General features: G+C 37.8%; 6 protein-coding genes and 1 long non-coding RNA gene across 8 annotated transcripts; 4 read left to right on the top strand and 3 right to left on the bottom strand.

Moving 5' to 3' along the window:
• The first annotated feature begins 28223 nt into the window (after window positions 1–28223).
• Window positions 28224–29420, top strand: LOC148982095 (uncharacterized). The gene is made up of 3 exons (XR_016155225.1): window positions 28224–28782; window positions 28993–29053; window positions 29178–29420. It is a non-coding gene; the product is annotated as an uncharacterized LOC148982095 (long non-coding RNA).
• A 42649-nt stretch (window positions 29421–72069) lies between these two features.
• notum1a (notum, palmitoleoyl-protein carboxylesterase a) lies at window positions 72070–89870 on the top strand. Its single transcript, XM_039667155.2, has 11 exons — window positions 72070–72927; window positions 78331–78383; window positions 78480–78575; window positions 79021–79081; window positions 79197–79255; window positions 80003–80105; window positions 80186–80377; window positions 82579–82676; window positions 82766–82913; window positions 83011–83058; window positions 85625–89870. The coding sequence occupies exons 1-11, from the start codon at window positions 72575–72577 to the stop codon at window positions 85929–85931; spliced, it is 1518 nt and encodes a 505-aa protein (XP_039523089.2). The 5' UTR covers window positions 72070–72574; the 3' UTR covers window positions 85932–89870.
• A 2067-nt stretch (window positions 89871–91937) lies between these two features.
• On the top strand, window positions 91938–93678 carry myadml2 (myeloid associated differentiation marker like 2). Its single transcript, XM_089128909.1, has one exon. It carries the CDS (start codon window positions 92732–92734, stop codon window positions 93641–93643), a length of 912 nt encoding a protein of 303 aa, XP_088985035.1. The 5' UTR covers window positions 91938–92731; the 3' UTR covers window positions 93644–93678.
• Window positions 93679–98639: 4961 nt separating this feature from the next.
• Window positions 98640–106268, top strand: pycr1a (pyrroline-5-carboxylate reductase 1a). Of its 2 annotated transcripts, none has more exons than XM_039667204.2 (8): window positions 98640–98797; window positions 99007–99082; window positions 100162–100232; window positions 100323–100502; window positions 103076–103297; window positions 103579–103671; window positions 103777–103940; window positions 105377–106268. In XM_039667204.2, exons 2-8 carry the CDS (start codon window positions 99016–99018, stop codon window positions 105537–105539), a joined length of 960 nt encoding a protein of 319 aa, XP_039523138.2. In that variant the 5' UTR covers window positions 98640–98797; window positions 99007–99015; the 3' UTR covers window positions 105540–106268. The 2 variants fall into 2 exon arrangements, with proteins under 2 accessions (XP_039523138.2, XP_039523137.2); XM_039667203.2 differs by having other exon boundaries at window positions 98643–98797; window positions 99010–99082.
• Window positions 106269–109627: 3359 nt separating this feature from the next.
• LOC120476229 (5-hydroxytryptamine receptor 3A) lies at window positions 109628–129997 on the bottom strand. The gene is made up of 9 exons (XM_089128901.1): window positions 129908–129997; window positions 119524–119729; window positions 119391–119435; window positions 118480–118589; window positions 116319–116491; window positions 116029–116195; window positions 114190–114400; window positions 111454–111585; window positions 109628–111087 (listed from the first exon to the last, which is right to left on the bottom strand). Exons 1-9 carry the CDS (start codon window positions 129951–129953, stop codon window positions 110885–110887), a joined length of 1293 nt encoding a protein of 430 aa, XP_088985027.1. The 5' UTR covers window positions 129954–129997; the 3' UTR covers window positions 109628–110884.
• Window positions 129998–132071: 2074 nt separating this feature from the next.
• LOC120473832 (uncharacterized) lies at window positions 132072–134767 on the bottom strand. Its single transcript, XM_039663872.2, has 6 exons — window positions 134476–134767; window positions 134258–134366; window positions 133974–134057; window positions 132966–133476; window positions 132574–132733; window positions 132072–132276 (listed from the first exon to the last, which is right to left on the bottom strand). The coding sequence occupies exons 1-6, from the start codon at window positions 134669–134671 to the stop codon at window positions 132131–132133; spliced, it is 1206 nt and encodes a 401-aa protein (XP_039519806.2). The 5' UTR covers window positions 134672–134767; the 3' UTR covers window positions 132072–132130.
• On the bottom strand, window positions 134733–138795 carry LOC120460000 (uncharacterized). The gene has a single exon (XM_089128900.1). It carries the CDS (start codon window positions 136815–136817, stop codon window positions 134733–134735), a length of 2085 nt encoding a protein of 694 aa, XP_088985026.1. The 5' UTR covers window positions 136818–138795.
• Between the last annotated feature and the right edge of the window lie 5384 nt (window positions 138796–144179).

The following is a 144179-nucleotide window of genomic DNA, read 5'->3' as shown; positions in this document are numbered from 1 at the left end:
AATAAAATGTGACAAGATTTCTCGTCGAGTGAAAAGCTGTCTCGTGGTATCGCCATGACGGAGCGTGAGGGTGAAATTAGCATAGAATATGTCACGCTACATTGACTTTACATGCCTCCACTGTCGGTTTTCTGGGTTTTTTTATCCAAAATAAAAATCATTGTAAACTTTGTAAACGTATGCTCTGCTAATCCAGCAGAAGTTTGAGTCGCACACCGTGAAGCAGGAATCACGGTTCACTGATCCCATGACGGTGGCAGTGGATTTGTTGCGCATCAGAGCCTAAAACGTCTAATACATGTCTTGTCTTGTAGAATGCGCGCTCAGCACCGCTGCTCCCTATACACGGTGTAGCTTATGTGTGATCGCGAATCCCAAAGTGAAAGTAAAACGCGAGCTTGTTGATTCATGCAAATTAGGCTGCATACATACAATAGCTGGTCTCAAAATATCAAACTTGTGTAATTGTAGTTCTGGTCTCTGTTTTCACTTTGAATATTGAGAGAGTACTGTAAACGTCAGAAAAGGGAGGCTCCGTTTCTAAACTTTTACTCGGAACTGCAAGAACTCACTCGCTCATGGACTTGTTGTTTGCAATTAATAAGACTAACAGAATACTTTTTTATTACTATGTTCAATTTGTGGAAAGGAGTTCAATCAGGAGGTCACACACAGCCTCAATCGTACGTTCTGGAAGCTCATAATTCATGTACAGAAAGGTCTTAAGAGAATCATGTGAAATCATAAAGGAGAAAAGCCAGTCAGTTGAGTTTGTGGCAAAACATTTTACAGTGCTTGTATTTTGTTGTCTTCCAATGCATATGATAAATTCATATTCATAAAGCAGAACTGAAATGACATTCAGAAGAATATTATTAATTAAAACATTTCAGAATGCACCTGCAGACTATTTTTCAAGTCATTGAGGATTTCTATAAAATATTGTGCAATAATCTCATCTCGTTTCCGTGAACCCAATCTCATGTTTCATCTTGTGAGATAAGTGTCTCGTCACACACCTAGTACACAGCAAAAACCCCAATGTTAAATAATTCTCCTCAGAGTTTATTTGAGTGCACATTCTCAACTGTTAAAAGTTAATGAGATAATTAAGTGATTAGGCTAATTGTGTGATTATTGAGCATTTGTGTAGACACCTGAGCAGAATCACCCTAAAGAAAAAAAAAGAGTCACCATATTTAGGTCACCATTACGGATGAAATTGTTTGCTTTAGTTGGGCTCTTGACTTTATAACATTTATATTTGTGTTGGCTGCCGTAGTTATAATAGTCGGGATATGCCAAGAGAATATGTAATCAGATGTTGTTGCTGGTTATGTTTTGACAATGTTACCCGATTCACTGAACTCATTCAGGGCTTTATTAAGTTAAATTGACTTAATTGATTATAGGAACCCTGTGATTCTACAGCATAAGTTCCAGCTGCGGGATTAAGTTCCAAATCTGAGGGATTTTTAAAAGTCAAGAATCAGTGTATGAATCTCAACAATGGTGACAATGGTCTGGAATCAGTGCGATCCATACTCTTTACGTTTTTTTTACATACATATAAAACATGAACTGTCATGTGCAGTTTTCACTCAGAAATAAACTAATGGTGCTTGCTGACATTCAGAAAAAAGCATGCATGCAGTAAATAAAAAATAACATAGTAGAGTCAGGGATAGAAAGGCCAGACCGGCTAATCTGGGTATTACTGATGTATTTCATGTTGTAGAATGAAATGAACAGTGCTTTTCCAGTATTAAAAAAGGATGTTTACTGTGTTCTAGTGTGTAGCATCATGGTTAGCATCTGGGGACAGTGTCACGGTCAGGGATCCACTTTGATGAAAGTAATTATTCTGGTAGTCCAGCTGAATGGTGGAAGATAAGAGACAAAACCCATGGCTCTTTTGGCCACATCTGTGAATGTCTTTCATTCACCTTTTTCACTTTTGTCCTTTAGTTATCTTACTCCCACATCGACACTGCCCAAAGCAAGAAGTAGGACCTCATTGGATAAACCAGATAAGTTAGTTCTATTTTTAACCAAGCAGATCAAAGCTCTCTCGATTATCCATCTCTCCGATATCAAACGCTGAGGAGGTCACAGGCGTCGGAAATGAGCATGAGCAATCCCTTTGAGCAGCTCAAACTAAGAAGGCCAATTAACTTTTCTAGAGGAGGTTTCATCTCAGAAGAGATCGCCGTTCTCAGGATGCCGCTGTGCACCTGCTATACATTTGTCAACCCCTTCAAACTTCTTATTACTATCTAGTCATTTCACATTTAACATAACCTTAACATTTTGAGCATGAAGCAAGACACTTATTTAAAAAAGTGTTTGGACACACTAAATCCAAACCCACATTGGACACTGTGAAAGTGGCCTTGCAAAGTTGTGTCTAAATGGCTCACCATCAAATTCAAATCATGCAGATAAATGACAAGGAGCGTCTCATTTCCTGCAACGGATACAATGAATGTTCACAGAGGGATGAAACAGGCACTCACGAAGACCACCCACATAGAGAGCAGCAACATGACACTGACAGCCTTCTATGGCCTATACAGAGACACTCTTGGGAATGAGGAATTTTGTCCATGGCTTTGATGTCTACATGCTTTGTATTGTCCAATGCAAACGTTTACATCCACGATCTGACATTCATGCACATGTCCGTGTTCAGAGGAGGCCATTATTTGTATTATTCATGTGGACAAGACTTGCACGTGTCTGTAAAGAGGCGATTCTGGTGTCTAATGATCCTTATAATGACAAGAGCACAAACAGAGGAATGTTGGGCTAAAAATAGCCGTAAAACTTTTCCATCCCTGTTTCCTATCCTAAGGTCCAAGAGGTAAACAGATCTGGCAAAGTTTATCGAGGCATGTTATGGCAAAAAATAAGGTTTTGTTAAAGTTAACGGTTTGTAATCCTGATTTCGCATGGTTTGTCACTTTCTCAGGCCAAGTAAAGTGTAAACATGAGATGTTGTTCTAGGAAACATTTACATTTATTAATTTAGCTGACGCTTTTATCCAAAGCGACGTACAATTGCTATATATGTCAGAGGTTGTATGCCTCTGCAGCAACTAGGGGTGTCTTGCTCAGGGACACATTGGTGTCTCACCCGCGTCTCTCACACCAAAGACGTGTCTTATCCACTGTGCCATCACCACCCCATCAGGACCCCCAGCAGAAAAGTAGTCCCACAACATTAAAGATCCGGCGGTATATTTGCATCAAGGCATGTTTTACCTTTAGCGCCAGTTAAATGACGCGGGTAGGTTTAGGTCTGGGATAGGGTTAGGATTAGATAGTGTCATCTAACTGAAGTTAACCACTTAACTGCCACAGGTGGGACGTTTGCCACTATATTTTTAAAACAATAATATCTTAGTAAATACCTTAAATAATATTGACAAACTATATATCGTTTGAAAGCTTACAATCTCTAGTTTCCATATTTGGTGACTGATTTTCAAAATATATTACAGAGGAGCCATAATTTATCAATATAAAACAAGAATATTTTCATACTCATAAGGCGTGTTCAGACCTTTATTTTATAATAGCAGTAAACATAAAAAAATCATGAAAAAATGGTAGATACCTCAGTTTGTTTTCATGCCAAAAGTTCAAAAGATAGAATCCATTCAATTATTTTGGAAAAAAAAGGTCTGAAAAGTTTGAAATATCAAGAAAAAAATAATAAATTCACCATTTGTGATGTGGCAGCTAGCTATGACTTACATGCGTGTTCTTTGTATGTGTTTCTTAGAGGTTCAATTCATATCAAAATCTGCCAAACTTCCCATGCTACTTCTGAATAGGATCTCTACTTCAGAAATTGTATGAAAATTGTGAAAATAATGGTTCATATCACTCAAAACACGAATGGAAATGCAGGCGCCCTTATATGGGCAGTAATGGAGTCTGATTGTGCCCTAGTGAAAAAGTTTGGTACTGCGCTCAAACAAAATCTTACTGAAAGCTCATTTTTTGAGATATCAACCTAAAATTTGAAACACAACTTGTTCAGATTTTTGGCTTTGATCTTTCTGCCATTTTAGAGTAGCCCAGGTTTTGAAAATATATATTTTATGTAAAATATGAATAATTAATATTTTTACATTGTACATTTCCATAAACTCAAACTTCTATAACTTTTCTTCTGTTTCACTTTCTTAATTTATTTCACTTCTACAAAAATCTGCCAGATGTCTTCTTTAAAACAAGACCAATCATATGTCTATATTCCAAAGCATTCTTGAATTACAACCATTTAAGTTCGAAATGGGCATTTTCATGTCTATTCAAAAAAGGGGGGGTGACAGTTAACAGGTTAAAGGGTACCCTAAAACGTTGGATGTTGACGTATGGTCAAAAAAGTCAGTTAGATGACGTCTTGGGATGAGAATGGGCTGTATAAAGTCACGAATACCAGCCTCCTACGTTTCTGCCGCTGCCTCAAAAGATGCAGTAGTCCAGCGCGGAGGCTACACATAGTCCTGTTGTACTGTAAATAAGACAACATCTGTATTGGAAACGCCTCCATGTTGCTGATGTTGATGTTTTTTTGGCGGATACCAATGCAACATCATTGCCACAGAAACCAATGCAGATATTTCAGAAAACGAAAGAGCAGCATGGAACACACAAATTAGATCTAAACAGTTGCGATATACAGTGTGGGCAGTTCCAACCGGATACACACATAATCGGATTTGGACTGACAGTGTGAAACGAAGCTTATGCGAAGAACAAAGTGTGCATTATACTGTAACTTTCCACCTACCCATGGAACAAACCAATGGAAAGTACTCACCCCTTCTCCGCTTTCTTAATTATTCTATATAATTCCAATTCGAGTAGAATTGATTACTTCGGTAATGCTTTAGAGAATTGAGATGGCGCTGCGTTATGAAACCCATTCATTTCAATGGCTTGCATCGCACGAGGAGGACGTTTTGTTGCTTCGTTGACCAAAGCGGATCTAGTTAGACTGGAAACAAAACAACAGGCAGTGTTGTAGTCGAGACCACCTCACTCGAGTCCGAGTCGACACCGAGACCAGAGAGAGTCGAGTCCGAATCGAGTCCGAGACCAGAGACGGTTGAGTCCGAGTCGAGACCGAGACCAGTGAGGGTTGATTACCTAATTTACTTTTATTTACTTAGAGAAATCCTTTTTTTTTTTTTTTTTTTTTACTGAATTTACTTAGAGTTTAAAAAATATGATCAGTTTAGGGTAAAAAGGCCACATAGTAGGTGGTGTTAAAGGGTTAGTTCACCCAAAAATGAAAATTAAGTCATTAATTACTCACCCCCATGCTGTACCAACCCCGTAAGACCTTCGTTCATCTTCGGGACACAAATGAAGATATTTTTGATTAAATTTGAGAGCTGTATAACTACCACATTGGCTCCTAAGGGACTGCCTCTTGACGGCCCAGAAAGTCAATGAAGAAAATGTTTAAATATCCCAAGTGACTACCGTGGCTCAACTATATGTTTATCAAGCGACGCGAATACTTTTTGTGCGAAAAAACAAACAAAAATAACGAGTTTATTCGACTATTTTTTTCTTCCTTGTAGGCCAGAACGAGACTTCCTTATAGATTTCCACGACGCATGCGCGAGAATTGCGATCTGAAGTGGTGTAAGCTGGTGTACGCAGATCGCAAATCTCGCGCATGCGTCGTGGAAATCTATAAGGAAGTCTCGTTCTGGCCTACAAGGAAGAAAAAAATAGTCGAATAAACTCGTTATTTTTGTTTGTTTTTTCGCACAAAAAGTATTCGCGTCGCTTGATAAACATATAGTTGAGCCACGGTAGTCACTTGGGATATTTAAACATTTTCTTCATTGACTTTCTGGGCCGTCAAGAGGCAGTCCCTTAGGAGCCAATGTGGTAGTTATACAGCTCTCAAATTTAATCAAAAATATCTTCATTTGTGATCCGAAGACGAACGAAGGTCTTACGGGGTTGGTACAGCATGGGGGTGAATAATTAATGACTTAATTTTCATTTTTGGGTGAACTAACCCTTTAAAAGTAATTTTATTACAATTTGTCATGCGCAGTTGCGCACTAGAAAATCACCAATCACTGGGCGTGTCAATCAATTTAAAGAAATATTTTATTAACTTACATTAATAATCATGAAAAAATATTTTTAATTGAACTCGAGTGGACTCGGGAATAATTCCGAGTCCTAAAAAAAAAATGTTCGAGTACGAGTCAATTCCGAGTCCAAATGGACACGAGTCCATGACAAGACCAAGACCATTAAAATATGGTCTCGAGACCGAGTCCGAGACGAGTCCGAGTCTCGAGTACAACACTGACAACAGGCACACCGCACACACAAGTTTGGACTTGCGAGCCGGCCAAATAGTTGGTTAACGTTACATTTTGAGTGGATGATGGGCGCGAGACGGCGAAATGGATGCCAATAAGATTCTGACTGGAAACTTTACTTTATGAAAAAGTTGCCCAATGTTCCATTGACAAGACCAAAGTGATCTTTGTTTTGTCATTGTGAACTGAGCTATCATCATCGCAGCACGTCCAGTCTGAAATACCGCTTGATGATGGCCAAGCACACACACACACACACACACACACAGCTGATGCGAATTCTCCGCCCCCTTGTCAATATCAGGACCTCGTCAGTATTTCTTTCACCCTTTTATTGATGGACAGTGTTACATTGTGTGAGAGATTATTTGCTCCAAGTGAGAATGTTAGTGTGCAATTGAACACAGTATATGCCAATGTTGTTTCCAATAAAAAACAATTGCACAAAGCAAGCTGATCCACTTTTCCATGTTGATAAGTGCATTAAAATGAGAAAAAATAATGTGAGAAAAAGAAATCAAGAGACATTTAGAATAGATAAAAATGTGTGAATAATCGCGAGTTAACTACGACATTAATGCGATTAATCGCGATTAAATATTTTAATTGTTTGACAGCACTAATATATATATATATTCTTTTATTTTTTCATTTTTGCAGGTTGTGAGTACATTTTTGCAATGTAATTAAAGTGCCCAAAATGATCACGGTGCTATTACAGCTTCCTAAACTATTGTGTGTTTTCAAATTACTGATTTCTGTTATTAATTATACATCTGATCCCTTTGAAGACTTTTGAAGATCATTCCTCATTAGAAAGACAGGATGTCTGGATGATGAAATAAAGACCAGAAAAAGGGGACCCATTAGCCAAGAGAACAACTCCTAGAAAATCAGTGGGTTCTGTCCTATTGTATCATTATTATTATTATTCAGATTCATTTTCAAGAAAAACATCAGGTCCTGATGTCAGTGTATCATTGTCATTTCAAACGTACCCTTGGAAGTGGCACACAAGTTGTGATTGAACTCAGAAAGCTGCCCTGGAGCTTTACTTTGAGGGAGAAACCACAGAACCACAGCTAATGCCTTGCAGTCCCCTGGTCTGAACTACTGTCAACAGATTTTCACTCCGTGAAATACTTGAATGTGATTGTCATACCAAATTCTCTCTTAGCAGAAGCTTCGACACTAATGACAATGCGATGAGATTAAAGTGAGCTCAACTGTTTGCTTGACAACAGGCGAAGACACAGATAGCGCTTTTCCACCATCATGGTTTGCATGTGGTTTCCAGGCTGGTCCAGGTTGGATCCTCTGAGGTAAGGGAGAGTCTGAATTTACTTCAACATTTGAACAAACTATTCTTTTGCTTCAGTTTGCCCCACATTACCATTACATAAAAGAATGTGGAGTTAGGGTGAGTCAATTGGGTTCTCTTTGGAGAAGTAACTGTTGAAGAAAGACAACAAAGAGACATGACATGAAGAATAGATAATGGGAAAAGTAGCTGATTGATTCAAGAGGAGTCAGGAGACACAAAAGACAAAGGCCTAAAAGGCTCCCCTGCCGCCATCCTTTGCTTTATGTCGAATGGACTTTTCAGGAGAACTTGGTCTGGAGATTCTCCTTTCATCCCTCACCACAAGTTGAAGAGACGTATAAAAAAGTTTTGTGCCAAAGTTGCAATAGTTGTTTTTAATTCAACCCAAACCAATGTGAAAGGCCTAATTACAGAAGAGTGCGCAACCCAGCCCTTTTTTTCAAATTACTGTACAGTAAGTTTGATGTTTTGTGTCCTTCATCCTGTTTTGTTTCTTATTCTTTCCTTCATCTTGTGTGTTATAAAGAATGCCATTGACTCACTTGTGGTTTACATTTAGTCAAAGAGTGTGTCTCCTTCTGCACCCTCATGTTTCCACCCTTTTCCTGGCTTTGATCATCATGGAGACTAAACTGTCTGTCTCGTGGACTCATGCGCCATGTGTCCGCTGAGTACCAATGTTACATACACATTGCTCAGAGTAAAGTGCATTGAGTTGTCACACACTCTAAAGCAATTCTGAAAATAAAGGAATATATGGTTTTCCATTTATTCTTCCATTTATACCTCCCAGGAATGAAATTCTAAGGCATAAATTCTACAGCATTCTTCAAATCAAACATCTCTTCTTCATCTCCCCCCACTACCTCCAGCCTCCATGGGACTAACACATTCTTCCCCTGTACATCCACCTGGCTTCACAATCAAACCAATTTTAATCAAGCTAAGGCTTCAAGTTGGTCATTACTTGAGGAGTGTCTAAATCTGCTCTTGGAGGGCCGCTGTCCTGCAAAGTGTAGTTCTCAAACCCCAGTTAAACACACCTGAACCAATCGAGGTCTCCAGATGCACCAGAAACTTCCAGGTTTGGACACCCCCACATTAAGACTTCTCTCCTCAGTCCATGACCCTCAACTCTAAATGTAGTTTTCACCTTCATCTTCCACCCCCAAGAGACTTGGCAGACTCTCAGCAGATGGATGTTTTGAGGTGTGTTACTCTAGATGACCTAAGGCCAGACCTTTGTGAGTCATATTACAAGAACTGCCAGGGCTTACCATAAGGATGCACCAATGCTCTTATTTAGATTCTTCTCTAGGCCTTGTTCACCGAGTGGTTGAAATACTACTAATAAGTCTTCATCCACGATCTTTTTACTTGCCATTGATTTCTCTTTCCCACCAGCCAATTAATAAAAGGCATAGTTTCAGTCTCACACAGAGTTGTCATCGTCTTAAAAGCCTAGATTTAATTTAGTCTATCATCGAATATGTCCAGACAGTGCAAATGGCCACCTCTTTAAAACACACCAATGCATAGACAAAGAAACTTATACCGAAGACTGATCTCATGAAATGGTGTATGCATGACACGCCAATTCGTATTTCCATTTTTGGCGTGCTATCAATACGCATAATTGCTTTTCAGCGTGTTTATGAACAACGTTGACTTAACGTTTTTACTGTATATATAAATATATGACTTACCCCAACCCCGTCCCTAAATCTACCCCTCACTGGGGTCTTCCGCTACCATCCTAGGAAAAAACTATCGCTCCCCAGATGTATATCTACGTTTTGGCGTGTACACACACTCAGAATCACTCGGACATTTAACGGCGTAGACATACACGCGAATAGCTCAAAATGCATATACTAGATAACACACCACTTGACTGTATGTTTATGCAAAAGTCATGATGTCATGTTGTATACCAGGATATTCTGTAGCTACTCATTGTCTTGGACATATCTAGATCATTTTAAAACTATAGCATTCCACCTTACTCCAAACTGCCCTTTAATCTTGTTTTTCCAAGCTATAGAGTTTATGTGAGAATGTGATGAAATGTTGAATGACTCCCGTTACCACTAACAGCATCTGAAAAGTACTGATCTAGTAAATCAAATCTAATTTTGGACATCCAGGATGCATAGATAAGACTTGCAGGCATGCTGGGACTTTGGCAGACCGTGGAGCCCAAACCTCATTGTAGAATATTGTAATAAACCCCAACCACTACAAGATTGAGCAAGGGACAAAGACATCAAAGTAGAGTTACACAGGCTGTTTGATCTCTTTCCGTTTTCCCCCTCATTTTAACATCATGCCGTACTGTTTACACTCTGTTCCTCATTATGCTCTTCATCCATCAGACTCATTCCTCATTATGCTCAATCCTCGATCAGGGAAAAGAACGTGACTTTTAAGATGATGTCGGTTCCAGTTTCTGAGCGTGAGGCAATATTAGTGTGTAACAAGTGCAAGTCTTGGATTTTAGAAAGTAACTCTAGAAAGTCGCTCGCTCTTTCACTAAAATGTAATGTTTGTGCTTTCACAAACGGGATATAGATTTTTTTTTCAATGTTTTACGTAGATGTCTGCTCTTCTAAGATAAAATAAAATAAATTCACAACTATAAAAGGGCAGCAATTGGATAGACACATTTTACAAACAAAAATGCAGTTTTGGACATTGTGCAAAGGTTTTTAGCACGGTCATCACATTCAGGTAATAAATAGAGCTCTGGTGTTGAGATAGAGCTCATTACCAAATGTGAGATTTTGGCAGCTTTGGGATCAACCTCATGATGGAAGTCGTTGTAGTGATGTAGATCAAGCATTTCCACGGGCCATCTCTGTGATTTCTATTGAGAAAAAAAAAATGTATTTATATATCTCCATTTTGAGTGGAAGAGGCCATAATGGCTTCACCTTGAGGCCCTGATATACTTCAAGCGAAACCAAAGAATGAATTGGAATGACATCAATTTGGAAAAAGTCTCTCTCTATATATGTTATATATACATTAAATGCCTCTCTCAGCAGCGTGGATGTTAGCAATATTGCTGCAAAGGTATTCAGAACTTATTTTTACCCTTAAGTGAAGAACGAAAAAGAACTTTGTTGTGTCTGTATTTGGGGCCACTACTAGAGTAAGGGTCTTTTCCCCCCCATCTGGCAGTCATAAGCGTTTCAAAGTGTGTGAGCATTTGTGTACAATGTGTTTTGTATAAATGTTTGTCAAATTTCTTACCAAGGTATTGTATAATGTGTGTGTGTGTGTGTGAGCATATGTGAAAACAGAGACACTTGTGCCCGTGGCGTCAAGGAGAGCTCGTGACTGTGCCTGTTTAACTCCGCTAACAGAACAACCATCCTCAAACGCAATCACGCAACCCACAGATGGCCCACAGAACACAGACAACCACACAGAAACTAACAAGGGACCATAATAATCCACAACCCCACAGCATAGACACATAAACCAGGGACAATACAAACTTCCCTCAAAACAGAACAATTGTGTTGTTTTCACAGCACATCCCACCTGTTGCCAAGGAGTGGAAAAAGTCGTTTTCCACTCATTGATTCTGGGAAGTGGATCTTAATCATCACCTGTAGGAGTAGATGTTACATAACCTGCCCTTAAACTTAAACATGTGCAGACATTTTATTAATAATAATGTTGATATTTAATGGAATGAAGTGGTGAAATTGAGAATTGAGTTTACTGAAGTTTACTAAAAGACATTAATGCATTTAAATGAGTATTGGATTATGGATGTTGATGTTAGCCATCATAATGTGATTTCAACAAGTATACCATGATCCTGGATCAACATTCAGTTTGAGGGACACGTTCCTTCTGGGATACTGTAAATTATGGGTAGGGTTAACGATACCTTTACCAATTGAACCATAATAATTGTGTTAACCCTCTGGGGTTGTTCGGCCCAAATGGACCCGAAGAATTTAAATAATATTTTTTTTTTTAAATCACAGTTTCCTCGGAATGGTCTGAAATTTGGTGACTTTGTTGGTATTTGGTATTTGAACACCCCCAAAAATTGGGGACAGGATGTGAGTAGTCTAAGTGGTTGTAAAAAAATAGTCACACTTGTTCGGGTCCAAATGGATCCGCATGGAAAATGAATGGGAAATTGGCAAAAATGTGAAAATACTGAGTTTTTTTTTTGCGCGTACAATCTACAAATCAGCCACGATCTTGAAAAAAGCACACAACAGTGAAGGGGTGAATCTATAAAACATCAAGAGTGCAAAACAGACACATCCAGACACACACACACACACACACACACACAGACACACACAAACACACTTTTTATACACAAACACACCAAAAAATTCAGATTATTCATGTGTTTTGCATTTTTAAAATGCTCAGTTTTTCGACCAGATGGCATCCATCTCATTTTAAAAATTGCTTTTATTAGGCCTAGGCTTGACTCTAAAATGAAATACAGCTTAATATATATATATATATATATATATATTTAATATTTTTTCTATTATGTTCAATGGGGGAAAATTTTTTCATAATTATTGCATTACTACTAATTATAATTTTTTTTTTTAATTTTCTCAAAACACCAAAAAAGAAAACAAAAAATATTATTAAAAAAACGAGTAAAAAAAAAAATAATGATTTTTTTTTTTTTTTTTTTTTAAATATGAATTCCGCCCTTTGGGTCCATTTGGACCCGAACACCCCGAGTGTGATTCTGAAACGAACAACCCCAGAGGGTTAATTACAGTGACAATAAATGAAGAACACACTACACTATTTGTATTTGTTACCAATGTAGAGACTACCATATATTACAGTTTTTTTCGATTGCTAAACCACAGTGGAGCACAACTGGAGCTACATGTGCAAAACTCTAACTCCAGTCTGCACAGCAGCAGTTCATGTTGACCAAACTCTAGATCGTTTTTCAGTGCTTGAACACAGTTTTCAAAACTCTACACACTTATCCCATGACTTTAACCACAACCTGCACAACACTGTGGATTTACAGCACTTTGTTCAAATGCTAACACACTGCTGTCAAAACTGTAAACCACTCATTCAAAACAGAATAAATTTCAGCCTTGTGCATTTCACACACTGCTGATGTTCAAACTATTTCAGCTGAAAGGCTGAAAACTTGTGGCCTAATGCTTGAGAGACCCAGATAGCAAACTGACATTGAATCAACGTGGAAACATGACATCGAAACAACGTTGATCTGACATTGTTTTGCTCATTGAATTACAGTAACGTTGAACCAACGTCAGACGCGTCATTCTTTCAAAACTAACGGAAAATCAACTTGAAATCAACATTGTTTCAACGTTACGAAAGCAAACCAATTTTCGATTTTCATTTAGCTTTGAAAAATGCCGCGTCTGACGTTGGTTCAACGTTACTGTAATTCAATGAGCAAAATCAACGTTGTTTCGATGTCATGAGAGACGTCGTTTCCACGTTGATTCAATGTCAGTTTGCTGTCTGGGGAGGGAGGGTTACAGTATCACAGTATGTACTTTTAGTTTCTACCTTTTTTTCTCATTACTGTAATTCTGTAAATTACTACAGACTATTGAAGCAAACTGCTAATTTTCAATTGTTATGTTCTAAAAATGTAAATATATCAAATGAAAGAATGTCACTGTTTTCTTTGAAGAAAATATTACTTTGTATGAAGTGTGAAATTTTTGAAACTGTAAAGATGAAAAGTTTGGATTTTCTGCATTGGTGTTTGATGCTACTGTTTTTCCTCTCATGTGTTCTGAGTGACAGTGTGTGTTATCTCAGTGAGGGTTGTGCATAGTGTTGTGCACACTGAGCCTGTTTTGAGCCGTGTGTTAAGAGTTGTGCTCAGGTGACTGTTGGTAATGCAGACTGTGGTTAGAGTTTTGCACATTTAGCTCCAGTTGTGCTCATTGTCGTTTAGCAATCGAAAAAAACTGTAACTATGAGTTAACTAAACTAATAATGTGTTAATGATTTGTAAGTACTTTATTGCTGTATACTTATTATAAAGTGTAACCAAAAAAACAAAACAAAACAAAAAATCGGCTTACACTCTAGTAAAACCGATGCGGTTTTATATTCCTGATGGATAATTATTTCCTTTCGGGTGTGAATAGACAAATTTTGTGAAAAGGGCGTTGAGATGTGAAAAATGCTGCTCAACAAACTACAATGATAAATGTATGTAAATAGCAAAAACTGTGAAATTTACAGTAAAATACCGGCAGCTGTGGTTGCCAGTTTTTTACCGTAAAGACTATAAAGCTAGAAACCCACTAACCATTTTTTTCTACTAATTTTGAGGCATTGGATTTATTTATTATTAAGCTTTGAAAAGAAGGTATTTGGTGTAACATTATTGCCTTGATGAGTTGGTGACTATAGGCCCCTGTTTATCTGATTTAAACATCTGATCAAACTGGACAGCTCTAAATATAGGTGAAAAAGGCATACTCGACTCATTTTTCAATGGTGGGCATGAATGAATTTTACATTACAGCTCCTCTCAACCCAGCCTGTCTTTTTTTCAATGAAGCCCCTCCTTCCGAAATATGAAATGTGCTGTGATTGGTTAGCTGGCTCAGTGTGTTGTGATTGGCAAAGTTTAGTGTGTGTTTGGAAAATGCCACGCCCCTTAAAACAGAGAGCTCTACTCAGGTGTAAAAATTAGCGATGGCATCATTTTCAAAGGATTTCGAGGCCGATTTAGACCCTGACAATGTTAACGAAAAATAGGATTGTGCGGAACGGATTTCAAGCAGGGACTTTGCAAGCACGGGTTTCACAGGACGTTTCAGAGTGGTATTTAAAACAAAAATTCTTATAGATATGATGTTATCCATCACTTAATCATATTTGCTAATAGAGTCAGTAATCGATAACAAAATCATGGATAATTTTCCAAAATGGCGACGGAAAGTCTTACGAAAGAAAGAGCTTGTTTAAAACAAGTGTTAACCTCCCTAAGTTCATCAGGAAAACTTTTTCTAGGGTGGAAAAAAACAGAGACAACACATTTAATCTTCTCTAGCGCAGCTCAACAAGGCCTCGTCAACTTTTGCACGTATTCCGTGGACGGAGATTATTGAAATGAATAACGTTATGTATTCATAAGAAGTGGATTCTTTCAAATAAAATATCTCCCTTTGGCATAGACATACAAGCACTAACTAAAGTGAAAAAGCAAAATTGGACCCCTTTAAGACATCAACCTTCTTAGTATTCCTCAACCTCTTTATAATAAACAACATGACAAATGAAAAAGAATTTCTGTTTTCTAATCTAATCTAAAAGTGTATAGGGTTGCGACTCGCTAGTGACCTGAAGTATGTAAAAGTGTACTTTTGTTGTGCAACCATGATTATTTACACTACTTTAAGGTCATAGGTACATTGTCCTTAATCAAATATGTACTGCGTAATATTCAGACTGATCTCATGAAGTAGCGTGTGTATGACACGCAAATTCGTATTTCCATTTTTGGCGTGCTATCAAGACGCATAATCGCCTTTCAGCGTGTTTATGAACGCCGTTGACTTAACGTTATATAAATATATGACTTACCTCAACCCCCAGCCCTAAACCTAACCGTCACTGGGGTTAATGGCATTTATGACTGTTCCCTTACCATCTGAGGAAAAAAAAAGATCGCTCCCCAGTTGTAGATCTACATTTTGCTTCGTTTCGCGCGGACATTTGATGGCGTGTACGGACACGCGGAATCACTCGGACGTTAATGGCGTAGACATACACGCATACATGCAGATAGCTCAAAATGCGTAGAGATAACACGCCACTTGACTCGAAAGTGCCGTGTATGTTTACACAAAAGTCATGATGTCATACAGCATGCTTACTTGTTAGGGTTTGGCTTAGGGTTAGTTGCTTGTAATTATGCATAATTTACTGTTATTATTACTATAGTAAGTACATGTAACTACGTCACGATTTAAAGGGGACATATCATGCAAAATCCACTTTTTTAGCCCTTAAATGCATTTTGTTGTATATTTGGAGTGTTTATAAGTACAGAAAAGATGAAATTATTCTCTTCAGGTGATCTTTATATTCTGTTTTGGTCATATTTTTCAACCTGTTCAGATTTTTCTGTTTTCTATGACGTTTTTTTAACTACAGCGTCACCGTATTTGCAGCGGAACTGCCAAATAAGGACATCGACTACCGGCAGGGGCGCAACTACCCAGTTTCAAAGGGGTATGCAGCAACAATTTTAGCGCCCCCCCCCCCCCCCCCGCAAAAAAAAATAAATAAATAAATAAATAAATAAATAAATGTAAGTGTGCTATGTAATAACTGAGTAGGAAGAAATGAGAGCTAACAGAAAAAAATAAGTGCAAAATTGTCGTTTATTAACACAATTAAACTATAGCTACTCCACCTTGATGAACCCCCCCTAAGAAAACTAAGCTCCATTGTAACAGCAATAGCAGTGTTTCTCACAGGATTTTAGGTAAAACTGTGGTAGGTGGACCTCTGTTTCTCTAGGGGGGTTCGGGGGCATGCTCCCCCGTAAGAAAATTTTGTGTTCTGTAATGTTAAATTCAGCAGTCTGGTGCACTTTGAGAGTTCAAAATTAAAAGCTCCAACCCATATTCAGGGTGCAAATTAAACAGAGAAAAATTTGAACCTCTTTTAGTTAGTGTCTGTCTACATTACACTACTACATAATAATAGTTATAATATTAATCCCATGATAGTAATTGCCATTAAGGCTATTGTAAAACAAATGCACAGAAAAATAAAGGAAACTTTCATAATTAGTTTTGCACTAATTTCTATACTTGAAAGATACTTGCGCATAATGACATATTTCATGGGCCAGTGTGTCAGAAAAAAACTAAAGCTGACTTTTTTGACCAATGCATTACACCAGCACAGCGCCGCCAATTAAGCAAAAAACAAAACAAACAACAAACAACAAACAAACAAATGGGCCGCCGATGTATGAGTTTTGTAGGCCGTTAAGACAAATAAATTAAAAAAGGAAAAGCACGTCGGCCCAGCGGGAATCTCCCGGTAGTCCCGATGGCCACCGAGATATATGGATGTCACATTTTAAATCCTAACTGTTGGCTTTCAGCAATGCATGCAGTTATTTAGCTGCTGTTGCATCAATTGACATGCCATCTCCTTTTCTCTCTTTCTTTTTCTATTTTTAGCCCCACAGCATTTTGTTTTATCCATCCTTTTCGACGACAACTAACTACTCGTACCTGCTCGCTCAGAGCTCACGGCGCCCCCGCCCGCTCGCGATATTACCCGCCCCCCTTCTCCATGAGTGCGCCTACTCTAGCCTGGCTGTTAGTCCTCTAAAATGTTATATAACATTGAAGGAATGCAGAAATGATTTAGAAACGGACAACGGCAGCTACATATAGAAATACAATATAGCCTATATATAATTTTTTTTTTTTTTTTTTTTTTACCATCGCTTTGGCGCCCCCCATTGTGCTGCGCCCCTATGCGCCGCATATAGCGCATACCCACTTTTTGCGCCACTGACTACCGGCCCAACACTTCGAGCAATCCGCCATTATTATTTCGCGCTCCGGGCAAGTCAAAATGTTCGGTTTTTGGATGTAGTGACCTGAAGCACTTCAAGGATTCCCACTTCAACAACCTCCGCCAGTATAAAGAAGGGTTTGCCGATTGACTTCGTCTGAATGAGAGGTAACGTAAAATTCCTTCTATCTGTGGAGACGACGAACAGAGCATTTCGATAAGCTGTAAATATCGTTAATAATAATAAAGTACTTTACTTTCTTAAAACATGGTGGTCATGGTTTAGCAGTACCTTTGTCTTTCTTTGTTTTGGTTTTGAAGTAACGTTACACGTCTGCAGTATTATTGTTCTTGAGTTTCATTAATGGTCATTTAGCTGCTGTGTTTTCTGATGCTTTTCTAAACGTATCATATTATCAATACAGATTGTTAGTGGTAAGATTAGACCGTAGTCATTTATCTTGTCAGTGTGCTTGTTTTAACAAGACAAATAGTCGACTTTCACTAATAACACAACATAGTTAACTTACATATCACTGCATCCATATGAAGAGGTTGTTCTGCAGGTTCGTCGTCGTCTTTATCAACTCGCTCGCTCTGGCTCGAATATGTAAGGCTTGATGGACAAGTCTTCTGTTGTTGACATTTTATTAACGTGTGAATAAAAATGTTCTTTGAAGGTATTGTATATAATCGTATATCTCTATTTAAACTACAATAATGGCCGAACGTGGGGAGTTGAACTGACCGTGAACTCATCGACCTGGAGAGCGGGCGGGGAATGACGCATCTCCTTTTTATTTAAAGGGGCCGCTTTGAAACGGGTCGCTCACAGACGCACATCAGAAAAGGGGTAGAAAAGGGGCCTGTGGAGCTATAATAATGAGGAATTCAGACCCAAGCATTGCAGTTATGCTTTATATAGACCACAACGGTATGGTTTATATGTAAAAATGAATGATTTAAAAGCATGATATGTACCCTTTAATCTCTGATGTTGTTAATTTACAAAAAAACACACGGGTATCACCAGCAAAACTTGAAATGACTCCCTGCCCTCAATGAAAACCATTTACAAACAGTCCCAGAGGATGATCACTTGACTCATCCAAAGTGGATGTACATATCAGGTAAAACAGGGTTTGGATGTAGAAACACTCAAACCTTTTGGGGTTCTTCAGATTGAACGCGTAAAATAAACCGTGAGGAACATGTAAGCATGACATCATCATTACATCTCATTCTGCACTACAAACAATCTGTAACCCTAAATATGAGCAATAATAGTGATGTCTGCATTAGAAAGCAGCTTTGTAAAGAGGGCGCATGTCAGTTCTTAACTGAAGCGTAAAAGGCAATAACAATAATCTCTCACGAAGCTTTTATCACATGATACTGTTTGCCCGACATCGTAACAGTCATTACGTTTTCATTATTTCAAAGTCTTTTTTCATTTATATCTGCATTCCTATCAATCTGCCCGAAGACCTTTAAAATATGAGAGGCTGCCTGTGGCATCAGAGACGCATATGATCTTCCAAAGTTGTTTCCTTTGCTTTGATGAAACCAACACTGCTTGAAAATCAATGGAGTGGCTCTGAGAGTGAGAGGTCAGAGTAAGTGCTCTTGTGTTGTTGCAGTCGCAGTGGTGTGATGGGAGCATGTAATGTGGCCCCTCACTTCAAAGGCCCAAAGAAAATACATAAATACAGAGCCATTAGGCGGATTGTTTTCTTAACTTAACATTTCAAACACATCGTCCACCATCACGTGTTGAATCTCCCCTCCACATTGCCTATGTTAATGCTGTTTTTGGGGCAGTCCATGGCACTGGATGCTTTTGGTGGATCCGTAACATCCTCAAGAAAGGGGCAAAAGAAAAACGTTGAGCTGAAATGATTGGCCAAAATTTAAAAATGTTAAAGCTACCAGTACTGCTACAAGCTACTATTAAAACACAACTAACTACAAAACTGATTCAATTTTGGATTCTCATTGCAGAGAGAGTGAGAAAAAAACAAAAGGGGGTCGAAAGTCATTCCCCAACAACACTGCGTAGAGAATGGTGGTCGGGCCTCAAACATGCACACATCCTTGGGAGAGAACACCGCAAGTCTGGAGTTTACCCAGCAAGTTGTAAATGTGGATTTTCGAGACAACATTATTAGTGTCACAGAAGAGTTTGTAAACCGTACGGCTGACACCGTGAACTCTAGATACAAGGATGATCTTGTAGACAGATTACCACTTCATTACCAACAAGAGCTTCAAACGGCAGAAGGCTCGTCAGCAAGAATTCCAGTCGGAAAGCGGACCACATCAAACAGTAACCGAGGCCGTCTCTTCAACTTATTATAACTCCAAATGTTTACTGGAAGGAAATCGCCTCCTTTTCCACCAATACTACAGTATATTGGTAGTAAACATGTTTACAAGTCCAAGACAGAAACAAAATCATAATATTCTCTGAAGCTATTTTTAGACGTTAGAGTTGTAAACGCTTTTTTTAAAAGACACATGAATCAGAGAACCATTTTGAGAAGAAAGAAGAACTCGTTTTTTGGAGTGGTTGGGGCATTAGGAAAAACCTTACAAACCTGCTAGACAAAAACCCTTGACCACAGTTAGAAAATTACCCAGAAAAACATATATTAAAAAAAGCCTATAAAAGGATCCAATTCTGGGGAAGTCTTGGTTCCATTTAGCCTGGGTTTCCCCCATACTGCCAATTTTATTCACGCTGCTAGGACGTCTGGATACCATGGACCAAATTTCCGGGGACCAATCACAGAACGGGGAGGGAGCAGCAAGACGATGACGACGTCTATGCGACACACCGAAGCAGTTTGTTCATATCTATGGATCAAACATGGCAGGAGATACAAAGTTAGCTTTTCGATGCAGCCGTGGATATTGTTCTAAGTAGCTTAGAACGCAAATAAATCTCTGACTCGTCGTTTTCCCCTTACGAAAAATAAGTTTATTCAAGTGTACTATTAGAATACTTGTTTTAAACTAAAAATAAGAGAGTGTACTTTCAGTCTACTTTCAATATACTTTTCAGATATATACTTAACAAAATTATACTTAAGTATACTTGGCTTATACTGACAAGTATACAGAAAAGTCTAAGTATACTTGTACTTAATCATTTGATCAAGATATACTTAAGAAAAGTATTCTTTCTGAATACTGAAAGTTTAAGTGTACTTGGCTTGTACTTGTGTTTACTCTTTTATTAAATAATTTTCACATGCAAGTTAACATGCAAGTTAACATCAAGTCTGCATGCTTAAAGTACAGTTAATGGTTTATTTCAAGCATAAATACTATAAGCTAATTGGAAACTTAGTAGTATACTTTAAATGCAGAAACTAAAGAAGTACAACCTGTTTGTGGGTAGTTATGTATGTGTTCGTACTGTGTTGTCCTTTGTTTGAACTGGGCATCCAAAACAATATTTGTTTGAAAACTATGAAAATTTATAAAGTAAATGACTTTTTGATTTTGACTCCTGTTTGTCTTGTGAATATTTATATTTGTAGTCCACTAGAGTGAGTTAACATCAAGTGTACATAAAGTACAGTAAAAGGTATATTTCAAGTATAATATGCAAGTAGTAACCTATCCATATGGAAAAGGTTTGCTAAAATAAAAACACCTGTGATTCTTATGTAACACTTATGATTACTGTGTAACACCTCATTTATTTTAAAGCTGTTACTCTGAGGGGTTCAACAGAAATCTTTGAACCTGTACTGATTAAGAAATATCCTCACAAACAAAATAACATTAAACCTCTTTTATTTACACCACTGTGCTAAATCCATGTGCCAAACTCTCAATAAACAGATTACAAAGCACTCTCAAGATCTCCATCTCTTTAACAATGAAGCCATTCAATGAAGTAAACTTAACTCTGATATGTTCAGTCCTTTGAGAGGTTACATTGATGATGCTGATGATGACGATGACGATGAACATATACTCCACAAGGTCAATTTTGAGTGCGATGCAATGATTGTGATCCAACTATCCACCAATGTGAGAAAAAGTCACATCCTACATCACAGTAGCCAGTGCAATGTTTGTTCCCTGTACCCCGATACTGTCCATGTGGTGTAGTCTCACTGCCAATGGAGTCTCCACTTGGCTTTACTGTCCCTTCCTCTGCTCAATGTTCATAACAGAACATGTGAACAAAAAGTCCTTTCTAAAAAGAAAGCACATCTTAACATCAATGAAATAATTACAACATCATCCATACATCACATCATCCATACTTACAGTTGAGCAGAAACTCAAGGTTCTCAACAAAGGACCATCAACAAAATTCAGTAGGTAGCATGAGGTTAACCAAACAATGGATTTCCCTCTACCAAACGAACTCTCTTCCTCTATGGTAGGTGTGTTTATATAGGTTACCATCTGGCAATAGCACCCTCAAGTGGCTCTTGATGAAACTACACATGATCCAAAACATCACACTAGTGCTCCAACAACAGTAAATTAACAGTAACAGATTCTGTCCGTTACATACCCCGCCCTTCAGTGTTAAAATTTGACACATGGCAAATTTTTAAGTTTTGGGTATGGTAACTGTCAATCTGGGTAGGATCAGACAACATTGTCACCCTATAATTTACTGGACCTAGCTTTTTGACTACTTTAGCTGGCCCTCGCCATTTTGGGGCAATTTTAGCCATGAAACCATCATCTGCACTAGATAAAGGATGAGTACGCACCCAAACTAGATCACCCTCCTGGAAGTCTTGGATTCTTCTCTTGAGGTTGTAGTACTTCCTCTGTTTGGCTTGTGCTCTCTCAACATTATCTCTAACAGCTTCATACAGTTGTTTCTGTCGCTCGATGGTACTGTAGCTCGGTTGATCTGGATCTGGTGGATTTTGTAGAGCTCTTTGTAGCGGACCGTTCAATTGACGTCCCAAGGCAACTTCTGCGGGTGAAAATCCTATGCTTTCATGCCATGCTGTATTCAAAGCAAATCTAAACTCACAGATCCATTGATCCCAAGTACGATGATTATTGTCAACATATGATGCAATCATAGTTTTTAGATTTCGATTAATACGCTCAGTCAGGTTTGATTGTGGATGATAAGCCGTTGTGAGTTTTTGGGTTACTTGCCACTGCTTGCACAACTGATCCAGGAGTTTTGAGGTGAATTGAGTGCCTCTATCAGAAACAATGAAGGCTGGTGTTCCCCACCTTGTAAATATCTCTTCGATAAGAATACGAATGATGTTGTTAGATTTGGCAGATCTCATAGGGAAAACCTCTACCCACTTAGAGAAGTAGTCTACCACTACTAGAAGATATTCATTCTGACGGGTACTCCGTGGGAATGGTCCCATAATGTCCATTCCGAGCATGTATCCGGGCTCAACAATAGGTACACTTTGAAGACCTCCTGCTGGCTTCAAATTTGTAGACTTATGCTGTTGACATTTTCCACACTGCTTACAGTGTTGCCACACGTCATTACGTATGGAAGGCCAATAAGCAAAATCTAAAAGCCTCATCAGAGTTTTAAATGTGCCTAAATGTCCACTGAGGGGGCTGTCATGGGCATAAGTTAAAAATGATTCCTTCAAATCCGCAGGTACCACAATCTGGAATCTTTGACCTCCTTTAGAGATCGGGACACTCCTGAATAGAACATCATTTCTCAAAACATAGTGAGTCCTCATAAGATCAGTGGTATTTTGGTTTCTGACTCTTACCATAATTTCTTGACACTCTGAATCTTTGTTCTGTGCATCAGTAATCTGGGACAAGTCCATTGGCAGCTCACAAGTGATAGGATTAAGAACAAGTTTTGCTGGTGTGTGCATCAGAATGGCCGTTGATTCAATGGTATATCTCCTTGACAAAACATCGGGTACCACATTACATTGTCCTTTTCTATATCGTACTTTAAAGTGATAGCCTTGAAGTCTGATAGTCCATCTTTCCAACCTAGATGAAGGTTTTGGGTGTTGGAAAAGCCAAACCAAGGAAGCATGGTCCGTGATTACTTCAAATGCTCTGCCCTCAAGATAATGATGCCACTTCTCTACAGCCCAAACTACCGCTAGGCATTCTTTCTCTGATGTAGAATATGATCTCTCAGCTCCCCTAAGCAATCTAGATGCATACGCAATCACTTTCTCTTGTCCATCACATTCTTGTGTCAACACTGCTCCCAAACCAATGTTACTTGCGTCTGTTTGCACTTTAAAAGAAGAATCAAAATCAGGTGTGTTTAACACAGGGGCTTTAGTCAGATCATCTTTGAGAAGTTCAAACGAACTCTGGCACTCATCTGTCCACATCCATTTAGCTCCTTTTTTCTTAAGTGCATGTAAGGGTGCTGCTTTCGTAGAGAAATCTGAGATGAAACGGTGATACCAAGCCGCAAGACCTAGGAATCGTTGTAATTCTTTCAGGGAAGTTGGTGTAGGGAATGATTTGATCGCATCAACCTTGTCAGAATTCACTTTGACTCCATCAGCAGTGATGGTGTGACCCAAGTAATCCAAGGATGAACAGATGAACTTGCACTTCTTGAGATTAAGAGTGAGACCAGCAGTGTGCAGACTGTTGAAAACTTGTTTAAGATCTTGCAAATGTGTTTGAACGTCTGGTGAGTAGACAATGATGTCATCTATGTATACCATACAACACCTGTTTTTGTGGTCTCTGAGAACTTGTTCCATTAAACGCTGGAAAGAGGCAGCTGCATTTTTAAGTCCAAAGGGAAGACACAAAAATTCATATAACCCTGAAGCGGTTACAAATGCAGTCTTCTCCACACTTGCAGCATCCATCTCCACCTGCCAGTAGCCACTCTTCAAGTCCAAAGTGCTAAATACCTTGGCTCCTTGCAAAGAATCTAGTATATCTGTAATTTGGGGCATTGGATATGCGTCGAGGTGAGTTTTAGAATTAAGACCACGATAGTCAATGCATAAACGCGATCCCCCATCCTTCTTATCCACTACCACAACAGGTGAGGCCCATGGAGACGTGGAAGGTCTAATAATATTCTGTTGCAGCAGTTCCTTGATTTGTTCTTCAATAAAATCACTCTTGACTTTTGAGACTCGATAAGGTCTCTTTCTTAAGGGAAGTTCATCCGTCGTTTTTATTTCATGTTTGATGCAGTTAGTACGTCCTAACTTATGAGTGCAAACAGATGACCAATCATACATCAGAGATTTCAACTGATTCTTTACCTTGATGGAGGCATGAGAATTTTCCACTGCTTGATCAATGAGCTTAAGGCCTTCCTCTTTTGAGATCAATTCCACATCATTTTGTGCAGCATAAAACTGGATGGCAGCGTTCTCCTGAAGTTCATTAAAACGAATAGGGTGACTGGTGTTGGAAACAGGCAGGTAAACACGCGATGAATTAAAATCAATGGTTACTTTGGCTTCCCTTAGGAAATCCAGTCCCAGGATGACAGGAACTGCCAAGTCTACATCATCCATAACGTAGAATGTTACAGCAAGCTTCACTCCATATATCTCGCAATCCCAGAGAACCTTTCCTTGAGTTCTCTGACTCTGACCATTAGCAAGCATGAAAGTTTGAGTACTTTTGGTCAGATACTCATCATCTCTTCTCAACCTCTGCCAAACTTTCCTCTGTATCAAAGAGAAGGTGCTTCCAGTGTCAATTACAGCATTAAAGTATGAGTGATTTAAAATGATTGGACTTTGCAGGACATTATTACATTGCGAGTTGAGAGTAGGATCAACGAGCATGAGGTGACTTTGTTGCCCTCTTTCACCAGATGATTTCTTCCTCTGTTCCTCTTCTTTTCCTTGATGCCATCTCTTTTTACTCTCAATCCAATCCTTTTCTATCTGAGTACCGAGTCGGACAAGATCGTCAACGGTCTTCACTGTTCCCCTTAACAACGAAGCCAATCGAGGGTTGCAATTTCTTAAAGTCGCTTGAACTATCTCACTTTCAGACATCTCAGAATTATTCTTCAGGCACAGTGCTCTGTAATTGAAAACAAAATCTCTAATATTCTCATTTACCCCTTGACGATAGTTTGCTAACTTTTGGGCAGCAACTTCTTTATGATCTTCATTTAAAAAGGAAAAAAGGAACTTTTCTTTGAAAGAAGACCAATTTTTTATTTTGTGTTTCTCCGCTCTCCACCAGCTCTTAGCAGTACCTTTCAGACTCACAGATAATGATGCTAATAGCTCTTCCGCATACAATGGTCTCAGCTCCTTATATTCTTCAAAGCGATCAATGAACTCAATTGGATCTTCTGCATCAAGATTACTGAAGGTAGGCAGTTCAATTTTAACTGGAGGAATAGTAGATGAGGAAAAATATGTTACTTGCTTTGAACGGTTTTGTGTAACCGGGTCAGACTTGGATAGGGATTGGGACTCTTTAGGAGTAGTAGAAGCACTGGAGTGCATGGGAGTAGAAATAAGAGGTCTGATGGTCTTAAATTGTTGCTCTAATTGCCGGTCTCGTCTCTTTAAGCAATCCACCATACTTTGACCCAAATCGTCGATTTGTGAAAGGAACAACTGCTTAACGCGATCCACCTCTCTCTGCACACAATAGTTAAGTCTGTCTTCACATGCTTGAAACTTTGCATCCATAGCTTCCATGGTAACCAGTCCACTAACACGATGTTCAAGATCAGCAAGGTGCTCCTCAATGCTACTCATGCGCTGGGAAGTTTCTTCATTGTCAAATTGCAATCGTTCCTCATGAAACTCAAGTGGAGGAGGAGGTAATGGCACGTCATCAGGAGCACACTGATCAGTGGCTACATCATGGAATTCTTTCTCTTCCTCAGAGTCTATGTATAACTCACTTAAGGATTCAATGAGATTAACTACAGAATCTCTGTGCTGAGCAAAAGCTTCACCTGAGAAATCTGTGATCGTTGTACCCTCTGTCATAGTGGATGCTAGTTTATATTACCTGCTTGTGAGGATCAATCAGTACAGTCAAAAATATATATATATTTTTTTTTTAACAAAAGACTCCATAAAGTTTAATGTAGAGTCCCTGTTCGGGCGCCACTGTGTAACACCTCATTTATTTTAAAGCTGTTACTCTGAGGGGTTCAACAGAAATCTTTGAACCTGTACTGATTAAGAAATATCCTCACAAACAAAATAACATTAAACCTCTTTTATTTACACCACTGTGCTAAATCCATGTGCCAAACTCTCAATAAACAGATTACAAAGCACTCTCAAGATCTCCATCTCTTTAACAATGAAGCCATTCAATGAAGTAAACTTAACTCTGATATGTTCAGTCCTTTGAGAGGTTACATTGATGATGCTGATGATGACGATGACGATGAACATATACTCCACAAGGTCAATTTTGAGTGCGATGCAATGATTGTGATCCAACTATCCACCAATGTGAGAAAAAGTCACATCCTACATCACAGTAGCCAGTGCAATGTTTGTTCCCTGTACCCCGATACTGTCCATGTGGTGTAGTCTCACTGCCAATGGAGTCTCCACTTGGCTTTACTGTCCCTTCCTCTGCTCAATGTTCATAACAGAACATGTGAACAAAAAGTCCTTTCTAAAAAGAAAGCACATCTTAACATCAATGAAATAATTACAACATCATCCATACATCACATCATCCATACTTACAGTTGAGCAGAAACTCAAGGTTCTCAACAAAGGACCATCAACAAAATTCAGTAGGTAGCATGAGGTTAACCAAACAATGGATTTCCCTCTACCAAACGAACTCTCTTCCTCTATGGTAGGTGTGTTTATATAGGTTACCATCTGGCAATAGCACCCTCAAGTGGCTCTTGATGAAACTACACATGATCCAAAACATCACACTAGTGCTCCAACAACAGTAAATTAACAGTAACAGATTCTGTCCGTTACACCTATCCATATGGAAAAGGTTTGCTAAAATAAAAACACCTGTGATTCTTATATGTTCCAACAGAATATTGTAAGAGACATATATGCTGAAAAATCAACATATATAAATTGCATAATATTAATATATATTTTAATCATACATGTCATATACTGCATGTCCTACACAAAAGCCATATAGATTTTCTTTATGTAAAAACATAGGAAAATAATGCTAATTTAATATTCATGTCCAGCATATATCTTAAAGTATTAAGTTGACTTTCAAACTCACCCTGATGTCATCCAAGATATCCATGTATCACTTAATTTTTTTTATACACAGAATGGACTTCAATGGCAACCAACTATTCAAATGTTCAAAGAAGTTTCAAAAGTATAATATTATTATTATTATTTTTAGTATTTTTTTAATTATTATTATTATTTTTAATGATCGATCGTTTCGCTAGATTAGACCTTTACTTCTTGACTGGGATCATGTCGAGACTTTGAAGCTACATTGAGATGGACATTTGAACCTTCTTAGAAAATTTTAATTTTTGGTTACCATTGAAGTCTGTGTAGAAAAATCCTAGAATTTTTTCCTCAAAAACCTTAATTTATTTTTGACTGAAGAAAGAAAGACATGTATATCTTCATCAGAGTAAATTATCAGAATTGGGGTTTTCAAATGTCTTTGTATTTCCCTTTAAAGTTTTCTGAATAATAAAATAAAATAAAATAAAATACTATTCTTAACCTGTACAAACATAAAACTTTCCTTAAGGTATTCTTATGCATATCACCACCAGAGTTTATCACATATACAAAAATATATTCTCGCCAATTTTCAACATTTTATTCACTGTTCTAGAAACATGTTTGACGCAACTTTGTTAAATCGGTGCACCCCATGATTTAAATAAAACTTCCTCTGTGTATGTCTTTTATTTTATTATTTTTTTATTTTTTTTATTATTATTATTATTATTATTTTTTTTTTTATTATTATTTTTTTTATTATTATTTCTTTCCATGTGTGAAGTTTAATATACTTGATATAACATGTCGGAATTCTATGTGTTTTTGTGCTCTGTACTTGCTTGTTATTTGATACATATTCAATAAAAAAATAAAATAAAAAAAAAAGATTTAAATAAAACTCGGTGATGAATTACATCCGGGACTTTTACTTGTTGAGCGCGACGAAACATGCAGAGACATTTTACATAGACGCCATTTTCAATGATTCGCGATGCAAGGCATTCGATGACGATGAGGGAAAGCGCATGGATTAAGTGTTTTATCGCATTTATTTATGCATTGTATAACGTCTTATTGTTTGCTGTGCGTGGCTAAACCGCTCTCAGGGGGGCACTTCCGTCGACGCCCGATTCCGATGCAGAGCTGACCAGGATTCGTTTGTTTTTTAACAGGGAAACGGCGAAGGTAAGTGTTTTATCTAATTTACAATATGTATTTTATAATATATTTATTTTCAGCGATATTTAAATGCTTTGTGCGCTTAAACGAGCCGAATATTTTCTCTAAGCCAAGGCGACTATCTTCTTTGACTCAAAACTGAGCTGACGACGAGGGAGGTTTGCTTGTAACGTTAACAGGAAAAACACAGAAAGTAAGTGTTTTTAATCTAATCTACAATATGTATTTCATGGCATTATATTGTTTTTTAACAATATTTATGTGATGTGCTTTTAACAGTAAAAACAAATAGTAAGTGTTTTAACTCCTTACATTACGTGTTTTATATTGTTTATGACAATATTTGTGACGTGCAAATAGTAAAAGTATTTATCCTCCTCAAACTATCTTTTACAACTCACAGACTGCAGACCAACAATGCACGTGAAATTTCCTTTTTTGGACGACCAATTTTCTTAGAATGGGTAATTAATTCTTTCAGATTAAATATTTATGCAAAATGTACTTATCAGAATAACTTTTGATGTTTGGTGGTTATGCTTTTATGTTTAAATGTAAGTTATTGATTTAGCTATTTGTGTTTTCTAGGAGCATTTCTATGATGCACCGAGTGGCTAATGCTAACCAGGCTTGGTGTTTAAAGACTGTACAGACTAGAACTTGGTGATGGTAAGATTTAACAGATAACATGAGAGAATCATGGGCACAAACAAAAACAATAATCATAGCTTTGTTGCTATTTCGTATAACTATGATTTTCTGTGTTTCATAACACTCATTTTGATTTTGTCCAGTCAAATAACTTTACAAAAGTAATTTTTATTTTTGACTTAAAATTAGTTTTCAAACCAATTGTTTTCATGACTTGACAGGTAGATGTTTTTTTTGCTGTTTAATTTTAAACTCCACTGACTGGGAAATGTCTGCCTATCACCTGTCCAACATCACAGCCACAAGAAGGGAACACAGATTCTTCCGGCGGCTGACTATTAGGGAGATTTCTTAAGGTGGGTGTCTAAATTTATGTCTGTCATTAATTACTCACCCTCATGTTGTTCCAAACATGTAAGAATTTCTTTCATCTTCATAACACAAATTAAGATATTTTTAATGAAATCTGAGAGCTTCCTGCCCTCCATTGACGGTCTATGCAACTACCGCTTTCAAGCCCCAGAAAGGTATAAAGCAGTGATCTCAAACTCAATTCCTGGAGAGCCACAGGACTACAAAACCTAATCAAACACACCTGATCCATTGAGCTAATCAAGGCCTTCAGGATTGCTAGAAACTTCCTTACATGTGTGAGTTGGAGCTAAACTGTGCAGAGTTGTGGCCCTCCAGGAATTGAGTTTGAGATCACTGGTATAAAGGTACATCATTATGCTGTGTTCACATGTACGCTTGAACACTTTGAATCCATTCGTGCGTCGCAGGCAGGCTCATTTTTTTTAGCGTTGCGGCAAATTGACGGCAAAGTTAAACATTTTCAACAGGATTTTTTTCTGTGCGTAACATGTCTATGCATTGATTGACGGTAGAGATCCACTTTTGCGACACGACTGTCGCAACGCCTCCCCACATTTGTACTTTGATGGGTGTTCCTCAAGTTTACCAAAGGACATGGTTTTGACTTTTGATTTCCTTTCCGTGGCTTTGGAAATAGTAGTTGTATAGGCTTAACTTCGTTAAGTGTTCCGAAGATGAACAAAACTCTGGTTTGGAACAACATATAATAATAATTAATGACAGAATTAACATTTTTGGATGAATGAAGTCTTTAATTTACTTGGAAATCAGTAAATTCTATTCTTAATCTAACCAAAATAGTTTCTTGTGTGACACAAATTGTATTAATTGTGATCGATCTGGTTTTGTGTTGTGTTATCTAGAGAACCAGCACTCCAGGATTTTTCGAGAAAGTTGGATCTGCACAGCCGTTCCTGCTCTATGAAACTCTACTGTTAGCAACTGGACACAACTGATCCACTCGTACCCTGCGACTGATCCGCTCGTATCCTAGAACTGTTCTTCTGCTGAATGTTGTTGACTCGAGCACTGCTGTACTGTTGCAGAGTCGAAGGTACTGAATCAACTTCACTGACACTGGACTTACATTCACTGTTCAGGATTTGAAGTATCACAGACCATTTGACAGAAATACCTATATTTTGCATTCATTGTTTATTTTAAAGGTTAACCTATGATGTAAAGGGGCTTGTTTGTTAATAAAATAAATAGTTTGTTAAAACCACTGTTTGAATTTTGCCTTTTTTAAACTTTACAATGAACAGAATTCTGTACTGTACAATTTCCAAATTTGCAAACTTCATATAAGTGATGTTGGTCATCTAAACATGAAATCTGTATGACACTTTTTTATAACAAGTATAAAAAAATTACACAAAATGTGTATAAATCGTATATTACTTTAATTTGACTAGCATATGATTCAATATAAAAACTTTAAATGATTTGTATATGAATTTAAGTTGTTTTGTAATAAAACCATATACCATTGCATATGTTTGTCATGTAAAACTCATTTGATTCGATATAAGAACTTTAAATGATTTGTATATGAATATTGTGTGTTTTCTACAAGTACCATACACCATTCGATACTTTTGTCATGTACAACTCATATAAGACTTTTACAGTATTCGTATACGACACAAAATTCCCCTATAAGTTGTATGTGTGCTATTTAGTATGAAAGGGGCCATAATCGGTCTGATTTTCTATAGGACATGTATTGGTCTTACATGAAACACATAAGGTAATTCTGGCCAATTTAAGTAAGAAAGATATATGGTTGCTGTATATGAACCATGCTGGGTTTTTTTTTCATATAACACAGCGTAAAAAATAATATATAAATAGTAAACTATAAGTATGATGTTAAGTTCACTGAAAGAAAACTTACAAGTACACTTATAGTATAAAAACTATTGAACTAGTAGTTTACTGAGTAGTATACTTAAAAGTGTACTTTCATAAACTAAAAATCCAGGCTAGAAGTATATAACTAGTAAACTAGAAGTATATCTATAAGTTCACTTGTAGTATAACTGCAGTACAAAATAAGACTTTGAAGTAAACTAGTTGTGAACTCAAAGTATACCACTCTTACACTTTAAGTATACTTAAAAGTATACTTTTATATACTAAAAAGTGGGCCAATTTAGTCCCAAGAAGTATTAAATTAGTATACTTACAAGTATACTACTAGTACTATGATCTTAGTATACTTGGTATGTCCAGTATACTTGGGAGAAATACTTGTACGTTACTTAAGTTTACTTAGTTAAATAAATTAAATAAAGTTAAATAAACTTGAAGTATACTTTATTTTGGTAAGGGTCTACCTCGTCTATTTTCTGGTACAATTGAAACGATTGGCTATGAGCTACGTACAGGCGCATTTGATAGACATTCGTAGCACCCAATAAACGGCGCTGGGCATTCATAAACCACGCCTTTAAATACGAGAAAATGAACATGTGGTTCCCAAACCCCGTCTCAATGTCAATGAGACGAGGTCTGACGTTAGCCAGGCTAGTTTCCCTTATTCTCTTTAGTAGATTTTTGAAGGGCAGAATTCTGAATTATTAAAGTACTTTCAAGAGCATACAATACAAATGCCAAATATCAAATCTACAAATTAGTTATACATTATTACAATAAAAAGTTGTATCTGTTACCATGAAATAATGCAGTGTTTTTTAACATTTTTAATTAAAGCTGCAATACCTAAGATGTTATGGCGCTAGAGGGCGCTACATTCAAAACAACAACAATGGCTTTGCTTGATGACGACGTGGAGGAATGCGGAATGATGGGAACTGTTGTTTTCAACTCCACCGTGGATAAATCAGTCAGACGGGAATCGAAAATTAGTTGTCATGGATGAGGTAAAGTTCGATTTCTATAACTGTTGCGTTTAATTACATGCTTGTTTTTCATTAAACTGAAATAACCGCGCAAGAAAAGTACGTTTTAAAAGTAAATTAGTTTTTAACACAGATGTTAGGGGAGAGCCGGGACGGTTGAAACACTTTTCAGATAAACGTCGCTTTCTAAGATACAGCCAACAGTTCACATTTCGAGAAGTATTCGTGGTGAATATGACCTTACGATTTTTCACATCATATGCATAGACAACAAGACATTCTAACAATATTGCTAATTGTTTTGCATGGTTTACTGACATGACATTTGAAAACAGAACACGGTGTCAAGAAAAACACATGCAAGATCGGTGTCTCTTTCTAGTTAGTTTTTCACGAAGTTCTCTCTATTTAGGAAATGCAAATTCTTCTTGGGTCGTTTGGTTGACCCGTTCGTTGACGTTTGCGTTTATGAGACTTGTCTTTGTCGACAGAACCAGGTGCAATCGCTAAAGAATAATTGTGCTCCATTCCATAACAAATGCGCGAAACAAGCTGACGTTTGTTGCTTGATAGACGCTAACGCACAACTACAACTTCCGCATTTGTCCAGGGCTACACGTAGTACGAGCGGAAACCGAGGTAACGCGGATATGACGCGATTGACTGGCGACTCCCAGCTCACCCCTGCTCACACGCCCCGTTTCCTTGGTTAAAATCTCAATTTTCTCGCGATTTGAACATTGTTTGAAACATTTGGACTATTGTAAGTTATCATCATAACTAAATATATAACACTGGCCTTGTGATTTTGGGATATTTTAATGCAAAAATCTTAGGTATTCCACCTTTAACTTACATTATCGAAGGTTTAAAAAAAAGCTGTAAAATGAATTCCTTGTTGTTAGTTAATTTTATTTAATGCATTAACTAGTGCTGGGCGGTTTGACCAAAATTTGATATCAGGTTTTTTTTTTTTTTTTTTTTTTAGAATTTCCAGGTCTCCCTTGCAAAAGAGATTTTTAATCTCAATGGGTTTTTACCTGGTTAAATAAAGGATAAATAAAGAATTAAGCCGGTTTTCCGGTTTATGTTATTTTTTTCATGCAATAAATTTACTTAGGATGATCTATTTTATTGTCATTAGTTAATATTGTATAAGAAAATAGCGCCAAGTGTAACCTAAAATTGTTATTTCTTAACATTCTAATAACATTCTTATAACCAAGCAAGAACGTTAATACAACATCTTAAAAAACTGGACTTTTTGAACATTCAGAAATAACGTTTTTATAACTTTATGGGAACGTTACGAAATACGTTCTTATAACCTAAAATTGTTAGCTGTGGAAAAGGAGACATTCGCGATTGCACTGAACACGTTTTAATACGTGCAAATTAGACCTTATTAAAAAAAAGTGTTACCATTTTAATTTTTATTTAGAAGGAAAATAATGTGCTTTATGAGGTTGCTCATTTTTTAAGCAGAAATACACAGAAGCACGAGCAGCGACAGATGGAGACGGAGAGATGGTTCCCAAAGATACGAATAACAGAAGTTATTGCACACTAAATAACGAATAACTAGATTTTAGTTTGGCCAATATTAATGGGTTTGTCATTTGTTCTTTTAATTAAAAAAGCTGCAAATTGATCGATCATTGATCAGGCCTATCTAATGTTCAAAATGATGGCAAATTAAAAACTGTCGTGAAGCCTTGTGTATTTTAATCCAATTGAGATTAAGACGAATGAAGCAGAATGCATACAGGGAGACTTTTAATGGACCTAAAGAAACTCCACACGACACATTCAACATCGATGTCGACGACACTGAACAGTGAACAGAGAGAACTGAGGGGTTAAATACACACGAAATGATTGTCAACAAAACAAGGAACAGGTGTGAAACTCAATCATAAAGAAAACAAGGAAAATGGAGGTAAACGCAACATGGCCTTGACAGAAACTTACGGAAGCTTGTTTCCGCAACAGAATAAAACATTTTAAAAGATAACTTTTTAGATAACTTTTCTTACAATTGCTAGTTTATATCTCGCAATTCTGACTTTATAACTGCCAATTGCTGGTTTATATTACATAATTATGAGAAAAAAAGTCAGAATTGTGAGATGCAATTGCAAACTCACAATTACCCTTTTTTTTTTCTATGGCGGAAACTCGTCTCCATGGTCTCTATAGTCCACTAGTCTCTCACTTGGTATTATATTGAAAAGAAAATATGTGATATCTGCTATACCTATGTTTTTGTTTGTTCGATTTTTTTAGAAATAAAATATTCGTACAAAAGTCGCCACCACAATGCTACTGGGCAATGATAAGGTGCTCTGAGTTTTTTTAATGTATTGTTTTGCAGTTTCTTTGGCGTATGAGGAGCTTGCTTATACCTCCCAATAGTAAGTCAAGCGAAATTGCAAGTCCAGTTTCTCAGAAAGTATACGTGATTACTTTATATAGTGTTATTCATATCAGTGGATTGAAGGAGTAACATGGCGAGGGTTTGGCGTTTGTTCAACCACTACTAATAGTGGACAAACCTCAGAGAAAAGTCATCAAGTGAATCATCCATGACCAAAATCGAATTGTTTTAGTCGGCTTAGTGCGATACCAGATTCAAGAATGAAATGTAAACAATCATAATAGTTAAGAGAGAAACTGCTAACTTGCTAATGTGCACTCATTAGCATAACAAACAAGTCAGCTTAAGTTAAGGCATAGTGTTTCGTCTCCTCAGATCCAATCAGAATGAGGCAACATGCCAACAATAATGTGATGACACCTCTCTAGAGAAGAAACAGACCCTCGCTCGCTTCAAAGAGTCCAGGAGTGCTCTCAAACATCCACTGGTAATAAAATACAACAAAGATTCATCACTTTTCCATGACATCAAAGGAATCTCCGGCACAAAGGATGCCTGACTTCAATATTTCGGGAGTTGTTCTTCATTTTGTTCTTCAGAAATCCAGTTTGCAACGTAGCTTTATCTGTAGCCTTTGTAGACGTTGTTGTCAAGGACAAAACAGAAGGAATTACAGAGATCATCTTGAAGCTTAGTGATATTGAAGATTACTGATTGATGTATGATTTTAGGATGATGCATATCACAGGTAAACGAAAGAATGGGCAGTCAGAGACCCATGAATTAGGCGAGCAAATCTTACCTGTCCTCTGCAATGTATTTGAGGAACAGATCCATGTGCTGTGAGAACTCCCCCTTGAGGTCGCTCTGGGTAAATACAGTATGCCAAGGCACCTTTTTGAATTTGTGATTAAGAAGTGTGTTCTAGGTATGAAACAACGTTGCCTAGCATAAGTAAGACATTTGCTGCATTTCTGGATTTCTTTTAAAGTTGTGTACAACTGTCAAGTTGTATCTTACAGCTTTACTTCAATGAAGTGCCTCAAAGTGGAGGGTCATCGGTCTCATATACACGACAAAAAATGATTTGTTCACACACATAGAGAAGTCATTTGTCTTTGTTATGTGTTGTCTTGCAAGGTTGGCACTTGTTTCCCCAAGAAACAAAATTTTGAATTTACCTTGAAAACAAATCAGCGCTGTTACGTTCATCTGGCTCTGCCTCTTCGGTTCCCACTCGCTGTCGAGAGAAAATGAAAGAATGACAAAAGCATTTTTCAAATTACAACCCTGGCTATTTACTATTTCAGGGCACACAAGTCAAACTCTTGTCAACAAGCCTACATTTTTTTCAGTACTTTCTCCCTGCATTAAAAAGCATGCTCCAGTCTTTTGAAAGTACAGAGGGAAAGGAATGACCATAATTGCAGTTTGGGACAGCAGGGGAGTGCCAGCCTGGGACCTTTAATCTGCACATCTTCATTTGTCTCTCCCTGGACAGTGTGGTATATTTGTTCTCATTTAACACGACATGACAACGGTAATTTTCATAATGACCAAAAATACCAGTGGCGTGCTGTCTGTTCTCTCACTGTGCACATACAGTAGCGCCGAGATGTATTAATCATCGTAATGCCTTTATAACAGAGAGGACATCTGGCTGGTTCAAAAGCGTGAGGTCACAGATACCTCACAAGAAAGGCATTTAAGGTGAAGAATAAAGATCATGGCACTTTCTTCCTGGACTGAGTAGACTAATTTATCTGTAATGTTTCTAATTGAGTGAAACAAAGTAGTAATCCCAGTTGATATGATTTTGATTTATGTCTCTGTCGTCTCAGTCGCTACGTCTCACTCTCAGGCGAGCTGGAACTCCTGTTATTGTACTTGGATAGGCACGCAGCTCTTAGAAAATGTGCATGCTGGGATCGAAATAGACCAGCGTGCAATAATAGTAAAGTCATCAAAACTATGAAGTAATAGAACTGGAAAGATTGGCCCTGCGCACAAACTTCTCTAGGTTCAATATTGATGGAGTTCCCATGCACGTGTTTATGCTCGTTCTGTGAGGTAGCGTGAACTCTAAGTGTATTTTTAGTTTAAGTATATAGGCAACCCTACATGTCATTGAATTACGAAATGTGTCCGAGAGCAATTCGTAACTCTTTACTTTACATTTTATTTCAATGGTCAACTTTAGATATTCGATTAACTGTAAGTACTTTTGCAAGGACATGTCAACTAATTCTCATTAGACTAGACAGTTAGTTAAGGGTTCGGTGTTCGGGTTCGGGTTAGTAAAATAAGGGGTTCGAGTTAGCAGAATAAGGTGTTCAGGTTATTAGAATAAGGTGTTCAGAGTTTGGGTTAGTATAATAAGGGGTTCAGGTTAGTAGAATAAGGGGTTATGTTTGTAGATAAAAGGGTTCAGGGTTTGGGTTAGTAGAATAAGGGGTTTGGGTTAATAGATTAAGGGGTTCAGGGTTTGGGTTAGTAGAATAAGGGGTTCAGGGTTTGGGTTAGTAGAATAAGGGGTTTGGGTTAATAGATTAAGGGGTTCGGGTTAGTAGAATAAGGGGTTCGGGTTTGTAGAATAAGGGGTTCAGGGTTTGGGTTAGTAGAATAAGGTTCGGGTCAATAGATTAAGGGGTTCAGGGTCAGTAGAATAAGGGGTTTGGGTTAATAGAATAAGGGGTTTGGGTTAATAGATTAAGGGGTTCGGGTTAGTAGAATAAGGGGTTTGGGTTAGTAGAATAAGGGGTTCGGGTTAGTAGAATAAGGGGTTCAGGGTTTGGGTTAATAGAATAAGGGGTTCGGGTTAATAGAATAAGGGGTTCGGGTTAGTAGAATAAGGGGTTCGGGTTAATAGATTAAGGGGTTCGGGTTAGTAGAATAAGGGGTTCGGGTTTGTAGAATAAGGGGTTTGGGTTAGTAGAATAAGGGGTTCGGGTTTGTAGAATAAGGGGTTTGGGTTAATAGAATAAGGGGTTTGGGTTAATAGATTAAGGGGTTCGGGTTAGTAGAATAAGGGGTTTGGGTTAGTAGAATAAGGGGTTCGGGTTAGTAGAATAAGGGGTTCAGGGTTTGGGTTAATAGAATAAGGGGTTCGGGTTAATAGAATAAGGGGTTCGGGTTAGTAGAATAAGGGGTTCGGGTTAATAGATTAAGGGGTTCGGGTTAGTAGAATAAGGGGTTCGGGTTTGTAGAATAAGGGGTTCGGGTTAGTAGAATAAGGGGTTCGGGTTTGTAGAATAAGGGGTTTGGGTTAATAGATTAAGGGGTTCGGGTTTGTAGAATAAGGGGTTTGGGTTAATAGAATAAGGGGTTTGGGTTAGTAGAATAAGGGGTTCAGGGTTTGGGTTAATAGAATAAGGGGTTTGGGTTAATAGAATAAGGGGTTCGGGTTAGTAGAATAAGGGGTTCGAGTTAGTAGAATAAGGGGTTCGGGTTAGTAGAATAAGGGGTTCGGGTTAGTAGAATAAGGGGTTTGGGTTAATAGAATAAGGGATTTGGGTTAGTAGAATAAGGGGTTCAGGGTCAGTAGAATAAGGGGTTCAGGGTTTGGGTTAATAGAATAAGGGGTTCGGGTTAATAGATTAAGGGCTTCGGGTTAGTAGAATAAGGGGTTCGGGTTAGTAGAATAAGGGGTTCGGGTTAGTAGAATAAGGGGTTTGGGTTAATAGAATAAGGGGTTTGGGTTAGTAGAATAAGGGGTTCAGGGTTTGGGTTAATAGAATAAGGGGTTTGGGTTAGTAGAATAAGGGGTTCAGGGTCAGTAGAATAAGGGGTTTGGGTTAGTAGAATAAGGGGTTCAGGGTCAGTAGAATAAGGGGTTTGGGTTAATAGAATAAGGGGTTTGGGTTAGTAGAATAAGGGGTTCAGGGTTTGGGTTAATAGAATAAGGGGTTTGGGTTAGTAGAATAAGGGGTTCAGGGTCAGTAGAATAAGGGGTTTGGGTTAATAGAATAAGGGATTCGGGTAAGTAGAATAAGGGGTTTGGGTTAGTAGAATAAAGGGTTCAGGGTTTGGGTTAGTAGAAAAAGGGGTTCAGGTTAGTAGATAAAGGGGTTCAGGGTTCGGGTTAGTAGAATAAGGGTTTGGGTTAGTAAAATAATGGGTTCAGGGTTCGGGTTAGTAGAATAAGGGGTTCAGGGTTTGGGTTAGTAGAATAAGGGGTTTCGTGTTAGTAGAATAAAGGGTTTGGGTTAGTAGAATAATGGGTTCAGGGTTTGGGTTAGTAGAATAAGCGGTTCGGGTTAACAGATTAAGGGGTTCGGGTTAGTAGATTAAGGGGTTCAGGTTAGTAGAATAAGGGTTTCAGGGTTTGGGTTAATAGAATAAGGGGTTCGGGTTAATAGATTAAGGGGTTCATATTAATAGATTAAGGGGTTCAGGTTAGTAGATAAAGGGGTTCAGGGTTTGGGTTAATGGAATACGGGGTTTGGGTAAATAGATTAAGGGGTTCGGGTCAACCCGATCTCACGACCAAGTCGTATGAATTCGACGAATGATTAAAAAGTGCCTAATTCGTAACAATTCATACGACCTCACTCGTACGAATTAATACGATTTTGCTAAATCGTACATATTTTACGAATTGGCCAATTCGTATGAATTCGTACGAATGACCTACCCCTTACCCCACCCCTAAACCTAACCATCACGTGGGTTTAAACATATCGTACGAATTAGTACGAGTGAGGTCGTACGATTTAGTACGAATTAGACACTTTTTAATCATGCGTCGAATTCGTACGAATTGGTCGTGAGATAGTGTTGGTTCGGGTTAGTAGAATAAGGGGTTCAGGGTTTGGGCTAGTAGAATAATAGAATAAGGGTTTTGGGTTAGTAGAATAATAGAATAAGGGTTTTGGGTTAGTAGAATACGGGTTTTGGGTTAGTAGAATAAGGGGTTTGGGTTAATAGAATAAGTTTACATGTACTTACAAAGTTACTTATAGTCAGTAAAATGTCTGTTGGAGATCATCAAAGTGTTTGCAGATATTAAGCCGACAGTCTACTAATAAACAGCAACATACTGTAGTGTCGGCCCAGATCCGGCCCGCATCTGAGTCGAGTGGAATCCATGTGTACCAAATATGGGCCGGATCTGGGTCCACACTATCTTGCTGTCTGGGTGATGATAGTTGACGTGTAGTTGCAAATGTCTCATATGTCTATAAAAAATAAAGTGCTTCCATGATTTTAACTGTGGACTGTTAGATTTCATATTTGAAATGTTCTAAATCGCAATTGCATCTTACTTTTAATTTCATAACTACAAATATAGTTAAATATACAATATGCAGGTTTCAAGAGAAATAAAATATTTTTAGTTTAGTTTATCATAAATTCTTGTTCTTACATTCAACAGTACACAAATCCAAAGCCAGGAAAAGACATAATTACGAAATTACATATAAAGATGTACTTAAGTTCTACCCATGTGGTTCAATAATGTCCAGCCAATTACATTTAATATAAATTTAAACTATTATATATATATATAATTTAATCTAACATTTCTATTTAATTCCAAGTCCAAAAACAGTACATTCAGGCCATACTCAAGTATACTTTTTAAAGTTGGCTGCAGCTTAGCTACTTAAAAAAAAAAAAGGTTTCGTTTTGTAATGGCACCTACAATAATTTCAGATCAGATCAATCATTTTGATCAAAAAACTTTAAGATCATAAATTCAGTCTTGTCCAAACTTGGAAGTACATATTGAACTATGTAGAAAAGAACACTATGTGCAGAGAACATCAAATTACCCTAGAAGGAGGAAAACAACTGCATAAATTCTGGTCTTCAGTGATGTACTGTATTTTGTCAGTGTGTGTGTCTGTGGATGTTAATTGTCCTACATCTATTTAATCTCAGTTACACTTTACAGTTGTCTCCGCTCAAATGCGCCATCAAAGTTAAGCTCTCCGCCGAGGGCAGAGGTCACGGGTATCGTTGGCCATAGAACGCAATTGACTTCAAAAGGACAAAGATCCTATTGCTGGCTGTTGTTCTTTTAAGGTTACAATCAAGAGAGAGGCTTTCATAGTAAATAAAGCGGCATCAAGCAACTGTGATCATGCATGTGTGTGTATAAAGAGCGCTCTGGTTCTGTCTGGCCCAAGGAGGTCAGCGCTCAAAAGAGACAACCTTTGAATAATCAGACCCACTGACATCAAAGCAGAGCCAGCCTGGGTTTAGTCTGCTCAATCTCTTCAACACAGACACTAAGACACACACACAAAAAGCGTGTCACCGTATTCCGGCCTGTTGTTGTTGTTCTGCATGGCGAAACCCAAAACCATGTCGAACATAATGGAAAATATTTGAGGTCCTCTTTTATTAACCAAGAACTGCTTTGATGTTTGACGTCTTTATTTATTTTACAAGAAGAAAGAGAAAGGGGCGACGTGGCGTGTCAACGGTCTTCTTTTGGAGACCAGAGACGAAGAAGACAAATAATATAAAACAAAACCAGAACTCCCTGGCTCCGCATAATCAATTAAACATCATTATCAGATAAATTGGGGTGTTTTAGCTGAGATCAAAGAGCGGTAGGAAATGATCAAAGTGACAGCGCTCGTCTGAGCCCAAAGCCCCTCACCGCTGCTCCTCCCGTGTGATGCTGTCGGACTGTGAGCTCCAATCAGCAAACAAAAGAGAAACAGTCAAAGGAAAGCCTCCTCAAAGGAAACACGCTCCTTTTATTCCTCCGGTGTGTGCGTGTTTGATGGCGAAAGTCACACACACCCCACTTAAACGATGACTTTGTTAAACAATCAGTCGTTTTTTTGGTCATGTTAATCAATTCCATCCGATTAAGCGATAATAACTAGGATGACAAAGCTGAAATTCGAGGATGCTAATGAACCTCGACAGACGCGTCTATACTCTTTGGGACCGGCCGAAGGAATTTCAAACATCTCCTTTATTGTATACCATGAAAAGTCCACATGGCTCCAATATGACTCAAAGCCTCAAAGCATAGAGTCAAAGTGTAACATTCCTAACCAGAAGAAGAGAGCCGTGGCTGCTGTCCTTTAACTCTTCACCCAGAACTGACGTTTCCCTGCTCAGATGTTATCCTTTCAGAGCTCAGGAGACTTGATTCAATTCAGATATTTATGGTTCATTAAAGTATATTAAAAGATACGTTTTTTTTTTTTTTTTCATTGTTAGCTTAGAAGTATAGAAGTTTGAAATACCTGTGCAGCGATACAGCCCATTCTCACCCCCAAGGCGTCACCTAACTGACGCCTTGGGAAGCATTTTGACCATGCTTCAATATCTGACTCTTTAGGCGCCCTTTAGCGTCAGTTAGATGATGCCCTAGGATCGCGTGTAACCCCCAGACCTAAACCTAAAACATCTAACTGACGCTTTTACTTTAGCGTCAGTTAAATGACGCCGTAGGATTGCGTCATGTAACTGACGCTTTAGGCGCCCTTTAGCGTCAGTTACATGACGCGATCCTACGGCTTCAATATCTGACTCTTTAGGCGCCCTTTAGCGTCAGTTACATGACGCGATCCTACGGCTTCAATATCTGACTCTTTAGGCGCCCTTTAGCGTCAGTTACATGACGCGATCCTACGGCTTCAATATCTGACTCTTTAGGCGCCCTTTAGCGTCAGTTAGATTACGCCCTAGGATCGTGTGTAACCCTACCCCTACCCCAGACCTAAACCTAAACATCTAACTGACGCTTTTCCTTTAGCGTCAGTTAAATGACGCCGTAGGATCGCATCATGTAACTGACGCTAAAGAGCGCCTAAAGCGTCAAATATTGAAGCATGGTCAAAGGTGACGCCTTGGGGTTAGAATGTGTTGAGCGATATAATATTAGCAAACATCACAACCCCGCCCACGCTACTGAGAGCGACGTTTGAATGAATATGTAAATATGTGCTGCACGCTTTCATCTCAATAACAAAGTAAACGCAAAAGAAAAATGACAGCGGTGAGAAAACACCAGAAAGCGTCTGATCATAGCGATGTGGTTATGTTTGCAACAGCTCGATTCAGCAGTCACATTACATTTATTTATATCACATTTTATGCAATAGATTTCTTTAAAGGGATACTCCACTTTTTGTACTTTTTGTAAATAGGCTCATTTTACCACTCCCCCAGAGTTAAACAATTGAGTTTTACCGTTTTCGAATATATTCAGCCGATTTTTTTGATATTTAGAAGAATGTCAGTAACCAGACAGTTTCTGGTCTCATTGACTTCCATAGTATATATTTTTCCTACTATGGAAGTCAATGAGACCAGAAACTGTCTGGTTACTGAAATTCTTCTAAATATCAAAAAATCGGCTGAATGGATCTGAAAACGGTAAAACTCAATTGTTTAACTCTGGGGGAGTGGTCAAATGAGCCTATTTCCAAAAAAAAAATCCGTGGAGTATCCCTTTAAAGCAAGAAGCTTTATATTAAATGTGAAAATACGTTGGTCTCGCTTTCAATTAGAATTACAACTTGGGTTTAGTTTAGTTTTCTTTCTGGGCCCTATTTTAAGGATCTAAGCGCATTTAGAAGACCGAATTCACTTTTGCTAGAAGGGACAAACGGTCGGTGCACCCAGCGCATGGTCCAAATGGGTTGTCCCTATTCTCTTAAAGGGTTAGTATGGCATTTTACACTTAAAGCCTGGTTTTTAAGATCGTTTCTGATGAAATAGAACGGTTAAGATTGAAATTTGGACAAATGCTGCTGTTCCGAGAATTTTAGGTTTCATTAGGTTAGTTTCTACATCAGTTTCCGTTCGTGTTGGCGTCCCAACTCGACAGTCTGAACCAGAGAAGATTTCTACGTCAGAGAAGGCGGAGCCCCAGAGCCAAACCCACCTATTACATCATCACAGTGGAATGAACTTGACGAACTTCAAAATGGCGAAAATGAGTTTTTACGAAAAGACATCACTTCTATTAGTATATTGAGGCCTTAAAGGGATAGTTCACTTTGAAATAAATTTTTGATATGTTTTAGCTTTCCTCAAGGGCATCCAATATGTAGGTGTCTTTGTTTCCACAGTATTTTCAATTTTGATATTTTTAGGTCAAACCGTTGTTGTCTGTCAGTCATACACTGGAGGCTAAGGGGGTCCATCAAAGAGCATGCACAGAGAAGTCAAAATTAAACATGATTTAATGACTCGTAGATGTAAGTACACACTGATGGCCTAAGACACGAAACGAGCGGTTTGTGTGAGAAAACGAACAGTATTTATATCGTTTTTACCTCTTGTAATCACAGCCATTACAAAATGATCTGACGGCACGGGCGCTTCGGTCTGCGCATGCGCCGGAAGTGATCGCTTGCGCGCCGACGTCACTCTTTGTTTATACAGAGATTTCGGAAGTTTTACCTTTCACTAAACATATACTGTGAAAATACTGTGGAAACAAAGACACCTACATCTTGGATGCTCTTGAGGTAAGCTAATACATATCAAAAATTAATTTCAAAGTGAACTATCCCTTTAAAGGAGAGTTTACCCAAAAATAAAAAATTCTGTCATCATCTACTGTGTTACACAGATCATCCCCTACACTGACTTGTTAGTGGACTTAAATGCTCATTTAGTGGAAGATTAGTAATGCCTTTGTGCTCTACAGAGCGATTTAGGTTTTTCTAAATTGCAGTTTAATGAAACTGTGTAATTATCTATATATATTGACTGTTGTTTGTTTTTACTGTTCAACTGTCTGTGTGTTGTTTGTATTGTGCAATGAGTGGCAAATGAGTTTCTCTTATCGGGATTTTTAAAGTTTTCCAATCTAATCTAATAAAAAATTCTGTCATCGTTTACAATTTCTTTCTTCCGTTAAACACAAAAGAAGATATTTCAAAAGAAGATATGAAGAATATGGGTACCCGAACAGTTGACGGACCCCACTGACTTCCACGGAATGGAAAACATTATAATAATAATACTATGGATGTCAATGAGTTCTAAACTGCTTGGTTTTCGACATTCTTCAAAATATCTTTTTTTGTGTTGAGCAGAAGAAAGAAACTTATACAGGTTTGGAACAACTTGAGAGAGAGTAAATTATGACAGAATTGACACTGTTCATGAACAAAGTGTGAGGTCTGGATGAACTGATTGTGCGCACTGTGGCTAGTCAAGTGAGAAATAGTTACAGTACATTCAGATGTCTCTTACATGAAACTGGGTATGTCAATATTTAAGTGTTATGAACATCTTGACTGTAATCTGGACTGCGTTTCCCCAAATCATCGCAAGCCCAAGTTGACCATGGAGACCATTGCTACCAGTTTTCTCTATGATATACTTAGGATTGCGTGCTTTTTGGAAAACCAAGCCCTTCACTGCATGGCTCTCTGCAAAAGGTTGCTTCCACCATGAGGGTAGTCGAACTGAAGAGCTTGTGTCGCAATATGAAAATTCAATCCTAAATTCACATATACTTGCAATAGCATCACTCAGATAATTTCGTCCAATAATTTGTTGAAAAACGTTCACATTTTGAGACATTGTTGAGATCTCATCTAAAACTCATGTGAGATTATTGAGGTCTTGATTACATACACAAAACAAATGTGATAATGATTTGTCTTTCTAATGAGTTTATTAAATTGTTTAAAGTGAGGCTCACTTTAGTATTAAGCCATGATAGTTGAACTTGCTGGAAACAGCTTGATTTTTTTTTTTTTTGCGATACACGTACCAAAACAAAGTTGCTCTTATTCCGTAAGCACACGCAATTGGAAAATAAATTCAGAGGCTTTGATGCATTTCAACGTTTTGCACTGATGTCCAATGGTACATTCCAGCTATCAAAGGCACGAACCACAGACCTTTTCAAGCTTGTGTTTTTTGCCACTTGAAACTCAAAATGCTTGGCAACGGCATTAAAAAGGCCTTCTTCAGTTTGCTGGCAGCAGGGAAAAAGTTTGCATTGATGTTATGTTTGAGCAAGGGTGTGGGTGAGTGCAAGAGAGTCTGCATGAGATCTACAGGGTGGTCAGTCAAGTGTGCCAGACTTATAGGATGTTTTCTCTTTAACATTCTTTCAGCTTTCACTGACTGGACCTTTACTTAGAAATGGATGTTGGGTCTTGAACTGGGTCTTGGCTGGTGGTTGGTCAGAGACTCTTGCCTAATGGTACCCCCCAATCTGTGGCCAGATTGTTGGAAATCTTTGGAGTTATTTTATATGACATTAAGAGGACTTTGCAACCCAGGATCATTCAGAAATCTGACGGACTCTTAGCTGTAGGCTATTTACATCTCACAGCAGTTTCCAGATTAAATCACTAGAGGCAGTAAAACGCCAATAACTTTTGGTTTTATTTACATTTGCAGTAAACTTGCTCATGAGCTCACCTGGTAAAGTATTGCACTTGCGATTTGAAATGCATCCTATGAAACACAAGTCATGGTAAAAGTAAGTGTTTTTTGCTAATTTCAGCCTGACGCAGTTATCATTTTCACATTCTGCGCCACATTGTTTAAATAGTATTTGCGCTCGTGGGCTGCTGGTCTGAAAATTTGTTGGCTCGGTGCTATTTTGAAGCAACTGAAGTAGACTGAAGCATTGATCAACTGAAACCTGGTCTGAAGTCAATGGCGTAGTATTTTCAACGCATTCTCATCCTTTAGCGTCATATAGAACGCTATATGACAAAACGGCGCTATACTACGCACATGGCATCCGTTATCGTTAATATAACACGCGCTGTGATGGTTAGGTTTAGGTGTGGGGTAGGGTAGTCTCATATTACGCGAAAGGATTTATAACGCCTTGGGTTCGCGTGAATATTAACGATAAAGGGTGCCATGTGCGTAGTATAGCGCCGTTTTGTCATATAGCGTTCTATGTGACGCTAAAGGATGAGAACGGGCTGGTATTTTTTATTTATTTAAAGGGTGCGTTAGAAATATACACCAATAGGCGGCAGCACAACGTGTTTACACTCTACTTATTACACACACAGGGACTTGTCAGCACACAAACATACCGAATATTTAAAATAAAAGGATTACAATGTAAAAGATTTATTATTGTGTATATAAAGATATGGTGGAATCCGGCTTGTCCTGTAGATGGTCTACTCGCGGGCTTTATCCTCGAGCACGAGCAGATCCGTTCCCTCGCTAGGGAAGCGTTCAGTCTTTCCGCTTGCAAATTCCTCCATGTAAATAGCGAATCCTCCATGGCGCGAGAGCAACTGGCTTGGGAATGGGAGATGAGACTCTGATTGGTTTATTACATGTTACGCCCAAAACACACCCATCACTCATTAAAGGGTTAGTTCGGTATTTTTACACTTACGTTTTATGCGTTTTATGAATGATTGTTCCAGTTAACGATCTTAAAAAACAGGTCTTCAAGTGTAAAATACCGAACTAACCCTTTAAGAGAATAGGGACAACCCATTTAGACCATGCGCCTGGTGCGCCGACCATTTGTCCCTTCGTTAAACTAGCTAAAGTGAATTCAGGCTTCTAAGTGAGCTTAGACCATGCGCTTAGATCCTTAAAATAGGGCCTAGAAAGAAAACTAAACGTACATGCTTTCTTCAGAAAATGCATTTTTATCTCAAGTTTGTTCACAAAACTGGTTAGGTTTAGAGTAGACTTTAGTGTAGTGTACATTCATTTCAAAAGCGATAGAGCAGGGGTGTCCAATCCTATTGCTGGAGGGCCACCTTCCAGTAGTTTTCAGCTCCAGCCCTAATTAAACACTCCTGAACCAGTTAATCAAGGTCACCAGGATCACTAAATACTTCCAAGCCAAACTCTGCAGGAAGGCGTCCTCCCAGTGACAGAGGCACCAGGTCACAATCAACCTCACAATGTAACACAATCAAAGCACTGAGGCTTCTTAGACTTTTTTCCCTAGGTAATCTTAACATATATAATCACCTTTGGCTAAGCCACGCCCTAGAATGTAGATTGACCAATCACAGCGCAGCCAGGAACGAGCTCCCACAGAGGTCCGACACTTTTTCACAGGGCTCCATTGACTTTCAACACAGGCGTCTCATACTTTTGGTCTCGGCAGGCTATTACCGTCGTAGTTTTATCCAAAATATGGTTAAACGTTGTGCCTCGGGCATTTGTAACACAGATACGCGTTTCCCAGAGAGGTTGGAGGGGGGTGTCCGTTTTTTCCCTTCCCAAAACCTAAGTCAAATCCTGACAAGTGTCGTCTTTGGATTAAACTGTGTGGATGTCCTTAGTCAGCTAAACCCTGCAAAGATCAACAAGTACATCTTTTTTACTTCTAACCTTACTGTGAGTGTGAAGTTATACTAGTTAGACCGTTTTATAATGTTTTAGGTTATGATTTCGGTTCTCATACCGGTTGTTGATACGCTAGCACACGCTGCTAATAAATACAACGTTATACTCGTGTAGTCCATTTGCTTTGTAATAACGATTATAGAAGTGAATAGAGACCTACCCAGCTTTGCATGAACAGTGTTGCTCACTGATATTGTTAGTCCCAGCCTCCGTCTCGATTAGTAGGAAATGCGGTGGTTAATTTTTTGACTGTGACCGGTAACGTTATGCTTTTGCCTCTATTTGGATGCCTTGTTGCTCTTGCGTGTCTTGAATACAGCCTTCGAACGCATATTGCAGCCCCTTTTGCCTACTTCTATCGGACACTTTATTTGCTGCTTTATAAAAGTTTGATAACATTTCAGCAGGAAGAGCTGTTACAGCATAAGCCACGCAGAGCGCAGATGAAGTTTGACGGATGTAGCAACAGTAACTAAGGGGGGCAGGGCTTTGCCAAAGGTGAATTTGTGAACACTGGTGTGATCTACTAGTTGTTGTGTTATGTGTCAGAGCTCAAGTTTTAAAGGGATACTCCACTTTTTTTGGAAAAATAGGCTCATTTTACCACTCCCCCAGAGTTAAACAGTTGAGTTTTACCGTTTTCCAATCCATTCAGCCGATTTTCTGATATTTAGAAGAGTATTAGTAACCAGACAGTTTCTGGTCTCAGTGACTACCATAGTATATATTTTTTTTCCTACTATGGAAGTCAATGGGACCAGAAACTGTCTGGTTACTGATAGTCTTCTAAATATCAGAAAATCGGCTGAATATATTCGAAAACGGTAAACTCTGATCGAGGCAGTTGTAAAATGAGCCTATTTCCAAAAAAAAAGTGGACTATCCCTTTAAGAGAATCTTGCTAATGAATTTAAAGTCAGTTAAAGTGTTGACATGTTACAGCTAGCTGTCTGGATAACAACACATAGGGTTTAAAGGCACAGACATTTAAAGGTCCCGTTTGAGTACTAAGGTTTACCTATTGTAGTAATGCAAATACTGATATCAAGTAGGTACAACGGCACTCCATGTTTGCAATGTGTTCGCCCGACTATTTCATCTGAGTCAGTTTCCAGATTCACACACAGAAAACAAAGGTAAAGCCTAAATTATAGGGACTGGCACCAGCTTCCTATTCATGTCCTTCTTGAGTTCAAACAGAATACGAAACGGAGAAAAACAGTATTACATCTTTCACTTTGTGCCCAAGCCCGTTTTTTTGAGAGAGAGGCTTCGACCTGTTTCTCTTCTCATATAAAAACAAAAGCAGAGTGTGTGCTGACAGCTGCAGCTCCCGCTCCCCGTGGAGAGCTGACGGAAAGCTTTGAAGAACTTGACCTTATGGAACAATAAAACGCCACCATCAAACACTCTTCTGAGACAGGCCACTGACCCCCAGAACAGAGCGCCTGCTCGAGAGTTCAGTGTGTCTGTGTGTGTGTCACTAAGCTTGCTTTCGAGCACACCGTTCCATCTGTTGTATTGGTCAGTTTGCAGGTCGGGTGCACTTGCGAGAGGATCCACTTTGACATTCGCTCCATCAGCAATATCATGAAGCAGTTACAATGGAAATATATGTCTGTTGAAAAGACTGATACACTGTAAAAAAATCTTTTCAAGATTTGTTATCACAACATATTTTCTTTTGTCAAATCAACTTTATAATAATTTATTTAGTTGAGAAAACTTATTATTTTGAGTTTCTGATGATTAAATTAATCTCCTTAATTGTATTAACTCACTTTTTCCAGTTCAATCAACATAAAATTTTAAGGCAACCCAGGTTACTTACTTTTTTTTAAGTTAAACCAACAATATTTTTTTATAGTGTAGTAATCACAACATTTTTTCTTTTGTCAAATCAACTTAAATAATTTATTTTGTTCAGAAACATAATTTTGAGTTTCTGATGATTAAATTAATCTCCTTCATTGTATTAACTCACTTTTTTCAGTTCAATGAACTTAAAATTTTAAAGCAACCAGGTTACTTACTTTTTTAAGTTGAACCATCTATATTTTTTACAGTTGTGAAGATGTGAAGGCTAACTCATTGATATCTATCATTTAAAGACCGCATTAAATCCAAATTGGGCTTTTATTTCTTTGTTCATATTGCTTTGAGGTAATTTTTATGTACTCCAAAAGTCCTAAAATGAACTTAATCAATATTGATATCAGACTTTATACATTTTCTGTATAAAATATAATGTGTGTGTCTGATATAGAGAAATATACTATTTTAAACTTTGCTTAAGTATTTGTAATCATTATTTATTACAATAATGTTATTTTAAAAAATATTATTTTTAAGCTATTTCAAACACATTATTTTTATATTTTTAAATATTATAATTTTTAAATATTATTTTTAAGCTATTTCTGTGATGCATTTGACATGTACATGTTTAATCAATTTAAAGGGCTGGATTGAAAGAAAGTGTAAAAAAATAAAAATCAAAAAATAAAAATCAAAGTTTCAAAATAAGTTTGAGTCTTTTTATTCTGGTTTCTGTATCTTTACATGCCAGACAAATCAGCTCTTAATTTTGACAGTGGTGTACAATGTGCCATGGTGTACTATTAGGTGTATAGATCTTAAAGACACATATTTCTAATGAACTGGAATAATGAGCAGTGGCCATAGGTTTAAGAAAATACAAATAAAAACGTTTGTCTTTGGTCATGAATAAGGTCTAAATACAGAGCGATCTTACACTCTCAGAAAAAAGGTACAAAAGCTGTCACTGGGGCTGCACCTTTTCAAAAGGGAAAACTTTTGTCCATTTTAGGTGCTAATATGGACATTTAGATGCTAATATGTACTTTTTAGGTGCTAATATGTACATTTTAGTTGCTATTATGTACATTTTAGGTGCTAATATGGACATTTAGGTGCTAAAATGTGCATTTTAGGTATTAATTTACGTGCTAATATGTACATTATTGGTGCTAATATGGACATTTAGGTGCTTATATGTACATTTTAGGTACTAATATGTACATTTTAGGTGCTAATATGGACATTTAGGTGCTAATATGTGCATTTTAGGTACTAATATGTACATTTTAGGTGCTAATATGGACATTTAGGTGCTAATATGTGCATTTTAGGTGTTAATATGTACATTTTACGTGCTATGTACATTATTGGTGCTAAAATGGACATTTAGGTGCTTATATGTACATTTTAGGTACTAATATGTACATTTTAGGTGCTAATATGGACATTTAGGTGCTAATATGTGCATTTTAGGTACTAATATGTACATTTTAGGTGCTAATGTGTACATTTTAGGTGCTAATATGGACATTTAGGTGCTAATATGGACATTTAGGTGCTAATATGTGCATTTTAGGTGTTAATATGTGCATTTTACGTGCTAATATGTACATTATTGGTGCTAATATGAACATTTAGGTGCTTATATGTACATTTTAGGTACTAATATGTACATTTTAGGTGCTAAAATGGACATTTAGGTGCTAATATGTGCATTTTAGATACTAATATGTACATTTTAGGTGATAATGTGTACATTTTACGTGCTAAAATGGACATTCAGGTGCTAATATGGACATTTAGGTGCTAATATGTGCATTTTAGGTGTTAATATGTACATTTTACGTGCTAATATGTACATTATTGGTGCTAATATGGACATTTAGGTGCTTATATGTACATTTTAGGTACTAATATGTACATTTTAGGTGCTAATATGGACATTTAGGTGCTAATACGTGCATTTTAGATACTAATATGTACATTTTAGGTGATAATGTGTACATTTTACGTGCTAAAATTGACATTTAGGTGCTAATATGGACATTTAGGTGCTAATATGTGCATTTTAGGTGTTAATATGTACATTTTACGTGCTAATATGTACATTATTGGTGCTAATATGGACATTTAGGTGCTTATATGTACATTTTAGGTACTAATATGTACATTTTAGGTGCTAATATGGACATTTAGGTGCTAATACGTGCATTTTAGATACTAATATGTACATTTTAGGTGATAATGTGTACATTTTACGTGCTAAAATTGACATTTAGGTGCTAATATGGACATTTAGGTGCTAATATGTGCATTTTAGGTGTTAATATGTACATTTTACGTGCTAATATGTACATTATTGGTGCTAATATGGACATTTAGGTGCTTATATGTACATTTTAGGTGCTAATGTGTACATTTTAGGTGCTAATATGGACATTTAGGTGCTAATATGTGCATTTTAGGTACTAATATGTACATTTTAGGTGCTAATGTGTACATTTTAGGTGCTGATATGGACATTTAGGTGCTAATATGTGCATTTTAGGTGCTAACATGTACATTTTAGGTGCTATTATGTTCATTTCAGGTGCTAATATGTATATTAAGGTACCAATATGCACCCTTTAGGTACAAAAGTGTACCTTTTGAAAAGGTACCGCCATAGTGACAGCTTTTGTACCTTTTTTTCCTGAGAGTGTAAAGGGATATCTTGGGTTTGATTCAAGTTCAGCAAATGAATTCAAATAAAGCTATCAAAGTTGTGTTTGCAATACACTGAAGGATCTAATTTGAGTTCTTCATTGTTCACTCCTCCAACTGGTGCTGGTTCACATATGACAGGGAAGATTTACTGTAAAGGGATCGATCAAGCTTTTAAACACATGTTGTAATGATTAAGTTTGTAAAATTTATTTAATCAAATGCATTCAGAAATAATTGAAAGGGGGGAAATGAAGGATCTCATTTTTAATGCCAACCTCAAAGAGCTAACGACATCTGTGATTGCGACAGTCTGTTCTTGTTGATCGTTTGACATTATAAGATAAAGATGTCACAGTGTGTTATGTTTATTTCATATTAAGTGCATAATGTAGTGTGCCGAAGGTTAAATGATCCGGACTTTTTCTCTGAATGTTTTATGTTCACACTCTCTACATCACTTTAAATTACAGCCAATATGTGGTCTGTTTTTTCAGAAACAAATCTGTCCAGCTGATCTTTTGGAAAGTTATCTAAAGCTGTAATAGTATTTTGTAAGGGTGTAAATATACCCTCTTGTCACGTTTCGATACATATCACGATCCTGAACTCATATTACTGCGATACATAAAATGTATCGTTTGTTAAAATGTTAAATTTGTTACGTCAGGGTGTAAATGAATATGTTTGGACTTGCTAGAAACCTAAAGCACAGGACAATAGAGACACCAGAATAACAATATTCACGATTCTGAAGCTGAAAATACAGAATTATTTTAGACGAATATGTCACTGACTCAACATATTAAAAATAATGTAGGCCATTTTTACTGGTACACAGCAAAATCCCCAGTGTTTATATAATCCACTCTCAGAGTGTTATGAGTTACACTAAGGCCCTGTTTACACGAGAACGCTCGCGGGTGAAAACGTAAAAATATTTTATCGGATGTGTCTTTCGTTTACACGGCGACGGCGTTTTTGAGGCTTAAAAACGCAAAAAAAAGTGAAACCACCCTCCAGAGTGGAAATCTTAAAAACGCTCCACAGCCGCGTTCCCGTGTAAACGGTAAAAACGCAAAAGTCTGCTTGACAGTGAAGGTTGTTCGCAGGCGCGTGGACTTGGTGTTGTTGTAGTATGGACTCCTAGCCGCCTGGAGTGCATACTACATTGAATTTCACACACTTTTGCGTCACCATTCGCACACGGATTTCACACACAAAACGCTCGTCAATACGCAGAATAAAAAGTGATGACACAACGCCACTTTTGCGTTTTCTCTTCAGAATCGTTTCCGTGTAAACATAGCCTGAAACAGTGTTAAAGTTAATGAGATAATTAAGTGATTAACTGAGTGATGATTGAGCATTATTGAAGACGCCTGATGTTAACAAGCAGAATTACTGAAGGAGAGTCACTATTATGGCAATAAATGATTATGTAAAAACACAACCAACCCCATCAGCTCACTTGTATTTTGTTCATCTGGCTGTCATAACTCAGATACTGCAGCCAAACAAAATCGAAAGCTAAAAATGTAAGGGTCAAGAGCCCAACTAAAGCGGATACTGATCTCCATAATGGTGACTTACAATTTGTGATTCTGCTTGTTAACATCCAGTGTCTTCAAAAATGCTCAATTAATCACTCGTTACCTTTAACACTGCTTCAGTGTTACTTATAACACTCAAAAAGCAACACTATATTGCTTTTGTAAATGATAAGCATATATTGTTTATGAGCTGGGATATTTAATGAAGGCATAAGCATGATGCTGATTCTTAAAATGTGGTCTCCTAGACTGTCATCTGTCCTCGCGATTTCCTGACAATAGGCTCAGTTTCAGAGAAGACGGTTCAATCTGAAGATATTTTTCAATTCTCACTTGCCGTGTCGGTGTAGTTACCGTGTTTTGCTCCTGTACGGTAAAACGACATGTGAAAATGTAATGTGGTCTTTCAAAGTGGAGGTTTACCAGGTGGCTTCTCTCATTCAACATTTTAGCGATCCGGCAGGCGTGGCCCCACTCCACATGTTCATTTTAGCTTTCGGCTCATAGAAATGCGTTGACAGTATAGATTTGAGGTCAGGGACGGGGCAAAGGTCAAGCTCCTGCTGCTGACATGAAAGCCGGTCTCAGCACACCTTGTTCTTTGTCTGTGTCGTTCGCTTCTGAGAACAGCTGTATCTTCACAATCTGGGGCTCATCGGGACAAAACAAAAGCCATGTGTTAATTACCTTTGAAGGTGTAATGATTTCAGGGCCAGGAAGATCCTTCATCTGGTTTCAGATGTAGGACGGAGAGAAGGCTCCGCTTTCATGTCTGGTTACAGTTCGACTTCTTTTATACCTGCCTGATGTGCCGATAGCCTGTGGGAAAATAGCTGAGAAGCCTTCTGCTCTAAAGCATGTTCAGATTATATTTCTGACTGACAGAGAGGGATCTTTTTTTTCATATCAGTTAGGATATTACATAAACCTTAAACATATTGCATGACCAATATACTTTGGGTCATATTTTAAATAAATAAAGTGATGTGTAAATATTAAAAGCTATTGGAAATGTTTCAATCTTGGATTATTTTCTGTTTGTTCTATTACAAATTATATTTTTATCATCCTAATAATTTGAGTGAATTGACTAATGTAGATTCAGAATTATGTGTGTCCCCACTGTAAAAAAAATATTTTTGGTTTAACTTAAAAAAGTAAGTAGCCTGGTTGCCTTAAAATTTTAAGTTCATTGAACTGGAAAAAGTGAGTTAATACAATGAAGTAGAATGATTTAATCATCAGAAACTCAAAATTATATGTTATCTGAACTAAATAAATTATTTAAGTTGATTTGACAAAAGCACTGTAAAAAAATATTGTCGGTTTAACTTAAAAAAGTAATCTGGGGTAGGGTTAGGATACGATAACGTCATCTAACCGACGTTAAAGGGTACCCTAAAACGGCGGATGTTGACGTATGGTCAAAAGACGTCCCATGACTTCAGTTAAATGACGACTTGGGATGAGACTGCGCTGCATTGGAATGAAACACAGCTTAATCCAAAGCAGCCAAAATAAATGCCATTGCCCATCCTCCTCAGGCACATCGTTTTACTAATTTTGTAGCACAAACGCCATCAAACCCCGAAGACAGCTTTGGATCGTTCAATGTTTCTCTATGGCTCTGAAACCTAAAGATGTCAGAGTCCCGGTCCCTGTGCAACTGATACTCAACCACCATTGGCTCATCTGCATTCAAGGGGAGGAACTTAACGATAGGCCAATTGAGATATTAAAGAGTTCTCATTATTGACTTTTCTTTCCCGTGATGATAGAGAGAAGAAAGGACATAATACTAAGACTTCAAACAGATACTTCTATGAAATACCTCAGGGGCTTTTCAAGGAACTGATGCCATACCAAGATGAGAATGCTGATGAACAAAGCTAAGCGATCAGATGTGCATGTTCTACCCAGACAAAAGCAGAGATGCTTATTCCAGGAACCTAAAAGTGCATTCCCAGAGCTGGAAACATGGATGGAAAGTAATCAAGCTGTGGAATGATGTCATCTTGATGAAAGACACATCATCAGGGAGCTGGTTGGAACTGGCACGGGATGGCGCGAACTGAGCTACATCATCCTAGAGCACAACATCAAAGCAGGTGCCAGGCTCCATATGCGCCAGCAGCGTTCATGACCATGACATCTCACTGGCACGGGACGATGGGCTGTGGAGTTATGAAGACATGCACATTGTGTATTTTGTACGATCGAGATAAAAGCTCTAAAATTTCACACGGAGAATGAAATCAATTTTCCAAAGATGTGTGTACTTTAAATTCAAACAACACATGTGACTTAATCTGATTGTTTGCAGAGCCGATTGGTTCTTCTGATAATGAGCTCGCACCACGTTATCACTTCCGTTTATCAGATATGCTGTGCGTGAGTGTGTATCTTAAATATGATTATATTTAGAAGTCTAAATTTTAACTTTTAAGTTATATAGAGTGATCATGTCTCTTTAGAGGACTTGGGAGGATACCTCACGATTCATATGGATTAGGTGATTTTTTTTTTTTTAGAATGAGCTTTTAGAACGTGAACGTGAATCGGAGGGATGTAAATCTATCCGGTTTCATTAAAATATCTCAGTTTTTCTTTCAAAGATTAACAAAATTTTTTTAAGAAGAAGACCGTAGTAAGTGCTTTAATCTCAAATCACCTCAGTCAGTCTTGCTATGGAAATGTTAGCATCGGTCCATTTTACGGTTAATCGATTAATTGTCGACAAGAATTTACTTGATTAAATTAATTGTCGGCTAATTAAACATTACAAACGTGACACGAGATGCTCACAAACTTTGAGGCGGCAAAAACAAAAATGCCAACCTCGAAAATCCAGCTGTATTTATTCTAACAATAACTTACCTCACCTGTCAACACTCCCGTTTTTCCCGGGTTTCTCTCGTTTTTTAACCCTATCTCCCGGTTTGTTATTTTTCCCGGGAAACTAGTCTAACTGTCACACGTTCATATATGGGTGTTCCCATAGACAGCAAAAGGGGTGTCAGCTCTTAAAGGGGCCACACCTTATTTCCACTCGTTACAAGCTGTACATTTTGTTGTACGTATTTTTGTATTTTAATTTTCTGTGTATAATTTATTTAGTTAAACTACATAAATGCCATTATCCGTGACGTATCGATACCAACTGTTACAATAAAACATCAATTGAGCAATATGACATGCTTTTTTATTCAGTATATAAGCTATATTTAGCTTTTTATGTTAAATTGATACCTTGAGAAATTTACATTCTCAGGAAAATAGGCGCTTATCAGTTAATCGTTAATCGATCGATAAGTTTGATCAACTAATGATTAATGAATAATTTGATAATTTGCATCCTTAGTCAATTTCAGGTGTCTAATTTGTGCTTCCTTTGAGTCATTCGTGTAAAAATCAGTTTATTTAATTGTTTTTTTGTTTTGTTTTTTGGTAAAGCTGCAAGTCCTCCTTGTCCTGACATATATGGCAAGCTGTTTTAGCTTAAATTATACCCAGCGTTACTTGTCGTACTTGCGTTTGTACTAGTAAGAATTCAATTAGAGAGTTCTACAAATGAATTTTGTACTAGTCTCCATTGACTTCCATTCATTTTTATTAACAGAGCTCTCTAATTCAGTTGTTACTAGTAAAAATGCAATTGCAGAGCTCTCTAATTCAATTACAGAGCTCTGCAATCATACATATCTTTAATTTGTTTAGTTTTTTTACAAGTAACAATTCAATTGTAGAGCTCCGTAATTAAAATTGAATGGAAGTCAATGGAGACATAGTAAAAATTCATTTGTAGAGCTCTCTAATTATAATTGCTACTAGTAAGAATTGAATTGTAGAGCTCTCTAATTGAATTCTTACTAGTAAAAACGCAATTACGACTAAAACAGCTTGCCAATAGACATACAATATTTTGCACAACTTCTAATTTCCTTAAATCTTTGCTATAGAGATGAAGAGAGTACATGTTAGCATGATCACAGAAGTGGGAAATACCTTAGGCTAAAATAAACCACAATTATCAACATCCAAAATATACAACATACCCTCTAATACTCACAAGGTTGCTTAATTGCTGTATAGTGACTTTTTCATTGAACTCTCTATATGTCTTGGGCTTCTAATCTCATGTTCAATGTAACTCATAGAGTGCTGTATAGTGAAGACGGACAAGGATAAAGTCATGTCTAGTCTGATGAGGATGTAGTAAAAGCTTTGAAAGGTAAACTGAGAAGTCATTTTCATGCTGATTATAATATACAAATTCAAACATGGATACAAAAATGTTAGTTAATCATTGGTTAATTTTATATAAATTTGTCTTCCCTTTCACAGATCCTGTGATAAAGAGGTCTTCAAATAACTACCATGTCTCAACCACAAGCCCTTAGTTGCAGAAAATTCTCAAAGAAGTGACCGTCCACTTAAAGAGGAAGATGCCATCACATATACGTATCAGCTCGGATGGGGTTTCTAGTCAATAAAATTAAGATAACCTTCAAAAAGTGGAAATAAACAGCCTAGACATTATTTAATATGTTGATCAGGCTGGCACGTCAGCAGTGACACATGATACTCATTTTGTAAATAGTATCAGCCACCGTTCACACGAAGTATAAATATCATTTGAGAAACAGTTTGCACTGTTTTTTTTGCTGTCACTCAGTGTAAATAGCATCAAACACTATTTGCACTTAGTAGGAATAACCTCCCCTATATGTATATTTATATAACATTTTCAAAAGTAACATGGTATTGAAATGTGCTTGCTAGGTGCTCTTCGTGTATGTGGTTGCTAGGGTGTCCTAGGTGGTTGCTAGGTGGCTGCTTAGTGGGTCAAAACAAACAAGTGTATGCAAGCCATAGATCAGAAAATGATTTCAGTTGATAAACACGCTTTCTTTAGAAGTTTACAAAAACCAAAGACTTGCTTGACACTAGTCAGTGTCAGATTAGGACAATGCCAATCAAATAACATGAAGCTAATATTTTCTTTCCTCCTATACTAGAGGGTAGTGGCACTTTGTGGCTCAGCTGTGTCATTTTGAAGGGGCCCACAGCGTTTCGTAGGCATACACACACATGCAAGCCAACCAAAACACTTTTCGCTGGAAAATACAGTGCAGGACTGGTTTCGCTAGCATCACAGGAGCACATTTGATGTGGTTTTACTTGGATATCTCAGAAAATAAGGGACTTCTGCAAAACATTTCTAATACTAACAGACAAATGGCTAAATAAAAACAGGATTTGATCTCCCGCTTTAAAGGTTCCTCGGCCTGTTTTTCCACCCCAGATCGTAGATCAACCAAGTGTGATTCCATCTCTAAATACCCACATCCACACAAACAAATTACCCGATGTTATCCATACAAACAAATTAGTCATCTCCCATTTGAACTAGTATACAAGCTGTCAACTTTACTCCCATAATCTCTCCATGCCAGGGTACGCGAAAGGAAAGCTGCACGGTCTTGAAGTAGTTAGTCTTCATCATCTGCAACCAATAGAGACACTCTGGTTACGAAAGGAGAGCCTGTTTGACAGATGTCTGAAGTCCACTTCCTAGATGGCACCTCATGACTTATGTTTACGGTCAAGTTTGTTTACTGATTCAATGGAGCGCACCACAGAATGCATTAATGGAGCCAAAAAGACCCGAATGATGTTTGTTTGCTTTTATGTCATACTTGTCTTAAGCTCTTTGCAGGATTTTTCACTCGAGACTTACACTGATTCAGACTCTTCGGGCTTTAATGGATTATCATACTCAAGCTCTTTGTAGATTAACACCATCAAATGCAGAGTCAAACTCCAACAACGCCCTGAGATGCAATCATGCACGCTTAACCCTGAACCATGCCGAGACGTTACACTGGAGCTCAAGCCGCCCCCCCCCAAATTTGGTGTCACTTTAAAGAAATCTGTTAAAGAAACTTCTTAGTGAATTACAAAGGTTTTATAGATGGTGATCTCCGCTTTGTTCTAGGAATGAGGACTTCCACCTGTTTCTGATGATGGGAGCTGGAGCCTGTCCCTTTTAAGAGCTTGATCCTTCTTGATCTCTTTGATGTAACTTGACCTAACAGTTCCAGTGAGAAGAATTTGATGATTTTGGATGGGCTCTTTTAACTAGCTGCGTAGGAGATATGAGAATTGAGCAAAATGAGTAAGGATGGATAAAACTGGGTTCGAAAAAGTCGACATGAAACATCAGTTGCAGCTCACGTTACTTCTGTAATCTGACATGAAACACGATATTCAATTGGAAAACTTTCATTGGAGATGGATTAGTCTGTGAAAAGTGGGCATTACATACCAAAATGGTGGTTAAAGTAAAAGTAAGACTTTTAGTTTGTAGTGTTGTCTTCCTGTTTCCTGTTCAACTTTGTGATTTACTGATGCTGCATCCCAATTCGCATACTCTCCGTCCTAAATAGGATTCGAAAATAGAATTTGTACGTCCCAAATCGTAGTATGTTGAAATGAGTGTTCAAAGAGACCCGGATGGTCTATTATATCCAGTCAGAATCCGAAGTGTAGATTGAGGACAACCCATCGCGCGTCGGACGAGGATTCGGTTAGAACTACAAACACAAGAGAAAAGTGTTAAAAAACGACAGACACGGAGGATGCGCGCCCAGCGGTTGTGTAGAGAGGTTTAGATAAAGAGGTTTGAGTGATTAATTATTAGTATTTAACTTGACGAAAATGTATTTATTCAATGTTGTCGACATTATATTGGATCTGCAGGAGCATTGTGAACTTTTGTAAAGATTCGGGATGGGCACAGCACTCGATCACTCGAGTACTCGAAAGTGACAGCGACGATCAATCTCAAAAACGATGATCTGAGTTTAAAAAAAATCTTTTTTTTTTCTGATTGGTTATAGACGAATCCGACGAGCGTTCTGTGTAGGCTGCCATCTTGTGGCGACGCCATTACTGAGCTGTTACACAGGCATATCGACATACGCACCGGTATGTAAACAAACCTCGGTGATAACGCGAACTCACCCTCGATGACAGCTACAGCCAGGCAGAATGACTTGTTGGTTTGATCTGTGACTGCAGTGGCCTTCAGTCACAGATGAAGGTACAAACGATCTTACAGATTAACGTTATTTATGAAAATAGCTTGGCAAGCTAGCTAGGCTAACGTTTGCTAACGAGGAAACTGTAAAAAGATCTGTCCATTTGGCAACAATAAATAAATAAATGAACGAAATCAAATAAACAAATTCATGTTTTTTCATTTGTGTCCATTATTTATCTCATTTTCACATTGCAACAGGCAAGGGTAAGGTAACGTTACAGCTAGAAAGTATACATAATATCGACCAATTAGTGTTTTTAAACCATGGAAAGAGGTCAATATAACAGCGGGAGAACAATTATGTCACATAACGTTACATTTAGCTCAGGAAAGCCATTTAATGACCATAGCATGTTAATTTAATAGAAAAAATAGCAAGAGAGGAGATTTTGCTGATCACTATAGGCTATCACATATTTATTATATTTTTTTTTACTTATGTCATTAAATAATTGTTATTATACACGAATGTCCACGTCTTGTACTCGCCCAGGAAATCTGTAAACCGTACGGCACCAGACAGGGGCAGTCGACCCGGGGTATTCACAGTGTTTTCTCTTCAAAATTGAAATTTTACTGCCACCATTGAAACAATTTATAATGGAAACTGTTTACCCACTCGACATTATACAAGGGCTAACGTTGTAACGTTAGTGACAGTCGTAAATCACGGGCTGTTTATTCCAGTGGACGCAAGTTGCAACTAAAACAATAGGAGGCAATGGCGCAACGCTACCCAGCAACAGCTCAGTAATGGCGCCCCGCTTACTTCCGGTAGTTTCGCCGGATTCGTCTATAGCAACATTTTGGGCGGCACTGATTGGTTAGCATTGACAGAGCGCGGTCCAAAATCCAAACTGAAAAATGCCGTCAAAGTAGTTGGTCACGTGACGGTAACACTTTATTTCGATAGTCCACTTTAGATATTCTACTAACTATAAGTAACTTTTCAACTACATGTCAACTAACTGTCATTAGAGTATTAGTAGACTGTCAACTTAATATCTGCTAACACTTTATTTTGTTGGTCTCCCAACAGATAATCAACTGACTATAAGTAACTTGGCGACTACAAGTAAACTTATTCTCCTAACCCGAACCCTAACACCTAACCATAACCTAAGAGTCTACTGAAAGTCTACTATAATATACTAATATTCTAATGAGAGTCACTTGACATGTAGTTGAAAAGTTACTTATAATTAGTAGAACGTCTAAAGTGACTATCGAAATAAAGTGTAATCTATACTTTTTTAGCGGTCATGAAGTAAGTACACATTCAAAAGAGTATCCGATTTTGGATGCAGCCATTGTGTTCCCAATGTTCAGTGTCAAGTCTTGTCTTGGACGTTTCATGCCTGTGTTTCCTGGTTCTTGTGTTTATTTAGTTATTATTGTAATTAAATAAATGTTTGTCTGCAGTTGGATCCTGCTCGTGTCTGAGGCCCTGTTTACATCTGGCATTAAGAGGCGTTTTGGTCGATCGGCTCACAAGTGGACATACTGGTGTAAACGGGGTCTAATAGTTTTGAGCTCATCCTCTTTCAGAGGTAGTCGAAAACACATGCGTTTGAATGGCCACAAGAGACAGCCTACTGACCTAATGAGTAAACATCATATGGGAAACATTTACATTGTGTCTGCTGAAGTTCTGAAGGCTCGTTCATACCAAGAACGATAACTATAAGGAGAACTATTAGCGTCCACACCAGCGGACGATATCGTTCTGTTTATTCTAAGTGCATGTTTGTCTGTTGCTTTAAATGCTCAAGCAAGATGGATTCTGATTGGCTGTCAGTGTTTTTACCATTCATCAGCTGGATAAAATCGTTCTAAAAGTGATTCCAACAATAATCCTGTTTCTCTGTGCCGTTATCTTTATAGCTGTGGCTATTCTTTAATATTAAAGGCATACTATGGAGGAATTCTGATTTTGTCAAACAGCGACCCCTAGAGTCACTAAGGAGTACTTGTATTTAACGTCACTGTTGTAAATACCACTCACGTACCATAGACTGGTCTCTGCACTCACAGCCTGATACGCCTTTGAAGCTGTTATATTAAGCTACAAACCTTGCATTTTTTGCATTAAATAAGAGATCTAGCTCTAAAATGTGTCTTTGAACTCAAGCTGAGAGTTCGTGCCCACTGCTATCAGTGTCATGGATACATAGGCCGTGTGTAAACCAAAGCGTTTTTAGCCAGCTGAAAACGCCAGACGCTCTGCTGAAGACGCCGTGCTTTTGGCGCTTGAGAGCGTTTTTGGCATCGCAGCGTTTTTTTCCGTTGAGACGTTTCGTTGCTATAATACAGAATATCCGCAGCACAGTTTAATTGTAACTGATTTCGCAAATATAATTTGTTTCATACTAAAAAAATAATTTTTCATCCATTTTGTTCGGTTAGCTCTGCCAGCTGATGCCGTTGTACAGAAAGAATGTTGTGACAGTTGGTCGGTGTGGTTTAGTCCCGCCCCTCCTCCACTGCGATTGGACGGCTGGGTAAGAAGTGACAGTGATGAGCATTGCGTTTTATCCAAAATTGAATATTTTTTAACTCTCGGCGACCAGTAAAAAACACTGTGAAAAACGTGAAAAAACGCTCACCGCCTCGTTACGCACATGGCGTTTAAAAAATGCGGCGATCCCATTGAAAACAATTGAAAACATACAGTAGGCACGTGGAAAAACGCTTTGGTGGACACACGGCCATAGTGTCTCTTGTGGCGGCAGGCGCAGTCTTCACTCAGACGCGCTCTTCAATCTATCGCAGTTGTGGAGACTCTCTATATTCATTCCAGTGAAATCACAAAATAAAATGCACAAAAATGTGTCCCTGTTTGATATAGACTGTAACCGCTGATGAACATATTCAGTTTTGATGAGAGAGAAAAAACGTAGAACCTGTAACCTCTGACACGCTTGGCAAAAGATCTCCCACTAGACCATTAAAGAACTCAAACAAAACTTGCGGATCGATGCATTTATTTACGGGTTGAGCAGAGGCTCGTTCTCTTTTCCTTTTCCTAGTCTTTTCCGACCACGTTTTCTTTGCTTTTTCCATCGTCAAGTATCACGTCTGAAATGCGCGCAAGTGTCTTCGTACTTCATGTTGTGGTTGATGTGTGAGATGTCGTTGCTATAAAGCATGTCGTGATTCTTGCAAGATTTGTTGGGGGCGCTCCTCTCAAACTTGCATTGCTGGTTTTTCTAGCGACGTCCCCCCCAAGCTTTACTAGCAGGATGAATCACCCTACTATGAGTTTGTTTACCACCGAAATGACTTATATGAAGCTGTTATATTAAGGTACAATTCTTGCATAGTGTGCCTTTAAGGTATAAACAGAGCCTGAGTTCACAAGACATTACAACATCGTCTTATCGCTTGGGAATTACCCTCAAAGGGACATAAGAAGTACCATAAGAACCTTCTTTGTAGTTCCTTAAGGGTACATGTTATTACTCTACGGCAATAATACTCATTTTCAATATTTTAAGGGGTAGGTAAGGTACAAAGTTGTGCCTTTAAAGGGGTGAGGAACTGAGAAATCGAATTTTCCTTGAGCTTTTGACATCTAAGAGGTCATCATATTATAAGAATATCCTGTAAGTTTCAGAACTGAAAATGTCCTTGTTAGTCCAATAAAAGCTTTTATTGACACCAGGCTCAGCAAATGACTCGTTTTTCAAAGTGGGGAACTATGACGTCAAAGAGGATAAATCACCACCCCCACAGAAGAAGATCAACGCCTACTTCAACACAGCCGGTTTAGCCCCGCCCACCGATTTGCTCATTACACGCATAGCTCAATAACATAGATGACTACCTCGTGATGACAAACCGGATCGATCTACCGAACAATACAGAATATTGTGCAGCGCCTGGTTGTGGAAGAAGACAGTGGCTGCATAAGCTTCCTCTGGATTCTAATAGGACTGCATAGATAAACTTTATTTTTAATGCCGTTCCAGCTGATGAGGGTAAAACATCGTCCGTCTGTTTGCTTCATTTCACTGAGGATTGTTTTGTAAACAAGACTGGATTTGCAGACCGATTAAGAGTAAAGAACGGTGTTGTGCCGTCTATATTGGATCTGACACACACGGACTCTGGGTCGAACATGTATGGGCGAATCATTCCGGTTGCCATTTTACAACATTGGACATTTTCAAAACAATTTCCCCCAAGCAGTGGTGGAGGAAGTACTGAATCTCAGTACTTAAGTAAAAGTACAAATAACCAGATACATATTTACTTTAGTAAAAGTAGAAGTAACACAATGACAACCATACTTAAGTAAAAAGTAAAAAGTCCCTGATTTTAAATGTACTTTAAGTATTAAAAGTACTTTGCATAACAATTTATTCTCTAAATATCTATTTTTTTTCTAATGATTAATAAAACATTTAATCCTAACTCGTTCCACCTAATACTCCTATAATGATGTTCAATAATTATGGAAAAAAATTGTTGTCACCATTTCTGATACAAGCTTGCAAGTAGGCAATATACACATCATGCTTATCCTTACTATATATATGTTAATAACTATGTTTGGCAGTAAACGCGATTTATTTATGGTGTAATTCTGAACCTCTTGGCTTGCCATAATCCTAATCAAACATATAGGCCTATTACACACAGTGCGTTTCCTATGCACATAAAAACAAATTTTCGCGTATAAATTGCATGATAAACACACTGCGTGCGAGACACATTTAGTGTGACCGGGTTGATGTGTCTATGGCGACCAAACGTCACTGGTGAGACAAACGTGTAACGAACGGATGGTCAGATTATGTTTTGGCAGGGGAAAAACTGATCAGCAAATGTAATGAAAAAGTAACAGAAGTTGTAGAAATGTAGTTGAGTAGAAAGGAGAATAATTGCTGCAAAATGTAACGAAGTAAAAGTAAAAAGTATGCACTATTTATTGTACTTAAGTAAAGTAAAGATACGTGAAAAATGTACTTAAGTAAAGTAACGAAGTATTTGTACTTTGTTACATTCCACCACTGCCCCCAAGTGCATCGACAGGTGAGTTGAATCTCATTATAATATGCAAAACTGTTATCCACTCACAGCAGTGGGCGTTTACTTCCAAGTCTTCAGTGCGAGACGCCCATAAAAACCAAGCGTTTTTCAGCTAGGCTCAAAACTTTGGTACAAAATAGCCTATTACTTATTCATTTTGATGTTTTTGAATGCAAAAACCAAGCGAACGTCATAAGTTGACCTCAGACAACAAAATAATAACATTTAAAAAGCCAGTTTTATGACCCCTTTAAGAGCACTCCCCCAGTGAGAAGCAGTCGGACCAGGTATAAACTTTGCACACATTTATGTCCTCACAGTGCACCAATGTAGGGTCAGTTAATATCTTTCTTCATTGATGGCACTGTGTAGGAATGTATTCGGATGATTTTTTTTCCCACAAGCAACATTAAATCTCAGATATTTAATTGTATTATGTTTTACCACTGACTGATTGTTGTAAGAAATGGGCATATTGTCCCCTATGTTCCCATTCATGACACTGCTCAGAACAGTCACTAATGAAGGTAAATGATCTTGATCCCATTTTATTGGAAAAGCTAACTTGAAATTCTAATTTGGGATAATGTGCTTCAATGAATGGTGCATAAGACCAGGAAACAGGGTCTTCACTTGCTTTCTCTCACACTTTTTGTGATGTTTGATTATAATTAACCTGAATGCTAAGCATGATGGTCATGCCAAGCAAGAGTGACTTTGACTTTGACAGTGGAGAAGGGTCAGGGAAAGGGGGATAGAGAGGAACATGAAGCAACAGCAATTTGGGTAACTTTCAATTATTCTTAGATTGACTCACTTGGACCAGCAGGAGAGACATCTCACTTCAGAAGTCCAGCGATGAGTTACTGCAAAGATCTGTTCATTCCTGTGATGAGTAACTCCCACAGCAGTAACGTTATCCCCAATGTCGTGTCACCATGTGTGACGGGGCCCCCGGAGAAGGTGTAGCAGAAGGAAAGATCCATCTGTGAGTGATTTAATGACTACAGTTCCAGAGATGATGTGTAATAAAATGGGAGGTATGGGTCAAAGTGACTAGACTCAATCAGGGACAGACCCTTCTGAGTCCACCACATGCTCTAATCTCTACAAACATCTGTTTGAAGTTCCTCAATGAAAACCATCAGTCCTGCTGGATGACCACCTCATTCTTTTGCTATAGCTCATGAAGAACTGTGTGACGTTCGCTGGACATCCACTGTATTTGTCCATACTTTCCCCACAACTGAATTTTTTAAGAGGATATTGTGTCATGATTTACTCACCGTCTGTCTTTCCAAACCCACCTGAACTTCTTCGGTGGAAGCCTGCGCTTCTCTCGCTTCCCATGCAATAGACCTTAGTGAGTTTAGATGTCATATCGAGTTTACACTGATAAAAACGAGGCTATGAGGGATGGACTTACAGTCTGTACAATCGCATGCATTGTGTAAAAGATTCACCTTCTCGATGACATCGCACACGTTGTTACGGCAAACGATGATTAGTCAAGAAGTCTACAACAAGAATGTATCTGACAGTACAGACAGAATCTGAAAAATACACATGAAAATGCATTGTGAAAATCTATTATTGTGGCATCTGCAAGCAAGTTTAAATATATTACGGAAGCCCTGAACCGCAACCTAAAAAAAAAAAAATCTGTAAAAAAAAAAAAAAAAAAAACATTTGTAAAAAAAAAAAATCTATAGCATTTCGAGATTAAAGTCTAAACATTTCGAGATTAAAGTCTAAACATTTCGAGATTAAAGTCGAAACATTTCGAGATTAAAGTCTAAACATTTCGGGATTAAAGTCTAAACATTTCGAGATTTAAGTTGAAAAATTTCGAGATTAAAGTCTAAACATTTCGAGATTAAAGTCTCAACATTTCGAGATTAAAGTCTAAACATTTCGAGATTAAAGTGTAAACATTGCAAGATTAAAGTCTAAACATTTCGGGATTAAATTCTAAACATTTCGAGATTAAAGTCTAAACATTTTGAGATTAAAGTCTAAACATTGCAAGATTAAAGTCTAAACATTTCGGGATTAAAGTCTAAACATTTCGGGATTAAAGTCTAAACATTTCGAGATTAAAGTCTAAACATTGCAAGATTAAAGTCTAAACGTTTCGGGATTAAAGTCTAAACATTTCGAGATTAAAGTCTAAACATTGCAAGATTAAAGTCTAAACGTTTCGGGATTAAAGTCTAAACATTTCGAGATTAAAGTCTAAACATTTCGAGATTAAAGTCTAAACATTTCGGGATTAAAGTGTAAACATTTCGGGATTAAAGTCTAAACATTTTGAGATTAAAGTTGAAAAATTTCGAGATTAAAGTCTAAACATTTCAAGATTAAAGTCGAAACATTTCGAGATTAAAGTCTAAACATTTCGGGATTTAAGTCTAAACATTTCGAGATTAAAGTTGAAAAATTTCGAGATTAAAGTCTAAACATTTCGAGATTAAAGTCTAAACATTTAGAGATTAAAGTGTAAACATTTCGGGATTAAAGTCTAAACATTGCAAGATTAAAGTCTAAACGTTTCAGGATTAAAGTCTAAACATTTCGGGATTAAAGTCTAAACATTTCGAGATTAAAGTCTAAACATTTCGAGATTAAAGTCTAAACATTTCGGGATTAAAGTCTAAACATTTTGAGATTTAAGTTGAAAAATTTCGAGATTAAAGTCTAAACATTTCGAGATTAAAGTCTCAACATTTCGAGATTAAAGTCTAAACATTTCGAGATTAAAGTGTAAACATTGCAAGATTAAAGTCTAAACGTTTCAGGATTAAAGTCTAAACATTTCGGGATTAAAGTCTAAACATTTCAAGATTAAAGTCTAAACATTTCGAGATTAAAGTCTAAACATTTCGGGATTAAAGTCTAAACATTTCGAGATTAAAGTTGAAAAATTTCGAGATTAAAGTCGAAACATTTCGAGATTAAAGTCTAAACATTTTGAGATTAAAGTCTAAACATTTCGAGATTAAAGTTGAAAAATTTCGAGATTAAAGTCTAAACATTTCGAGATTAAAGCCTAAACATTTCGAGATTAAAGTCTAAACATTTCGAGATTAAAGTCGAAACATTTACACAAATCCGGGTATTTAGAGAAACGAATATTTTCCCCCTCTCCATTTTCAATAATAACATCGTGCACACACCCGCATAAATACGCCATCGAGCGCCATCATATCTATGCCAAACCTATGGGCGGCAGTGTAGGAAGAAGGATAAAGCCATGCAAGCCAATCAGAATCCTCAGAATCGACAAGAAAGAAAAACCCTGTTCTTCCAGTTGACACGACAACACATAACCGGCGTTTTCAGAAATCCCCACCTTTTAGAAATACTTGTTTTCTGTGATAAAAACTGCTTTTTTGTGTAAATGAGAGGCCAAACAGCAGGGAAATATCTGCGTTTTCCCTTCATGTAAACGGGGCCTCATAATGACCAATAGCGAGTTTCACACTCTGTGTGTGTGTGTGTGTGTGTGTGTGTGTGTGTGTGTGTGTTTTGTTTCATCAAAGGAAATTCAAAAGGTACCAATCTACCAGCATTAGGCTTCCAGTATAGGACGTTATAAAATATACTGGGCCGGAATAGACTTTAGTCTTAAAAACACTTTTCAGACTGGATGGAGAAATCCAGCTTTATGAATGAATGAATGAGTGAATGAATGAGTGAATGAATGAGTGAATGAATGAATGAATGAGGCATTTATATAGTGCTTTCATATGTCTAGGCCTACGCTTACTGTTACTACGCTTACTAGGCCTCCGCTTACGGGATACGCTTACTGTATTCGAGATGGTGTGGGTTTAGTGTGCATTAAGGGCATTTAAGCATTTGGCATTGGGTTTGCTCAAAAAAAGTATTCTTGTGCTTAAATGCTGAAAAAAGTACCATAAAAGCTGGTAATTAAATTAATGTTCAATGTTTTAGTTCGATAATGTTTTTTTATTTTTTATTAACATTTTGTATTTTTAGGGGATTTTATGCTACTAAATTATATTTACGCTGTACTTATAATCCATTTATTCACTTTTTGAGCATAGACCTGAAAATTTAATTTCCAACTTAAACTGATTTAAATCTTGAATGCTTTAAAGCAAAGTTTGATTTCTATTCAAAGGCCACACTTGGCAGATTATTGCTAAAAGTTCAACTTAAAAAAAAGTTACAGAATTTTACGTTTGTTGTGATGTTTTTTATATTTAAAATATTTAAAGTTTATGTTTTACTCATAAATAAATCCATTAATTTTAAAGACTTTGTGTTCAAAATCGTCGTCCATGATTTTTTTTTCCACATAGCAATTGCCAAAACCCTAACAACGTTTCCTACCATTTAGATGAAGAAGAAAAATAAATACTTTTTTTTTCGATCAAGAGCACCAGAGACACAGCGTGGTGGCCAGTGGCTGTATGAAGTCATTTCTCAAGGTCCCTCAGATGTCCTCCGTCATAACCACAGGTGTAGGATCTTAACATTTCACAATCATGTCCAAATATTATCAAATGTAAAATGATCTTTTTGGAGCCATCGTTAGACGAACTATGGGGCTTGACTGAGTGTTTAATGGTTTGCGTCTGAATAGCGGCTGACTGGACTATTATCCAAGTGTTTAGCATCTGAACAAAAGAAGACCGGCGGCAAGTGACGGAATGAATCGACGCCGATGGGCGAGTTCCCCCGTTTCCAGTAAAAGCACTGCTCTGAAACAACAGGCTTGTGTGTAAAGTTAAGTGTCGCGTTAACACCAGCCACTTGACACCCTTTTATCCCACCGCGTGCTCAATGGCCGAAGAAGGAATTCAGCGAACCCTATCAACGCCATGCGTGAAACACTAATGAAGACATTGCAAATGAGAGAGAAAGGTCTCGAGTTAAAACAAGCAAAGATAGATGGATACAGCAGGGCTTTGAGCTGTGGTAACAAAAAGTATGTGTTTCTTATGTTTGATAGACACCGTCATAATTATACCAGTATAAAATAATGAAACATTTAATTTGCCCACAAAAAGGAGCGTTAGGTGCGAATGAGGTACCCTTCCGACTCCAATACAGCCGAGGGAAAGTCTGAAGGGTCTCCGTGAGGGTGGAGGAGTGATGACGGACTCCTTTGATCTTCAGAGGCCCTCGTCGACAGACTCCCGTTGATAAAAAAGGCGCGGAATGTCTTATAGTGCACGGACAGAAATACCCAAACAACTAGACAAGTTTTCGTTCCTATTATGAAAGTAACAAAAAGTTTGTTCTCACAGGACTGCAGACAATTGGTAGCTAGACCTGTAATAGACATACACTCAAAAAACAAAACAAACAAACAAACAACCCATCTTTGGGTCAAATATGGAGAAAACCAACCGTTGGGTTTACAAATTGAAGTAAAACATTTAAACCATTTGTTGGATTTGATCATATTGTTTATTTGTTGGGGTCAAATGGACAACACCAACCGTTGGGTCTAAAATTCTATTTTTGTTTTAATCCAACTGTTCGATTTGTCCAAATTTGACACAAACATGGGTTGAAACAACCCAGCTGCATATTTGTATTTAAAGCTACATTTAGTCACCACACATTATAAAATTTTAATGATATATAGGCTATGCTAAATAAACTGTACAAAATTCATAACACCAATAACAAAGTAGCCTATCCACCGCTGCTTGTAAATTCTCACGCTATTTGTTTTACTATATTTATATAGATTGTTTTCCAATCCACAAGAGCCAAGTGTCAGAAAAGTCTTATTCTCACTCTATAAATTCGCGTGGAACAGGCATTTCAATGGCAATAAAAAACTACCACATCAAGAAAAATATTGCAGATCAAAAGAACCAAACTATGAGCTTTTTTTTTCTTTTTTTTCAATAAATGAAAAGGACAGAAATGAGTGCGACTGGATCACGCCCCTCCACAGCGATTGGTTGACGGGAAAGAGAGCAGGGTTAAAACCCAGAGCGGGTTAAACACACTCAGGTATTGAACAGAGGAGCGCGCAACAGTCAGAGGAGTGTTAAGTCAGTGGAGGAAACAGTGTATAAAGTATCTAACAAGAAAAGCTTTAAAGGACCTCCAAGTTTTGCACTGAGAAAGCTCACCTGTTCCACTCATTTGGCTTTGTGTAACTGTGTGTGTATATAACTGCTAGTGCAGATTTCCAGCAGCACCTCAGGATTTCTTCTGAGCGCGTGATGAAGTGCAGGGCGTCGCAGAGGAGCGCGCGGGTGATGCGCATGGTTCATTGGGCTGTGATGCTGGGATTGATCCAGTGCGGCGCGCTCAGCGCGCGGAAGTTGCGCGGAGGTCGAAACCCGCAGCCACGGCGCGCGCTCCCCTCCGTGCAGTCCCGCGACCGCACCGAAACCACCGAGAGCTTCTCACTGGATTTCACAGCCGTGGAAGAAAACATGGACAACTTCATGACTCAGGTGAAGAACCTCGCGCAGTCTCTGTACCCGTGCTCGGCGCAGAAGCTCGACTACGACATGAAATTACATTTCCTGGAGAATACTTCAGTCACCTGTAACGACGGGACCCCAGCAGGGTAAGAAAACACGCCGGTTACGATAATAAACGTTAGGTTACACAACAGTGGGATGCTTACATTGGACAATTGGGCATCACAGGCGCGTGCGGCATCATCTAGGCGCGCGCCGCCGTTGACCGTTATTGTTGCGAGCTTACAGTAAAACTGACTGAGCCATCGCTGTCAGTTGGAACTTATACAGTATAAGTTCCTTTCATCGACACAACAGGCATATTATGAGTCAGTAATAACGGTATTAAGAGTAGACATATGGTCACCATTGTATAGCCTACCTTTCAAAGTTATGATATTTGAACAAAACCCGTTCTTGATTTAGGATTAACTTTTTTTTGATCCACTTCAAATGTAGACTACTGTAGTTTTTACACCTAAATTCTTAAAATGAACATCATTACACTGTAAAGGCTCTTTATCGGCTTATATGGTTCCAGGAAGAACCTTTAACATCCATGGAACCTTTCCACTGAACAAAAGGTTCTTTTGATTATTAAAATGCTCTTCACACTATGAAAAAAGTTGTTCTTTTGAAGCTATTCACTGAAATGTTAAAATCAAAAATCATTAATGGAACCCTTTTTCCCACCGGCTTGTTACAATAATTTATGTCATCGCTTCCTGGTTTTAGTTAAGAAGCGCTTAAGAAAATCTTTGACTTTTGCATCTCATTGGTTAAATAACACGAATGGATTAAGATATAAGTGTGTTCTCCAGTAGTCTAAGCATCTAACAGTGCACTGACAGTTTCATGTTGGGTAAAATCAAGTTTTAAAGCAATAACACTTAACCTATAATACAAATGTAAGGTGTTGTCAGAGCAAGTTGAGCATGTCATGATCAGGTAGAGATCGCGAGAGAATCACCTGGAATAAACGGTAATACAGTGACAGGTGGGCGGGGCTTGAGTACAGTAAGAGGGAAACAGTGCTCTGATGCTGCGGTCAAGTGTGTCTAAAATCTGCTCGTGAGATGATTTTCAACTGAGTGACAATAAAACGCCTGATTTAATCTCTCCAATTGGCTGTTGTGGACCTGCCGCTGCTGATCATTCAGAATTTATATCGATTTTATGTTTGCTACAATCAGAGAAAAAGCTGTGTCTCTGCAAACATCAGAACAAGTCCAAAAGCACCACGAGGAGCATGTGTTCCCCGAATCACTGAGGGGTTTTCCAATGACCAATTTACATTCCTCCCCCTCAACCCCCAAGTGTTGAAGCCAAGAGTGTTTTGTTGTTGACCCGTCCCGCTCTACTATACCTGGAGACTGAAACTCAATTCAAGATGAGGTCAAAACAACACAAGCTCTTTAAATACCCAAATACACTCAAAAAAAAAAAAAGCTCTTTGAATGAACATAAAAAAATCATGGAAAGGATTTCCACATGATTAACTTGCTTTATATCAGTATTATGCAATTATGTTATTCCAACTTATTGTACTTGCGTTGGGTCAACTTAATTCATTAAGGTTGATTCAACTTATTTACTATGTTTGGGTACAGCCCTATTTAATAGTGTCAGTGAATTTAAAAAGGCCCCCTGTCCCCTGATATGATTCAGGTATTCAAATTCATGTATTCATTCATCCAAAGCAATATAATTTATTTTAGTGTCACACTAATCAATTACTAGACTATAGACATCTATAGCACTTTATAGCACTTTTTTACTTCAGTTAAAGCAACACAAATCATGTAATTCACGTAATCCATAACAAACGGATTGAGTAAACTAGATTGAACACAATCAAATTAAGTTTGGACAAAATGTATAGCAATTTTAACTAAGCAATTTGAACAAGCAGCAAAATTAAAACAATTTTGAGTGTAGGATGCATATATTACTGTAAAAAAAAAATTCATGATTTGTAAAACATTTTTTTCTTTTGTAAAATCAACTTAGTTCAGATAACATAATATTTTGAGTTTCTGATGCTTAAATCAATCTTCATTGTATTAAACTCAATTTTTCCAGTTCAATGAACTTAAAAGTTTACGGCAGCCAGGTTACTTATTTTTTAAGTTAAACCAACAATATTTTTTTTTACAGTAATTCTAATGAAAGTTAATGCTTGATTGTCATGTTTTTCGATATTGAGACCGTATATTACTTTAGTTTACACTCTACAAAATGACTGCCATATGCATTATGTTGCAATATCATTGTAAATGCCATAATTGATTACATTGTACTTAATTTAAGGCATTTTTTTTACAATCAACTTGAATGTTTAAGTCATATCAACTTAATTGACATTAAACAGACTTAAAAATGAGTGAATTATATCTTGTGAACCTAAAACGTCAAATTGCTTAACTTATTTTGATGAGTTAAAGCATTATAAAAAAGATAAGTCGTCATAACTTATTGATCATTTTTACGGTACCATGTGGATTATTTACCATATGGATAATTGATTAGGCACATCGTGACATACCTGAGCCTCTGCCGTCTTACACTTAAATCTTAAAAGTTAAAAATGTAGTATAAAGTAAAAGTGAGGACAGATGATCTAAATTCACCCGGCTTGCGTCACGTGTAAGTACTCTTCCCTTGACAATAACTTGTAGTGCTAAATAATCTATAACAACAACAGTGATATCTATACATAATGCTATAGTGAAAAAACTCTCACACTATGTATCCTTTATATAAAACTTTGATATGCTTTATATTCATGCAAATCCGCTGCTATTATCGTTACGTTCAAAAACTCTTTATATGAAGCATATTTCATGCATGTCACGTTTATGCAGATCAGTGTTTCGAACTTAAAAAATATTATTATTATTATTATTATTATTTATGGTACATGCATGAATAGCTGGATATATTGAGTAAAAAACAGGCATTAACTGTTCATTTAAGACTTCTTGCAAAATCCTGATGTTAGGAATCATGTAATCACTTGAGAGGTTGTGTGAAACTCAAAATCACTGCAGAAAAGCTTGTAGGATGAGGATTATCCTAATTTTACAGCGTTTATAGAAACCTTTACTGAATGTCCGCGTTAAGTTTATGAGCGCTTATGCCTGAGCTTTATAAGGTGTAATGGAATGAAACATAAATCGTTAGTGTGTTAGTAGCGGGTAATAGTGAGAAATGTACACCATATGCCAGAAATGCGGTCACCAGTGGCATAAATTGGATGCAAATTAAAGCTGTCTTTAATTATGTTAGACTGATGCCCCTCAAAGCAACGAGCGGAGCCACAACTGGGACTGTTCTCACACAAGCAGCAAACGACTGAAGTTTGAGTTTATGCAATATCTGAACGCCCTCTTGTGGATACGGTGGACATCACCTCTAAGTCCAACATCCGTTGTGCAAGAAGAAGTTGAAAAAATATACTTTAAAACAATATTTTAAGTGTGAACTAAATGCAATGTTTTCAGACACTTAGCCCAATTGCATATTTATTGCAATTAAATGAAAATGTAGTTTTATTATCATTTCAAATGGACTTTTTACATATTGTGTGACCCACTTAAGTACATCTTTATGTATAAATTCATAATTCTGTTGAAATATGGTGTTGTTGAATGTACCATCAAGCATTTATGGGACACTAAAACATACTTTAATGCCATTTCTATTGTAACTGTGTCATGTTTACATATATTTGTAATTAATGCACATTTGGAATGAATTTGTAATTTAGTATAAATTAAATATTTTATCTTTAAATGTAATATCCAATAAGACATATGGTTTAGTATGTTAGTCAACGCATTAATTAAGTTTAGGCTACTTTAAAACACGACAAAAGAATATTAAAGCATAGAGAATCAAAATGTACTACACTTTAAAATTTGTAGTTTGACATTACATGGTTCACTTTTTTAATGGAAGCAAATTTCCACCACAGAAAGAAAAAAATAGAAAAGGTAATTGCGACTTTTTTGTCACAATTGTGAGTTTAAATCTCAGAATTCTCAGAATTGTGAGATATAAACTCACAATTGCGTGATATAAAGTCGCAAATGCGTGATATGAAGTCGCAATTGCATGTTATAAAGTCAGAATTGCGAGAAATAAAGCCAGAATTGCGAGATATAAAGTCGTAATTGCGTGTTATAAAATGAGAATTGCGTGTTATAAAATGAGAATTGCGAGAAATAAAGTCAGAATTGCGAGATATAAAGTCAGAACTGTGAGATATAAAGTCAGAATTGATTGATATAAAGTCGTAATTGCGTGTTATAAAATGAGAATTGCGTGTTATAAAATGAGAATTGCGAGACATAATGTCAGAACTGCGAGATATAAAGTCAGAACTGTGAGATATAAAGTCAGAATTGATTGATATAAAGTCAGAATTGATTGATATAAAGTCGTAATTGCGTGTTATAAAATGAGAATTGCGAGATATAAAGTCAGAATTGCGAAATAAAGTTAGAATTGATTGATATAAAGTCAGAATTGTGAGATATAAAGTCAGAATTGCGAGATAAAGTTAGAATTGATTGATATAAAGTCAGAATTGCGTGTTATAAAATGAGAATTGCGAGAAATAAAATCAGAATTGCGAGACATAAAGTCAGAACTTCGAGATATAAAGTCAGAATTGATTGATATAATCATAATTACGTGTTATAAAATGAGAATTGCGAGAAATAAAGTCAGAATTGCAATATATAAAGTCGCAATTGCGTTTTGTAAAGTCAGAATTGTGAGATATAAACTATTCTGAGGGGAAAAAAAGTTAGTATTTTTTCCAATTAGAATCAGCCCGATAACTCGCAATTACGAGTTTATATCTCACAATTCTGAGTAAAGATGTCAGAAGTTTGAGATATTAACTCGTAATTGTGAGAAAAAAAGTAAAAATTGTGAGATAAAAAGTCGCAATTCTTTCTTTTTTTTCTCACAATTGCGTTTTTATATCTCACAATTCTGACTTCATATCTTGTAATTGTGAGGTAAAAAGTCGCAATTATTATTTTTTTCTCTCACAATTGCGTTTTTATATCTCACAATTCTGACTTCATATCTTGTAATTGTGAGGTAAAAAGTCGCAATTATTTTTTTTTTTCAATGGCGGAAATAAGCTTCCATAATTTTTATAGACTTCAAGTACAATTAAAATTGTATTATCTGCAAATGGATTAAAAAAAGATAGGCTATATACTTTTAAGATATGAAGTACACATCAATTCAAGTACTTGTAAATTCAATTAATCACACTTTATGAGACTTTCATTCTGCTTTATATCCAATCATTGTCTTTTTTTAGGATTAGACTCATATTCTGTTGACATAATGCTGAAAATAACTGATTATATCTTGAGAAACCGTTAAATTCAGACCTATACACTGAATTGTTCATTAAATTGATGTGTGTAAGAGCTGATGGCAGTGCCTGTAAGTATATGTTGTAATGTCTGTCTGCTTTACTGTAGGTACTACCTGAAGGAGTCCAAGGGAAGCAGAAGGTGGTTAATATTTCTGGAGGGTAAGTGCGATGCTTTCAGTCATCAGAAGAATCTCTTCACCGACTGTTTTGTGCGCAACTGCGCATGTGATGCTGAACCTATGTGTCTCTGTGCAGGAGGCTGGTACTGCTTCAACAAGGAGAACTGTGACAGCAGATACGAGACCATGAGGAGACTCATGAGCTCCTGCACATGGCCACAAAGCAAGACAGGTTAGAGATGCCAACAGTCTGTCAACAGAGGTTTCATTTCTTATAGTATCAGTATTCACAGCAATACAGAAATGGCGGAATAAGCCACTAAATAAAAGAGCCAATCACCAGTTGGTAACGTCATTAAATTACCTTTGATTTAACTTTGACAAAATTGATGAGAGTGTTGTTGTCTAATTTCATTGTCGATTTCAAATATGAAATTTAATCGCAAGAGCTTTGGAAAATGTGATGTTTCCGCATTCAAAGAGATATTTGGAGGTGTACTCGCATGACTGAAATAGCTGAGGTGTTTCAAAGATGGCCGCCGAGTGAAATGACTTTCCTTAAATGGCCAAATTTTAGGCAACATAAACTAGATTTCAAACCAAATATAGAAAGATCATTCTCATTTTTGTTATTTTACATGATTTTATAGTTCTATATGTCTTTGTTTTAACTTCAGGCACAGGAATACTGTCTTCACTTCCAGAGGAAAACCCACACTGGTGGAATGCCAACATGGTGTGAGTATCTCTCTGTCAATACTCGCGTAAATAATGCTTGAGATGAAACATGATGGTTACGTCGGCACAAATTTGGACCTGAAGTCGTTTACCACCTGCGTTTACCACTTTTCAGGTTCATCCCATACTGCTCAAGTGATGTATGGAGTGGGGCCACACCAAAAACCGATCAAAGTAAGATTCAAAATATATATAAAGATTATATATTGTTTACTATGTTATGGTCCAAATGCCAATTAAACTACACTGAAAAGAGAATTGTAAATTAACCTGGAAAAAAGAATGCAAAAATTACGTATGAAATATAATAGGAATGCCAAAAAGATTTTCACTTGTGGGCTCAGACATTTTTAAAGTTAAAACACAACCATCTCCATCAGATCACCTTTTCTATGTGTTCATCTGGCTGTTATAACTCATATACTGCAGCCAAACAAAATCTAAAGTTTATGAATTAAGGGTCAAGAGCCCAATTAAAGCAAACACTGATCTCAATAATGGTGACTTAAAAAATTCCTGCTTCATTCTGCTTATTTACATCAGGTGTCTTCTATAATGTTCAATCATCACTCAAAGTTCAAAAGAATACAGAAATCTATTTGTAACATTATACATGTCTTTAATGTCACTTTTGATCAATTCAATGTATCTTTGATGATTCTGAATAAAAGTTCAATATCTTGAATGAAGCACTTGTATAGCGTTTTCATACTACTGTATACCCAAAGTGCTTCGCATCATAATTCGTCATCTTAATGAGCCAAAACTGTTGGTTTGGAGGTGACAGTTCCAATATATTACCACTTTATACCATCACTGTAGTAGTAGGATGCTATAGTTTTCATGTAGTGGCCATCTAACAACTAGTCCTGATCTTTTTTAGCACTGGCCATTCATTAATGGGTTGTTTATTGTGTACAGATGACTATGCGTTCATGGGTTCACTGATCATAAAGGAAGTGGTGAAGGATCTTCTCACCAAAGGTCTGGACAATGCCAAGATACTGCTGTTAGCGGGAAGCAGGTGAGTCCACAACACAGACCATCGTTTCTGACCTGAGGTCTGTGATTGATGTTGACTAAGTGTGTGTGTCGTGTGGACAGTGCGGGCGGCACTGGGGTGTTGCTGAACGTGGACCCAGTATCTGAGCTCCTGGAGGAGTTGGGTCACGCAAACATCCAGGTCAGGGGTCTGGCTGATTCTGGCTGGTTCTTGGACAACAAACAATACCGCTGCACTGACTGTGTGGACACCATCAACTGTGCACCCACTGAGGTCATCAAGAGAGGAATCAAGTAAGAATATTACGCTTGTCATTAAAGGTAGGGTAGGCGGATATGCTAGCGATAGCAAGTTAGCTTTGAAAGCATGACATCCCACTGGGTCAAAACCAGTGTTGGGTAAGTTACTCTAAAAAAGTAATGAATTACTAGTTACTAATTACCTCTTCAACAATGTAATTAGTTTACTGCACAAATTACTCTCTCTAAAAAGTATTTAATTACTTTTAATTACTAATTACTTTCACTATCCAATTTCAATCTCAACCAGCTGAATAATACAAGAATAGACATGAATCTGTTTTAATTCTTTCAAATAAATACTATAAAATTGCATGAATTATCCTTAAACTGACCAAAGGTGGAGAAGGTTAGATTATAAAAATATACTTTTTAGCATCAGACAATATATATTGATGTAAACCCACTATTGTTTTATGTCTGATATCATGACATTTCACACTTTTTTCATACATATTTTACAATAATTCATACGAAGTTGTACGAGTGCGGTCGTAATATTTAGATTCCTCATAAAACGCATACGAATCGCTGTGAGATTGGATTGATCTATACACAGTATTTACCTCAATTACATTAGAAGTAACTGTAATTAAATTACAGATAAATTAAGAGTAATCCCTTACTTTACATTTTCAAGGGAAAAGTAATTAAATTACAGTAACTAATTACTTAGTAATTAGTTACACCCAACACTGGTCAAAACACATACACATACACACGGCGCAATGCAGCACCAGGCGCAACATAGCTAAGTGTTTTATGCTAGTTTCAGCCCGACGCAGTTTTCATTTTTACGTCTTGGTATGAAAACGCATTAATGGTGCGTTGCTATTTTAAGGCAACTGAAATTGACTGACAAAAGGTACAAGACTGTGAACCTAATGCCTTTAGTGTGGGAAAGAACTGTTTTAAATCTATTTTGCACTCTTGATATTATAGAGTCGCCCCTTCATTGCTGTGCAGTTCTTTACTTAAATATATATATATATATATATATATATAGTAGGGCTGTCAGTTTAACGCGTTATTAACGGCGTTAACGCAAACCCATTTTAACGGCGTTAATTTTTTTATCGCGCAATTAACGGTCTTTTTGTCCTAGCAAACTTTGTAGTTTTTTCACATGCTTTTGCTCCATTTCGGCGTCTCGCGCTCGTCATCCACTCAAAGGCGGCTCACAAACCCAAACGTGTGTTTGCAGCGTGCCTGTTGTTTTGTTTACAGTCTAGATCCGCTTGCGCTTTGGTCGAAGAAGCAACAAAACGCCCTCGCGCGGTGCAAGCCATTGAAATGAATGGGTTTCAGAGCGCAGCGCGAGGACATTTTGTGCCGCACACACTCGTTTCGGCTTGCAAGCCGGCCAAATAGTAACGTTACTTTTGAGTGTATGACGAGCACGAGACGCCGAAATGGATGCCCTAAAATTCTGAATGGAAAGTTTACTTTTAAAAAGTTGCCATATTGTTCCATTGACAAGACCAAAGTGATCTGTGTTCAGTCGTTGTGAACTGAGCTATCATCATCGCAGCACGTCCAGTCTGAAACACCACTTGATGATGGCCAAGCAAACACACACACACACACACAGATGATGCGAATTCTCCGCCCCCTCGCCAATATTAGGGCCTCGTCAGTATTTCTTTCACCCTTTTATTGATAGACAGTGTTACATTGTGTGAGAGATTATTTATAAGCTATATGTTAGTGTGAAATTGAACACTATTCCAATGTTATTTTCAATAATAATTTTTCCACTTTTCCATATTGATAAGAGCATTAAAATGAGAAAAAAATAATGTAACAAAAAGAAATCAAGAGACATTTATAATAGATAAAAATATGCGATTAATCGCGAGTTAACTATGACATTAATGCGATTAATCGCGAGTTAACTATGACATTAATGCGATTAATCGCGATTAAATATTTTAATCGTTTGACAGCACTAATATATATATATATATATATATGTTGTTATTTAAAGTTCCCTCTTTACAAATTCCTCCATGTAAATAGCGAATTCGCCATGGCGTGAGCATAACTGGGTTTATTGCATGGGGGCGCCAACCATTTGTCCTGCATGCAAATGTTTGTATCGTCTGAACAGACAATTTACCAGCCGTTCATTCAAGTTCAAATGTTCATCACACCAAATATTGGTAAATATAATGTCATGAACTTCTTGTCCACAGATACTGGGGTGGTGTTGTACCGGAGCGATGCCGACAGGCTTATGAAGGAAAAGAATGGAACTGCTTTTTTGGCTATAAAAATTATCCTACCATTAAACGTGAGTACAGGCCCCACCCACTAGTCCTTTACGGACACTATTGAGTTTGGTTGCTTTGTTTAACCCAGTGGGATGTTTCTTTATTACAGGTCCAGTGTTCGTAGTGCAGTGGTTGTTTGATGAAGCCCAGCTAACGGTGGACAACATTCATCTGACGGGTCAGCCCGTTCAAGAGGGCCAGTGGCGTTATATCCAGAATCTGGGGACGGAGCTGAGGAACACTCTGAAGGACGTCCCGTAAGTATGACCGGCCCTTTAGAGACTCATTGTGAAGACCGCACGAATGCTCATTCAAAGTTATCACTTTTTGGCTGTTTCTGCTTTTCCCCTGCAGTGCCATGTTTGCTCCAGCTTGCCTTTCGCACGAATTCATAACAAGAAAGTAAGTGATCTCTTTGATTATGTGCATCTCTACTTGTAGATTAAGTGTGATGTCAGTTCAGGAGTAGATTTGCATTTTTTAAATCAAATAAAGTGCAATTAATACAATTTACCTGATGTTCTACTGTGGTCAGGATAAACCCTTTGATAAAACATCATGCCCAAGGCATACGCAAAATAAAGAGTGAGGTCTGGTTGAGCTGTGTTAGTAGTGTGTTGTCCACATCATGTCCAAGAATTGCTGTTTTTTGTTTTTTCTACTCTGAATCCAAAATACCTTTTTGGGGCTTCCTTAAGTGGACAAACTTAGGAAACAGTGGTAAAAAATATATATTTTTAACACTATTCCTCAGCAGTACAGCCTTTTGTTGTGTTTTTCAGCATTTCTCAACACTGTAAAAATGATCTGCCAATGGGATAAGAGAAATAATCTTGTTTCCATTTTTCCATTACGCCATTGGCAATTAATTTAGTAGTACTTAAGACTATTAGTAATTTTTAAATAATTAACACAATCATTTTACTTGTCTAGTAAATGCATCTGATTTAAGAATAGTTCATATTTAGACTGGAAACAACACAAAAACACTAAATAAATTGCACTGTTTTCTGAACCATGCAGTTCAATGCAGGTCTGATGTTATAAATGACAGAGTTGAAAGATTTGCCACTGTGAATCGCCCTGCACGAGTTGTGCTTAGGAAAGTGGTTCAGGTCGATCAGCTTGTTCTTCTTGACTGACATTATTGGACTATTGAGCTTGAACTGATATGGAAAAACTGATGCCATAGTTAGTGTAGTTACAGTAGCGTTTACAACAGCCCAGAAAGCCTCTGATTTTATACTCACCGATTATGTTAAGGGGCGTTACATCCAGAGCAGACTGGGACTGGCTGGCCAATCAGAGCAGACTTGGACTGGCTGGCCAACCAGAGCAGACTGTGACTGGCTGGCCAATCAGAGCAGACTGGGACTGGATGGCCAATCAGAGCAGACTGGGACTGGCTGGCCAATCAGAGAAGACTGGGACTGGCTGGCCAATCAGAGCACACTGGGACTGGCTGGCCAATCAGAGCAGATTGGGACTAGCTGGCCAATCAGAGCAGACTGGGACTGGCTGGCCAATCAGAACAGACTGGGACTGGCTGGCCAACCAGAGCAGACTGTGACTGGCTGGCCAATCAGAGAAGACTGGGAGTGGCTGGCCAATCAGAGCACACTGGGACTGGCAGGCCAATCAGATCAGATTGGGACTGGCTGGCCAATCAGAGCAGACTGGGACTGGCTGGCCAATCAGAACAGACTGGGACTGGTTGGTAAATCAGAGTGGACTGGGACTAGCTGGCCAATCAGAGCAGACTTGGACTGGCTGGCCAACCAGAGCAGACTGTGACTGGCTGGCCAATCAGATCAGATTGGGACTGGCTGTCCAATCAGAGCAGACTGGGACTGGCTGGCCAATCAGAGCAGACTGAGACTGGCTGGCCAATCAGAACAGACTGGGACTGGCTGGCCAATCAGAGCAGACAGGGACTGGATGGCCAATCAGAGCAGACTGGGACTAGCTGGCCAATCAGAACAGACTGAGACTGGATGGCCAATCAGAGCAGACTGGGACTGGCTGGCCAATCAGAGCACACTGGGAAAAGCTGGCCAATCAGAGCAGGCTGGGCTTTTCAGAAGTTCAGCCCTGACAAAATGTTGCACAGCGTTTTAAACAGAAACGGTGATGCGTTGAACACACTGTTCTGATGACGCAAGAGTTGCAACTATGGCAGCTGAGAAGGCCATTCTTAGCTGCATTGAACACATTTGTAAATGACTTTCCTTGAACCCACAGTGCGAGTTCACTTTAATACTGCGTGCTTTATATAGATGTTGCTGCTGATTGGACTGCAGTTCTGACACACCCACCAAACAAGAGAAAACGTATCTCAAACCCCGTTTCCAGGAAACACAACGTTCAACCCGGAAACCTCACCGTTTTGAACTTGAACGTGCCCCAGGTGGTTTTATAGAAACTGAAACAAAAACAGACTTTTCAGACAGAGGGTGAAAACAGTTGCTGCGACAATGTAAATCGACATTTATCGAAAAATTCGTTTTTGAACATTAAATAATGTAAACTTATTCTAGCAAGCCCACTAAAGAAAATGATGAACCTGTAAATAAGGATAATAGGGGCCTTTAAATATGTTTTTTTTTTAAACAGGATATAGCTGGTAAATAGTAGGGTGAGAAGTCACTGATTTGAAGTGTTATTTTTCGAGCCCGTTCTCATCCTTTGGCGTCATATAGGTGACACCATATGACATTTCGTCGAAATACTACGCACATGGCATCCTTTAGCATCAATATAAGACACAGACCCTACCCCAGACCTAAACACACCCATAACAGTGCGTGTTATATTGACGCTAAAGGGTACCATGTGCGTAGTATTTCAACGAAATGTCATATGGCGTCACCTATGTGACGCCAAAGGATGAGAATGTGTTGTATTTTTCCCACTAGTCAAATGAACGGGACACTCATTGAGTAGTTCTGCCCTCTTGTGTTTGTTGTAGTTTCTGGACCGACGTTCAAGTCAAGGGCACGTCTTTACCCAGAGCGCTCCACTGCTGGGATCGCAGTCTACAGGACAACAGCAGAAATAACAAATCCCCTCCCAAAGGCTGTCCCATGCACTTGATTGACAGCTGTCCATGGCCTCACTGCAACCCCACGTGCCCAACAATCCGAGACCAGTCGACGGGACAGGAGATGAACGTTATCCAGTTCCTCATGCACATGGGCTTCGACGTGCAGAAGATGGCCCACCAGCAGGGCATGGACCCGAGTAAACTACTGGGCATGCTCAGCAGCGGCAGCTAAATGCTAAAAGGACTCGCTCCTTTCCCATCAGTCCGTTCGATACCTCCAAGCCCTTCACCCACCTCAGCTTTGACCTCAGGCTGAGCCTCGCCTTTAGCCGGGGCTCTGTGCCAAATTTCTATGGGCTTCCATCTCCAGATCCCCTCATTAATGATCCGTTTAAAAGTCCAGCGTATGCAGATTGTCCTCACTGAGCAGCTTTGGAGACGGTGGAGATGCCCAAAACAGAGATTTGGAACGGAGCCCTTGTCAGATCCACCTCAGTTAAACCATGGGCTGCTGACTGTTCAAAACCTTCCCAACACAGTACGGGTTAAAGTACTGAGGAAAACCATGCAAACCGGGACAAGGTACACCTGCATCTCTTCTCTTAATTTATCGTTTGGTTATTAAAGTATCACGAATGTAATCCAGTTTTACGGATCTTCAGCTGTGTTGTTTGCGTCGTGGTTTTTATCTCATTTCCTTTTTGTTACCAATATATTTAGCCACAGTTTATTAGAGTTTTATATGTCCATTCAGAGAGAGAGTGTTACGGATATATTATCGATTTATAGAGTTTATAATCTGTAACACAGATTACATGAAGTACATGTCAAATATATATGGATCTACTCAAGACTATAAAGAATCGTATAAACGGGAACTTTGGGACAGACAGACTCACACGTGTGTGGAAAGCACTGGATCACCTACTCTAAACCCAACTTCATTCTTGGGGTACAGCTAAGTTATTTTCAAATATAATATGACTTGATTTAGGAATAGTCAGTCCCTTAATAATAATAATATTAATTCTGTTATCTTTAACCAACTCCCGTGCCATTCCAAACATGGCTGGAGAACTTTCAAAGAATGTTCAAGCTTCTGTTTCTCAACATCATCAAAGTGTTTGGTCATCTATACTGCCAAAAGCCAAAGAACACAATAAAAGTATCATAGTAGTCATAGACTATATCCCAGAATCCATTCAACAGTACCAAGAACAATAACTATAAAGATAACTACCGATAACTATGTGCAACAGTCGGGTTTCAGAAGTAAAAACTCCATTCAATTTCTCCATGGAGAAATAGATTTGTAACGATAGCTTATAAACCGTCAAAGACAGCCCTACTTTGAGCTGAGAGGTTGTTAATCCATGTTATTTGGGTTTTTTTAGAAGCCATTAGACCACGATATTTTTAGTTTTAAAATTATCGTGTTTAACCCTCTGCTGGTGTTCGGTCATTTTAGAGCGAAATTGTAAAAATCGCTACTTCATCGGAATGGTATAAAACTCTTGTAACCTTTACGGCAGTCACTAATGTGACTTAATTTGAAAAAAGTGAAATAATTGTAAAAAAAAACAAAAGCCACAATGCACAGCAATGAAGGGGCGACACCAAAATATTAAAATAGAGTGCAAAATAGACAAAAAAATTCTTTCAAACACTTTCCCACACTAATGGTGCGTTCTATTATAGCCAACGAACCGACTCTGACCTCGTATATGACGTCACGTCCACACTTCAAGCGTTCTATTATGTTTTGCGCGTCCGAGTCGGAGAAAAAAATGGACGCCACCCGGAAAGCTGTTACATTAAGTCAGGCACTTGCATTAAAAAAAAAATTATGAATACACCTTATCAAAACGCAGCCATGTTTAATTTCATGTTTTTCATGTTAATCTTCTGTTAGCAACGCTAGCAACGTAAGTAATTTCACTCACAACAACCGATTCCCATACCTACAGGGGACACAGTAATACGAGTGATTATAATCGTAATTTAAAATACCAAAGCGGTTCAAAAACAATGAAAACAATTCATACTCACACAGGGCGCAGCCATCTTGAATTCCGAAACGGAATTCTTGCTCGGTGTCCTCGCGGTTGTCCGACGTCCGAGAGGAGAAATCCGAGGAAAGGGGGCCGATTCGGATCTCCGAGACGGATAAATAATAGAGCGCACCATAAGGTTGTGTGTCGACCAAAGCGTTTTTCCACGCGCCTGGCGTATGTTTTCCGCGTTTTCAGAACGCCATGAGCGGAACGAGGCGCTGAACGTTTTTTTTTTTTTTTTCACGCTGAAGCACCTAGCGCCTAGCGTTTTTTACTGGTCGCCGAAAGTGGAAAACTTTTTAACTTTGTACAAAATGCAGCGCTCATCACTGTCGTTTTTTACCCAGCCGTCCAATCGCATAGGAGGAGGGGCGGGACTAATACCACACCGACCAACTGTCACAACATTTTTTCTGTACAACGGCGTCAACTCGCAGAGCTAACCGAACAAAATGGATGAAAAATAATTTTTTTGTATGAAACAAATTATCAAGCACCCAAAGCTCGGCTCGGCTTCTTCAGCAGAGCGTCTTAGCGTTTTCAGCTGGCCAAAAACGCTTTGGTGGACACACGGCCTAAAGGCATTAATGCCAAAGTCTTGTACCTTTTGTCATTACGTCTAATTTTCTTAAAACTGTCTTCACATCGAAGTTTGTAACGTATTGATTCACCTAATAGCTTGGTGTATTTCTTATAACAGACTGTTTTTGAAATCCCTATGGGAAAATGAATGGAAAGAAATCTTCCAGAACCAGCGAAACTACGTCTTTATCGTTATAGTTATAGTCCTTGATATGAATGGACATTATTTATCCATTTTGGCGTAGCTATCAAATCTAATTTGTGGCCAAGATCTTTTCAAGCCTTTGGCATGAGTTTCGTCAAACCTTTTACATGAACGTGTCAATACGGAGCATGGCATGGACAATAGGGACGTAGTCAAATGGACTACTTTGTTGACTTTTGGGCAGTTTAAATCCATTTGTGTTTGTATGTAAAACAGAAGGTTGGACATTGTTGAAAATGATTCATGAGGGTGAGTAAACGATGTCAGAATTTGTATTTTTGGGAGAACTATTTCTCTATGGAACAAATGCATACGTCCTCACAAATCTTGGATGAAATGTAAATTTCACGCAAACAGATGCTCGTTTTCATAGTCACATTTTAGACACGCAATGTCCTGAATGTGACCCTGCTACTCAGGTTGGTCTCCAAACGTTTTTGGTGTACCTTCAGTTTAACTCGTTCACATTAAAATGTATTAAAAGGGGTATTTCGCTCAGTTCGCTCATTTTCTTCAACTCTTGGGACATCTTTTTCTTAGTATTTTAACGGTAAAATAAGCAAAATGACACTGTTCGAGTGCAATTCTCCTTCATGTAACAAACCACCGTTGTGCTGACATGACAGTAAGATGATGGTTGATCACACTTTTATCAATGCAAATTCTCACTCGATTGGGAGAGATGCTATGTATCTATGTATAGGTTTTATTAACAGCGGACTCCTTTGAGAGTACTCTTGTCAAATGAAGACCTTCTAGACTGTTAAAATATTTAATAGAAAATTACTTTTTAATATAATTTTTATGTAGCGGTCTTATGGAAAATGCAACTAAATAAACCAACCAAGAGAAAAGAAAACAACAGAGATGTGAAGGTATTACTAATTGCTATTTTGTTCTGTAACATATTTTTTTTAACAGAAAACTCAATCTACATGGCTAAGCTGAATATTTATTTTGTTATGTAAATCATATTTATAATGCTATTTTCACAGAGAAGTGATTCTTTGTAAATTGTAAATAATTCTGTTTTTTTTTCCTTGTGTTGAATGCATGTATGTGTCCCTGAGAGAAAACATTACAGTTATTCCAAACAAACATTTCATATTGCCTTTTCATTTAACACACCCCAACGCTCCAATGTCCATCTCATGGTGTTAGTGAATTATGAACCCATTTTGCTTCCAAAATTTGTCACTATATCATATTATTGAGTTATTATTGGGTTTAATAACTAATAACCTGTGCATCTATTGGTGTAGATATTAGCAGTGTTGGTGCGAACACATTACTTTTACATTTACCACAAAATATTTGAGTAACTTTTTCAAATTGACACAAGTTATTGTTTTTTTCTCCCATGTATTGACTGACTGTCCCCATGTTGAGATATATCGTGGGTAAGTGCAGAGGCGTAGTTTGTGCTCTGTGTGAACCCGACGGTTATTGTAGATCAATACTACAATAATGTGAGCAGGAATTCACTCATCATCACAAACATACAGTTAGTTATTCATTTTTAGGAATACTGAATCTGAGTAACTGCAACTACATGTCAACTCTCATTAGAGTATCATTAGAGTATCAAGATATATACATCCAAAGTGTCGTATAGTCAGTACAATGTGAGATATTAACCCTTTGAAGTCCTCACCAAGAAAAAAGTGATGGAATTATTTTTTTGTTTGCATTTCTTATCTTCTTATGTCGCTAGTAACCACACTCAATGCATTTTTTTTCAACACATCCCATAATTTTTCAAATATCGGTCTCTACCAAATGGTTGAGATGTCACTTAATGGTAATAAATGGTTGCGGAATTCATACACATACTTTGCCATACTTTTTCATTGCCCATTATATTATGATCAAAACCTTTTTCTAGTCTTGACAAAACACATTTTTAGAAAGATCTGAGTCTCAAGGTTCATATTTTGTAACAGAAGTGATATTTGGACAGAAATTTATTAATTTGTTACAGCAGAATGCATACAATTACATTCAATGGAATTTATGTCATTTTTGGTACTACGCCTAAACAAAATCTCATGAGAACTTAAATTTTTGTGATATCAACTTCAAATTTGGAACACAACTTGGTTAGATATATGGCTTTGATTTTATAGTAGTTTTATAGGGAAAAATATTTTGTAAAATATATATTTTATATAAAAGAAAAAATATTTAGCACAGTATATTTGAGTTAATGTACATTTAAAACTTCCATAACTTTTTCATAAAGTGCTTTTTCTTTAGCAATAATCTGCTGAGTGTTTTCTTTAAAACAAGACTAAACTTAGGTCTTTATTCCAAAGCATTCTTGAATTACAACAAAGTTTTAATAGTGCATTTTAATGTCCATTCTTAAAAGGGGGGGTGACAGTTACCGTTATGTGCCAAATCAACCGTTTGGTTGAGTATGTTTTTGAAAAATTATTAAAAACATACTTACATTTTTTTAAACCACCAATCATTTTGTAAAGTTAAAGGGTTAAACAGATTAATACTCTAAACTTCTATTAACTTTAAATAACTACATGTCAACTAGCAGTCGTTAAAGTGGAGTATCGAAATAAAGTATTGCCAAATACTGTGAAATGCAAACTCAGAATAGTATGCATACCCGCAATACTTAAATATGGTAAATTACACAAATATACTTTATTAACCAGCGTCTTTGCTGTTGATTTTCAATGATCCAATTCAAATTTACAAATAAGCAAAGATGACTTTAGATAAACATTGCATTTGTTTATTATTTATTTATTTGCAAAAGTAAGAGTGTTAAACTTCTGCGTCATCATCTTCTCTGATCCAGAATGGCAGAACATCTGAAAGGTTTGTTTGAGCGGCGCCCTCTACTGTACAGGAGTGAATGTGCGTTTCCTTCAGCCTGAGGCTTATTTATGTCACTTTTGCTGTGAAAGGGCATTTACATTTGCTACACATAACTTGTTTTGTTATTAAAAAACAAGCAAGCAAGCAAATAAGTAACGCAATAAGTTAATGTTTGAGGGACTAACACAATATTGTAATGCATTACTTTTAAAATTAACTTTCCCCAACACTACCTTTTGGATGATACTGGGCCAGTGACAATTTACTGTAGGTCAAACATCTAAATATAGTATCTAATTATGAAAGCAACGACTTAATTTGAAACAAATTAAAATAAAAAACAGTAATCAGTAGTTAATATACAATTATTCTAAATGCATTGGCGAATGTTTTTGTAGGCATAGTGTTTTTGATCTGAATAGTCCCAATCATGTACAAAACTGACAAGCAATCTTTCATCAGCTGTTCAATCTTGGGCCATTACAATGCACTTTTCCTTTGAGCAAGATAGATGTGCCAGGGCCTAGACCTTGTAGCACACACACACACAGTTTGCAACCAAATGAAAGACGACTCCCTGCACTGTTGCTTGACGCAGACATTTGGATTCCCACCCCATTCCACAGTGGAATATAGGGCTCTATTTATAGAGCTGGTGGAGCCCGTGGCCCTGAGCTCGGCAGAACGCACTCATTAAAACCGCTTTCCCTAGTACACTTCAACTCGAAGCCCAGTGCCAGTGTGTGTGTGAGAGTGGAAACAGTGCTCGAGAGAGAGAGAGCTGGAGTTCTAAAGGTAATCAGTGATAAAAGTTGTCTGAAGAAATTGGGAACCTACGGAGACCATCTCATGTTGGATATTTACGGGAGCTTGATCGTCTTCTGTATTATGAAGAGACGCTTCAGCTGTAGCAGGTGACATTCGACTCGCAGGGAACTTTCTGCATAGACTTTCTCAACTGAGAAACGCCAAGAGAAGACCTGCGGGAAGAAGGTGACTATGTTACGACTCCAGCTCTAAGGGAGCCGTTTGAATTTGATTGATTGGAATTTGGAACTTTGGAACTTTGGAAGTAAATAACAGCGATGATTTGATTTGAATTTAAAAGACAATTCTCTTGTGCTCAAACTGTTGCTTTGCAATATTTTCCTCGTCTTTCTTTTGGAAATCTAAAAGTACTGTCCCTTCACATCCAGAGTTTCAGCTGTAATCTGATCCCACACACTCAGTAATTATAAAGCAGGGCTGGGAAGCAGTACTGGAGATTTGTCATTAAGGCACCCTAAATAAAGACTCAGGCAAAAGGGTGAGGTTTGTGGATTTCGGTCATCAAGATCCACCTAAAAACGGCTCATGGACCCCCAAGGTGGTCATTACCTAAACAAGGCAGCGGTGCTGTCCGGACTCGGCGCTGCCCGAATGATCCAGCTTCTCCTGGGCTGCACCACGATGGCCCTGGTGGCCCACAGCGCGGGATTCAGCGCCACCTACGGCACCTTCTGCATGTTCGTCTGGTGCTTCTGCTTCGCCGTCACACTGTTGGTCTTCACCCTGGACGTGACGAGGCTTCACGGGTGCATGCTTATCTCCTGGGACAACTTCACCGTGGCCTTCGCCATGCTCGCCACTCTCATGTACATCACAGCGTCGATAGTGTATCCCGTGTACTTTCTACGGTCGGAGTGCCCATCCGAGGGATGCGAGGTGAGGAACTACCGAATCGCGGTCACCGTTTGCTCAAGCGTCTGTTGCTTCGCCTACGGAGCCGAGGTGTTTATCACACGGGCCAAACCGGGGCATGTGGTCGGATACATGGCCACCGTATCCGGCTTGCTTAAAGTGGTCCAAGCCTTCATAGCCTGCATTATCTTCGGCGCCCTGGCCAACGACAGCGAGTACAACCGGCACATCCCGACCCAATATTGCGTGGTCGTCTACAGCCTGTGCTTCGCCGTGACCGTAGTCGTCGTTGCGCTCACCGTTTCTGGGAGGACGTCTTCGTTACGCTTCCCTTTCGACCGCTTCGTGGTCGTCTACACCTTCCTGGCGGTGCTTTTGTATCTGAGCGCTGCCGTGATCTGGCCGGTGTTCAGTTTCGATAAGAAGTACGGAACCCCGGCGAGACCGGGAGACTGTCCGAGAGGGAAGTGCCCTTGGGACAGCAAGTTGGTGATCGCCGTGTTCACCAGTGCCAATCTGGTGCTGTACGTCACCGATCTGGTGTACTCTCAAAGAATACGGTTTGTCTCGAATTCATCAGCATAAAGCCATCCTTTCTTCAATCCGGTGGATTTATGAATACCGGCAATTAGTTAAATACAGACATGCCAATAAAAACAGCTGTGTGTACTAGTATCATTTTTTTTTTTTTTGGTCATTTTTGTTGTTTAGAATAAAAATTTTGGACTTTCGAACTGCTGGGATTTAATTTTTCATTGTGTTAATGAATAGTTACTTTGCTTAATAGATTTGTTGCATACTAATGTAGAAATAACTTCTGTGCCAATGCCTCTCTGCAATTCATTGTCACTGTAACCCTAAAGCAAGGGTGTCCATCCAAAGACCACGTCCTGGAGAGTTTAGCTGTAATCAGCTCCAACACACTTGCCTGGATGAGTCTGAACACAGATATCAATAATACAGGCTAGATGTCTTACGGCGGAGTCTCTATCGTCATCTCCGGTGGCCATCTTGTCACAGGCAAGCTGATGTAAGATGAGTGATCAGTATGAACACAAATACTCTTATCTCGTTGAAATCTTGACGGATTTACAACAGTTTGGTTTCTTACAAACGTTTTTAATGTGGCTATAATTCTGGATGATTATTTATTGAAACACTTATTTTTTTATAAGTGTGCAGTGTCATAACTACATCTCTGACGTATATAACAAACCAAACCATTTGAAAATCGGTAAAAAATTTAGAAAGTCATGGTTATTTAAAAAGTACATGCACCATTAAAACACAATGTTACGAGTGAGCGTCGCAAGCTGCCTGTGACAAGATGGCCGCCAGGTGCGGACGTCGACCTCCATTGGCTAGAAGCGCGGACGAGACATCTAGCCTTTATTATGGATATCAATGAGTCTGAAGACCATCATTCTGCTGCTTCTTTTAGTTTTATAGTGGATTGCATCCACAACTTTTCAGGTGCATACCGCCACCTACTGTACCGGAGGATGCGATATAGGTAACACTTCAATAATCTACTTTTCTTGTAAAAAAAATAAAAAATAAATCTTTCCTATACAACTATTTTAATATTGCATATATATTTATATCCCTAGATCTTATGATATACCCCTATACTCCACAACATCATTCTGTGTATCCCTCTCCTGATGTTCCCAATACACCCTCAAGGTTTTACTGCCTTCCCGCCTGACTAATCTTTTGTTTTAATTGATTAATCTCTTCTCTATATTTCTTACAATGTATGTAACTGTGTATGCTCTGCATTTTCTGTAATGTTGCACTCCAAACATTCATCTGATTGACTTTTACCTAACACAGCCAATGTTTTATGACCTCAGTCTGGTTCTCCTCCCTTCGGTTCCCTCTGATCATACCCTGTGTATTGATAGAATTGTGTATGAGGATATTTGAAGACCATCATTGGCTGGTTCAGGTGTGTTTAATTGGGGTTGGAGCTGAACTCTGCAGGACATTGGAACTCCAGAGCTGCGTTTAAGGCCTTGTCCGACTCCACACTAATGCATTTTCGTTTGAAAACGTATCTTTTTCAACCCATTTTCGTCTTTCGCCCAAACTGAGACAGCGTTATTATCAATGAAAACAGAGCTTTTTGTAAACGCAAACTTTTATTTTGGATGCGATTAATCACAATTAATCTATGCACACAGGGGCGCAACTACCCAGTTTCAGAGGGGTATGCAGCAACAATTTTAGCGCCCCACCCCCAAAAATAAGGAAAAATAAATGTAATATAAGTGTGCCGTGTAATAAGTGAGTAGGAACAAATGAGCGCTAACAGATCAAATAAGTGCAAAATTGTCATTTATTAATACAAATAAAGTATAGTTACTCCACCTTGATGAACCCCCCTAAGAAAACTATAAGCTCCATTGGAACAGCAATAACAGTGTTTCTCACAGGATTTTAGGTAAAACTGTGGTAGGTGGACCTCTGTTTCTCTAGGCGGGTTCGGGGCCATGCTCCCCCGTAAGAAAATTTTGTGTTCTGTAATGTTAAATTCAGCAGTCTGGTGCACTTTGAGAGTACAAAATTAAAAGCTCCAACCCATATTCAGGGTGCAAATTAAACAGAGAAAAATTTGAACCTTTAGTTAGTGTCTGTCTACATTACACTACTAATAATAGTTATAATATTAATCCCATAGTAATAGCCATAAAGGCTATTGTAAAACAAATGCCCTGAAAAATAAAGGAAACTTTCATAATTAGTTTTGCACTAATTTCTATACTTGAAAGATATAAGCGCATAATGACATGTTTCATGGGCCAGTGTGTCAGAAAAAAAACTAAAGCTGACTTTTTTTGACCAATGCATTACACCAGCACAGCGCCGCCAATTAAGCAAAGAACAAAACAAACAACAAACAACAAACAAACAAATGGGCCGCCGATGTATGAGTTTTGTGGGCCGTTAAGACGAATAAATAAAAAAAAGATGAGATGTATCGGCTGAAAAAGCACGTCGGCCCAGCGGGAATCTCATATTTTAAATATGTCATATTTTAAATCCTACCTGTTGTCTTTCAGCAATGCATGGAGTTATTTAGCTGCTGTCGCATCAATTGACATGCCATCTCCTTTTCTCTCTTTCTTTTTCTATTTTTAGCCCCACAGCATTTTGTTTTATCCATCTTTTTCGACGACAACTCACTACTCGTACCTGCTCGCTCAGAGCTCACGGCGCCCCCGCCCGCTCGCGATATTACCCGCCCCCCTTCTCCATCAGGGCGCCTACTCTAGTCTGGCTGTTAGTCCTCTAAAATTTTATATAACATTGAAGGAATGCAGAAATGATTTAGAAACGCACAACAGCAGCTACATATAGAAATACAATATAGCCTATATATATATATATATATATATATTTTTTTTTTTTTTTTTTACCATCGCTTTGGCGCCCCCCATTGTGCTGCGCCCCTATGCGCCGCATATAGCGCATACCCACTTTTTGCGCCACTGTATGCACAGCCCTAGTTAAAATATGTTACTTTGCACACTCTTCATATCACAGTCCTGCAAAGATGATAGAAAATACTCACATTTGCTGTCCTGCAGAAAAACACGAGAGCAGACGCGATTTAGACCCCTCATGTTAGGAGTGAGAGTGACCTGGACTAAATGTGTGACATTTTGCTAAATAAAATGATCCTGTCACAAGTATTGTGCGATAACTTTATTATTTATTTATTTTTTACTGTATCATCTCAGTGAGCTTTTGTGAGGTTTACGCATTCGCTGTAAAGATGAATTTGGCGTTTTTCAAGTTTTGGGAAACAGCTGAAAACGCTCGTGTGGATGAAGAGCTTTTTTAAGTGTATCCGGATTAATGTAGACGTAGCATAAGTCCATAAGTCTTTTTATGCCCTGTCCTTGCTAAATTCCCTCTGTCTTGTTCTAGCATTGTTTACATTGCACAAGTGCTCACTGCTGATCACTTGTGGGAATATTAAATAAGCACTTGCTGTTGTGACGTCACAATCGTGTGGTATTGTGGGATCCGTCTGAAGTGTATTGGGTAGACTCACTCCCTCGGACAAAATCAAGGCGTCCAAATAAACTCCCGTCATCAGTGAAGTGTGTCTAATAGTGGAGTTAAACGCAGTCCAGGAGCAGGTTTGGACACCAAAAGAGTAAAATCTGTCATTAAATATCACATCCTAAAGCTGCATGACTTTTTTTCTTCTTCTTCTGAGGAACATACAACAAGATATTTTGAAAAAAGTCAGTAACCAAAATATCTTCTTTTATGTTCCACAGAAGGTCATACAGTTTTGGTACGACTTTAATTATGAAATTACGAAATTATGAATTATTTTTGGGATGAACTATCTCTTTAAAACTTTAAGATTGTTGTGGATTTGTACGGTTATTATATGGCTTACTAAAAGTAAAATTAATGTGTATTTTCCTCTAATTTAGGCTATGTATGTATAGTGTTAAATGTTATTATAATTATTGTTATTATTTGATTACTTTTATGGCAATGTCTAAGCCTGAGATAACTGAAACCTCTGATTAGAAAAAGGGAATATATGATATCACTTCTTTATGTATTGTCCATAGAGATTAAATATCATGTCAAGTTTTTTCATGAATGGCCTTAGTTGTCATGGTGCTCAGATCTAGTCAATCTACTCAGGCTTCAATATAAGTACAGTTTGTCTTTTTATAGTATTTAACAATATATTGTTACTAATTCACAACATAGGCTATTTAAATAAATCAAAATATGTTGGTAATTAAACTGGATTGTTTTGTGTCTAGTTTCTTTCTCTTTCTCAAAACCTCCAAATACAGCACACAAAAATGAACATTCATATAAATAAAAGACCGTTTCTGTACAAATATGTGTGAGTGGGTGCATTGTAAAAACTATGGGCGTTAACTTAAAAAAGTAAGCAGTAAGTAACCTGGTTGCCTTAAAAGCGGCCGAGTTAATGAGACCGATTTAAGAGTTCATTGAAAATAAAAACACAATCGAGGAGATTCAATCAACAGAAACTATTTTTGTTGTCTGAACCACATTAATTATCTAAGTTGATTTGACAAAAGAAAAAACAATTGTGATAAATCATGAAAATAATGTAAACTATTATTTTCATGATTTATCACAACTTTTTTTTCCCTTTGGTGGTTATAACCTATACTTTTATGAAAATGTTAATTTATATGTCCTAAGTATAGCTAAATCTGAAGAAGAGATCATTTTATTTGGGGTAAAGGTTTATAAATGGAAAGAGTTTTAAATTAGGCGTTTGTATTTTAGCTTGAATGAAAACAGACTCTAATTTAAAGTCTCTAATAAAGTAAGCTACCGGTAAACAGAAAGCAAGAAAATAGTCTTGACATACATATCAATGAAATGTAAAAATCCAAAATAAGAAATCTGTTGAATTTATCAAACAACATACAAATACACATGTATACAGAACTGCCGTAGACTTTAGCCCACGTGCTCATAAAAGTGACGCAACAGCATTCTGTCAGCAGAGCTGGCCTATCATGACGCACGGTGCACACATAAAGTACAGGGATTGGCTGAGGCGCGAGCAGTGCTCTACCGTGATTGGTCAGAGCCTTCTACTACTCCACGTCATGAATGGTAGTTTAACTAAACGACAACAGACAACGTGAACACGATAAACAAACGTGAAACAAACTAAATATATGTGAACCAGCTCTTCAAAAGATCGTGTTCTAGGTACGTTTCTTCAAATATTAAGCTGTCTGTATTCCTCTCGTTGTCTGTGCTGCGTCAAAGCTGGTTCAGTCCGACCAGGAAATAGAAAAGTGTTAAGCAGGCAGACTCTGTCCTGATATTACCTCAGCTGAGCTATATTAGAGTCTGAATAATACTATAATGAGTGTTAACTTGTGTTTGCCGGTGAACAGTCATCATCTTGTTGTTAGCAGGTCAAAATGAGCGTTGGTTTCATCGGAGCGGGTCAGTTGGCGCATGCGCTGGTGAAGGGCTTCACAGTGGCAGGTAACATTATAGCATTGCACACACCGACCGCTAGAGGCGCCAAAACACTAATGATCTGGAACAAAATAAGACTTTTCTGTGTCTAAAGCAGGCATCATTTTATTAAATAAGCATATAACAATATACACTACCATGCAAAAATAAGTTTGTGGTCAGTCATATTTTTTCTTTATTTTTTTTAAATAAATGAATACTTGAATATTCATCAAGGATGTGTTAAATTGATACAAAGTGATAGTAAACAATTAATTTTGTTAAAAAAATTCTGTTTTGAATAAATGCTGTTTTTTTATTACTTTTTATTCAGTAGAAAATCCAGAAAAAAAGTATCATAAGTTATACAAATATTTTAAAGGAAAAAACTTTTGCTGATAATTTACTCACCCCCATGTCATCCAAGATGTCCATGTCTTTCTTTCTTCAGTCGAAAAGAAATTAAGATTTTTGATGAAAACATTCCAGGATTTTTCTCCATATAATGGACTTCAATGGGAACCAAACGGTTCAAAGTCCAAAAGACAGTTTCAGTACAAACTGCAAACTGTTCAAAGGGCTTTAAACGATTTCAGACGATGAATAAGGGTCTTATCAAGCGAATCGATCACTCATTTAAAAAAGTAAATAACAAAGTTTAATGTTTATCAGCTCAAATGCTCGCCTTGCTCTGTTTTGTGATGCACGTGTGTGACTCTTCTGTTCAAACTCATTCATCAAAAGGAACAAATCTTTTTCCGAGTCAACGAACGAAACGAACGAATTGACTCTGGAAAAAGTGAACTACTCCTTTAAGCAGCACAACTGTTTGTTTCCAACATTGATACAAAAAAAATCTAAAATAAAAGATTTAATGCTGATGAAAATTAAGCTTTTCATCACAGAAATCAAGTATATTTTAAAGTATATTAAAATAGATGACCATTTTATTTTAAATTGAACTCATTTTTCACAGTATTACTTAGTATCTGCAGTTTTGATCAAATAAATGCAGTCTTGATGTGCATAAGATACTTCTTTCAAAAGCATTAAAAATAGTAATGTGTCCAAACTTAATTTGACCGTTCCCCTCTCCTGTCCATCAGGTGTGATCGCCACGCACAGGATAACAGCGAGCTCTCCAGACAAAGACCTGCTGACCGTCGCCGGGCTAAGAGTGAGTTTTTCATAACCTTCTGAGACACAAACAATAGCAGCGAGTTACACCGTTGACCATCTTAAAAAAGCCACTTTCTCTGTACTTCAGAAAATGGGAGCATCCTTCACGACAAGCAATAAAGAGACTGTGAAGAAGAGCGATGTCCTGTTCCTCGCGGTCAAGCCACACATCATTCCCTTCGTTCTGGATGAGATCGGGCCAGACATCGAGGACCGGCATCTCATAGTCTCTTGTGCAGCGGGAGTCACGATCAGCTCCATAGAGAAGGTCAGAAAGCTCTCGATCCACGAGCCGAAGTGACGATGCTTTAAAGGGGACATTTCATGCAAAATCCACTTTTTTAGCCCTTAAATGCGTTTTGTTGTATATTTGGAGTGTTTATAAGTACAGAAAAGATGAAATTATTCTCTTCAGGTGCTTCGTTTATATCTTTATATTCTGTTTTGGTCATATTTTCAGATTTTTCTGTTCTCTACGACGTTTTTTGAGTAAGTGCGTCACCGTATTTGCAGCGGAACTGCCAAATAAGGACATTGACTACAACACTTCGAGCAATCCGCCTGTTGAGGCTATCCTATAAGCCTGGTATAGATGGCATGGTGTTCTCAACGTGTAGCTGAAAAATCCAAAGGTCTTTAAAAGGGAATAATTTACATTAAAAATGGTACTTCACCCAGTGCTAAATATTAAAGTGCTGTCGTGCTGTTGGTAAAGTGGGTGCTCACGGCTACGGTAAGAACCGTGTGTTCCTCACCATCCACACCATACCTAACTGATTACCACACCTGTAAATATACTTAATTCCCAGTGATGTCACACCCAGTGCAGCACTTCCACCAAGTGGCTAGAGTAAGTAATAGCAATATTAACCTATCCACAAAAAGTGAAGGTATAAATGGCTCCTACACCGCCATTATTATTTCTCGCTCCGATTTTGTAGTCCGAGCTCAATGATGCAGAAGTTACGAGAGGGCAAGTCAAAATGTTTGGTTGTTGGATGTACGTTAGTGACCTGAAGCACTTCAAGGATTCCCACTTCAACAACCTCCGCCAGTATAAAGAAGGGTTTGCCGATTGACTTCGTCTGAATGAGAGGTCAATTCCTTCTATCTTTGGAGACGACGAACAGAGCATTTCGATAAGCTGTAAATATCGTTAATAAAAATAAAGCACTTTACTTTCATAAAACACATGGTGGTCATGGTTTAGCAGTACCTTTGTCTTTCTTTGTTTTTGTGTTGAAGTAACGTTACACGTCTGCAGTATTATTGTTCTTGAGTTTCATCAATGGTCATTTAGCTGCTGTGTTTTCTGATTCTTTTCTAAACGTATCATATTATCAATACAGATTTTTTTTGTGGTAAGATTAGACCGTAGTCATTTATCTTGTCAGTGTGCTTGTTTTAACAAGAGAAATAGTCGACTTTCACTAATAACACAAAACAGTAAACTCACATACCAATATATCCATATGAAGAAGTGGTTGTGATGCAGGTTCATCGCCGTCTTTATCAACTCGCTCGCTCTGGCTCGAATATGTAAGGCTTGATGGACAAGTCTTCCGTTGTTGACATTTTATTAACGTGTAAATAAAAATGTTCTTTGAAGGTATCGTATATAATCGTATATCTCTAATCAAACTACAATAATGGCCGAACGTGGGGAGTTGAACTGACCGTGAACTCATCGACCTGGAGAGCGGGCGGGGTATGACGCATCTCCTTTTTATTTAAAGGGGCCGCTTTGAAACGGGTTATGTTTTATAAAGACCACAACGGTATGATTTATAAGTAAAAATGAATGATTTAAAAGCATGATATGTACCCTTCAACACATCCAACACTTCTCAGTTAGGAAAAAATAATGGCAACACTTTAGCTAAAGCCTTTATGCGTAATGCTTTATAAAGGTACACCAAAGTTAAAATGCATTAAAATATTTGCAGATTCCTTCTCACATCTGAAATTGGTTGATTGTAATGTGTTTTTAATGCTTGTATGTGTTCAATGAATAGATAAGTTTTATAATGTATTATCCCAGCTAACAGAATTTTGTTATAAGAACGTTCTCTAAATATTCAGTGTTGGTTCTGGGAACGTGAAAAATGTCCAGTTTTCTTGACGTTAGAGGAACGTGTTTTAAAAGGTATAATGTTCCTCAAACGTTCATTAAACATTATTTTCGATTAAAAATTCAACATGATAGTTATGTTGATTTCTAACATTCCAAGAACATAAAAATGTCCAGTTTCCTGAATGCTACTACACAGCAAAAACTCAAGAGTGTTAAAGGCATGTTAGATATAGATATAGGCAGACATATAGATTTAAGTGTATGTATCTCAACAATGGTGACAAAAAGAATATTTGATTAGGAAAAGGAGATTCCTAAGATAATTCAGATCATAATTTATTCATACTGCAATATATGATGGGAGCTATGAATGAGTTTTGATTGTGGTCACCCAGAATGCACTGCAATATGCTTTATTATTGTCACCATTGTTGAGAACAGGCTAATTATTGATATATGTGTGTCCAAACAAAATTTAAATTTCAACGGCTTTTGATTTCAAGAAATCTTTTGGATTATATTGAAAAATTGGTTTAAAATTGATTAAATATAAATATAATTTATAAAATAATTCAAGAAGATTTTCAGACATTTAAGAATCTCAAAAAAGTTGGGAGGCAAAATTAAAGAGAAAATATTATAAATATATAATTTATAGGTGAACTGGTAATAGGTACCGTATCAGTTTTTTTTAAGCAAATTCATCAAAATAATTGATGTCCAGCTTCATGTTATCATGTAGCTAACACTTGATTTCTGCGCTGTAGAAACTGCTGCAGTATCGCCCGGCACCGAAAGTGATCCGCTGCATGACGAACACCCCAGTGGTGGTGCGTGAAGGGGCCACGGTGTACGCCACAGGCACCCATGCAGAGGTGGAGGATGGGAAGCTCCTGGAGCAGCTGATGGCCAGCGTGGGATACTGCACCGAAGTGGAGGAGGACCTGATCGATGCCGTCACTGGCCTCAGCGGCAGCGGCCCCGCCTATGTGAGCATCAGCACACCGCAGACATGCTTTTCTTACTTAGTATACAGTGTCTCGATTCCAGTCCAAATATCTAAAAACAATCAAGATGCATTTACTTCAGTAGTAAAATGCCTTAAGAGTTTATGTCTTGTTTTCGAGGGGAATTAATACAAAATTACGTGAGTTTTTGCTTAAAACAAGCTAAATTATCTGCCAAGAAAAAGAACAGTTGAGCTCTTTTGTGGTTTCCTTTGCCCAAAAACACCTCTGACTGTGAATATCCATGTGTTGTTTTATCCTAGGCGTTCCTCGCTGTGGACGCTCTTGCTGACGGAGGGGTGAAGATGGGATTGCCCAGGAGACTGGCTGTGCGACTGGGAGCTCAGGCTCTGCTTGTTAGTGCTTCACAGTCTATGAAACTTTGCTCATATTGATAATGTGATCAATCTTTCTGTGTCTAAGATTCACAGAACAATCATGTTTTTGTGTTTTGTTGCTAGGGTGCGGCAAAAATGCTCCTGGACTCGGAGCAACACCCCGGAGAGTTAAAAGACAACGTGGCTTCACCTGGAGGTGCGACGATCCACGCTTTGCATGTTTTGGAAAGTGGCGGTTTCCGCAGCCTCCTGATCAACGCTGTGGAGGCGTCATGCATTAGAACCAGGTACTGCAATTTATTTCTGATTTTCAGCAATAGAAAGGGTCAACAGCTTGCAGTTTATTTGATAAATCCATTCAATAGTATTTGAAGATGATTGGCTCCCTGGCGTGATCCTCATTCAGTCGACGTCGACCAGGTCTGACGTTCTCGACTCAAAGGGAACTTTATTTGGCCAATTTCTTTTTCTAGATTTACATTTGTAATGTAAATAATCTTAAATCTGCTTTCTTTGGTTATTAATACTAAACAGGTTATTAATACTAAACAGATATTAATACAAATTAAATAGTTATAATTACTAGTGATCTAGTCAGTGACCTTGGTTATAAGATCTATTCACAAAACTCCCATTTTAATTTGATGGGCTGTTAAACTTAACTGTCACCGTCCCACAGGTGGGACGTTTGCCACTATATTTTTAAAACAATAATATCTTAGTAAATACCTTAAATAATATTGACAAACTATATATCATTTGAAAGCTTACAATCTCTAGTTTCCATATTTGGTGACTGATTTTCAAAATATATTACAGAGGAGCCATAATTTATCAATATAAAACAAGAATATTTTCATACTCATAAGGCGTGTTCAGACCTTTATTTTAAAATAACAGTAAACATGAAAAATCATGAAAAAATGGTAGATACCTCAGTTTGTTTTCATGCCAAAAGTTCAAAAGATAGAATCCATTCAATTATTTTGGAAAAAAAAGGTCTGAAAAGTTTGAAATATCAAGAAAAAAATAATAAATTCACCATTTGTGACGTGGCAGCTAGCTATGACTTACATGCGTGTTCTTTGTATGTGTTTCTTAGAGGTTCAATTCATATCAAAATCTGCCAAACTTCCCATACTACTTCTGAATAGGATCTTTACTTCAGAAATAGTATGAAAATTGTGAAAATAATGGTTCATATCACTCAAAACACGAATGGAAATGCAGGCGCCCTTATATGGGCAGTAATGGAGTCTGATTGTGCCCTAGTGAAAAAGTTTGGTACTGCGCTCAAACAAAATCTTACTGAAAGCTCATTTTTTGAGATATCAACCTAAAATTTGAAACACAACTTGTTCAGATTTTTGGCTTTGATCTTTCTGCCATTTTAGAGTAGCCCAGATTTTGAAAATATATATTTTATGTAAAATATAAATAATTAATATTTTTACATTGTACATTTCCATAAACTCAAACTTCTATAACTTTTTTTCTGTTTCACTTTCTTAATTTATTTCACTTCTACCTACAAAAATCTGCCAAATGTCTTCTTTAAAACAAGACCAATCATATGTCTATATTCAAAAGCATTCTTGAATTACAACCATTTAAGTTCGAAATGTGCATTTTCATGTCTATTCAAAAAAGGGGGGGTGACCGTTAACAGGTTAAAAGAGTTTTGTCTCCAAAAGGACATTTCAAGCCAACTCTTTTCTGACAGGGAGCTTCAGTTCTTGGCTGACCAGGAGAAGATTTCTCCAGCTGCCATAAAGAAGACCACTCTGGACAAGGTGCTCCAACAGTCGGGTTCGGCAGCAGGTGGCGGGATCAGGACCGGCCTCAACCTCTTTAACAGCACCAACCCCAAACACAAGAAAACCTGAACCTGGTCACCGCCATATCCAGCTCACAGTAAGGATGAAACCACTTCAAGAATTGCAGACAAGATGCTAAGACCAAAAATGCTATACGTTGTTCTCGAAACCTGTGCTGTGTTCAGTATATTGTTTTTTTTTGTTTGTTTTTTACCTTTTTGGTTAGTATGGACCAGCTCTAAGAAGTTAGTTTCTCTCGATATACACTGTAAATTATGCACTGCACTGTAACATTGTTTTTTAGTTTGCTTAACTTAACTTTTTCAGTTATCTACATTTACTCGAATATTAAGTATTTTCAACTTGACAAAATTAGTTATGTGAACTTTTAAAGATTTGTAAAGCCGAAAGTACTTTATATATTCCAAATACAACTTAACTGAGTCAGTGGAAACGAATAAATCTGAAAGTTAAGTTGAGTGAACAAAAACACTTTTACAGTGAACTTTTGCACTGAAAACCTAAAAAAAGTAAAAAAAAACTAAACTTAAAAGTTGTACATATTTAATATGTCGAGTATATAGAACTTTATGAAGTCAGTGCAAAAACGTTAACTCAAAAAGTTAAATTGGGTGAACAGTATCAGTAACGTTTTTTTTTTTTTTTACAGTGTGTTTAGATTTATTAAACAATGTCTGATCTAGTACAAATAAATGTCACATCATGTTTTTACAAAGGCTTATCTGGACTGACCTGAATGAAATGATTTAATGAATTAAAGTCCTATCTTTATCTCTATATTTCTCAGTAGTTCTTTATTCTCCGAACAGAAAAAAAGCCAAATTCTCTAAATGATTGCCAGAGCCAGACCGATATATCGGCAGACCGATATCATCGGCCGATATAGGCATTTTCCAAACTATCGGTATCGGCAGTTATAATGGCCCATAAATGAATATTTCAAAAATAAAATAAACACTCGTTGAGTTGGTCACGAGACATACATTGCTTGAATAATAATTAAAAGAACACCCCCCATCAGTTCTCTTAACTCAAATAAGCATTTGTGACTATAGTAAACCAGGCTTGTCTTCAATAACTGTGAAACCAAACTAAACTGCAAACTGACGACCTCAAAATGTTATATTTGAATTTTACAGCGTAAACAGTTGTCATTGCCTCTGTTCATTTCCTTTTCATTCAGAACTGAATTTTGGGCCTGTCCCAATACCCATACTCACGGTCTTTGCACTTCACCACTTGTCTACTTGCATTATGTATTTCCTGCTCGAAAGAAAAATAATAAATAAAAAATTAGCCAGTTCAACTTGCACTTCAAAATGCACTTCATGTGGTAACATACAATAACTGGTTTTGTTGAAATGTAATAAATGATTTAAGATTACTGATTATAACTCAATTAAACTGACCTGAAAAACAAGGTTTTACTGAAGCATAACAGACATAACCTGATTTCTCCAGCAAGGTAAAATTACTTAATATGTTTGAGATCATATTTTTGGTTTTATAAGATGAAAGTCCTTTTCCACCTTGATGTAAATACACTCAAAAAATGTATTAATTACTCTCACTTAATTTAATTGAAGAAAAGTTCACACACAATTGAATTTAGTTTAATTTATATTATTTGTCAAATTTTTTCAGTCCATCCTACGTTTATAATTAATTTACTAAGGCTTAATTTTCTTGCAGTGTTGTTCATCATTATGCACTAGGTAAACTGTATGAACCACTAAGTAAAGACAGGTGTCAGTATTGAGCATTAAACACTGAGAACAAGCGCTGCTCTTTAGCACAATGTTAGAACAGAACAGAAACAACTCTAAATGTCCAACATAACTGAACATTAAACATTTACATAAATAAAATAACTCTTAATCCCTAAATGTTCTCTCCTAATGCAGCACTTTGCAAAGCATTGATCTTGATTGATTGAAGTTGATCTTAGACACCATTGGTGATAAATGCTTTAGGGGCACACCTTAAATCAACCTGCATTCAGTTATTCACATTTTCTCCCATTTAGACTTTATTACTGACAAATGCTTTGGCAATAAATAGACTTAAATTACAATGTGCAGTTTTATTTTAAAGGGGTGAACCGAGAAATCTAATTTTCCTTGAGCTTTTGACATCTAAGAGGTCATCATATTATAAGAATATCCTGTAAGTTTCAGAACTGAAAACGTCCAATAAAAGCTTTTATTGACACAGCCTCAGCAAACGACTCGTTTTTCAAAGTGGGGAACTATGACGTCAAAGAGGATAAAACACCACCCCCGCAGAAGAAGATCAACGCCTACTTCAACACGGCCGTTAGCCCCGCCCACTGATTCGCGCATTACACGCATAGCTAAATAACATAGATTCCTACCTCGTGATGACAAACCGGATCGATCTACCGAACAATACAGAATATTGTGCAGTGCCTGGTTGTGGAAGAAGACAGTCACTGCATAAGCTTCCTCTGGATTCCAATAGGACTGCATGGATAAACTTTATTTTTAATGACGTTCCAGCTGATGAGGGTAAAACATTGTCCGTCTGTTCGCTTCATTTCACTGAGGATTGTTTTGTAAACAAGACTGGATTTGCAGACCGATTAAGAGTAAAGAACGGTCCTGTGCCGTATTGGATCTGACACACACAGACTCTGGGTCGAACATGTATGGGCGAATCATTCCGGTTGCCATTTTACAACATTGGACATTGGTTTTCAAAACAATTTCCCCCAAGCGCATCGACGGGTGAGTTGAAACTCATTATAATATGCAAAACTGTTATCCACTCACAGCAGTGGGCGGTTACTTCCAAGTCTGCAATGCGAAATGCCCATAAAAACCATGTGTTTCTGGCCTGGTCTCAAAGCTAGGGTAGAAAATAGCCAATGGGCTCTATGCACGGCGGTATTTCCGGAGAAGGTGTAAGGATGCTCGATAACTTCCGCCGATCTAAGAGTCCAATGCAATACCGGAAATTTATATTGAATTTTATACTCCATGGTTATACTAAAGAAACGTTAGTCACAAAAACAGATAAAACAGAGGCCCCGTCCACACTACTGCGTTTTCGTTTAAAAACGGAGAATTAAAACGAAAACGATCTCCGTCCACACTAGCTTTTACCTGCGTATTAGAATTTATCTCCGTCCACACTAAAACGACTGAAAACGTGGATCACGTGACCATTCACCAACACTGGGCATGCGCGCGCCGGTGTAAACAGTGGTTGGCGAATCAGGGAAAGATACGTCATGACTGATGACACCCAATCATAGAGCCGAGCGTGAGCCTCTGCGTCATCGTTTGTAAACTCCTCCGTTTTGTCTCGTCCACACTAAAACGCCCTCCGGAGATTCAAAACGCAAAACGCAGCTGCAGCGTTTCTAAACTTCTCCGTTTTAGGTCTTCGTTTTTCCCGTTTTAGTGTGGACGGGAGGTGCAAACGTAGCAAAAGGTCTCCGTTTTTAAACGAAAACGCAGTAGTGTGGACGGGGCCAGACACCCCTCGTTGTGTTTATGCTTCTTTTTAAAATTATATTAAATAAACATAACTATATATAAAATTACATCTAAACGTGTACGTTTCGTTTCAAAGACGGGAGGACAGTAAATTTTGAAGACTCTGCAATAATCCCGTTTTCCTCGGTTTTCCTCCGCTTTAATCTCCACAACCGGAAATGGACGAGCATCCTTGCGTCAAATGCGGAACTTATGATGTGCATATAGCCCATTACTTATTCATTTTGATGTTTTTGAATGCAAAAACCAAGCGAACGTCATAAGTTCACCTCAGAAAACAATATAATAAAATTTAAAAAGCCAGTTCATGACCTCTTTAAGTTTGCACGGCTCCAGATTAACATTTTGAGGGCAGCATTTTTATTCATAATGTCAAAATAATAATTCAAAACGATTTAAAAAAATATATATTTTTGTGAGTGGAAATGGCAGCCACTTACTGATTGTGATGTTAATTTAATGTCTTTTTTTATTTTTCAAATAAGTGTTAGTTTAGTTTTGTAAAAGGGGGGTAATCTTTGAAGGATGAACAAATAACAAGCAGGCGCGGGCCTGTCGCGTGTTGCTGACCCCTGCTTTAGGGAAACGCAGCACGGTAATATTAGGTGAATTGAACACAATTAAATTAAGTTGTGACGAGAGAAAGAAAAAATAGTGTATTTTTTTTATTATGTGAATTGTGATATTTAGTTTAATGCAACATAATGTGATTAAAACACCCAAATCTCATCAAATCAAATTCGCCGATCAGCAAGAAGTAGCCAATAACAAACCTTTTTTTCTTCTTTGTCATGACTATACTGCCCTCTATAGGTCTGGTGCAGTCATGTGCGAATGTGTCCATCCTGAGCTTTATTGGAAATTGTATAGCTCAGTTAAGTTAAAACATCATCCCCTTGTTTTATGTTACATAAACCCGATTAAATTACATTACAATAACAAAATTATAATTTATAGGTAGAATCAGGCAGAAAATGTTCACTTTTTACATTGTAAATTGAATAAACAGTTGAATAATAATAAACAAAAAAACAGTATTAAATAAATATTTTCCAGGAAATAATGGAGCTGACAGCCCTTTGAAATTACTGTAAACTTTAGTCAGGCAGGAAGAGGTAAAACAGATCAAATATACAGATCAAATAAGTGTGTGCTAGACACAACGGCAGACAAAAAACTAAACAAACAGGGATATACTGTAGAGAGCACACTTAAATAAACAAACTTAATTACATTGAGGGAAACTTTTACCACGAAATTGAATTACATTTTTCCAACAAAATCGAATCATGTTGTAATCTTGTTGTATGAACTTAAATTAATTTAGTCAGAACTACTAAATAAAAAGTTGTCATTCCTACTAGATGAAGTTTTGTCTGGTTAACTATGTTTAATTTTTGTCCTGCCTCAATTTCCAACATGATAATTTTAGCCAACTTGACTCTGTTACTTCCAATGAAAGTGAAATACTTGTGTTCAATAAAACTTGGCAACCACAAAATGGGTCATGAAATGGGTCATACTTGATATTACCAAAGCACTGAGCAGTGGAAGTAAATAGAAAACTCGGCTCATACAAGGACGCAGTTATTGGATGGATGGAGCAAGAATAATGTTATTGTTTAAAATGCCACGCACACAGTTCAGTTTAATGGTAAAGCTCGCCCTCTTTAACAACGCAGTTAAACTAAACGTACTACGCTGAAATTAAGAATTAAAACAATGGAATAAGAGTACATTTTTCATCTGTCAATCACATGCGCGTAAAAGTGTAATTCATTACTATAACCCACTTTGGACTCACGGCACATTTTCACCATTATATACTATGATTTGATGAAGAAAAGTTAATATTGTGTGCTATATAAGACGTCACAATGGAAACCAAATGTTACAAAGCACAGACAGAAACACAATAATAGTTATTATGTAAAGAACCAAGAAGGTCACATCTACGATTCTTGCCACTCTGGTCCAGGACAGCTTCTTCCATTGGTTTGGGCGAGTTTCAGTTGAAGACTTTTCATTCTGATCTTTAACTGAGTCTGGAGGGCTATTCAAGCCTCTTTCACCGTCTGTGAGAGGGAAAAACGGAAAGCATGGGTCCGGATTAATTCTGTTTTGTCTGCATAATTATATATATGATTTCTTTGATGGAGAAAATTTGCTGATTCTCCATTATAGAGTGGTTTTGGGGTGGCTTGTTTTTAATATGTGATTCCATGGTTTTATATTTGCTAATTTCAGACTTCAAATGCTATTTTCATCCATCCATCCATTATCCAAACCGAGTCTAATTTACTCAAAGATTACTTTTGTTTGCATTTCTTTCCAAAAGTAAAATCTAAAACTTAATTTCACAACTAAACCTTGATTTGTGAAGTAAAAGTGTCAAATACATGAAAATGTTTGTCATAATCAGATGCTGTGTCAAGTCTTACCATCTCGGCCACTGACAGTAGATGTTGTTTCCGCTGATCTCTTCTCATCTCCTCTAGTCATCAGAAAATTCACAAAACACGTCTCCAGGATGCCAATGCCAATTAGACAGAAAACCGCACAGCAGTAACTCGCTGTGAGAAACAGGAAACTATGACCATTCTTGTAGTTTGTGTGTCTGTAATGCTGTGGATGAAAACCTTTTGTGCACTAAATGATCACCATGATGGAGATCAGTATTTGCTTTAGTTGATCCCTTGACCCTATACTCAGACTGTTTCATGAAATGGTGCGCCAATTCGTACTTCCATTTTTGGCGTGCTATCAACATGCATAATCGCTTTTCAGCGTGTTTATGAAATGCCGTTGACTTAACGTTACATTACTGTGTATATATATATATATATATATATGACCTACCCCAACCCCGTCCCTAAATGGACCCGTCACTGGGGTTAATACACTGATCTATATAGAATGACTGGATAGCTCACGATGTCATAAACAGTGAAGCCACCGTGCGCCATATTGTGATTCCCTAGTAAGCTCACACGTTCTATTGAATCAATAAGAAAATTGTATGATTTGACTGAGAAAACATTGCATAACGGGACACCGTTTTTAAATCTAAAGTCTCCCTGAACAGTCTTACAACGCAAACAACATTTAAATGGGTATTTGTTTAAAGTCGAAAATTATTCCTGCTTATTAAAAATTAAGTATATGTGTGTCGTGAACTTAAAATATAGCTCTTTTGGATTGTGTTTTACATATAGATATGTTCAATTATTTGATTATTTAGCAAAAACGTGCAAAAATGTTCAGAAAATGAATGTTTATTCATTGTTTATTCATGAATGTTTATTCATACTCATGGTACGGCAATCAAGTTTCCTGATTATTACGCAGCAATGAGATTATAGTTCCCTGCATATCAGCCTAGAAAATCGCAACTTTACATTATCCGTCTGTCTTAGTGCAGAGTGTAACTACAGAAGAGTCAAGTTTTAAATAGAAAAAATATCGAAACACTTTGGTAATTTTTTTTGGGAGAAATGCTAATGGTCTTGTGCACTTCAATGATGTATGCTAAGCTATGCTAAAAGCAGTACCGCCTGAACCAGAGATCAGCTAAATGGATTCAAAAACGGTAACACTCAACAGTTTAAAGTTGTAAAATGAACGTATTTTCAAAAAAGTGGAGTATCCCTTTAACAGTAATACACTGTAAGTTATAAAACAGGTTTATACTGGCAACACTGTTGCCAGTAGTTTACTGTAAAATGTAGTTTTTTTGGGGGGGTCTCCGTTTTGCTGAAGAGTAGAGACTATGAAGATCTGGAAACATTTATGATATGCTACATATTGCTTTATTTAAGTTGCTTAGTCCAGTGGAAATCTTATAATGTTCAATAGTTCTTCAGTGATTTCAAATGAAATAAGATCACATTAATACCTTGCTCACATTATAAATGCATCATACATTTTAGTTAATACATTTTAATGACAGTTGGTCAATTTAAGGCAGTCGGTTTCTGCAAGTAAAATTAGTCAACTCGAGTTTTAATTTAGTGCATTTTTTTACAGTAACATACTGTAGATAACAGTGACGAACTGAACAATTAACAGTAAATTACTGGCAACAGTGTTAATGTCTAACAGTGTACTGACCTCAAGCTCCATGGCATGCCAAGTTCACCTCTTTTCCCTAATTATGACCCCATCCATATTCTAATCTTTCGCTTCCTCATCATTTTTTTCAGCGCACATAAAAACCACAATTTCCCAATTGAGATTCATCTTGCTCTATTTGTTTACCACTAGCGCATACTTATGACGTTTTATTCTATACTGTCTTGCTTCATAGCCAACGATTGATTGGGTGTCATCACCGTATAGTCTACACATACGTCGTAACCAAGTTTTTAGATCCATGTCGTACATTAGAGTGTGTGTGATTTTTTTTTTAATGATCTTACAAGATTGCTGAAATCAGATAGTCTGTAGCAGGGACAAGGTTGTGGCTTGTAGTTTCTTTTCTTGTTGTTTCTCTTTTCTTTCTGCTTGTTAACAGCAGGTGTTCATCATTAACCCAGCTAACAGATTTTTGTTACAAAAACGTTCTCCAAACATTCAGTGTGGGTTCTGGGAACACAAACATTTTCCGGTTTTCTTGACCTTAGAGGAACGTGTTTGAGAATTAAATCTTTAAATTCTCAACTATATTTCAGTTTAAGAGAATATTCTAAGTTCAAGTTACACGGAAACAATTTTGAAGAGAAAACGCAAAAGTGGCGTTGCGTCATCACTTTTTATTCTGGGTTTAGACGAACGTTTTGTGTGGGAAATCCGCGTGCAAATGGTGACGCAAAAGTGTGTGAAATGCAATGTAGTATGCACTTCAGGCGGCTAGGAGTCCATACTACAACAACACCAAGTCCGCGCGCCTGCGTACAACCTTCACTGTCAAGCAAACTTTTGCGTTTTTACCGTTTAAACGGGAACGCGGCGGTGGAGCGTTTTTAAGATTTCCACTCTGGAGGGTGGTTTCACTTTTTTGCGTTTTTAAGCCTCAAAAACGCCGTCGCCGTGTAAACGAAAGCCACATCTGATAAAATATTTTTACATTTTCACCCGCAAGCGTTCTCGTGTAAATGGGGCCTCAATTACAGGATTGCATTCTTAAAAAAGAACCTAAATTAAGCAATATTAAATAATCAGGTCTATGTTAGACTCACCAATCAGAGGGATGTTTTCAGCCGTAGAGGGAAGTGTGTTGTAAAGGATCAGCAGCATCACAGAAATAGACAGCAGTAAAGTCAATTTAAAGCTCACTTTGTCTGCTCCACTTATGTCAATGAAGTTGGAGATCACATCCAGCACAAGGAAGAAAAATACAGGTATCATAATGTTTATGACATACAGTAGAGGTCTCCTTTTTATGGTGATCTGCCATGAAGAGAGAGAGAAAGAAACTCTTTAACATCGAGAACACTAAGAGACATAAATTTACTTTTATACATTTGGCAGAAGCAAAGTGACTTAGGGCCAATCCCAATTCTACCCCTTACCCCTTCACTTTCCCCTTCCCCTCCGTTTTGCGCGTCCACGTGAAGGGGTAGGGCTGTCCCAATTCTCTTTTGGTTGGAGGGGGAGGGCTAGGGGAAAGGGCCAGATAGCCCTTCAAACGAAGATTTTTCGGGAGCACACTTCAAACGAAGGGGTATGAGAAGTGTCACTGCTAACCCAGCCTGGCTGCCCAAGCGACAAAGGAGACCCATAAATTTAAGTATTTGTGGCTTTAATAAGTATTGTAACGACAAATAATGATTTGCTTTATGTTACATTCAATATTGTGTTCATATTTACGGTCCGTTTCTTCACAGAAACGTTTGTAAAAAAAAAAAAAATCGCTAAAATGACTGTAGTTTGCTAACGATAGTCCCGCAACATATTTTCGTCATCTCCGTTGTTTCCTGCGAACTTCACAAGATTTTGGACTAACAAGACTAACAAGACTCTTGCTCGCTCGTTCTAGATTCCGGGAGATTTGAACTAATTTGCGGGATCAGGGAACCGCTATCAATCTGCGGGAGACTCCTGGAGCTTCCGGGAGACTTGGGATGTCTGATATTTACACAATGCACATACACTGCATATCAATCACTCTCAGTGTTAATTTAACACTGGTGATTTTGCTGTGTAGTGATGAAAGTATTTATCTTGAACTCTATCATGTGTAAACATTAATTTAACAATTTAGAAATCAATGAAATAGGAATTTATAGCTGATATTACACGGTAACCTGTACTGCTGTGGGCGCCATCTTCTGGTCAGACGCGGAAATTCATTCGGCCCGTGACTCTCATAGTGCATTATGGGTATTCTCGAGTCTAGACATTGAGTGTACGTCTGCGTTCCAGTCCACTTTTAGACACGCACTTGTGAACTTCTCTTAATTATTTAAGAAAAAAGTTAGCGAGTGAAGGGCATGATAATTTTGGACTGGAACAAAGCCTGTTGTGTACACTTGTTATTGCGGATACTATCACCAGATACTTGCTTTTCATGAACGAATCAGCTGTTTTAGCTAAATGAATGACTGGATGACTCAGTAAGACAGTGACTTGCCGTAACCTAGATGATTAAATAAACATACACACACAAAATTATATACATATATGTATAAAAACACACAGACAAATAGACCCTGACGCACTTTCAGTGTATCTTAATTCATGGATGTCTCATCCAATCAGCTGTATTCCATTTGCAAAATGTACCAACCTTTTCCGTTTTTAATGATGGAAAATTATCATTGTCATTGTGTTATTTTGTTTTTAGTCTTGTTATTGTAGTTTTAGTATAGCCAATGTGTTTACAATTTGTTGTAACTGTCTCTCCAATTTGTCTCTTAATTTATAAGATATTTGATACCCCTGCCTTTTTAAGAGTAAAAAATGTAATATTTCAATTTTGGCACACATTTTGGCACTAGCTGTTCTTTTTTTTTTAATTTTTAGATTTTATTTATATATTCAATATTGGTTTACATTCCATACCCAGTACTCTGTACCTGATATATCAGCTGATTTATTTCAGACTCTCCAACATCTTCTTCAATGGTAGTCTCAGTGCTATTTATACTGATAAAGTCCCACTCTCCCTGGGCCTGAAATAGCTCCTTCGACTTGAAGGTCGTCCGGTTTGATTCAGATAATGTTTTAAGTATAATCTCCTGAACTGTGGGAACAAACATTAAAATTTTATTATTTTATATTGAAAATACATAGTTTATAAGAACGAACCATGTTATCTTTTACATGGCTTTATTAATCAAAACTGATTCATGCGTTTCAGATGTACCTGAATACACTGTAGACTGAAGTGTTATTTTGCAGATTTGGGTTTCGAAGGGAAACCTGTAGAGATCCATCTTGCAGGCCGTGGTCAGAGCTAAAACATCAGTTGACACTGTAAATCCATAACTGAGCAACTCCACATATGGAGACTCCTTTGTTCCAAAATCTGTCTTGATACTAAATGGATAGAATTGAAATTAACACTCCTCTTTGACTCAGACACAGACATCAATATCAGCGTATGAATCTCAACAATGGTGAAAATCAAAAGTTTCTTGTCGCAATGCATGCTGGGTTCCAGGATAGTATAAAACTCCCAGCATGCAATGCAGTATGTATAAAAACATTTTGCCACTATTGTTGAGATTAATGTGCTAACTTTTGATATCTCTGTGTTCCTATAAGATAGTGTAGCTCTGTTTTTTTTTTTCGTGTAACTCATTGCTGTATGACCATGCAACCATGACTTTTGAAGGTGCAAACCGCCACCTACTGTATCGGAGTATGTAGCATGAACTATGTTCGTTGGGACTACTTTATATAAAAAATAAACAAAAACAAACTAAATCCTAGTTATATCCCTATATTTTAAATGCAATTATATGACCCATTTAAGGCCCTTGCACACTGAGTCCGAAATTCACATCCAAAATTTTTGCACGTTAAAAAATAAATACGACCTCACATTATGTCAATCACGCTTGCACATTGCCTCCGAAACTTTCGGCCTTCATAAAAAAAATCGAATCGGTTCGATTTTCTGCGTGTAAGCAGTTTGAATGGTATTTGAATGGTGCTTTGGCTAAAACAGGCCTTTAGCCAGATTAAAACACTCTCCTGTCTTCTGTTACTTTTATTCACACCCTGAGCATGCAAGCTGTAATATTTCCTTCCACTTTTATCCACATCCCACCTGTCCTACCATTTCTTCATCAATTCTTTTTTGATAATTGCCTTAGCTTCTTCTTTTCCAAGGGGTATATTTATGACATTGATCATCCTGGTTGATTTTTTTGGGATATTTTGTCTGCTCCCTCATTCCCTTTAATACCTACATGGGCAGGTACCCAGCAGAATCTCACATCTGTCAGTAGTCTCTGTAATCTAAATAAGCTTCTATTAGATTTTATGTTTTGAATACTATAAAGGGCTGCAACAGAATCAACACAACATACCACTCTGTCTGGTTTTACTTCCTCAACCCACTGCTGTCAATAATCGTCACCATCATCTCTGCCCCATACACTGAAGCCTGATCAGGTAATCTTTTCCCAATGCTTACATTCATTGTTGGTATATCCCTATTCCTACCTTGTTCTCTTCATCTTTAGATCCATCTGTATACATATCTAAGTAACTGTAATATATGCTCCTCATTTACTGACTTGCCAGATGCTTTTCCCACTCTTTTCAAATTCAATTTTTAGTTCCAATATATTTAAATCTATCTCAGTTTTTAAAATATAAACAAGTCAAGAATCCAGAACCCAACTAAAGCTAATACTGATCTCTACAAAGGTTACGTCAAACCAGCAATTTTCAATTAAACATCCTTTCTGTAGATGTATGATAGAAATAAAGTCATACTAGTTAATAATAAGTGTAATAATGTGTAATGGCTGGAAGTCAGTTCTTGTGCTCCTCTTTCTATCAGTGATTCTGCTTGTTAACAGCAGGTGTTCATCACTAATGCTCAACAATCACTTACATATTCAATATATGTAACACTGAATCAATGTTACTTTTTACTCTTTGTTGTGTGGATTTTCCTGTAGGGAAAAGGGTTAACAGTGTAAGATAAAAAGACCCACTGATTGTATTTTAACATTAATAAACTATAAGTTATAAAACAGGCTTATAGTGGCAACACTGTTCACTCTTTTTGGCCACCATTGTACTGAAGAGGAGAGCCTGTGCTTCAGTCCATTAGAAGATTTACAAACATTGATGATATGCTTTGTGTACTTTATTTAATGGGCGGTGACTGTGTAGTTGCTGGTCCAAGACTTATCTCAGCCTGTTTTTATGTGCACTATAAACCTTTGAATCGGTTTTAAAATTCCCAGTCATTTCCGTTATCATACCATTACCATAATTTGTAAATCTCTCTGTTCTATCATTAAAAGGTAAAAACAGCTAAATAAAAGGTTTTGAAAGAAATATACCTTTCCATTATACAAATGTCTGGTGTCCAAAACAAATTTTTAGGGGCTGCATATGATTTGATTCCACAATATTGGTCAGGATCCCACGTCATATTGGAATTTGGCCAAGCCTGGATAATTAGACAAAGTTCAGAGTTATTATAAGACAGATTTTGCACAGCAAATTCCCCAGTGTTGAAATAACACCTTTCTCTATCGTTCTTCCAGACCGACAGAGGCAATGCTTCACACTGGATTCTATCTCTCATTGCAAATGCATTCGTTGAGTCTATATCCTTGTGTCCCTACAGAATATGTATATATATATTGTGGTAAGAGATCCAAGAAAGCCCAGATAGCAACATTGTTTCGGCCTAGATCCGGCCCACATCTGGCACTTGTGGGATGTGGATCTGGCACACATGAGGCGTGGAATGACGGCCCTTGGGTGGCCCACTCCTATTTGCCAGATCTGGCCCACAAGCAGGCCATAGTAATGCCACATGTCAGCCAAGAGCAAAGAAATAAACCAGAACTGGACTTTATCTGAGCCACAAAATCTGTGTATATTAAATATGGAGTCATCTCAACCTTAATAAGCCTGTTAATAAACAAACTGAAGGAAAGAAGAGAATGGAAATAGAGATGAGCAGAAACACAAGAACTACAACTGACTTCAGCCACAGTGATGAAATCACCTGAAGAAAAAAGAAGACATTAAATCTGTGAAGATCTCCGCAGAAACAGCATTACCAGCATCACTTATTACTAAACAGACTGACTTTATTCTGTCAGACTTCTACAAAAGTTTTTATTGAGAATTAACAGAGGTTTAACTCTGTTTCATTTGAAGTCACCATAACAGTGATTAATGCTGCAAATTGAGTAACACTTTGTGAGATAAGACTGAAATAGGTTTTTAAAACACTTACAGTTATCATTTTGACCTGTATCGTGATGCTCTGGGCTTTTTCATTCTGTAGATAAAAAAAGTGTTTAGAGATAACACTACAACTGCCATAATGCCAATATCCCATAATGATCTGAATCATTCTGGACGCATACCACATTTGTGATGGAGGTCACATACATGTCCACATTAACGACGGCAGGGTCGAAGTACGGAACATCGTCTGGGTCGTCATGGAACGTCAAGGGCCACATTCTAGTATTCTGAGAGGAATTCTCGTTCAGGGCGAGACGATCAAAAAGTCTTTTTTTAGCTTCAGCTGTTTCTGTAGCAGTGCAGTTTTCAGCATCAGACTCCTGCCCTGTGCACATGAGACATTCAGTAACACATCTGAATATATTCTCCAAGCACACAGTGAAAAATAATTTCAAGTTTAAACATTCATCTTTCTACATGATTTCACATTCCATGTCTCCTCCTCCCCCTCCTCGGCTCCTCCAAACTCAACACTCACATTGGTTGTCAGATCGAGGACATGCAACAGGAGTGAGTGCAATTGACAATTAAAAACAGAGGAGCTGTAAGTTGATGAGTTGATTTATGATGCGTTTTAATATGCTCCCGTTTTGTAGTGATTTTTAGAAGGGTGCTGAGGCTTTTTAGGTCGGGTAGAATCTGCGATCAGTAGGGTTGGGTATCGAGAATCGAGTATCGATTGGAACCAAGACTAACTTTTCATTTTTCCTGGAATCGTTCAAAAGTTAAAATTTCGATTCCTAGTTTCGATATTCACAGTCCGCCGAGCGGAAGAAGAAACCGCTGAACAACACCAACGAAGAAGCGTCTACCGGAAGTGTTGGTATAACCACGCGAGTCGAACATGAGTAGCTTACGTTGGCGATCCAAAGTGTGGCTTCACTTTTCTAAAAATAACGAAATCTCGGCAAAATGCAAAATTTGTGACAAAAGGAGTATTTTTTTACAGAAGGAGTATTTCCTTCAGAAAGGCCGTTGGTTAGCAAGGTTAGCTAAATTTTTTTGACCCTGCCTCTTAAAAGAATCGGAATCGAGAATCGTTAGGAACCGGAATCGAAACAAGGATCGGAAACAATCAGAATCGTTCAAATTCAAACGATACCCAACCCTAGCGATCAGTTAGTTTGCTGACTTCCATGGCTGCAATACATTGTGTTTTCCGCTAACTGGCAACCTGGCGTAGCGTAATACAATGGTTGGAATCGCATAGACCAAAACAAAGACAGACATTCCGACACGGGACGCACATTTCAAAGTAAAATAACTGGCTATAGTATTGTTTATCAGAGAAATTAGTATTTGAACTCAGCATGTTTCCTAAATATCTGCAAACATATGATGGTATTTTTATGCTTGAATACAGTCAAAAATGTAAATACAGCACCTTTATGATTATAGATTCATGAAGAAAAAGAAGCACATGAATTTATTTATAGGCACTTTAGGCTACTAATAAGGACTATTTAAAAACAGCTTTACAGAAGGTGAATGAACAGTGATCAAGGATACAAACAAATAAAAGACATATTCTGCTATAAAGCAGATGTGTAGAAGACATTAAAGTCATATTTTCAGTCCTTTCAGTTCAATAACTAGATATGTTAAGACAGACAGACATTTCCCATATGCATGTTACACACACACACACACACACACACACACACACATCTATGCTCATTGTTAGTTCAGACATTATGACAGGCAGTCATATGTTAAGAAGTGCCATGACTTTAAGCCAAATTATTGCCATATATACTACACAACTGTGCAAACATAGATTATACCCGTTGAGTATAGCTTTCGATAGTAGCTTTTGAAAGCGAACACCAATCACCATTATGGTGATTTCAAACAGAGCTCACATCTAATCAAACATCAACATTAATTAATGTTAAACCTCTGTTAATCTTAATAAAAGTGTTTGTACACATATGACAGTAATAGTAATACTAAGTCTGCTTAGTAATAAGTGAAGCTGGTTTTGCTGTTTGTGGAGTTGTTTAATCCTCCTCTGCTGAGATCTTCACAAATTTAAAGTCTTTTATTTGCAGCTGATTTCATGTTGCGTGGTGTTTTAGTTGTATTTGTGTTTCATTTGCTGAGAGTGCAAGCATGATGCTGAACTATCACAAAGTTACATTGATTTAATAGCTTATCATTACCAATTTTTTATAATGAAAGTTCAACACTATTTCAGCATTAATTGCAGGTATAACAGTGACGTTGATTCAATGCAGTTAACGTTGATGCAGTAACATGGTTTCAACGTTTTTTAATACATTTTTTACATTTCATATTGACATAACAGTATTGGTTATAAATTATTAAGGGTGTATTCACACCAGGAAAGTCCGATAGTTCACTTGCTTTGGTCCGGACCAAATAAATTATTATTATTTTTTTTTTTGGTACGGTTCGCTTTCACACTGCTCTTTTTGCAAGTGAACCAAAATTTGTAAACCAAACCACACGTGTGCTAAGGTCGTCCAAGGATTCTCAAGGGAAATCAGGAAGTGCAAAAAAGGCTCAGCATGGAGATATTTCCATATATTTCATACTGCAATATTTGTTCTTTTACTAATTTTGTGTTATTTCTATACAAACGCAATATGAAGAAACTAATGAGTATCATATGATACAATGTCATCTATACGAAGTTGTAATTCGGATTTTGAGAAGACGACGAGTGTAACGTTTGAGTGGCTCTATAAACGCGGGGAAATACGACAACTCTCGTCTCTCGTGCATCTTTTCACTCGACCACTGTAAGACTAGAAAACTGGAACTGGTTGATGTAATCAGTGACCAGTGTCTTCTGAAGACAAGAGGACCTTGCTTGAACAACACACACACACACACACACACACACACTCTTGCAGAGGAAGCTCACACAAGAATATGTGTTTTTAATGTGAATGTGATAATCTTTAAGGACTGTTTAGAATCATTTCAAAAGTCTCAGGGTGACTGGTAATAATGTCTCATTTCCAAAGAAGTTAAAGAAAAGGTAATAAGGTTTTTAAGAATATACTGTAGAAATATCTTGCACACAAAAAGGTGTGTCTTTGAGTTAATCACTTTCTACCTTTTGTCTGAATGCAAACTCTCCTTCCCCCAGTAAACATGGTGGGGGTTTCAGTCCATTGTAGTTTGGTGATTGGATCAGATAAATTTGGTGATTCGATCAGGTAAGGTTTGGCTCTATTTAAGGAAAATGCACAAGAGTTCATGGCTGCTATTCTGTATCAGATCAGCCCATGATGCTGGGTCTTCGAGGCTCGGCATTCATGTAATATGTTGGGTAAAGTTATTTGAAACATCTAATGGTTTGCTCTGATTATCTTATGGAACTGTAATAATACATTTACCTGACATAATAAATTGTTACGACTATTCTAACAGATTTTGACTTTATTTTCATTAGAGTTAAAAGGAATAGCCAAGCATTAATGTCTTAAATGATGCACAGATATCATTGATAAACCCTTTTTCATTTTATGGAGTCAGATGAAACGAGTTAATACATAAGATTAAATGTATTGCATTTAATTTAAATTAACTTTGCTTGGAAAAGACGGAACGCGCTTGAAACCTTCACCACGAATCGAACTCCGCCATTTGGACCGATTTCGTGGCCCTTTTTACAGTGGTGACACGCCTCCGTGATCGCAACAGATGGATTTCGCGAACAACGTCCTTTCCAGCAAAGTACGGGAATCTTAAAAGCAACAAGAGGTTTGAACATCTTCCTTTCTTCTGCCGCTGTGGTAAGTCACATTTTCCTTCCCTTTTGAAAAGTGTTGAGAAAATGTTGTTTTGCTGGTCGGAAAGCCCTTTGTTTAACTTTAGTCCGAAACTAAAACGTGAGGACATAACAGCCGCAGCGCGCAGATAAAAGTGTAAAACCCTTGTTTAACAGATTTTAAAGATATCCTTGTTTGATTAGGCAAAAAGAAAAGAAACCTAAATTTGAAATAACATCTTTCAAATGATTTTCGGGTAGACTTAATGTTACTCGAGGAGCTATAAAACAAAACTTGCATGTTTGTCTTCATTATTGTAGTGGCTTTGTTGAAACAAACCAGCAACGTGAAGAGAATCGACAAACAACAGAAATAAAAATCTAAGTTTGTAAATGATCGGAAAACACGTGATTTTATAAATGAAGCAGATCGATGCATTGTTTATGAAAGGAAAACTTTGAAAAAATACAATGATATGATTTACAGGCTAAGACGCAATTAGCAGGGTTAAATGCTAGTTTTCCATGCTGTTTAGAAAAAAACGAGGCTAAGAGAAATGCTAGTATTGCCCATGCTGCTTCCAAAACGAGGCTAATGATAAATCCTAAAACCATGCTGCTTGAACAATGATGCTAATGCTAATGCTAAAGCCATGCGGCTTATGAAATGAGGCTAATGCTAAGGACATGCAGCATTCAAAAACGCTTAACCCTTTGTTTGACTAGCCCTCCATGGGCCGGAGGCCACATTGAATAATATTCTATAATTAACATAAACTAATCTTGGCAAACTTTATATTGCATTTGAAAGCTTCCACTGTAACACAGATGGGATTAAAAAGCAATAATGCAATAGTTTGAATTTTCAAATTTGGAGTTGTGCTTCACAATGTAACGCACTCACAGAACACACTGTATAGTTGTTTGTGCTACTCTATGTGCACATAGGCTAATGTAAGTTTATTCTTTAAACACAGGATTGCTTTACTGTAAGTGTTTGGAACACTTAGGTAAAGGCTGTTGACGTTGTATTCAAGGCCATATGTATCCTGTGAACTGAATTAAACACGTGTGTGTATCTATGCTGAATGTGGTTATAATGTGATTCACAATGCTCATTAATTCTTGACAATTTTGAGCAGAAACTGTGAACGGGCAAATCATTAATCCTAAAACAAAAACCTTTTTATATTCAAAGCTGCAGGGAAAGAAATTTCCCCAAATATAAATCGGAAAATGTATAAAGATTCTGTCCTGTTTACACTATGGGCCGAAAAGGTCGAGCCTACACTGCATAAGCTAAGTAAAAAAGGTCTTAACATGGACGCTATTGACAGTGAAATTCTCACTTGGTGGGAAACAGTGGGTAGCAAGCAGAAGAAATCAAAACATGATAAAATAATTGAGGCTTTAAACTTCATAAGTTATAAACGGCTAGATAAGTCAACAACATTTCTATCCTCGCTTATGGATATTAAATGTGAAGAAGTGCATTCTAAAAATGCAGAGGCAAAAATGTCTGAGGCAAAGATCCAAGATCTTCAAACACAGTTAGATCAACTACTAACTGAGCAGTTAGCCCTGACTGAAAAGTGTAAAAATCACAAACACACTATTGCAGATCTTAAGGCTAAACTAATTGTTCAAAAGTCCATTTCTCCCAAAACGCTCAACAGCGATGGGACTAAAAATGTGCGCTTCTTAAACGAGTCAGCCTGCTCTAATAACCCTGTACCTTTTCAGACAGATGAAGCATGCGATAAAGTTTTGAACGAAGTGTCTGTTTCAGCCTTTAAGGTGATACGGCACCCAAACGGCACAGAGTCAACCATTCGGCGTCCTCTAACGGTAACTGAATGTAGTTCGTTTAAAGCAGAGATCGGACCATTCCCTTTGAAAGGGCCATTCGAACCATGGTGGAGACGCATTGTTAGCCTAAAACATGCATTTCAGCTTGAACCAAAAGATATTTGGCAAATTGTTATCAGCTCAATTCCAGATGTCCTGAACTATAAGATACCACCGGCTTTGATGACAGGCACCATTGTGCAGTCAATGCATCAAAACGAGCCTGATAGTGAAATCTTAAATAGATTAAAACAATGTCTGCGCGATCTACGTGGTTGTAGTCCTGTTGGATGGGAACTGATTCTCAATCGGAAACAGAGTACTGAAGAATCGTTTGAGACATACGCAGAGAAAATGTTTGAACTGTTTGAGGAGTATTCTGGAATTGAGGGCGTTAACCACAACAATGTAACTCTCCTTGACTTACTACTTACAAATGCAGGACCGCGTGTACAGCAATCGCTCATGTATGGTGCTTCTCCAGCGAAAAATACATTCGAAGGTATTGTTAGCTGGGCAACAAGAATTGAGTCAAGAAAACAAATACATGGTGAGGTAGCTGTGTTAGAATGTCATGAAAATCCCTCATTTGCAGGAGAATTCAGAAAGCCACACGGTGGCAAACTGAGCAGATTCTGTAATTCCTGTCACAAAACAGGTCATACAGAGGAAAAGTGCTGGTCGTTGGGCAGAGGCAGACCTCCACCCTATTTCAAAAAACACAGACAACCACAATCTGATGACACAAGCCAGCGCCCTGCCAGGAACCAAAGCTCAAATGCATCTAAAGCCCTCACAGAGCTAACAACTTTGGTCACTCAAGGCCTTCAGCTATTAGCGACATTTGCTAGTCGGGTAGCAGCTCAATAGCAAATAGCTTAATAGTTTACATCTAAATTTAACAAATCTGTAACATTTTTTTCCCAGAGACTAGAAATAATAATTTCATTTATATTCTTAAATTCGAATATACATTATATTGTAATCGCCAAGCAAGCATTAATTGGACAAGTGTGAAATTAATCCTTACAATTCGATTTCGTTGACCAATACCCAGTGCCAAAAGGGCGGAAAACACTCACTGAAGTGTGGTGTGGCACAGGAAATTGCCAACTGACCAAAGAGGAAAATTTACAAGGAGGGTGTGAACTAAACATCAGAGGTAACGAGAGACCACCACTAACCAAATGTGTGAATGACACCATGAAATAATTCATGCCCACAGATCTGGCTGTAATGAAAGCAACTTGAAGTTTAAAACCCAAAGACTGGGATCTCTAATGCTGGGACACAGCAGACTGTGAAGGCGGACTGCAAGAGCAGTGTTATTTTAGGTGTCGCACACTGAAGCAACAACAGCAATAATTCAGACCTGGTCAATGAAACTCGGTTTCATGTGACAGCTGGAATTAAAATTGCAATGGACATGATAATGGAGCAAGCAAACGAATGTGTCCACATGTCTGAATTTGAAAGTCTTGAAAATATCAAAATTAACTGTGGTTCTCTCTGCATTTGTTTCTGTCAGGTTAACTTCTACAATTCCTCGGAGGACGGAGGCCGGGACGGCCGGCCTTCACGATTGTTAGAACGTAACCTGAGATTCGGGAGATGGGTGAAAAGACGATTCAAGAGGCCTTTACATCCCACAACAACACATCACTACATTAGCATGGCCTCCCAGTTTAGAACTGGAACTAAAATTTACAACACAATTGTTATACAGTAGAATTCCACCCATCTCCTAGACATGAACACTGACTGAACACACTCCTCCATCACAACACACTCACAGCATCATCACACGGAATAGATCAAATCTATCCCGACTGAACACTACACATCATAAGAAGATGAAGATGATGTAGAGTCCAATAGTGTCACTTCACTAAAGATCTATTGTGCATCTTCACACTCACAGATCCGGATAGCTTCACACACTTAAGGATGGGAAGCTGATCCCATGACATAGCACACACTAGACTATTCACCACACTCTGCCAACTCATGGAAAAACACTGGAAAACACACACACACACACACACACACACACACACACACTCTCTTCTCTCTTTCTCTCACAAAAATGCTCAAACTCACACTCAGACGAAAAAACACACACTTTCACACAGAGACGCACTCGCGCCCTCACACAAACACACACTCTCACACCTGTTGTAAGGAATGAACAATCTCCATTCTTGAATACATTTAAGAATGTTCCAAGTCACTTCCTAGATTTGCAAAAGTGGCTTGCATTGGAAGATTCCTGAACAAACACTGATTGTTATATACATATTCATTTGTTGAACATTGATTGTTTTTATTACATGACTTCTTGTCAGAGAAACTATTTGATTGTTTTGAGTACACTGACCTCTTGCTGCATTTCCTTTTTAGAATTCAGACCAAAAAATATATTTAAGAATTGGATATTTAATATGAGACATCCTTACCATTCAATACCCTGAGAAAAATATGAGCACACTTGCTGAAAAGAACATGGTATTTTACATTGAACATGACATGATTTTGTTTTGTTGTATTATGCGTTTCCATGCATTTCTTCTTGAGTTCAAGTTCATATGTGTTTCAATCGTGAAGCGGACATTTAAGATGCTTTTCAGACGTCTCACAGAAAGCCCATTCACCCACTGAGGTCTGTCCAGACAACCGCACCGCCGGAGGTGACAGGATTGGTCGAGAAGGGACAGATTATCGTTACGGGGAAGGTGCCAGGAAAACGTGAGTGTCTTCATGAAGGAACGACACGCCAACTGGAAAACTCAAGAGGTCCAGATTGACTCTGTGAACTTTGCTCACATCACCAGAAGAAAGCCTGTGAACGCCTCATCCACCTGCTGGACTCAAGCTACATACGCCTGTTGAGAACAGGTGATCTGCAGGTGAACAAAGCGCTCTGAGCTTCTACAGATGCCAACATTGCCAAGAGACAATTGTTGAATTACACCAAGGATTACACCAAACGTCTTACTCTGTGACCCCTTAAGTGTCTGAATCTGACCCATTGGGGTCAAGGAGGGAATCTGTAAGACTAGAAAACTGGAACTGGTTGATGTAATCAGTGACCAGTGTCTTCTGAAGACAAGAGGACCTTGCTTGAACAACACACACACACACACACACACACACTCTTGCAGAGGAAGCTCACACAAGAATATGTGTTTTTAATGTGAATGTGATAATCTTTAAGGACTGTTTAGAATCATTTCAAAAGTCTCAGGGTGACTGGTAATAATGTCTCATTTCCAAAGAAGTTAAAGAAAAGGTAATAAGGTTTTTAAGAATATACTGTAGAAATATCTTGCACACAAAAAGGTGTGTCTTTGAGTTAATCACTTTCTACCTTTTGTCTGAATGCAAACTCTCCTTCCCCCAGTAAACATGGTGGGGGTTTCAGTCCATTGTAGTTTGGTGATTGGATCAGATAAATTTGGTGATTCGATCAGGTAAGGTTTGGCTCTATTTAAGGAAAATGCACAAGAGTTCATGGCTGCTATTCTGTATCAGATCAGCCCATGATGCTGGGTCTTCGAGGCTCGGCATTCATGTAATATGTTGGGTAAAGTTATTTGAAACATCTAATGGTTTGCTCTGATTATCTTATGGAACTGTAATAATACATTTACCTGACATAATAAATTGTTACGACTATTCTAACAGATTTTGACTTTATTTTCATTAGAGTTAAAAGGAATAGCCAAGCATTAATGTCTTAAATGATGCACAGATATCATTGATAAACCCTTTTTCATTTTATGGAGTCAGATGAAACGAGTTAATACATAAGATTAAATGTATTGCATTTAATTAAAATTAACTTTGCTTGGAAAAGACGGAACGCGCTTGAAACCTTCACCACGAATCGAACTCCGCCATTTGGACCGATTTCGTGGCCCTTTTTACACCACCTTTTGTTGTTTTTTATCTCTGGGCAACATCTCAACTTTGCGTTACAAGTGGCACTGCACAGAAGACGGAGAAGGTAAAGTTTTCATTCATAGAGAGGGGCTGTTCACTCATTCAAATAATGAGATTCTTATTGTGTACTAACAAGTGCTGTCAATGTTAACGCTTGCGATTAAGTTTGTCCAGTTTAACGTAAATTAACGCATCATCATTCTTGTACTGTAACTATCCTTACATTAATAATAATAATAATTCATTACATTTATATAGAATCTTTCTCGGCACTCGCTTTAAGGGGGAAACTCGTCAACCACCACCAAAAGGTGGTGAACTGCAAATGCTTTATGAACTGCAAATGATATTTTTTTTGCATCTTTGCGCGATTAGACATTCACACACGACGTGCAGAAAGACGCGCAATATTCTCTTTCGACACAGTGCTTTCTTGCAATTGGGTCGGTTCATGTTCACACCGTAAACGAACCGTACCAGAGTTCGTTTGGAACCGTACCGAGACCACCTCTTCAGCTGGGTCTCGGTTCGGTTGTTTGGTCCGCACCCGAGTTCGATTGCTGTATTCACACCTGCCCAAAAGGTCCGCACCAAGGGGGCAAACGAACTAGAGTTCGATTCAATCGAACCAAACAAGGCAGGTGTGAATACACCCTAAGATATAATATCAACACACACTATCTATTAATTAATATTATCAAGATCAGTGTTTCCCAATCTTTCAAAAAACTTTTCCTAATCAAACACACACGATTCAACTCATCAGCTTAAGACCTGAAATATATAGGTTAGATAAGGGAGAAATCCAAAATGCATAGTATTGGTGTGCCTCCATGAGAAGTGTTGGGAAACACTGATCTAGATTAACAAGTGTTGTAAAAATGTTGACATTTGTGATGCCTAATGCATTATCTGCTGTTGACAAATGTAACCTTATTGTAAAGTGTTATCATTAAGCAATATTTACTTACCCATTAAGACAAGAAAAACTGTTAGCCAGTGCAGGTGCATGTTCATAGTGGATAAAAACTCCAAGTGTCTAAGATACTTATTCTGTTGTAGGATGAGGATTCACTCTTGAACAGTCAATCAAATGGTCATACTTATACACTTCGAGTGAGCAACACATTCTCACACCCAATCATAGGCGGGGCCAGGATATTTTGGTTTTTGTTTTTGCCTCTCTTGCCATTTACATTTTCTTTAAAACATTTGGTTTGACTTTATTTTGATGGACCTTTTAACACATTCTGTTAACTAAAAGTAACGTTGCACCTACATGCCAATAGGAGCACATGATGGGTACATTTAGATCAGGGATGGGCAACATCGGTCCTGGAGGGCCACTGTCCTACAGAGTTTAGCTCCAACCCTGAAAAAATCGCCTGCCTGTAACTTCCAGCATGTTCAGGTGTGTTTGATTAGGGTTGAAGCTAAATTTTGTAGGACATTGGTTCTCCAGGACTGAAGTTGCCCATCCCTGATTTAGATGTTAATCATATGGGCTCACATGGTTTGCAATTGGGTGCTAATAGGACCAAGGTGCATTACACACAATAACCATACGGGACCCAGAATTGGGCCAATTGTAGGTAACACATTTTTAACAGCAAAACCTTTTGCCAGAGATCAATCATTCTGAATTTTGTCATACTGAAAATATATTCACAGTAAAAATGAAAGAGGTGCATACAGACATCAAGAATTAGCATGTTAATCTCAACAATGGTGACATGCAGAAATCCATGCTGGGAGCCCCCATAGTATTAAACTCATCACTCCCAGCATGGATGATAATAATATTAATAATAATAATTTGTCACATTTTACAAGTGCTTTACATGGAAGGGGAATCTCCTCAGGTATGCATTCCTGCTTGAAGCATGTCACCATTGTTGAGATGCATAGGCTGAATCTTGATGTGTCTGCGTGTTGTTGACTTAGGTGTCAAGGCGTGAGGAAGAGTTAACACAAAGCATGTGATGATATCAAGTACTTCAAACAATATGCAGACTGGAGGATATTATGTCTAACTTTTCTGCCTTGTTATCCGTCTCATGACACACCCCATTCTAAAGTGGTTATTTGACTATAAAACTAGATCAATGTTTGACTTTCAGTGGAAACAAGGTATGGATATTTACAGAATGTAAGACTGGGTAAACTGGAAGAGAGAGTGACTCTGCCCTGTCAACACACCCATGTGGGGCCCATAAGGGTTGGATATGGGCTGGTGAGTGGGCCCCATTTGGGCTGCCCAGATGGGGCCCAGCTAATTTTGTCCGGGGGTTCCATGGTGGCCCCATGTGGGCAGGCCCATATGGGCTGAAGGTGGGCTTCACATGGGCCCTAGCTAAAATCCACATGGGCAACCCAGGTTTCTCCCATCTGGGGCCCACACTAGCTGGGCCCCATGTGGGCTGATTATGGGTCCCTGCTTACCATTAATAACCACTATTATTATGGGCTATCAAATTCATTTCGGGGCTTATTTTACAGTCAGCCCATACAGTTAGGGTCAACCCTTTTGGGTTACAGTCAGCCCAAATTAGATATTATTGGGTCTGGTGGACTCACCACATTATTAGACTTAAATCAATACAGCCTTAACAATTTATGTAAAACTATTTAACAGATGTTTACTTGAGCTCAATTTTACCAATGGTATACATAATTTATGGTTCGTATTCGTATTTACCCCTCTGAGATAAGAATAATTTAAAAAAAATAAAAACAAGATTTTATCATTATTGTTGCTCATTTCTTACAACTTAATCAGAACAGGTGAAAGTTCTTTTTTTGTGTGGTAATAGCAGGTGCAGAAAGAACATTTGCACACACAGCAGGCCCAGTAATGAGGAGGACACACTTTCATAGCACCAACAAATATTACACTTGGGTTCAGTAGACCTGAACATCTCATTTGTAATAGTTGTGTAGGAGGGTGTCCCATGTGCAGTCATTGAAAATAAGTTATTTTTTATGTTCTTCACAGAAAATAAGCCATGGCCAATAAGTTTGAGTTAGAAGAATTAATAAATCGCGTTACTTTTTCTTTTAGCAAACATTGAAAACGGGTCCCACAGACCCGAACACCTTGGGTTAAACAAACTACAATAACAAAGAGACCAGTAATAAAATTTCATTTTTATTTAAGTAAAATTAACATGCTTTTGCACAGTGTTCCCTCACTCTCAAGCCTGAAGTCTTTGTTGAGGGGTTGCTTGTCGGGCCTGTCTATTACCCCCCCGGTCTCTAGCACCGATGAGCCACTTGGAGACCGCCTTCTCTGCATCTTTACGGGTGATTTGGCTGGTCATGGCGTTTTTCTTTAAGCCTCCTTCAAGAAACAAATATAACGCTCAGTTACTTAATATGTGGCAACATAACTAGCCAGGACTGTAAAGACAACTATGTTTAGAAAAGAGCTATATAAACTAAGATTGTTCAAGAGAATGTGTGTATTTCTAATAATACACAAGCTAAGCAACTGAGAGAAATGTGAGAACACAATTCTCAGCCAGGACAACACATGCTCCATTCACAAACTTAAAAAAATTGACATGTTTATAATGTTAGGGTTTTGTGACACTATATTATCAATACAACTTGACACATCATCCACATGCACACCTACCATATATTACTTCATACAGTTTTAAGGCCTTGAACTCTCTCTTCCCATTTCGGCCCACAAAGTTATACTGCCTGGATAGGCCATGGTCTAGGAGGAAGGTCATCATCCTTTTTGTGGCCTCGTCAACAGTCGCCCCCCCTATGTCAGTCACAGCTGCAACCTGAGGGGGAACAAAGGCAATACAAAGAAAATTTATCTACAGTATATTGCTTAATGGAGTAAACCACTCAACATGAAAGAGCTGCCAGAAGCATGGGTGTGAGCTAGGGGTGTAACAGTACATGCATTCATACTGAACTTTACAACTCCCGAACTTTGTTAATAAAACATAATTTCAGATCAAATTCACTGCAAGCCCCCCAATAAAATTACCCTAGACTTAACAAACATACCAGTTCGGACATGAAGTTCGGGTTTGCCAGTTTTTCTTCCACGATTTCCACATCCCTAACTGTCTTTAGGGGGAAACCCTCTGGGATAGAAGAGACGGTGGTGCTAATGTTGCCACGCTGTTGTAGCAGCGTTTGTAGTATCCTCCCCTGGATTTTTTGTGTCTCTTTCATCTCCTCAAGCAGTGTTAAGATGCGAACAAACATGTTGTCCCTGATTTGTCTTTGAGGGGTTTCTGGTGACATGGTAATGGGTTGAAACACTGGCCATCTAAGGGTACCCGGAGGTGGTGGAGGTGTCGGCCTAGCAGATGGAGGCAGTGGAAGTGAAGATCGGGGTGTCGATGGAGGCAGTGGAGGTGAAGATCTGGTTGGAGGCAGTGGAGGTGAAGATCTGGTTGGAGGCAGTGGAGGTGAAGATCTGGTTGGAGGCAGTGGAGGTGAAGATCTGGTTGGAGGCAGTGGAGGTGAAGATCCGAGTGTGGATGGAGGCAGTGGAGGTGTCAGCACAGATCTACACCGTACAAAAATTCACACTGTAAAAATCTTGTGCAATAACAAAAACAAATAGTAGTACTAATTTCCCCTAGCTTTTTCTTTTTGATTCAACTTTTATGAATAACATTACGAACTGAAAAATATGTTGTCTGTAATACAAAAAAAAAAGTTTAGTTGAGTCAACTTATTTGTTTTCTGGAGATGTGCCAGTATTCTGTAACAAATCTATTGTAGTTGAGCCAATTCAACGTTTTGTGTCTGCTGGAAACAATTATAATAAGAATAAACAGGTCCAGATCTTCTAATCACTTCTGTCCAGGAATAAGATTAGTGATTTATTCTAGTTGTTCATGATCATCTTGGTTTCTTTCTTTCCAAGCAAAAAAATATGTGTTTTGTTAAACACTGTTCAAAGACCACAAACTTACACAAAAAAGCCAAGAATCTAACCATCCAACCTGAGGAAACTCATCACTAAAATGGTAAAACATTTAACAGTGTGGAGGTGATTACCTGAGGGTGGATGGAGGTGTAGGCCTGATTTGGCTGCCGGACCAATTGTCATCATCCTCATCCTCACTAGACAAAATCACTCGCCTAGAAATGTATAATATACAAGCCCAATCAATGAGCTAAAGCATTTTTTTTTTGGTTAATTGTGTATCTGCTGTCCACCTACCATGTTTAGACAGCTTTGAGCCAAGTACACTTAACAAAACTTTACCTTCCTGTGTCATTGGGAAAATAAAATGTTCATCATCCATTTAGAAGCAGTAGTTCAAAATCAATAGCCTCACCTCTTTTTGCGCTTCCCCCTTCCAGTCTTCACTGTAGAATCAGACTCGGTTGGTACATCAGTGTTTTGCTCATACTCCACTAATTTTCTGCGGGCAATTTCATACGTAGCTTTGGAGACAGACAAATGAGTGGCAATTAGTTTAATTCAGAGCTAATTTCAACCGAACCAACAGTGAACTCAACATGTCAAATAATCTCATACAAATAGACACATTACCAACTTTTCTCTTGACAGTCAACTTGTATGTCGCCCAGTCAGTGTGAGGGTCCTGTTGCTCCATGACCGCCTTTGCCATGTTCATCCTTGTTGGTGGCCAGTAGCATTCATCCTCCTCAGGCCCGACAAACCATTTGGTTGGTATAACTGCCAATCCCCCACCATTTATAAATTCAACTATCCCGAAAGGTAACATGCTTAAAGAAAAACAAATACATACAAAAAAATTTAAACAAATGAAACAAATAATTAGCACTTTAGTGCAGGAGTGGAAGTGCCACGTATCCAGTCTTGTGTGGTAATAACACCATTTTTGTTTTTAACTCCTCCACAGGTAACAGCTGCAAGTCTTCAGATAAATTACAAACAAAAAGAATTCCAAGACGCGATGAGTCCATTGGATAGGTGAAAAAGGATTTGGCAGTTTCAAAGAAATTACACAGGACTTTAACAGTTCCAGAATGTGACAAAATGTTCCGCACAATAAGAATCCTTCTCCCTACAGAAAAACAGTCATCGCCACGAGAGGAGGAGATCAGTGTCTGTCCATCATTGTAACGCCTGTATTGTTCCCATGTTGCAACTGAATTAATCATTGGTCCAGAAAAGTGGAGCTGTTTGAGTGGGCTGAAAACTGATGTGGTCTTTTGGCTTGCCACTTTCTGCTTCTCATGGATTCGCCTGACGAGTTGTTGGACAGGGTTTTGAGGCCGACGGACAAGTTTTTTCAGTTTACCTAAAAATGTCTCAAAGGGAAAAGCTGAAACACTATCCAACGGGCCGAATTTACGTGCATCTTGAGCTAGGTGGATCAAGGAATGTATGTTATAGCTGACAAATTCATTGCCATAAATTGCAGCAAAGTCTGTTACAAAGAGTTTCAAAATCTCCTCAGCATTGTCAGAAGAAGAACATAAGGCAGGACTCAGGAGAATTCTCATAGATACCGATAGAAGTAAAAAGTTTCTGTACATTATAGTGGGTATATTATTGAGGAGAACAACAGGACCAGTGTAAAGTAAAAATTGACGCAGCTCTGTAGCTTTCCATGTGCTGAATTCGAACAAGGATCGTGGTTTCCTTGCAAAATTGCTAGGTAAATATTGCCTGATAGAAACCATAAATGCTGACATTACAACAAAAAACTTCATAGATTGCCTGCATTTTAGTGGCCCCTTTAGCCAAAGAAATATTAACTTGCGCATTGCCCCCAAACACACAAGGTGCATATAATCTAACACAAAACTGGTCACTAGACCTATACCCAACTCATTTAGTGGGGAGGTTGACAGTTGGTGGTGCTGATAGCCTTGCCTCCCAAATTGCTCATCTGTCCTAAGCTCTGCTGATGTTACAGGATAGGCCACCTTCCCATTAATGTACTGGCCTTTTTGAGTGCACCTCTCACACCCATAATAGCCTGTATGGCCTTTGGAACATTTAAGAAAAGCACGAGCAGGTGCATCACAAATAAAAGCATCGGGTAATGGTACCCTGAAATGTACACCATTGTACACAATTCCACTCTGAGAAACAGCTTTCATATCTACAATGAATTCTTGTAAATACTCTTGCACATTTGCGGGTTTAGATGCACCCGAATACACTCCAATTACGAAGACACTACACTCGGGAATTTCCTTAATCATACCCAGAATCGGCCACAGACTCATACTGGAGCTACGGAATAAGGGCAATCCATCGATATTAATTCGGAGTGTGAGAGTATCAGTCACATTTGCTAAATGTCCTAAAGATGTTAGTTCAGCTTTGAGAGAATTTTCGACTCCAAAGTGGTAGTAGGACCCCCCAGACATATTTGCAACACTGCAAGATCTGTCAGTTGACATAAGAGTTCTGCCATCCATTGGGATATCAAGGCCCTTCCTCCGTAGGATTTTAAGAAGTGCAGACAGCGCTGTTTGTGGAATGTTAAATTCTGCAGCCCACTCTGCAAGCCCAAGCGAATCATTATTATTGTCTTCTTCTATGTCAGAACATTCATCTCCATGCAAATCACTGTCACTATCACAACCAGGCATATCACCTGGCATCCAGTTTTCAGAATCCAAATCATCGAATGAGGAAAGGTTAAAATCATAAAAAGAATCTGAGAAAAAATCTTCCTCTAAATCGCTTGACTCAAAACAGTTCTGATCACAAGCATCGTAGAAAGTGTCTGTAGAATCTTCACTTTCAGTATGCTCTAACAAATCATCCAGTGGGCATTCAGATTCATGTGCCACCAAATCATCAATCATAGACTCATTTTCAAGGAGACGCAAATGTTCCTCCACTTTTGCTGATATTTTCCTCCTTTTAGTTCTCTCTGAATACTCCATTATTTCTCTAAAAAAAAGGAGAAAAAAAAGAAATAAAAAGCATTTTAGTTTTTAGTTATGAATACAGGGGTTCGGAAATGACAAACTATAGAGTGCAATTGCAAATCATATAGTTTGTTAAAGCTGGTATTAATGTGGCTGATTTCACCAACAGTTCTTCTAGTAGCAGTACAGTACAGTGGGCTACACCAGAGCCATGGAGAAAGAGAGTTACAACACTCCCATAGACCGACACAGGAACTTAGGAATGAGGAAGTAACGCGTGTCGTGGAGCCGCCAATAGTTCCGATTCTGGATCGATTCTGAGAATTTCAGAATCGATTCTGAGCCTAGTTTTTAACCAGATGTGCGATGATGCTGAGTTTGCTTTAGAAACACCCCGTATTCTGCTTGCTTCCAATTCCTCACATAGGCTACTGTAGGCCTACATACACCACTCGAACCTTACGTAAAATAATCTTTCATAAAGTTTGGAAAGATTGAAGCGAATTACGAGGACATTCACAGACTTCATTGCACGCGCTTTGAGAGACGCGCACTTTGTTTGATGTTACACTTGAAGTGTGCTGTCTCGCCCGTCGGTATTTTCCTTACGAATGCTCTACGGAGTCATCATTTATGTGGTTTGGAATGCAGTGGACTTATATATTTAAAATATCAACCTCACTAACGGAAGACTGCTTTCAATTTCAAATCCTCACGCACGCTTTGTTTGTGTAGATTGCTCGCGCATGTAGCTGTGTGTCTCCGTGGTTTAATGTACTTGTGCAAAATTAACGGAAACACAGCCAGACAGGACAAACCCCATTACTTCTTATATTTCAAAAGAGATGCATGCGTGCAGCTTAATAGATCTCCCGCAGTCTATGTTGTCAAAGTAAAAAAATAACAGGCTAAAGATGAAGAAAATTCCCTCACAGTTCTTGAATAGAAAACGTTCAGATAATCTATAGGCTCGTGAAAGCACTTTTTGTTTGTTGCTTGTTATAGTTTCTATGCTCCTCTTTATTATTTGCTACTTGCTTGTATGTTTTGAAGTTAAATTAGTTTAAATTCTTAACATACAACTGTTCTAATTATTTTGTATAAAATGTGTAATTATAAAAAAAGTAGGCCTACTTAATTATATAAACTAATGAATTAATGGGGTGGTATATAAAGAATCGTTCTGGAATCTGACCGTGACTTCCAGAATTGGAATCGGATCGTGAGGTGACCAAAGATTCCCACCCCTAGAAATTACTGTATTTTTTTTTTTTTTTTACTCTTACATATTAGCCGACCTTTCATGAATCTAGTCTGTAGTTAAATGTTATGTCGCTAGGTTTACTAAATGTTTATTGGAAGATAATAGTTTAATTGCAGCGATAGCTTAGGTGACCAACACTTCACTAACGTTACCTGATGTAAATAATATATAATATTATTTAATATTTTATATATGCGTGTCTGTATATTTTTATACATATATAGAATACACACACATATATTTATATATGAAGCATTTAGATGCAAAAGCCTAAGTGCCATTTGAAATATTCTTCAAGAATGATCATTTTAAACAAGCTTGTATATTTAAGTTTTGTTGATAGTTTTCAGGGAGCTGTGAAAAGATCCATTCATTTAAGTGGCATGACACTTGATAACTGCTCACATTCAGCGCCGTTAATATATCGAAAAACAATACACACATTGAAATGATGTCTGATTGTAGGCTATGAGTGAAATCTAATAGTGGCTTTTATTAAAAAAATCATATATATGGAATTATATTTTCATAAGGGGACCCCAGACAGTTAAATATAATCATGATTAAAAAAAAAATGTAACATCACTCACTTATTTCATGCAATCTCCTGGATTAATTAGTGATTAAAAAAAGCATGATGTTACACAATATTTTACTGTCTGGGGTCCCCTAATGAAAAGAAAATATAATTCCCTATAGGGCCTATGTGAATTATCATAAATGGTTTAACAGAATTATATGGTGTTAATACAATATATTTCATATTACACAAGCAATTTTCATATATTTAAAAATCTGAGACAATATATTTAGGTATGTAATTTTATATTCAGTATTTACACTTCATATACAGGGATTCAAGTCATCCGTCGCTATGGGAGTACGACGGATTTCCCTCAATTTCAGGGTCCCCCTGTCCTTATGTCTTAAATGACCCTTTTCATTATTTTAAGGCCGTAAATATGCTTACATTTCTCAAATAGTGTAATAAATGTCTCAATTTCAGTTTGAATGGGTCGGGATGTTCATCCTGCTAAGCGAGATGTAATCAAAGCCTGGACTGGAGCTAAAGCACGTTCCTCTCTCCACTCTTACAGTTCTGTTGTCACTCCGCTCCCGATCTACTCCTGGTTTTCAATTCCCACTCACGATTAAAAACTGCTTCGTGTTCACACAACTTTAAAAGTTATTCTAATATGTTTATTATTTTAGATCACGAACGTCAGAATTTAAAAGAATATATGTGACGGATTTGAAAGTATTCTACACGTTTAATAAATGTTCCAGCCCTTGCTTCCACATACGAGTAAACAACAGGCCTGGCAAAGCGCACCCATGGTAAAAGGAAATAAAGTTACAGAAAACATCTTCTACAAACAATTTTAATTTGCCAATACTTATTAATAATAAATAAAAGTGCCTAACGTGAAAATCGGATAATAATCAAGTGCAATATAAACATGTTTTGTCAAAGCATTGGTCCCGAACCGGGCATCAACACTACACTAACTGTTACCTGCATCTGCCGTGATTTGACTTCGCCCCAGTTGTTCCATGAAAGCCCTCAAAACACGAAAAGCTGTGAAGTTATAAATATGGTTCTTCCTTGGTTTGAAACATTAAAAGGTATGCAACAGGACGGACCAGTTTTGACCTCGGCATTTGTCCTCCGACTGCAACTGCTAAGTTAGCTGGTAGCGCTTTCACCGGAAAAGAGTTTACCCTACTTCCAGTCTCGACGGCCATTTTTGTGAAATAGGCCTATTGATTTCTTTTAATATGCGCGAGGGAAAGACTGCAAGACAGCGCTCCTTGAAGACGGCCAGAGTGTGGGCGCACGGCCGGGCGAGGCTCTCACTCTCTGCTCGCCTCGGTAGTGTTGTTTGAATACGGTGTGGTAGCGCGCGCTCGAGGCCGGCCGGCTCTATCTCTCTCGGCTCGTTCTTAATTTATATGCGCCCAGGAGTCATTCACCGATCAAATGAGGCTTTATAATAGATACATGAAAATATGGAACTTTGGAAAACACCGACGATTAATCCAAAATAAACAATTCACACAGACAGCTGCCTTGATGTAACAGACAAATAAACATATATAAATGAGTCCCTTATTATTACAATGGAAACCCCTTCTAAGTCACAATTTGTTCCAAAGGTGAATTCGTAATGCAGCAGTTATAAACTGTTCTCTGACTGCTCGCGCGCGGCCATGGGATTCAAATCCGGGCGGGAATAGCTGCTAACCCCCACCGATAAAACATTGCTGACATTCATATGGACTTCCATCAGTGTTTTTTCTTTAACTGTAAATTCAATAAATGCAAACATTAAAATGCTACCAGCTGGTAAAAGTGGAGAAATTGTTTAACAGCTTGCTATGCCTTGCCAACAGCTCCACAACCAAATCCCTCTTATATTAAAGCCAGCCACTCAAAATAAGCTCAACATGCATAATCTTGGCTTAACTTAATAAATTAAACTCGCATGTTCAACGCTACGCTTTAACCAGGTTTATTGCCAAAGCTACGACTAACGTAGGTTAAGTTAACTGGTTTACCTTTGCTAAAAGCTAAGTTACTTGCCTCTTAGTCTTAACTATAACGTTACTTTCCAAAAAAAAGCTTGGTTAACATGTCATACAGTAAATTCATCCCGTTTTTATGTACTAAAGCAGATTCTTACCTGTCTTTGTCCACACACAACACCGTTATGGGTCCTTCCTCAACGGACAGCAGACTAAGGCGCCAAATTCAAATTGTTGCTGGGCAAAATTTCGCTCGGTGATGGGGGTGGGGCTTTCCGTATGCACTGCTTACGGTTTTAAAACATTTTGTGGGGAAACCTGTGTCAAACTTGTCTGTTCAAATTTATATAGTGCTTAAAACCATTATTAAATTGACATGGCTTCAAAAATATAAATAGCTCAATAGTTTTATAAATAAATTTATTTTATAAATTGCTCAAATGCAATTTGTATACAATTTGGACCTAGTGGCTGTAAATAAAATATCCATGTCTGACATAATCATGCAATTTTGAATTTGGTGTGGAGTCCAGCCCATTTACTGCCCATGTGGGGCCCAACAACAAAGCCCACTCTCAGCCCATGCCCAGCCGAAGCCCAACCAGCCCAAGTGAGGCCCATGTGGGCCCCAATTAGACGTGTTTGCAGGGTGAGAAAACAAAGGAAATTTGACATTTGGACTCTCGCAAAAATAGCATTCCCATCCGAGACACAATCACACTGAGTTGATCACCCAAGTACTGTCTAAATTTACATCTCATTCCCCATCTCTCCTCTCCACATATTGAAAAGTCCTGAAATCCACCCAAAACCCTATATTAGGGGTGTCCAAACTCGGTCCTGGAAGGCCACTGTCCTGCAGAGTTTCGCTCCAACCCTGTCCCTGATAAACTCTCCTGTCTGTAGCTTTCTAGTAATCCTGAAGACATTGATGAGCTGGTTCAGGTGTGTTTGATTAGAGTGCCAGATAGATATAGCAACCATAAAAATAATGTTAATGTGTCAATGCTAACTGTATTGAATCAACATCTCTTGCGTCAGCAAAAAAAAAAAATTCCATTCATAAATTTCATCCATAAATCATTGGCTTTGAGTCAATGTTAAAATGTGATGTTGGTTCAACATCATGCCTGCACTCTCAGAAAATGAAACATAATAACTATAACTCACTTAAAGCCACACAGCCTGAAGTTAACTGTAAATAAAAGAAGACAATAAATATCTTAAGATCTGTTTTGTTTTTTGGCAATAAAAATGGCGATAAAGGTTTTTAGAGTTTAGAGATACTTTGTTCACTGCGGTGGAAGTGCCCTTGTCCCCCACAGCAAAATCCCCAGTGTTAAATTAACACTCCTGGTGTACATATGGGTCCAACTACAGGGTGTTAAAAATGAACACTGAAGCAGTGTTGAAGTTAATGAGGCCGAAACAATGTTGCTATCTGGGGTTAGATATTACACAACAACTGTATGAATGAATTTTTGAAAAAAATAAATAAATAAATAAATAGGACGAATGAACTTGTAGGCCTAAAGAAACAATTCTTATGAATCTGCTTTCTACAGAAGAGCATGACACTCGAAACCTGCTCAAGGGTTTTGCGCTATTTTTGAATCTGAATATGGAAACGAAGCCTCTGACATCACATGGTTATGGCAAAACGAATCAAGCTCTGATACACTGCATCATGTGATGTTACATTTTTCTTTATACAAGCTTTGAAGTCTTTTTGCCAAACGTCGGATCAGTAGCTTGTTGTGCACAAAAACAAACAAAAATAACGACTTTATCAGACAGAGATCTCTTTTTTAATGCGCTATTCGCGTAGTAAAGTAAACGCGTATCAGAGTTCCAAGATTAGTGATTAAAGTCATTATTTTTGTTTAAATATGTTATGTTTTTTCTAAATTAGGAGAGTAAATATAGGGAGGAAGTGTAAAGAGATAGTGGAAGTTTATGTTAATGTTTAATGTTCAGTTGGACATTTAGAGGGGTTTCTGTTATTAGATTTTTTGGTTACTATTGTGCTGATTTGTAGTGCTGTCAATTGCGATTTATACTTTGATGCAACTCAATGTGTTTGATAACCACAAATTACATTTTCTCATTGTAATTGCAAGGGAGAAGTAGTGCATGTGTTGAATGTGTCCACCTTGAGCTTGAATGGATATTGTCTGGGTCAATGTAACTCAATTAAGTTAAATCAACATTGTCTTGTGTTATGTTACATCAAATTGATAGAAGTAGCTCACAACAACAAAATTATAACTTGTAGGTAGAATCAGGAAGAAATACCTCTTTAAAGGGCACCTATTATGCCCTTTTTTACAAGATGTAATATTGGCCCCTGAATGTATTTGTGAAGTTTCAGCACAAAATACCCCACAGTTAATTTATTATAGCCATTTGAAAATGTCATTTTTGGGGCCTGTTTTAAAAAGAGCTGTTTTAGTACATACGACCTTAAATGGAATTGAACTGCATATCCCCGCCCTGCCTTTGGATGAGGGTGTCACTTGCATACCTATGGCAGTCGGTCTAAGCAGAATGGCTGAGAGTGAGAGACCCACTGTTTTGAATGTCTTTCAGCCGTACATGTTTGAATTGGAATATATATATATATATACTATTTATATAGTCTCTGATCAGACCCAGATGACGAAGAGACTCCGGCAGAATAAACACAAATGAGAATGGACCAGTACGTCTCGGTATGGTTATTTGATACATTTATATTTATAGAATTGAAATTGCGTCCCCTTTGAAATTATGGAGATGGAAAACACACACATAGACACACACAAACACTAACGTTGGCGCAATTTTTTGAAACTACAAACACATACTGTGATAAAGTTTGCTACGTACAAGCGAAATTACATTTATGTGAGGGACCTGTTGCGTCATGTTTACTTGTCATACAGGTGCTTCTGTGGCAAATGTGAGAAGATGGCTAATGTTACAAAACAAGAACATATATGCAGTTTTTAATACAATATCTTTAAAAATCTTTAATCTTTATATATATTTACAAACGTGTGGTTACACACTATACAAACAAAGTTTAAATTATATACATAGACATCCTACGACGACAATGACAACAACTTTAGACGCATTTGTTGTTGAATTGGCTGACATCGACTGAAATGACTATTTCCTCAAAAGTCATAAAATACACTTACTGTTACTGGAGGTGTTGTTGGACCACGAACAGTAGATAAAGATCCACACGTGAGAATTAACTTTGAAACAAGACCTACTTTCAATTGACCCTCGTTTACAAAACAGTCAGTCAGAAAATGATTTGCTCAAACAAACTTATTTACGAAGGAAAGGCGCCACTTAAACTTCCAAAATACAATACATCCAGTGTGTTTTCAGTGGCTCTGATGTCGGAAGTAAGTGAAAACTACTGTATGTATGTCCTTATTACATCCCATCCCAGAAAACTTCTAGGCGACTTTACCGGCTGTTGTTGAAACAATGGAGGATGGTGTACAGATCAACGAGGGCGGGTCTATACCACAACCACACTGTCAATCAAACCCCTTGCTCAATTCTACGTCACAAAGAGCTGAATCTTA

Source organism: Pimephales promelas, chromosome 3, assembly GCF_988280905.1.
Source record: "Pimephales promelas chromosome 3, fPimPro1.hap1.1, whole genome shotgun sequence".
Lineage (NCBI taxonomy): Eukaryota > Metazoa > Chordata > Actinopteri > Cypriniformes > Leuciscidae > Pimephales > Pimephales promelas.
The sequence above is the reverse complement of the archived record's forward strand: the minus strand, read 5'-3'. Positions and strand labels throughout refer to the sequence as shown.

Bases quoted from the DNA above. Each gene is read 5' to 3' on its own strand.
- notum1a (XM_039667155.2), top strand. From the start codon at position 72,575: ATGAAGTGCAGGGCGTCGCAGAGGAGCGCGCGGGTGATGCGCATGGTT. The intron at 78,384-78,479 runs GTAAGTGCGATG...GTCTCTGTGCAG, and splicing joins GTGGTTAATATTTCTGGAGG to GAGGCTGGTACTGCTTCAAC. The intron at 78,576-79,020 runs GTTAGAGATGCC...TTTTAACTTCAG, and splicing joins ATGGCCACAAAGCAAGACAG to GCACAGGAATACTGTCTTCA.
- myadml2 (XM_089128909.1), top strand. From the start codon at position 92,732: ATGGACCCCCAAGGTGGTCATTACCTAAACAAGGCAGCGGTGCTGTCC.
- pycr1a (XM_039667204.2), top strand. From the start codon at position 99,016: ATGAGCGTTGGTTTCATCGGAGCGGGTCAGTTGGCGCATGCGCTGGTG. The intron at 99,083-100,161 runs GTAACATTATAG...CCTGTCCATCAG, and splicing joins GAAGGGCTTCACAGTGGCAG to GTGTGATCGCCACGCACAGG. The intron at 100,503-103,075 runs GTCAGAAAGCTC...TCTGCGCTGTAG, and splicing joins CGATCAGCTCCATAGAGAAG to AAACTGCTGCAGTATCGCCC.
- LOC120476229 (XM_089128901.1), bottom strand. From the start codon at position 129,953: ATGAACATGCACCTGCACTGGCTAACAGTTTTTCTTGTCTTAATGG. The intron at 119,436-119,523 runs GTATGCGTCCAG...TTTTATCTACAG, and splicing joins TGACCTCCATCACAAATGTG to AATGAAAAAGCCCAGAGCAT. The intron at 116,492-118,479 runs GTATATTTCTTT...CTATCCATTTAG, and splicing joins GACATTTGTATAATGGAAAG to TATCAAGACAGATTTTGGAA.
- LOC120473832 (XM_039663872.2), bottom strand. From the start codon at position 134,671: ATGTTACCTTTCGGGATAGTTGAATTTATAAATGGTGGGGGATTGGCA. The intron at 134,367-134,475 runs GTAATGTGTCTA...CTGTCTCCAAAG, and splicing joins GACTGTCAAGAGAAAAGTTG to CTACGTATGAAATTGCCCGC. The intron at 134,058-134,257 runs GTGAGGCTATTG...ATACATTTCTAG, and splicing joins AGGGGGAAGCGCAAAAAGAG to GCGAGTGATTTTGTCTAGTG.
- LOC120460000 (XM_089128900.1), bottom strand. From the start codon at position 136,817: ATGGAGTATTCAGAGAGAACTAAAAGGAGGAAAATATCAGCAAAAGTG.